The 144,179-nt window shown below is 38.2% G+C and overlaps 1 protein-coding gene across 1 annotated transcript; it reads right to left on the reverse strand.

Moving 5' to 3' along the window:
• Positions 1-10,419: 10,419 nt before the first annotated feature.
• LOC128636499 (3-galactosyl-N-acetylglucosaminide 4-alpha-L-fucosyltransferase FUT3-like) lies at positions 10,420-83,518 on the reverse strand. The gene is made up of 3 exons (XM_053689507.1): positions 83,020-83,518; positions 18,167-18,188; positions 10,420-11,485 (listed from the first exon to the last, which is right to left on the reverse strand). Exons 1-3 carry the CDS (start codon positions 83,516-83,518, stop codon positions 10,420-10,422), a joined length of 1,587 nt encoding a protein of 528 aa, XP_053545482.1.
• Between the last annotated feature and the right edge of the window lie 60,661 nt (positions 83,519-144,179).

Below are 144,179 nucleotides of genomic sequence, written 5' to 3' on the forward strand. Positions count from 1 at the left end.
AAATGAAGGTGTTATAGTCATTTATAAGAAAATTGCGATTTTTTTTTTGCCCATATCGCCCAGCCCTAATATATATATACTTTAAAAAAATAATTATGTGGTTTTACTTTCAAACTAATATATTTTTCATTGCAACATTCTTATAGTCTGAAATTCACCATCACTTTAACGACATAAGTTCAGCATACTGTGTATGGAAAGTACTGTGTTATACTTTAGTGATCTCTGGTACCTCTGTAGTTGGCTTCACTGGATTGCAAGCCTAAGGTTACAAATAATCTATACTTATGCACATGTTTTTTACTTATAGTGCTAAGGGCATTTTATCCTAGGAATTGGGTTTTTTTACTTTGTAGATTCTTAGTCTAGAGCAATTTCCCTTCATAGCTACCCCTGATGATATACGCTATTGTTTATTTCTAATAAACACTTTTTTCAGTTGTAGAAATTAGATGTGATTTATAGCATTGCAGATGTTTATACACTTTTTTTCGGCTGTAGAAATTGTAGATATATTATATATTACAGCTGCTGATAAACATTTTTTTTTAGCTATAGAAGTTAAATATTAGGGTGATTTATAGCATTGCAGCTGCTTATATACACTTATTTCAGCTGAAGAGAATAAATCTATACGTGGATTTTTAAGGCTCCATTTATGAGGTAGCGAATGCCTGAAACAGAAGTTAAGAAGCAGTGGACATAATATGCGATTGGGATGATTGACAGCTCTTACTAGTGGCCGATTGGCTGCCAGTGAGCAGGGGGGCAGCATTGCACAAGCATTTCACTAGAAATGCTTGTGCAATGATAATTGCGGACAGCATATGCTGTTGGCATTTAGCAATGTCGAGCGGACATGATTCACTATAGTGAATCATGTCCGCTTGAAATTTAATAAATCTACCCCATATAATTCCAGATGCTTATGCACTTATTTCAGCAGTAGAAAATAAATATATATGGGGATTTATAGCATTGCAGATGCTTATATACATTTTCAGCTGTAGAGAATGAGAATGTATGGTGATTTATAGCCTTATGGATACTTCTCACTTATGTCAACTGTAGAAAATAAATATGTATGGTGATTTATAGCATAATCAATGCTTATATGCTCCTACAGTATTTCAGCTATAGAATATAAAAATGGATTCACAGAAGCTTATACACACTAATTTCTGAATTAGATATATTGGGTGATTTATTAGTGTTTCCAGTGCTTATTTTCTCTGAATTCCAATGCATCAACTTGCTTATTTCTTATATAGCAAATTATCTTATCTGATGGTTTATCAACCATAGCAATCTTTTTAACATGCTTATGCTTATATCAGGATAAACATGTCTGTGGTTCATTAGCATTTCTAGTGCTTATATACCTCACCTGTACTTATTTTTTCTTGTAAACTATAGAACTCTGGCGGTTTATCAGAATTTCTTATTTACTCTTGCCTCTGATGAAGTAAGAAGTCAACTACAAAACGCGTTAGGCCAAGCCCACCTTCTACACGTCACCCATAGCTGTTTGACAATCCGGCCGGAGCTCTTTTGAACGGCTGTGAGATTTTCTGTGATGCTTCTTTTATATTTATAAGTGCCCAGCTGAGACAATCCAAGTCGGGAAATCTGAACTTTTAGAAGTGAGGAGAACTACTCTGGGACACTACAGTAGATACCTAAGCAGAGCCTTGAGACTCAATGATTTTCCATATGTTGTTATCATACCTCATATTTGTTTGAGTTTTGAACATGTGAGTGTTCATTTGTCTTGTGTTCAAATTAAATTTGTCATTTTAAGTACATACTACGCCTAAAGGAGTAAGCGCCCCTGTACTCCCTTCTTGTTTTTACTCTTATATCGAAATTAACTATATATGGTGGTCTTCTAGCACTACCAGTGCCGAAGCATTCCTTTTTTTAGTTAGTTTATAGTGTTTTAATGTGTTAGCAAGCTTATTTCTATTTGGCAGTGCTTATCCTTAAGGACTACCAGGTATCTCTTCCTCTCATGCAGGAGAATTTAGTCCTGGCCACCATGGATCTGAAGGCATCATGCCTTCTCCTTCCAATTCTGAGATCATTCCAGTATCTATATGTTGGCCTTCCTGGACAAGCTTTTCCACTTCCTAGTTCTTACCTTGGTTTAGCTATGACTCTCAGGATTTTGATAAAGGTTCCAGGAGTCTTAGTTCTTGTAGGCAGACTATAGGGGATTGCGGTGGTGCTGTACTTGGCTGTCATCTTGGTTCAGTCTCCATATTTACCTTAAGTGTCAACTCTTTCAAAGATTTACTTTAGATATTTATCCTGGTATCAAATTATCTCAATCCTATTTCGAAAGTGGTATTTCTGGGTGTTATCTTACCTTCTACCTACATTTGTGTATCTTTCATGTATGAAGGCAGGGAGAAGCTTAAGGCTACCTGACATATATTCAATCCTCTCCTTGGCCTTCAGTAACACAATGCATGGAAGTGGTAGGTCTTATGATTGCAGCTTCAGATGCTATTTCATTTGCCCGCTTTCTCTGAGAACTCTCAAGTTATGTGTTTTCAGACAGTAGATGAGGAACGTTCAGATCTGTATTAGGTAATATCTCTGGACCACAGAGGAGATAGTTTGCAACTGGTGACAGTCACAGAACCCTGTTCTTCAAGGAATGTGTTTTCTATGTCCTCCCTGAGTGATTAATTCCCCTAATTTAAACTTGTCAGGGTGAGGCACTGTGTGGGGTTCTCTGAGGATTCAGGGAATTTGGCGCCAAGAGGAAGAGACTCTCCCCATCAACTCTCTGTTTTTGAGGGCCATCGTCAATGCTCTATTTTGGCCTCAGCTTCGTTCAGCCCATTATTTTAATTTCCAATCAAACAACATCTCATCTGGAACTTCTGTCAGTCATCGGTGAAGAACACAAAGCTCTCTGGCGATGCAGGAGGAGTCACTCATTCTTCAATGGGCAGAGACATACCTTTTGTCAGATATCTGCCAGCCACATTCCAGGGGTGGAAAACTGGATAGCGGAATTTCTGAGCAGTCATACTCTCTACTCAGGGGTTTAGCACCTAATCTAGGAGGTATTCTACTAAGTCATCCCACATATGGGGTGTCCAGTGAAATACCTATGGCTTCCTGTCTCTATGCAAAATTACCGAGATACGGGTCAAGATCGAGAGATGGTGCTGTTTTGAGCCCTGATGGTCCCCTGGCTCTTCCATCTAGTGTATCTTTTTCCTCTGGATCATGCTGCTCTGATCGATCAGGAGAGGTTTTCATTGATTCTTCTGTCTGCTGCTTGGCCACGCAGGTCTTGGTATGTGAAACTAGTGAGAATGTCGTCTGTTCCTCTGTGGCAGTTGTCTTTGAGACCAGACCTTCAAGAACAGGGTACATTCTTTTAGCAGAACCTATATATTCTGAAGATAAGCACAGTTAGATTGTATGGCTAAATATTGTCTCAGAGACAGCCTCTAAGACAGTGATACAGTTTCTTTTTCAGGTATTCAAGCCTATATTTAGACATATTTATCGGGTTTACTTCTATCTGTGTGCATAGTGTGGATTTTCCTGGTATAGAGTGCGAATTCCCTGTATCTTGCAGTTTTTTCAGGATAGTCTGGAGAGAGACCTGCAGGCCAGTTTCCTTAAGGGTCAGTTTTCCAGCCTTTTCAGTTCTGTTTAGCAAAAGTTAGCTTGCTTGCCAGATGTTCAGGAGTTTGTTCAGGCTATTTCTAGCATTGTTCTGTTGATGTTAATTTTGCTTTCTTGGTGATTTTCTTGTTTGCTGCTCCTCTGTTCGCAGAGTATTAGAATTATCTGATCTCCAATGTGACCTGCTGTTTCTGGTGTTCCATTCTTATAAAGCAGTTCGGTGGACAAATCTGGGATTTTTAGCTAAGGTAGTTACTACCCACTACATCTACAAGGACTTTGTGGTTCTGTCTTTTGTTCCACTCTGTCTCCCTCCAAGAGATGTTGTTCCCAGCAAAAAGACACAATTAGACACATGGCTTGCAATGTCGGAACTGATCCCAGGCCATCATACTGCCGTAGCTGCCCTTTCTCTGCACTTTGCAAAGCCTACGTGGCCATCATGAATCCTGTTTAACATTTCCTGCCTCATGCTGACAGGAATAACAATACGGTCCTGTAACAGCACCTACCCATCCAGCTCCGTGAGCTGCGACCTCTATGACTGGTAAGAACTTAAAGACATCCAGGCTGCCCGACTCTTAGGCCAACCTTCTTTTATGTACTTTATAACATCTTGAAGGTCTGTATCTAAATATGTCTTTCTTTATTTGTTCTAGCTTCCCTGAAGAGATGGACTTGGAGGCCAGAACTGAATCTACATAAACTTTCACATCCGATTCCGTTGAAGACTCTTCAGCAGCAGCCAGCGGGAGCCTGGACAGTGTATCTGCTACAGCCAGTTGTTTCCATGCACTGCCTGAACATTGACCCTGAGCAGCCTCATTAGAAGTCTCTGGAATCTTAGGGGTGTTTTGTCATTATCATAGGAGTTGATTAGAGGGACTAGTGGTTTATGGTCAGTCTCCAGACTAAATTTCTCTAAACCCACTAGGTAACGCTGAAAGCGCTCACAGGCCCAAACTGCCACCAGGCACTCTTTCTCAATTTGGGCGTATTTTGACTCAGCAGCCATCAGTGTACGGGAACAGTATGCGATGGGCTGTAGTTTGTTTTCATTCAACTGCAGGAGGGCGGCCCCTAACCCATAACTGCTCGCATCAGCACTAACCACAGTTTTTTTGGAAAGGTCATAGAACCCCAACACTGGGGCAGACCCCAGCAGGGACTTGACCTGCATAAAAGATTCTTCCTGTGAAGGTCCCCAGACCCAGGCAACATCTTTCTTTAGCAACTCTGTGATAGGGTGTAGTATAGTGGATAAATCTGGGAGGAACCTGCCCACATAATTTACAAGGCCCAATATTTGTCTCAGCTCATGTACATCACAAGGACTTTTCATCTATTCAATAGTACACATTTTCTCTGGGTCTGGCTTGATGCCATCCCCATTGATGAAATGCCCAAAGTAACATAACTCAGCTTTCCTAAAATGGCATTTCTCTTTATTTAACTTCAGCCCGGGCTCTCTAATAGTCTGCAGCATGCAGCTCAGTCGCTGATCATGTTCCTCCAATGTAGACCCATACACCAAGATTTCATCCATGACGACTGCCGTGCCCACGTGGTCTCTTAAGAGAGAACTCATTTCTCTTTGAAAGATTTCAGGAGCAGAGGATATCCCGAAGTGGAGTCTGCAGAAACAAAACCGACCTACCGGTGTGATGAAGGTAGTCAGTTTTTTGGCACTTTGGATCTAGCTGTATCTGCCAGAAGCTGCTAGAAGCATCCAATGTAGAGAAGAACTTAACCCCAGCAAATTTCGGAGCTATGTCTTCAAGTGTCAGCAGCACATATCTCTCTCTCTTCACCGCCTCATTCAGACTTTTCAAGTCTACGCAGATGCGTAATTTCCCGTTTTTCTTCGCAACAGGCACAATGGGGGCACACCAGTCAGTTGCTTCAACAATCTCTTCAATAACCCCCATATTCTTCATACGCAGAAGCTCCTTCCCCACTTGAGGCATGAGCGGGAACAGAATTCTACAGGGAGTGGTAATGCTGTATGGGACTGCGTCACCTTTAAGTGATATGCGGACTGGGTTGCAATTCAGTAGGCACAATTCACCAAACATATCTTCTGAGATTTCATTAACTCTGGCTACTAGGCCCAAACCACAGGCTGCTTTTCTGCTCAATAAATTGTTAACACACTGACCTCTAATCACATGCAACCACATGGTGAATTTCCTTTGCTTGTACTCGCAGCTGGCAAGAAATTTTCCAGCACAATCAATGCGGCCACCAGGACTATGAACTTTTGTTGTAACTTTTGACAGCTGCGGCTGTCGAGGCAGTTTTATGAATGCTGCAAAGGACATTACAGTGATGTCTGCTCCTGTGTCAATCTTAAAGGCAACTTTGGCTCCAATTACAGTAAAAGTAACCCTCCAATCATCTTCTGAACCTGGCCGTTCAACAACAGACCCCACAAAGTACACTTCTTGACCCTCCTGGTCGCTATACACCACTTCAAAATGGCCCATCCTGTTACATTTTCTACATGTTTTGTCTTTAGCAGGACATATGACGCTCTGATCATGGGCACGGTTGCACCGTGTGCATCGGACATGCTGCGCCCATCCACTTCTAGGCCTATCTGTTGTCTTAGGTCTACCGCTCACACTGTGACTTTCAATAGCAGCTCTCCTGAACTGCTGCACTTCATCCACAATACTCTCAGACCTCAGATCAGTGCTTTTTCACCAGTTCACTCTGGCGGGCCATCCTAATAGCACCATCTAATGTTAAATCAGACTCTAACTGGAGCTTCAGAGAGACTTAAGAATCTGCAATTCTAATGACTATTCTGTCTCTGATTTGCTCTTCTTTAGCAACACCAAACTCACAGAATTCAGCTAGTTCTTACAGGCTGCGCACAAATGACTCCACAGATTCTCCCACACGCTGAGCACATTTGTGAAAACAAGCCCTCTCATGAATCACATTTCTTTTGGGCACAAAGTGGGCACTGAGTTTATTCATAACTATTTCAAAGTCAAATTTTTCCCCTTCTTGGAAAGAAAAAACATTGAACACTGGCTCCACATCTTTCCCCATAGAGTATAAAAGAGAATTAACTTGTACTTCACCACTCTCCTTGTCTAGCTTGGAAGCAATCCTGAAGCGCTGAAACCACTGACGCCATGTGGGCCAAGCTGCAGGCTGAGAGAAATCAAAATGTTTATGTGGGGTAAACTTTGACATCATCATCAATCAGGAAACAGAAGCGCAGGCTAGAACTTCTGACACCATGTCATGAGATGCAGGACACATGCAGGACACAGCAAAGATGGTACAACCTTATGTTATTGTAGAGCATGGAAATATACATCTGCTAGCATTTATCTCACTAAGTAACTGCTACACAGACAAACGGACCTAAGCCCCGCCTCCAATCCGGTGATGTCACTTCCCACTCTCATCACAGTTTTAATCTGGGATCTGATACATAATTATAAAAACTAAAATCAATCAATTAATTAACCCCTTTTTCTATTTGGATATAGGTACTATGTCACACAGTACTTTGCCCAGCGTACTGTATTGATGAACACAGAGGCACATGCTGCAGTCCACACTGTCAGCTTAGACAGTGGAGACTGCTTCTTGGGACAGAAGGCTTCTACCTTCATATAGTAATGGAGTGCGTTCTCCCTTACTATATGAAGCCAGATTGCCAATCATTACAGAAAGTGGCGCTGATTGGTAGCAAAGGGGAGGAAAGAGGGAGGCGAGTGGATCAGCCCTGTGAGCAGGGGTTAGGGAATGGTGGGGTTCCGTACACTACGGAACAAAATATTAGAAGCAGGGGAGAGGAAGAGATAGGATCCGACAGCTATGGAAAAGGTAGACTGAAGGGGGACCCTACACTGCAGAACAAAACCTGATAATGGAGGAGGGGAGATTGAGAACGTCTACAACACTACAGAAAAAAATACATATAAAATTAAAAAAAAAAAAAATATATATATATATATATATATATATATATATATATATATACAGGTGGCCCTCGGTTTATGACGGTTCAATTTGCGCTGTTTCAGAATAACGCCCTTTTTTTTGCTATTGAAAAGCATTGACTGCTATTGAAAGCATTAGCACATGCATACATTAAAATAGCCAGTAGGTGGAGCTGTCCGCTTGTGTTGCAGCAAACACATGCAAAGAAAAGCAAGACAGACATGATCAATGGATCAGCTTTCAGAGGAACATGATCTAGCAGCCACTTCCCTTAGCTGCAGACTCAATGCAGAGAACTGTTTGCAGAAAAAGGCAAGTAAAAAACGTTTTTGTTCATTAAACTTAGTTTGATGATGATACAGTCTGTTGTGTGATTAAACACAGGCAGGCTAATCAGTGTATAACCAGACCTGAGCAATGGATCCATTTTTAAAGGAGCAAGATCTAGCAGCCACTTCCCTTAGCTGCAGAAAAATGCAAGTAAAAAAACGTTTTTCTACATTAAAGTTAGTTTGTTGATGATACAGTATGTTGTGTGATTAAACACAGGCAGGCTGAAATTAATAAGTGTATAACCAGACCTGAGCAATGGAGCCATTTTTAAAGGAACAAGATCTAGCAGCCACTTCCCTTAGCTGCAGAAAAATGCAAGTAAAAAAATGTTTTTCTACATTAAACTTAGTTTGATGATGATACAGTCTGTTGTGTGATTATTTTGTTTTTGTTCATTAAACTTAGATTGATGATGATACAGTCTGTGTTTGTGTGATAATTTTATTAGGTGTGGTTTAGCAAATGTTTTTGTTTATTAAACTTAGTTTGATGATGATACAATCTACAGTATATTTTTAGGTTTATAATGCTGTTTACCATTTAAAGTCTTAATTTCAAAGCTTTAAAAATAATGTATTAGGTGTTACTTATGTCAATTTTGAGAGGGGCCTGGAACCTAACTCCCTCACTTCCCATTGACTTACATTATAAACTGGGTTTCAATTTACAACGCTTTCGATTTACAACCATTCCTTCTGGAACCTAACCCTGGTGTAAACTGAGGGCTACCTGTATATACAATTTGTTACAGGCAGACTAGCTTCCAGTAACAAAAATGGCAGAGTAGTGTGATGGGGCGGGTTATAGAGCTGTTTGGTGGGGGATCAGGAAGGTAGGTCAATGAGGAGGCTTCCCTACACTACATAATTTAAAAAAAATGTAATATCCCTAAACTGCATATTGGCAGACTGTCTGCCAGAACCTAAGATGGTGATGATCATTGGGGGGGGTGATAGAGGGAAGAGAGCTGTTTGCGTGAGCTCAGATAGGGATCAGGGGGTGGGAGGTGTCAGGTGGGAGGGTTATCTCTACACTATAACTAACATTAACCTTACAAGCTACCTGGTTAACCCCATCATGCCTGCTGTTTCTGAACAAAGGGGAGCCCAAAGAAGCTTTTACAACGATTGTCTTATGAATGCAGTATTTGTGTGTAAATAATTTCATTGAGAGACCCAAAGTTTGCAAAAAAGTTAACAATTTTTTTATATGATTGTGTTTCGCTGCCAAATGGTGGCATCAAATATACCAAAATGGGCATAGATCAATGCCTTGGGTTGTCTACTTTAAAAATGTATATATTTTTCATAGGTAAATAAAAAAACAAAAACAAAGGCTCTGTTTCTGTTTACACGGAGTGATAGCAAAAATGTTAAAAATAAATTCTGGAATTTGCCTGAAATTTCCAGTAGGAAAAGGGTTAATACAACTCATATTGTCTTGCATGTAGCAAAATGGTACTCTATCCCCTGGGCCACCTTCCTATTTGTTTAGCAGGTTTCCATTTCATAATTGCTAGAGAAGTACACTTAGTCCATCATAGATGAAGGGGCTATGTGCTATTTATGTAAAGTAACCTAAGCAGAGATGTGTTTTTACTTTTAAATGCCTTAATTCTCTGTTAACTTCCAACTTTCAATATGTGTAGTTATCTGTATTATTATTATTATATATTATGACCATCATGGAATCCTTCAAAATATTTTCTAATATGCACAGTATGAGTACATTAAAGGGACAGTCAACACCAGAATGTTTGTTGTTTTAAAAGATAGATAATCCCTTAATTACCAATTCCCCAGTTTTGCATAACCAACACAGTTATAATTATACACGTTTTACCTCTGTAATTACCTTGTATCTAAGCCTCTGCAGACTGCCCCCTTATTTCAGTTCTTTTGACAGACTTGCATTTTGTCTCCATGGTAAATTCACGTGCATGAGTTCAATGTTATCTATATGAAACACGTGAACTAATGCCCTCTAGTGGTGAACAACTATCAAAATGCATTTAGATTAGAGGCGGCCTTCAAGGTCTATGAAATTAGCATATGAACCTCCTAGGTTTAGCTTTCAACTAAGAATACCAAGAGAACAAAGCAAAATTTGTGATAAAAGTGAATTGGAAAATTGTTTAAAATTGCATGCCCTATTTGAATCATGAACGTTTTTTTTTTGGATTTGACTGTCCCTTTAAATATACATTTCATAGACAATTTTCATATTTAAGGAATCCTTATTTTTTTATAGATTTTTTTAGTCTATAAACCTGTTGAAGGTGAATTGCTTCAAAACTAAAGAATTCAATGTATAAAAGAAGTCATTTTGAGACAAGATTTTTGTATCTCAAAAATCTTCGATTTTCTTTAATTTCCATAGCTTTATCCATTGAAACACAGGAAATAAGAGGTCAACAGTGAATTAACAACATAGCAAGTCTTTGGGTGTATTGGTACAGTCTAATGTTTCCTAAAATTCAGCATCCTCTAGAAACCATTTGGCAATACTAGGAATAACTTGGTAATCAGGAGCCTGTTTCAAACCACGGCAAGCTATACAATAATGATAAGCCCATCCAGTCTCTCTCCTCACTTTGTAATGAGACCTCCAATTAAAGTATTTTCTATATCTTTCATCATCTTTGTCCAACTCTAATAGGAAATCAGCCAGTTCCTTTGGGCTGGAGAAGTCATTAACATGAATAAATGCATCACCGGGGATAAAACGTTCATAATTCTTACGAGATGTCCCTAGCACAACAGGAACAGCCCATGAATCAAATGCATTTACCCACATTTTCTCTGTGATGTAGTCCCTGTAAATTGAGTTCTCAAAAGACAAGTAAAATTTGTATTGTGAGATGGTTTTATAGAAATCTGCTCCATTTAGTTTTTTGTGTCGATTCCCATAAACATCTATTGAAATGTGTTTTTTCAGCTCCTCATAATACTCAGCACGACGGATACCTGGGCTCCAGTTACTTACAACCCAAGATACCAACTTGGACTTTGGAAGAATTGTGAAATTTTTAGGTTTTTTTAAAGCTTCAATACGACCGTAGGGCCTGTAAATATCAGAATCTTGACGGAAAGTCATTGTCATATTAAACAGGTTGTCTAGATAATTCAAATTTTTAATGATAAACGGAGGTTCCATGTTGAACCACACCCAACGTTGATAGTGTGGTCTTTGTTTTTGAGGCAAAGATTTTCGATTATACATTATATCCACATGATGTATAACCAGGGCATCAGCAGTATCATACAGACCCCGATCTGTTGTCAATTTGCATCCAGGAATATTGTAAAGTCTTTGACATGCATCTAATGGAAAGTGTGTTTTAAAAGGCCAGACCCATACCAAGATAAGCAGTTCTTTCTCATCCTTCTGCATAGGAAAGGAAAGGTTAGTGATCTTCTCTGTCAGTGTTTCTTGGATAGGATTTGTTGGCTTGCAGTTTAAGACCCTTGGGATGATGTCTGTCCTCTTCCAGGTAAAAAAATATATAAATACAAGGAGCATCACTGAAAGAAGGACAACCAGGTAGTGTCTTCTGGACATTTTCAAAGATTCATTAAACCTGCATAGAAATGATGACAAATAAATTAAAAAAAGTATTGAACAAAGTAATGTGCTATGATGTCTTGTAAGCACAGAATAATTTAACAATAACTTATGTTTCAATTAATTTATGCTCATTAATATTACCAATATCACTTTCACTTTACCAGCCTGCAAACAAATATATACTTAATAATAATCTCTAACAGATTTTTTAACTAGAGGGCGCCACATATACAATATATATATATATATATATATATATATATATATATATATATATATATATATATATATATATATATATATATATATATATATATATATATATATATATTACTACAATGTCATGTGAAGTCCCATCAAACAATCTTCTCCTTCTGAGCTATAATTGATCAATTGATCCAGGGGCAGCAAAGCATGACCTCAGCACTGCTGATGGTGATTGGCTATTATTCTTTTTTCAAACTGCAGCTGGACAATAGCTGATGGATAACTATTGTGAGATGAAGACATGTTGAGGTAAAATTATCTTTCTTTTTCACATGTTTTATACAGTTATGCTGCATCACTTTCAAGTGATTTTGCATATGGGAATTATATCCCTTTAATTACACCTGTTAAACTTAGAAAACAGGTCTGATCCTGACTTAACAGTGCAGTCAAGCCCCGAAATACCAGGAAATCACTATCTGAAACGAGAGAAACAGCAAAACCCCAGACACCCCAGATGTACGTTTCAGCCTATTGTGGGCCTTGTCAGTGAGGTGCAGCCATATCCCTCTAGGCACACGGAACAACGGGTCCACATCTGGCTTACTGCATCACCCTTAGGTAACATGTCATAGAACAAGCTATTATGGTTGAGCGATTCTCTCTTTTTATTTATGCTAATCACATACCTCTATTGGAGGGTAATATCTATACTTTAATTGTGTTTGTAACTCGTCTGTTGCCAGTTGAGTATGTATCCTCAAAGGAATGTTTGTGTGTGCAGCCAAAAAGAATCGATTCCGAAAATGGCAGGGTAGTAAAAAAATCCACCGCAGGTGGATTCTTTCACCACCCTGACATTTTTGGAATCCAACTGGATGCAGCGTAGGCAAATGAAGCATTAAGAAAAAAACATGCAACTGCCCACACAAAATATTAACGAAAAAACATGTAACTGCCTGCACGAAACAGCAAAAAAACACGTAACAGCCCGCACAAAGTATAACAAAAAAAAGTAACCGCCCACACAAAGTATTAGCAAACACCTAAACCACCAACCCCCACATCGCAAAATAATAAAGTAATTAACCCCTAATCCTCAAATTAAAAAACGCAAATAACATTATTAAAATATTAACCTCTAAACCGCCAACCCCCCACATTGCAATAAACCTAATTAACCAATTAACCCCTAAACCACCAATCCCCCACATCGCAACAAATCGCTAACTACCTACAACACAAATAACTAATTTACACCTAGATTACGAGTTTTGCATTGTGGCTTTTAATGCTGAAAAAATGGCAATTTCAGCGTAAAAGCAGCACTATTGGGAGTCATGTCGGCATAGATATAACACAAGCATTTTAGCCTGTAATGCAACGTCAATTCTGCACTCCAAAAAATTATGTTTTTGTGTGGGATTTCCATAGCGCCGGTATTACAGGTTGTGCGGGCCAGCTAAAATGCTTGCGTTACAGCCTATACCGGCACGATCCATATCGCGATCTGAGAGCAGTAGTTATGGATTTTGTGTAACAAAACACTAACACCCATAAACTACCTATAAACCCCTAAACCGAGGCCCTCCCGCATCGCAAACACTATTTAAAACTTATTAACCACTAATTTGCTGCCCGCCCACATTGCAGCTATTTAATAAATCTATTGACACCTAATCTGATGCCCACCCACAGCTACAACACTAATAAAAATTATTAACCCCTATTCTGCCGCTCCCCGACATTCCCGCCACTATAATAAAGTTATTAACCCCTATTCCCGCCACTCCCCGACATCGCTGCCACTAAACAAAGTTATTAACTCCTAAACCTCCGGCCTCCCACATCTCCACCACTAAATAAACCTATTAACGCCTAAACCGCCTGCCCCCACATCGCAAAACACTAAATTAAACCATTAACCCCTAAACTTAACACCCCCCTAACTTTAAATTAAAAATACAACATAACTCTATTTAAATAAATAAAAGCTAACCTGTGAAATAAAAATAGACCTAACATTAAACTATAAATTAACCTAACCATACTATTCTTATAAAATAAAATAAACTACCAATTAAAATATCTAAATTACACATTTAAAAAACCTAACACTGCAAAAAAATTAAAAATCTAAATTATAACTAAAAAAAACAAATCCTACGAAAAATTTAAAAAATCTAAGTTTACCAAAAATAATAAACACAAAATCACGAAAAATAAAAACCAATTACACCTAATCTAATAGCCCCCCAAAAATAAAAACACCCCCTAGCCTATAATAAACTACCAATAGCCCTTAAAATGGCCTTATGTAGGGCATTGCCCTAAAGAAATCAACTCTTTTACCTGTAAAAAAATACAAAGTCCTTCCAACAGTAAAACCCACCAGCCAACCATCCCCCCAAAATAAAAAACCTAACTTTAAAAAAAAAAACTAAAAGGGCATTTAGCTCTTTTTCAAGTGCCCATCCCTAATCTAAAAAAAAAAAAACACCCAAAAAAATTAACAAAAAACCTAACACTAACCCTAGAAGATCTACTCACGGTTTCTGAAGTCCGGACATCCAGGCGGTGAGAAGTCTTCATCCAGGCGGCAAGGTATTCATCCATCCCGAGGGCGTCTTCTATCTTCATCTCGGGGGAGCGGAGCCATCCTGGAAGCTGATTCCATCCTGCGTGGAGCGTCCTCTTCATATGGTCGCCACCGTACACTGAAGTTTAATGCATGGTAGCCGTTTTAAAATGGCATCCCTTGCATTCCTATTGGCTGATTTGATTCTTCAAATTCAAATCAGCTAATAGGATGAGAGCTACTGAAATCATATTGGCTGTTCAAATCAGCCAATAGGATTTCAGTAGCTCTCATCCTATTGGCTAATTTGAATTTGAAGAATCAAATCAGCCAATAGGAATGCAAGGGACCCCATTTTGAAACGGCTAACTTGCATTCAACTTCAGTGTACGGCGGCGACCGTATGAAGAGGACGCTCTGTGCAGGATGGGATCAGCTTCCAGGATGGCTCCGCTCTGCGCCGCCAGGATGAAGATAGAAGACGCCCCCGGGATGGATGAAGACCTCTTCGCCTGAATGAAGACCTTGCCACCTGGATGAAGACTTCTCGCTGCCTGGATCTCCGGACTTAGTGTTAGTGTTTGGTTTTTTTGCATTTTTTTGGGTGTTTTTTTATATTAGGGATGGGCATTTGAAAAAGAGCTAAATGTCATTTTATGGGCAATGCCCATACAAATGTCCCTTTAGGGGCAATGGGTAGCTTAGGGGTTTTTTTTAGAGTTAGGTTTTTTATTTTGGGGGATTGGTTGGGTGGTGGGTTTTACTGTTAGGGAGACTTTTTTTTACAGGTAAAAGAGCTGATTTATTTAGGGCAATGGCCTACAAAAGGCCATTTTAAGGGCTATTGGTAGTTTATTGTAGGCTAGGGGGTGTTTTTATTTTGGGGGGGACCTTTTTATTTTTATAGGGCTATTAGATAGGGTGTAATTATTTTTATTTTTTATAATTTTGTTTATTTTTTTGTAATCTTAGTGGTTTTTATTTTTCGTGATTTTAGTGTTTATTATTTTTGGTAAACTTAGATTTTTTTTTAATTTTTCATAGGATTTGTTTTTTTTTAGTTGTAATTTAGATTTTTTATTTTTTCCAATCACCCAATAGAATGAGAGCTCAATCCTATTGGCTGATTGGATCAGCCAATAGGATTTTTTCTACCTTAATTCCGAATGGCTGATAGAATTCTATCAGCCAATCGGAATCTAAGGGACGCCATCTTGGATGACATCACTTAAAGGAACCGTCATTCAGTAAGAATACTTTGTTTGAAGAGGATGCTCCGGTCGGATGTCTTGAAGAAGGACCAGCTCCGCGTCGCATGAATGAAGATAGAAGATGCCATCTGGATGAAGACTTCTGCCCGTCTGGAGGACCACTTCGCCTGGCTTGGATGAAGACTTCTCCCTGCTTCGTTGAGGACTTTGGACCAGTTGGATGAAGACTTCTGCCGCTTCCTTGAGGATTGATGTCCGGTCTTCAGAACAGTAAGTCGATCTTCAGGGGGTTAGTGTTAGGTTTTTTTTAAGGCTGTTTTGTGTGGGTTTTATTTTTTAGATTAGGGTTTGGGCCGCAAAAGAGCTAACTGCCCTTTTAAGGGCAATGCCCACCCAAATGCCCTTTTCAGGGCAATGGGGAGCTTAGTTTTTTTTTAGTTAGTATTTTATTTGGGGGGTTGGTTGTGTGGGTGGTGGGTTTTACTGTTGGGGGGTTGTTTGTATTTGTTTTTACAGGTAAAAGAGCTGATTACTTTGGGGCAATGCCGAAAAAGGCCCTTTTAAGGGCTATTGATAGTTTAGTTTAGGCTAGAGTTTTTTTTATTTTGGGGGGGCTTTTTTATTTTGATTGGGCTATTAGATTAGGTGTAATTAGTTTAAATATCTTGTAATTTGTTTATTATTTTCTGTAATTTAGTGGGGGGGGTTTGTACTTTAGCTAATTTAATTTATTTAATTGTTGTTAATTTAGTTAATTTATTTAATTATAGTGTAGTGTCAGGTGTTATTGTAACTTAGGTTAGGTTTTATTTTACAGGTACTTTTGTATTTATTTTAGCTAGGTAGTTATTAAATAGTTAATAACTATTTAATAACTATTCTACCTAGTTAAAATAAATACAAACTTGCCTGTAAAATAAAAATAAACTCTAAGATAGCTACATTGTAACTAACTATTAGTTATATTGTAGCTAGCTTAGGGTTTATTTTATAGGTAAGTATTTAGTTTTAAATAGGAATAATTTAGTTAATGATAGTAATTTTTACTTAGATTTATTGTAATTATATTTGTTAGGGGGTATTAGGGTTACACTTAGGTTTAGGGGTTAATACATTTAGTATAGTGGTGGCGACGTTGGGGGCAGCAGATTAGGGGTTAATAAATGTAGGTAGGTGGCATCGATGTTAGGGACGGCAGATTAGGGGTTAATAATATTTAACTAATTAGTTTAGCACAAAGTAGCAAGAGCACTACACTGATAAGATAGGAACGCTCAATTTGATACTTTAGTATATACAGAAAATGTGTTCAGGTTATTTTCAATTAATGTATCCTTTTCTATGGATATATTAGGATACCTTATGTGGATTTATTAAATTTCTGTATTTTTAATAGGTATATGCATATATACCTAGTGAGCTTGAGTGCTTGTGCATAAAACGATACTGGTTACAAATATATTCTATATCAGAGGAGATAGAGTCTAAAAGAATGCACCTAAGTAGCACTTCAGTTCCTGGAGACAATATTGATATTAATATGAACCTTAAACAACCATTGTAAGCCAAAGGGTTGAGAGGAAAATTAAAACATAACTTTTATTAAGTCAACATAAGTTAAAAATAAAGTATGTGAATGTGTGTACTTTAAAAACACATAGCAACTTTACTAATAATAAAAGTGGCACTGAGAATCTAGTGGGTGGATTACCTCTGATTTGAAGTGTTCTTGAATTATACAAACACTAATTAATGTGGATCTATCTGATGGATATTTGGCTTATAACCTTTAGTATGGTACACCGTTATAAAGTTCAAGATTTCATCATGCAGATATTATCATATACATTTGAGCAACCATTTGTGAGACATAAATAACAGATTGGTATCTGTTATCTGTGAGTGTATTTATAAGGATTATTCACTCCATCAGTTAAATCACTGGGTCTCTGATAATTGTAAATTCACAATGCAGATTGCACTCAGTATTGGTATATTCTCACTTCTGTTGCAAAAATTCTATTATTTGTGTGTATATACAATATATAATAACAGTATATATTTTTCACTGTTCCATTTTATTCTTCAATGGAATATCAAAAAAATGGCTTGAATAGCCTGGATATATATATTTTTTAATATTAATAATATATACTGTATAGTTTAACAGTTATTGTAACAGGGGTTTTTGGAGACTTGAATATATATATGGCATCTATTGGTGCTTGGTGTACTCTAACACAATTTATCTTATAGGTTTAAAGTTTGTGTTTTAGTCAATAGTGGTATAGATATTTCACTGATTTTTGAACTTAATTAATTTATACTTTGTGGCCAAGGTTATCTAGCTTTCTATATCAAATGTAATATCTAGTCACTTGGCAGACTTTTCGTGTCTTGCCTTTATTATATACAGCATTCAACAAGTGGAAAGCAATGTTTTAAATATTTATATAAGTATATTTTAGATATTGTGTATATGCAATCCACTTGTTGGCGTATCTGTAGCTAGTTGTTAGTGGCTGCGGTGTAGGTTTAGATAGCCAATATAAGCTCTCCCCGCTGTTGCTTAGAGCTAGCAAAAAATGTATTTATCTTTAATTTCATATAAAGTAGCCGTAATGAGCAGTTGATTGTTGTGGCTTTATATCATTTGAGATGCTTATAGTTGTATTATCGAAGTAAGGTTTGACACTGTCAGTATCAGCGCCTGGCTTCAGCATAATAAATATTATTCACAATTTCAATTTATGCCAAAAATGATATTAGGGTGACTTTAATGGAGGGCAATACGGACACGCTCATAACGGAAAGGATAGAATTTACAGAATATGACCCAGATTGAAAAGTATAACGAATGGTCTTACAAAGGAATATATACACATATCCTTGATACAACTCATGAAGGGTATATAATTCAGGGAACAAACAATAAATCTATGCTAAGGAAAATACTTCTCCCACAGAGAAAGGGAAGAAATAAATCTTTACCTAACACTAGACGAGCACATACGATCATATTATAAATCTTCCTTCGTTATACAAGGTCATTAAGAAACCCCATTACAGTACACTCTATGTCACTCTAATGTCATTTAAACTTCTGTCACATACTTAATCCAATTCCATCAGCAATGACGGCAAAAAGTTTTGTAACATCACAAATGCCAATCATGTTCAAATCACGCCTCCTCAAGGTTTCAGAGGGCAAGGATTGGTTGAAATGTAACCAATGGGTTTCTTTCCATGCATTTAAATACCCTAAGACGCCGGCGCGCGTCACCTTTGAAAAAGACGAAACGCTATCGGCGAAAAATGTTAGGGATGGGTATCTGTTAATACCCTGTTGTTGTTTCTCTTTTTTAATGGCATAGCTAACTTTAAATTAATATACTGATATAGTGGCAACTGGGTCTATATTATTAATATTTTGGGCATTATCTCTAAACTACCAGTGGCAACTTTTTAAGGCAATCTATATGTTAATATTATAACAGCCACAACCGATAACCGCCGAAATTAGCCGATTTAGATATAAATCCAAACAACTATGTGCTGATACTATAAGGCTACAGCGGCGAGCCAGTGGCAACGGCTAAGGGCAAATTAAGGGTCTTTATTTTATTGTTACAATTGTTAGTCACTTACTTTGGCAGCTTCAAGATATACCCTAAAAATTATCTGTTGGTAGTATAAACTTATAGAAGCCAGGCGCTGATACTGACAGTGTCAAACCTTACTTCGATAATACAACTATAAGCATCTCAAATGATATAAAGCCACAACAATCAACCGCTCATTACGGCTACTTTAGATGAAATATAAATACATTTTTTGCTAGCTCTAAGCAACAGCGGGGAGACGCTTATATTGGCTATCTAAACCTACACCTCAGCCACTAACAACTAGCTACAGATACGCCAACAAGTGGATTGCATATACACAATATCTAAAATATACTTATATAAATATTTAAAACATTGCTTTCCACTTGTTGAATGCTGTATATAATAAAGGCAAAACACGAAAAGTCTGCAAAGTGACTAGATATTACATTTGATATAGAAAGCTAGATAACCTTGGCCACATAGTATAAATTAATTAAGTTCGAAAATCAGTGAAATATCTATACCACTATTGACTAAAACACAAACTTTAAACCTATAAGATAAATTGTGTTAGAGTACACCAAGCACCAATAGATGCCATATATATATTCAAGTCTCCAAAAACCCCTGTTACAATAACTGTTAAACTATACAGTATATACTATTAATATTAAAAAATATATATATCCAGGCTATTCAAGCCATTTTTTTGATATTCTATTAAAGAATAAAATGGAACAGTGAAAAATATATACTGTTATTATATATTGTATATACACACAAATAATAGAATTTATTGCAACAGAAGTGAGAATATACCAATACTGAGTGCAATCTGCATTGTGAATTTACAATTATCAGAGACCCAGTGATTTAACTGATGGAGTGAATAATCCTTATAAATACACTCACAGATAACAGATACCAATCTGTTATTTATGTCTCACAAATGGTTGCTCAAATGTATATGATAATATCTGCATGATGGTTATAAGCCAAATATCCATCAGATAGATCCACATTAATTAGTGTTTGTATAATTCAAGAACACTTCAAATCAGAGGTAAAACACCCACTAGATTCTCAGTGCCACTTTTATTATTAGTAAAGTTGCTATGGCCTAGATTTGGAGTTTGGCGTTAGCCGTGAAAACCAACGTTAGAGGCTCCTAACGCTGGTTTTAGGCTAACTCTGGTATTTGGAGTCACTCAAAAAAGGGTCTAACGCTCACTTTTCAGTCGCGACTTTTCCATACTGCAGATCCCCTTACGTAAATTGCTTATCCTATCTTTTCAATGGGATTTTTCTAACTCTGGTATTTAGAGTCGTGTCTGAAGTGAGCGTTAGAAATCTAACGACAAAACTCCAGCCGCAGGAAAAAAGTCAGTAGTTAAGAGCTTTCTGGGCTAACGCCGGTTTATAAAGCTCTTAACTACTGTACTCTAAAGTACACTAACACCCATAAACTACCTATGTACCCCTAAACCGAGGTCCCCCCACATCGCCGCCACTCGATTAAAATTTTTTAACCCCTAATCTGCCGACCGCCAACTACGTTATACTTTGTACCCCTAATCTGCTGCCCCTAACACCGCCGACCCCTATATTATATTTATTAACCCCTAACCTGCCCCCCACAACGTCGCCGCCAGCTACCTACACTTATTAACCCCTAATCTGCCGACCGCAAAGCGCCTCCACCTACGTTATCCTTATGTACCCCTAATCTGCTGCCCCTAACACCGCCGACCCCTATATTATATTTATTAACCCCTAATCTGCCCCCCTCAACGTCGCCTCCACCTGCCTACACTTATTAACTCCTAATCTGCTGAGCGGACCGCACCGCTACTATAATAAAGTTATTAACCCCTAATCCGCCTCACTAACCCTATAATAAATAGTATTAACCCCTAATCTGCCCTCCCTAACATCGCCGACACCTAACTTCAATTATTAACCCCTAATCTGCCGACTGGAGCTCACCGCTATTCTAATAAATGTATTAACCCCTAAAGCTAAGTCTAACCCTAACACTAACACCCCCCTAAGTTAAATATAATTTTAATCTAACGAAATTAATTAACTCTTATTAAATAAATTAATCCTATTTAAAGCTAAATACTTACCTGTAAAATAAATCCTAATATAGCTACAATATAAATTATAATTACATTGTAGCTATTTTAGGATTAATATTTATTTTACAGGCAACTTTGTAATTATTTTAACCAGGTACAATAGCTATTAAATAGTTAAGAACTATTTAATAGTTACCTAGTTAAAATAATTACAACATTACCTGTAAAATAAATCCTAACCTAAGTTACAATTAAACCTAACACTATACTATCATTAAATTAATTAAATAAAATAAATACAATTACCTACAATTAAACCTAACACTACACTATCAATAAATTAATTAAATACAATATCTACAAATAACTACAATGAAATAAACTAACTAAAGTACAAAAAATAAAAAAGAACTAAGTTACAAAAAATAAAAAAATATCTACAAACATAAGAAAAATATTACAACAATTTTAAACTAATTACACCTACTCTAAGCCCCCTAATAAAACAACAAAGCCCCCCCAAATAAAAAATGCCCTACCCTATTCTAAATTACTAAAGTTAAAAGCTTTTTTACCTTACCAGCCCTGAACAGGGCCCATTGCGGGGCATGCCCCAAGAAGTTCAGCTCTTTTGCCTGTAAAAAAACATACAATACCCCCCCCCCAACATTACAACCCACCACCCACATACCCCTAATCTAACCCAAACCCCCCTTAAATAAACCTAACACTAAGCCCCTGAAGATCTTCCTACCTTATCTTCACCATACCAGGTTCACCGATCCGTCCTGAAGAGCTCCTCCGATGTCCTGATCCAAGCCCAAGCGGGGGGCTGAATATGTCCATGATCCGGTAGAAGTCTTCATCCAAGCGGGGCAGAAGAGGTCTTCCATCCGATTGAAGTCTTCATCCAAGCAGGGCAGAAGAGGTCTTCCATCCGATTGAAGTCTTCATCCAGGCGGCATCTTCTATCGACATCCATCTGGAGCGGAGCGGCAGCATCCTGAAGACCTCCGACGCGGAACATCCATCCTGGCCGACGACTGAACGACGAATGACGGTTCCTTTAAATGATGTCATCCAAGATGGCGTCCCTCGAATTCCGATTGGCTGATAGGATTCTATAAGCCAATCGGAATTAAGGTAGGAATATTCTGATTGGCTGATGGAATCAGCCAATCAGATTTAGCTCGCATTCTATTGGCTGATCGGAACAGCCAATAGAATGCGAGCTCAATCTGATTGGCTGATTGGATCAGCCAATCGGATTGAACTTGATTCTGATTGGCTGATTCCATCAGCCAATCAGAATATTCCTACCTTAATTCCGATTGGCTGATAGAATCCTATCAGCCAATCGGAATTCGAGGGACACCATCTTGGATGACGTCATTTAAAGGAACCGTCATTCGTCGTTCAGTCGTCGGCCAGGATGGATGTTCCGCATCGGAGGTCTTCAGGATGCTGCCGCTCCGCTCCAGATGGATGTCGATAGAAGATGCCGCCTGGATGAAGACTTCAATCGGATGGAAGATATCTTCTGCCCCGCTTGGATGAAGACTTCAATTGGATGGAAGACCTCTTCTGCCCCGCTTGGATGAAGACTTCTACCGGATCATGGACATCTTCAGCCCCCCTCTTGGGCTTGGATCAGGACATCGGAGGAACTCTTCAGGATGGATCGGTGAACCTGGTATGGTGAAGATAAGGTAGGAAGATCTTCAGGGGCTTAGTGTTAGGTTTATTTAAGGGGGGTTTGGGTTAGATTAGAGGTATGTGGGTGGTGGGTTGTAATGTTGGGGGGGGGGTATTGTATGTTTTTTTTACAGGCAAAAGAGCTGAACTTCTTGGGGCATGCCCCGCAAAGGGCCCTGTTCAGGGCTAGTAAGGCTTTAGTAATTTAGAATAGGGTAGGGCATTTTTTATTTTGGGGGGCTTTGTTGTTTTATTAGGGGGCTTAGAGTAGGTGTAATTAGTTTAAAATTGTTGTAATATTTTTCTTATGTTTGTAGATATTTTTTTATTTTTTGTAACTTAGTTCTTTTTTATTTTTTGTACTTTAGTTAGTTTATTTCATTGTAGTTATTTGTAGATATTGTATTTAATTAATGTATTGATAGTGTAGTGTTAGGTTTAATTGTAGGTAATTGTAGGTATTTTATTTAATTAATTTAATGATAGTATAGTGTTAGGTTTAATTGTAACTTAGGTAAGGATTTATTTTACAGGTAATTTTGTAATTATTTTAACTAGGTAACTATTAAATAGTTCTTAACTATTTAATAGCTATTGTACCTGGTTAAAATAATTACAAAGTTGCCTGTAAAATAAATATTAATCCTAAAATAGCTACAATGTAATTATAATTTATATTGTAGCTATATTAGGGTTTATTTTATAGGTAAGTATTTAGCTTTAAATAGGAATAATTTATTTAATAAGAGTTAATTAATTTCGTTAGATTAAAATTATATTTAATTTAGGGGGGTGTTAGTGTTAGGGTTAGACTTAGCTTTAGGGGTTAATACATTTATTAGAATAGCGGTGAGCTCCGGTCGGCAGATTAGGGGTTAATAATTGAAGTTAGGTGTCGGCGATGTTAGGGAGGGCAGATTAGGGGTTAATACTATTTATTATAGGGTTAGTGAGGCGGATTAGGGGTTAATAACTTTATTATAGTAGTGTCAGGTCCGCTCGGCAGATTAGGGGTTAATAAGTGTAGGCAGGTGGAGGCGACGTTGAGGGGGGCAGATTAGGGGTTAATAAATATAATATAGGGGTCGGCGATGTTAGGGCAGCAGATTAGGGGTACATAAGGATAATGTAAGTAGCGGCGGTTTACGGAGCGGCAGATTAGGGGTTAATAATAATATGCAGGGGTCAGCGATAGCGGGGGCGGCAGAATAGGGGTTAATAAGTGTAAGGTTAGGGGTGTTTAGACTCGGGGTACAAGTTAGAGTGTTAGGTGCAGACGTAAAAAGTATTTCCGCATAGCAAACAATGGGGCTGCGTTAGTAGCTGAACGCGGCATTTTTGCAGGTGTTAGGTTTTTTTTCAGCTCAAACAGCCCCATTGTTTTCTATGGGGGAATCGTGCACGAGCACGTTTTTGAGGCTGGCCGCTTGCGTAAGCAACTCTGGTATCGAGAGTTGAAGCTGCGTTAAAAATGCTCTACGCTCCTTTTTTGGAGCCTAACGCAGCCTTTATGTGGACTCTCAATACCAGAGTTATTTTTATGGTGCGGCCAGAAAAAAGCCGGCGTTAGCTACGCGGGTCCTTACCGACAAAATCTAAATCTAGGCCTTAGTGTTTTTAAAGTACACACATTCACATACTTTATTTTTAACTTATGTTGACTTAATAAAAGTTATGTTTTAATTTTCCTCTCAACCCTTTGGCTTACAATGGTTGTTTAAGGTTCATATTAATATCAATATTGTCTCCAGGAACTGAAGTGCTACTTAGGTGCATTCTTTTAGTCTCTATCTCCTCTGATATAGACTATATTTGTAACCAATATTTAACTAATGTCTGCGAGGCAGGAGTGCGGCGGTTTAGGGGTTAATATATTTATTATATTGGGTGCGGCAAATTAGGGGTTAATAAGTGTAGGTAGGTTGTTGCAACATTGAAGACGGCAGATTAGGGGTTAATAAATATAATGTAGGTGTCGGCGATGTTGGGGGCAGCAGATTAGGGGTTCATAAGTATTATGTAGGTGGTGGTGGTGTCCGGAGAGGCAGATTAGGGGTTAGTAAATATAATGCAGGTGTCGGCAATGTCGGGAGCGGCAGATTAGGAGTTAATAAGTGTAAGTTTAGGGGTGTATAGACTTTGGATTCATGTTAGGGTGTTAGGTGTAAATATACATTTTATTTCCCCATAGGAATTAATGGGGCTGCGTTACTGAGTTTTACGCTGCTTTTTTGCAGGTGTTAGACTTTTTCTAAGCCGGCTCTCCCCGTTGATTCCTATGGGGAAATCATGCACGAGTACATATGACCAGCTCACCGCTGACTTAAGCAGCGCTGGTATTGAAGTGATATATGGAGCTAAATTTTGCTCTACGCTCACTTCTTGCCTTTTAACGCTGTGTTTGTAAAAACCCGTGATACCAGCGCTGCAGGTAAGTGAGCGGTGAAAGAAAAAACGTTAGCACCGCATAGTCCCTAATGCAAAACTCTTGATCTAGCCGACTGTTAGCTTGCCTATGTGCCAAAGTTAGCATGTGTGCCTGTGTGTTTGTGTTACTGTAAGCTTGTTTATGTGCTACAGTTAGCATGTGTGCCTGTGTGTTTGTGTAACTGTAAGCTTTTTTATGTGCTACAGTTAGCATGTGTGCCTGTGACAGGGGAGGGCCCTTTAATGGGACTGTAAGACAACTAAGGGTTAACAAATTAGAAGTCTGGAATTTGCAGGGGAAATGTGTTACTTTGTTGCAATATGAGGGGCGGAGAGTGTGCTTACCTTTATAGGTCCATGCTGCAGTGGTCCCGGCCTCTTTTCCTCCTTCCAGACTTCGAGAGGATTTTCCCCGCCCACCCGTCCCTGTGGAAGTAGTGGTTGGCGGCAGGTGAGTACTGGTGGCAGAGAGCAGGGCCCTTCCCCTGGCCTGGGTTGGTTTAGTTGAATTAGCTCTGTAAGCCCAGGTTGTAATTTAGTCCATCACCCTTTACCAGCGGGTTGTATGACAAGCTGGTGGGGGTCGCCCTTCTGGGCTGATTGTGGTGCCCCAGCTGGCGGTTGGTAATAGCCCTGGAGCGAGCAGTCCGAATGATGAGTGACGGACTTGGGGAATGGGGAGGGGTGACGCCCGCTAGGTGCCGGCCTAGGGGTTCCCCTCCTCAAAGTACGGCCGAAGAGCTCAAATATTACATCCATTCCATGCAAATGAGGGTCAGCAATCCGTGCTATGCTGTAGGTACCGTATGGGGCTTTGACCGGCTGTTGATAGGGGATAGTTAGTTAGGGATATATGCCGCCAAGAGTTATGGAACTTTTACAAAGTTCAGGTTTTAAGTTGCCTATGAAACTATAGAATAGTTTCATAAAGTTTTACGTTTTAATAAACGTGACCGTGACCGGTCTTTTCCCAACTCAGTTGTTGTGTCTTTCTTTAGGGGGGAGGGGGGGGATATGCATGGAAACTAAATGATATATTAAGAAGTATAACCCCTTATGTGTTACTGTAAGCTTTTTTATGTGCTACAGTTAGCATGTGTGCCTGTGTGCTACTGTAAGCGTGTTTATGTGCTACAGTTAGCCGTTAGCATGTGTGCCTGTGTGTGTGTGTTACTGTAAACATGTTTCTGTGCTAAACTTAGCATGTGTGCCTGTGTGTCTGTGTTACTGTAAGCTTGTCTATGTGCTACAGTTAGCATGTGTGCCTGTGTGTTTGTGTTACTATAAGCTTGTCTATGTGATACAGGTAGCATGTGATGTATGTCTGTGTGTTTGTGTTACTGTAAGCTTGTCTATGTGCTACAGTTAGCATGTATGCCTGTTTGTTTGTGTTACTGTAAGCGTGTCTATGTGCTACAGTTAGAATGTGTGCCTGTGTGTTTGTGTTACTGTAAGCTTGTTTATGTGCTACAGTTAGCATGTGTGCCTGTGTGTTACTGTAAGCTTGTTTATGTACTACAGTTAGCATGTGTGCCTGTGTGTTACTGTAAACTTGTTTATGTGCTACAGTTAGCATGTGTGCCTGTGTGTGTGTGTGTGTGTTACTGTAAACATGTTTCTGTGCTAAACTTAGCATGTGTGCCTGTGTGTCTGTGTTACTGTAAGCTTGTTTATGTGCTACAGTTAGCATGTGTGCCTGTGTGTTTGTGTTACTGTAAGCTTGTTTATGTGCTACATTTAGCATGCGTGCCTGTGTGTTTGTGTTACTATAAGTTTGTCTATGTGATACAGGTAGCACATGATGTGTGTCTGTGTATTTGTGTTACTGTAAGCTTGTCTATGTGCTACAGTTCGCATGTATGCCTGTTTGTTTGTGCTACTGTAAGCGTGTCTATGTGCTACAGTTAGAATGTGTGCCTGTGTGTTTGTGTTACTGTAAGTGTGTCTATGTGCTATAGTTAGCATGTGTGCCTGTGTGTTTGTGTTACTGTAAGCTTGTCTATGTGCTATGGTTTGCATGTGTGCCTCTGTGTTTGTGTTACTGTAAGCTTGTTTATGTGCTACAGTTTGCATGTGTGCTTGTGTGTTTGTGTTACCGTAAGTGTGTCTATGAGCTATAGTTAGCATGTGTGCCTGTGTGTTTGTGTTACTGTAAGCGTTTCTATGTGCTACAGTTAGAATGTGTGCCTGTGTGTTTGTATTACTGTATGTGTGTTTATATGCTACAGTTAAAATGTGTGCCTGTGTGTTCGTGTTAGTGTAAACGTGGCTATGTGCTACAGTTAGCATGTGTGCCTGTGTCTTTGTATTACTGTAAGTGTGTTTATGTGCTAGAGTTAGCATGTGTGCCTGTGTTACTGTAAGTGTGTCTATGTGCTACAGTCAGCATGTGTGCCTGTGTGTTTATGTTACTGTAAGCGTGTTCATGTTCGAGAGTTAGCATGTGTGCCTTTGTGTTTGTGTTACTGTAAGCTTGTTTATGTGCTACAGTTAGCATGTGTGCCTGTGTGTTTGTGTTACTGTAAGCTTGTCTATGTGCTACAGTTAGCATGTGTGTCTGTGTGTTTATGTTACTGTAAGCGTGTCTATGTGCTACAGTTAGCATGTGTTCCTGTGTGTTTGTGTTACTGTAAGCTTGTTTATGTGCTACAGTTACCATGTGTGCCTGTGTGTTTGTGTTACTGTAGGTGTGAAGTATTTATGATTAAACAACTAAAAATCTATGCGCTGGTGGTAGATAATACTTCACATAAAAATCAGATACCCCAAGTCATCTGAATAAATAGTTTTAGTAGCAGTTATGATTGTCTTATATGTGTGCGCCTGTGTGCAAACACTGGCTTAATATCTACCAAATGACAATGGTCTTAGTAGTATTTGTATTTCTATGTCTATGTTTATATAAATAAATGTATAGAAAAAAACGTTTTTTAGTTTTTAAAGAATTTTCATAGAATAATATCTTAAAATTATTAAGTTCTAATTCAAAAATAAAAATAAAAAATAATAATAAAAAAAATATACAAAGATTATTGGTTAAAAATAATATTCTTTTATTAGAAGCAATATAAAACAGTCAGTCGAAATTGCTTAATCTTAAAGTGGTTATGTGAGAAAGTTGGTACCAACCAATTGTATTGAGGTGTAGCTAAAATTAGTATATGATATAGGTGTGTAAAATTAGCAAGTCCAGTTTATACCTTGGTAGGTATTTAAAAATACTTTTTGTAAAAGATTTGGCTTTTCGCTCATAAAATGCACCAAAGGTAGAAAATAAGGTATAATTGGTAGAAATACAGTTGTTAGAGATCGTTGTTGAAGACAACTATTGACACCTGGTTCAACAATAGGTGTTTATTTTCAGCCTTTTTGAAATAAGCCTTTTTGTGATATGACCAAAAGATTTAGGCTAGGTGTTTGAGCCGTTTTCTGTATGTCACAGTAATTATATCACAATAGTTATTGAACACTTAGTTTGTCTTTTGCAATATTATTAATCAACAGACTTTGAATAAGGTACCTTATTTGCAGTTCCAAGTCATATAAGAAGGTTCTTGCGTGTCCAAATGAGGTATAGATGAGAAACTTTCTTTGTCCTTTCAAAGTTTCTAGGAGCGCTTGTTGCAGCGTGTATGTCTCCTGTGAAAGTTGCCTCTGTCACTTCCGTGTCCGGTCTTGACACGCCCACCAAATGCGAGATTGACAGATAGGTAAAGAGCAAGGTTTCTCCAGTGCAGTGTAAGCAGTCTGTATCCAAGGTGATCAGTAAGCAGTCTGTATCCAAAGCAACGCGTTTCAGCTCCAAAGAGCCTTTCTCAAGCTTCTGTCAGACCTGCTTAGAATCCTATCTTTTATACCTTTGTTCCTGATTGAGTAAATTGTTTAATTGTTTTATTGAAGCATTGTCAAAGCCAATATCATTTCTTCGTGTGGTTTTCAATATGCTTAAAAGCCGCTATAGAGTATTCATGTATTCTTATTAGAAAAAAATAATAAAATAAATAAACAACTAAATAAATAATTTTAGTAAAAAACTGGAATAGTTCTCTTTTTTCCTTTGTTGAAAAGATATTTTTTATATTTATATTGGTACTATACTGTGTGTGGTTTCAATATGTTTAAAAGCCACTTTAGATTCCAGTTTTCACTATAATTATTTACTTAATCTAAAGTGGCTTTTAAACATATTGAAACCACACACAGTATAGTACCAATATAAATATAAAAAATATCTTTTTAACAAAGGAAAAAAAGAGAACTATTCCAGTTTTTTACTAAAATTATTTATTTAGTTGTTTATTTTATTATTTTTTTCTAATAAGAATACATGAATACTCTATAGCGGCTTTTAAGCATATTGAAAACCACACACAGAAATGATATTGGCTTTGACAATGCTTCAATAAAACAATTAAACAATTTACTCAATCAGGAACAAAGGTATAAAAGATAGGATTCTAAGCAGGTCTGACAGAAGCTTGAGAAAGGCTCTTTGGAGCTGAAACGCGTTGCTTTGGATACAGACTGCTTACTGATCACCTTGGATACAGACTGCTTACACTGCACTGGAGAAACCTTGCTCTTTACCTATCTGTCAATCTCGCATTTGGTGGGCGTGTCAAGACCGGACACGGAAGTGACAGAGGCAACTTTCACAGGAGACATACACGCTGCAACAAGCGCTCCTAGAAACTTTGAAAGGACAAAGAAAGTTTCTCATCTATACCTCATTTGGACACGCAAGAACCTTCTTATATGACTTGGAACTGCAAATAAGGTACCTTATTCAAAGTCTGTTGATTAATAATATCGCAAAAGACAAACTAAGTGTTCAATAACTATTGTGATATAATTACTGTGACATACAGAAAACGGCTCAAACACCTAGCCTAAATCTTTTGGTCATATCACAAAAAGGCTTATTTCAAAAAGGCTGAAAATAAACACCTATTGTTGAACCAGGTGTCAATAGTTGTCTTCAACAACGATCTCTAACAACTGTATTTCTACCAATTATACCTTATTTTCTACCTTTGGTGCATTTTATGAGCGAAAAGCCAAATCTTTTACAAAAAGTTACTGTAGGTGTGTCTATGTGATACAGGTAGCATGTGTGCCTGTGTGTTTGTTTTACTGTAAGCTTGTCTATGTGCTACAGTTAGCATGTGTGCCTTTGTGTTTGTGTTACTGTAAGCGTGTTTATGTGCTACAGTTAGCATTTGTGCATTTGTGTTTCTGTTACTGTAAGCTTGTTTGTGCTACAGTTAGCATGTGTACCTGTGTGTTTGTGTTACTGTAAGCTTGTTTATGTGCTACAGTTAGCATGTGTGCCTGTGTTCATTTCTGTTACTGTAAGTGTGTTTATGTGCTACAGTTAGCATGTGTGCCTGTGTGTTTGTGTTACTGTAAGCATGTTCATGTGCTACAGTTAGCCTGTGTGCCTCTGTGTTTGTGTTACTGTAAGCTTGTTTATGTGCTACAGTTAGCATGTGTGCCTGTGTGTTTGTGCTACTGTAAGCTTGTTTATATGCTATATTTAGCATGTGTGCCTGTGTGTTTGTGTTACTGTAAGCTTCTCTATGTGCTACAGTTAGCATGTGTGCCTGTGTGTTTGTGCAACTGTAAGCTTGTCTATGTGCTACAGTTAGCATGTGTGCCTGTGTGTTTGTGTTACCGTAGGCATGTCTATGTGCTACGGTTTGCATGTGTGCCTGTGTGTTTGTGTTACCGTAAGTGTGTCTATGTGCTACGGTTTGCATGTGTGCCTGTGTGTTTGTGTTACTGTAATGTGCCTGTGTGTTTGTATTACTGTAAGCGTGTCTATGTGCTACGGTTTACATGTGTGCCTGTCTGTTTGTGTTATTGTAAGCGTGTTTATATGCTACAGTTAGAATGTGGTCCTGTGTGTTTGTTACTGCAAGCGTGTCTATGTGCTACAGTTAGCATGTGTGCCTATGTGTTTGTGTTACTGTATGTGTGTCTATGTGCTACAGTCAGCATGTGTGCCTGTGTGTTTGTGTTACTGTAAGCGTGTCTATGTGCTACAGTCAGCATGTGTGCCTGTGTGTTTGTGTTACTGTAAGCTTGTTTATATGCTACAGTTAGAATGTGGTCCTGTGTGTTTGTTACTGCAAGCGTGTCTATGTGCTACAGTTAGCATGTGTGCCTATGTGTTTGTGTTACTGTATGTGTGTCTATGTGCTACAGTCAGCATGTGTGCCTGTGTGTTTGTGTTACTGTAAGCGTGCCTATGTGCTACAGTTAGCATGTGTGCCTGTGTGTTTGTGTTACTGTAAGCTTGTTTATGTGCTACGGTTAGCATGTGTGCCTGTGTGTGTGTTAATGTAAGCATGTTTATGTGCTACAGTTAGCATGTGTGCCTGTGTGTGTGTGTTAATGTAAGCATGTTTATGTGCTACAGTTAGCATGTGTGCCTGTGTGTTTTGTGTTACTGTAAGCGTGTCTATGTGCTAAAGTTAGCATGTGTGCCTGTGTGTTTGTGTTACTGTAAGCTTTTTTATGCGCTACAGTTAGCATGTGTGCCTCTGTGTATGTATTACAGTAAGTGTGTTTATGTGCTACAATTAGCATATGTGCCTGTGTGTTTGTGTTACTGTAAGTGTGTCTATGTGCTACAGTTAGCATTTGTGCCTCTGTGTTTGTGTTACTCTAAGCGTGTCTATGTGCTACAGTTAGCATGTTTTTCTCTGTGTTTGTGTTACTGTAAGCGTGTCTGTGCTACAGTTAGCATGTGTGCCTGTGTGTTTGTGTTACTGTAAGTGTGTTTATGTGCTACAGTTAGCATTTGCGCCTGTGTGTTTGTGTTACTGTAAGCGTGTCTATGTGCTACAGTTAGCATGTGTGCCTGTGTGTTTGTGTTACTGTAAGCTTGTTTATGTGCTACAGTTAGCATGTTTGCCTCTGTGTTTGTGTTACTGTAAGCGTGTCTATGTGCTACAGTTAGCATGTGTGCCTGTGTGTTTGTGTTACTGTAAGCTTGTTTATGTGCTACAGTTAGCATGTGTGCCTGTGTGTTTGTGTTACTGTAAGCTTGTCTATGTGCTACAGTTAGCATGTGTGTCTGTGTGTTTGTGTTACTGTAAGCGTGTCTATGTGCTACAGTTAGCATGTTTTCCTGTGTGTTTGTGTTACTGTAAGCTTGTTTATGTGCTACAGTTACCATGTGTGCCTGTGTGTTTGTGTTACTGTAGGTGTGAAGTATTTATGATTAAACAACTAAAAATCTATGCGCTGGTGGTAGATAATACTTCACATAAAAATCAGATACCCCAAGTCATCTGAATAAATAGTTTTAGTAGCAGTTATGATTGTCTTATATGTGTGCGCCTGTGTGCAAACACTGGCTTAATATCTACCAAATGACAATGGTCTTAGTAGTATTTGTATTTCTATGTCTATGTTTATATAAATAAATGTATAGAAAAAAACGTTTTTTAGTTTTTAAAGAATTTTCATAGAATAATATCTTAAAATTATTAAGTTCTAATTCAAAAATAAAAATAAAAAATAATAATAAAAAAAATATACAAAGATTATTGGTTAAAAATAATATTCTTTTATTAGAAGCAATATAAAACAGTCAGTCGAAATTGCTTAATCTTAAAGTGGTTATGTGAGAAAGTTGGTACCAACCAATTGTATTGAGGTGTAGCTAAAATTAGTATATGATATAGGTGTGTAAAATTAGCAAGTCCAGTTTATACCTTGGTAGGTATTTAAAAATACTTTTTGTAAAAGATTTGGCTTTTCGCTCATAAAATGCACCAAAGGTAGAAAATAAGGTATAATTGGTAGAAATACAGTTGTTAGAGATCGTTGTTGAAGACAACTATTGACACCTGGTTCAACAATAGGTGTTTATTTTCAGCCTTTTTGAAATAAGCCTTTTTGTGATATGACCAAAAGATTTAGGCTAGGTGTTTGAGCCGTTTTCTGTATGTCACAGTAATTATATCACAATAGTTATTGAACACTTAGTTTGTCTTTTGCGATATTATTAATCAACAGACTTTGAATAAGGTACCTTATTTGCAGTTCCAAGTCATATAAGAAGGTTCTTGCGTGTCCAAATGAGGTATAGATGAGAAACTTTCTTTGTCCTTTCAAAGTTTCTAGGAGCGCTTGTTGCAGCGTGTATGTCTCCTGTGAAAGTTGCCTCTGTCACTTCCGTGTCCGGTCTTGACACGCCCACCAAATGCGAGATTGACAGATAGGTAAAGAGCAAGGTTTCTCCAGTGCAGTGTAAGCAGTCTGTATCCAAGGTGATCAGTAAGCAGTCTGTATCCAAAGCAACGCGTTTCAGCTCCAAAGAGCCTTTCTCAAGCTTCTGTCAGACCTGCTTAGAATCCTATCTTTTATACCTTTGTTCCTGATTGAGTAAATTGTTTAATTGTTTTATTGAAGCATTGTCAAAGCCAATATCATTTCTTCGTGTGGTTTTCAATATGCTTAAAAGCCGCTATAGAGTATTCATGTATTCTTATTAGAAAAAAATAATAAAATAAATAAACAACTAAATAAATAATTTTAGTAAAAAACTGGAATAGTTCTCTTTTTTCCTTTGTTGAAAAGATATTTTTTATATTTATATTGGTACTATACTGTGTGTGGTTTCAATATGTTTAAAAGCCACTTTAGATTCCAGTTTTCACTATAATTATTTACTTAATCTAAAGTGGCTTTTAAACATATTGAAACCACACACAGTATAGTACCAATATAAATATAAAAAATATCTTTTTAACAAAGGAAAAAAAGAGAACTATTCCAGTTTTTTACTAAAATGATTTATTTAGTTGTTTATTTTATTATTTTTTTCTAATAAGAATACATGAATACTCTATAGCGGCTTTTAAGCATATTGAAAACCACACACAGAAATGATATTGGCTTTGACAATGCTTCAATAAAACAATTAAACAATTTACTCAATCAGGAACAAAGGTATAAAAGATAGGATTCTAAGCAGGTCTGACAGAAGCTTGAGAAAGGCTCTTTGGAGCTGAAACGCGTTGCTTTGGATACAGACTGCTTACTGATCACCTTGGATACAGACTGCTTACACTGCACTGGAGAAACCTTGCTCTTTACCTATCTGTCAATCTCGCATTTGGTGGGCGTGTCAAGACCGGACACGGAAGTGACAGAGGCAACTTTCACAGGAGACATACACGCTGCAACAAGCGCTCCTAGAAACTTTGAAAGGACAAAGAAAGTTTCTCATCTATACCTCATTTGGACACGCAAGAACCTTCTTATATGACTTGGAACTGCAAATAAGGTACCTTATTCAAAGTCTGTTGATTAATAATATCGCAAAAGACAAACTAAGTGTTCAATAACTATTGTGATATAATTACTGTGACATACAGAAAACGGCTCAAACACCTAGCCTAAATCTTTTGGTCATATCACAAAAAGGCTTATTTCAAAAAGCCTGAAAATAAACACCTATTGTTGAACCAGGTGTCAATAGTTGTCTTCAACAACGATCTCTAACAACTGTATTTCTACCAATTATACCTTATTTTCTACCTTTGGTGCATTTTATGAGCGAAAAGCCAAATCTTTTACAAAAAGTTACTGTAGGTGTGTCTATGTGATACAGGTAGCATGTGTGCCTGTGTGTTTGTGTTACTGTAAGCTTGTTTATGTGCTACGGTTAGCATGTGTGCCTGTGTGTGTGTTAATGTAAGCATGTTTATGTGCTACAGTTAGCATGTGTGCCTGTGTGTGTGTGTTAATGTAAGCATGTTTATGTGCTACAGTTAGCATGTGTGCCTGTGTGTTTTGTGTTACTGTAAGCGTGTCTATGTGCTAAAGTTAGCATGTGTGCCTGTGTGACTGTAAGCTTTTTTATGCGCTACAGTTAGCATGTGTGCCTCTGTGTATGTATTACAGTAAGTGTGTTTATGTGCTACAATTAGCATATGTGCCTGTGTGTTTGTGTTACTGTAAGTGTGTCTATGTGCTACAGTTAGCATTTGTGCCTCTGTGTTTGTGTTACTCTAAGCGTGTCTATGTGCTACAGTTAGCATGTTTTTCTCTGTGTTTGTGTTACTGTAAGCGTGTCTGTGCTACAGTTAGCATGTGTGCCTGTGTGTTTGTGTTACTGTAAGTGTGTTTATGTGCTACAGTTAGCATTTGCGCCTGTGTGTTTGTGTTACTGTAAGCGTGTCTATGTGCTACAGTTAGCATGTGTGCCTGTGTGTTTGTGTTACTGTAAGCTTGTTTATGTGCTACAGTTAGCATGTTTGCCTCTGTGTTTGTGTTACTGTAAGCGTGTCTATGTGCTACAGTTAGCATGTGTGCCTGTGTGTTTGTGTTACTGTAAGCTTGTTTATGTGCTACAGTTAGCATGTGTGCCTGTGTGTTTGTGTTACTGTAAGCTTGTCTATGTGCTACAGTTAGCATGTGTGTCTGTGTGTTTGTGTTACTGTAAGCGTGTCTATGTGCTACAGTTAGCATGTTTTCCTGTGTGTTTGTGTTACTGTAAGCTTGTTTATGTGCTACAGTTACCATGTGTGCCTGTGTGTTTGTGTTACTGTAGGTGTGAAGTATTTATGATTAAACAACTAAAAATCTATGCGCTGGTGGTAGATAATACTTCACATAAAAATCAGATACCCCAAGTCATCTGAATAAATAGTTTTAGTAGCAGTTATGATTGTCTTATATGTGTGCGCCTGTGTGCAAACACTGGCTTAATATCTACCAAATGACAATGGTCTTAGTAGTATTTGTATTTCTATGTCTATGTTTATATAAATAAATGTATAGAAAAAAACGTTTTTTAGTTTTTAAAGAATTTTCATAGAATAATATCTTAAAATTATTAAGTTCTAATTCAAAAATAAAAATAAAAAATAATAATAAAAAAAATATACAAAGATTATTGGTTAAAAATAATATTCTTTTATTAGAAGCAATATAAAACAGTCAGTCGAAATTGCTTAATCTTAAAGTGGTTATGTGAGAAAGTTGGTACCAACCAATTGTATTGAGGTGTAGCTAAAATTAGTATATGATATAGGTGTGTAAAATTAGCAAGTCCAGTTTATACCTTGGTAGGTATTTAAAAATACTTTTTGTAAAAGATTTGGCTTTTCGCTCATAAAATGCACCAAAGGTAGAAAATAAGGTATAATTGGTAGAAATACAGTTGTTAGAGATCGTTGTTGAAGACAACTATTGACACCTGGTTCAACAATAGGTGTTTATTTTCAGCCTTTTTGAAATAAGCCTTTTTGTGATATGACCAAAAGATTTAGGCTAGGTGTTTGAGCCGTTTTCTGTATGTCACAGTAATTATATCACAATAGTTATTGAACACTTAGTTTGTCTTTTGCGATATTATTAATCAACAGACTTTGAATAAGGTACCTTATTTGCAGTTCCAAGTCATATAAGAAGGTTCTTGCGTGTCCAAATGAGGTATAGATGAGAAACTTTCTTTGTCCTTTCAAAGTTTCTAGGAGCGCTTGTTGCAGCGTGTATGTCTCCTGTGAAAGTTGCCTCTGTCACTTCCGTGTCCGGTCTTGACACGCCCACCAAATGCGAGATTGACAGATAGGTAAAGAGCAAGGTTTCTCCAGTGCAGTGTAAGCAGTCTGTATCCAAGGTGATCAGTAAGCAGTCTGTATCCAAAGCAACGCGTTTCAGCTCCAAAGAGCCTTTCTCAAGCTTCTGTCAGACCTGCTTAGAATCCTATCTTTTATACCTTTGTTCCTGATTGAGTAAATTGTTTAATTGTTTTATTGAAGCATTGTCAAAGCCAATATCATTTCTTCGTGTGGTTTTCAATATGCTTAAAAGCCGCTATAGAGTATTCATGTATTCTTATTAGAAAAAAATAATAAAATAAATAAACAACTAAATAAATAATTTTAGTAAAAAACTGGAATAGTTCTCTTTTTTCCTTTGTTGAAAAGATATTTTTTATATTTATATTGGTACTATACTGTGTGTGGTTTCAATATGTTTAAAAGCCACTTTAGATTCCAGTTTTCACTATAATTATTTACTTAATCTAAAGTGGCTTTTAAACATATTGAAACCACACACAGTATAGTACCAATATAAATATAAAAAATATCTTTTTAACAAAGGAAAAAAAGAGAACTATTCCAGTTTTTTACTAAAATTATTTATTTAGTTGTTTATTTTATTATTTTTTTCTAATAAGAATACATGAATACTCTATAGCGGCTTTTAAGCATATTGAAAACCACACACAGAAATGATATTGGCTTTGACAATGCTTCAATAAAACAATTAAACAATTTACTCAATCAGGAACAAAGGTATAAAAGATAGGATTCTAAGCAGGTCTGACAGAAGCTTGAGAAAGGCTCTTTGGAGCTGAAACGCGTTGCTTTGGATACAGACTGCTTACTGATCACCTTGGATACAGACTGCTTACACTGCACTGGAGAAACCTTGCTCTTTACCTATCTGTCAATCTCGCATTTGGTGGGCGTGTCAAGACCGGACACGGAAGTGACAGAGGCAACTTTCACAGGAGACATACACGCTGCAACAAGCGCTCCTAGAAACTTTGAAAGGACAAAGAAAGTTTCTCATCTATACCTCATTTGGACACGCAAGAACCTTCTTATATGACTTGGAACTGCAAATAAGGTACCTTATTCAAAGTCTGTTGATTAATAATATCGCAAAAGACAAACTAAGTGTTCAATAACTATTGTGATATAATTACTGTGACATACAGAAAACGGCTCAAACACCTAGCCTAAATCTTTTGGTCATATCACAAAAAGGCTTATTTCAAAAAGGCTGAAAATAAACACCTATTGTTGAACCAGGTGTCAATAGTTGTCTTCAACAACGATCTCTAACAACTGTATTTCTACCAATTATACCTTATTTTCTACCTTTGGTGCATTTTATGAGCGAAAAGCCAAATCTTTTACAAAAAGTTACTGTAGGTGTGTCTATGTGATACAGGTAGCATGTGTGCCTGTGTGTTTGTTTTACTGTAAGCTTGTCTATGTGCTACAGTTAGCATGTGTGCCTTTGTGTTTGTGTTACTGTAAGCGTGTTTATGTGCTACAGTTAGCATTTGTGCATTTGTGTTTCTGTTACTGTAAGCTTGTTTGTGCTACAGTTAGCATGTGTACCTGTGTGTTTGTGTTACTGTAAGCTTGTTTATGTGCTACAGTTAGCATGTGTGCCTGTGTTCATTTCTGTTACTGTAAGTGTGTTTATGTGCTACAGTTAGCATGTGTGCCTGTGTGTTTGTGTTACTGTAAGCATGTTCATGTGCTACAGTTAGCCTGTGTGCCTCTGTGTTTGTGTTACAGTTAGCATGTGTGCCTGTGTGTTTGTGCTACTGTAAGCTTGTTTATATGCTATATTTAGCATGTGTGCCTGTGTGTTTGTGTTACTGTAAGCTTCTCTATGTGCTACAGTTAGCATGTGTGCCTGTGTGTTTGTGCAACTGTAAGCTTGTCTATGTGCTACAGTTAGCATGTGTGCCTGTGTGTTTGTGTTACCGTAGGCATGTCTATGTGCTACGGTTTGCATGTGTGCCTGTGTGTTTGTGTTACCGTAAGTGTGTCTATGTGCTACGGTTTGCATGTGTGCCTGTGTGTTTGTGTTACTGTAATGTGCCTGTGTGTTTGTATTACTGTAAGCGTGTCTATGTGCTACGGTTTACATGTGTGCCTGTCTGTTTGTGTTATTGTAAGCGTGTTTATATGCTACAGTTAGAATGTGGTCCTGTGTGTTTGTTACTGCAAGCGTGTCTATGTGCTACAGTTAGCATGTGTGCCTATGTGTTTGTGTTACTGTATGTGTGTCTATGTGCTACAGTCAGCATGTGTGCCTGTGTGTTTGTGTTACTGTAAGCGTGCCTATGTGCTACAGTTAGCATGTGTGCCTGTGTGTTTGTGTTACTGTAAGCTTGTTTATGTGCTACGGTTAGCATGTGTGCCTGTGTGTGTGTTAATGTAAGCATGTTTATGTGCTACAGTTAGCATGTGTGCCTGTGTGTGTGTGTTAATGTAAGCATGTTTATGTGCTACAGTTAGCATGTGTGCCTGTGTGTTTGTGTTACTGTAAGCGTGTCTATGTGCTAAAGTTAGCATGTGTGCCTGTGTGTTTGTGTTACTGTAAGCTTTTTTATGCGCTACAGTTAGCATGTGTGCCTCTGTGTATGTATTACAGTAAGTGTGTTTATGTGCTACAATTAGCATATGTGCCTGTGTGTTTGTGTTACTGTAAGTGTGTCTATGTGCTACAGTTAGCATTTGTGCCTCTGTGTTTGTGTTACTCTAAGCGTGTCTATGTGCTACAGTTAGCATGTTTGTCTCTGTGTTTGTGTTACTGTAAGCGTGTCTGTGCTACAGTTAGCATGTGTGCCTGTGTGTTTGTGTTACTGTAAGTGTGTTTATGTGCTACAGTTAGCATTTGCGCCTGTGTGTTTGTGTTACTGTAAGCGTGTCTATGTGCTACAGTTAGCATGTGTGCCTGTGTGTTTGTGTTACTGTAAGCTTGTTTATGTGCTACAGTTAGCATGTTTGCCTCTGTGTTTGTGTTACTGTAAGCGTGTCTATGTGCTACAGTTAGCATGTGTGCCTGTGTGTTTGTGTTACTGTAAGCTTGTTTATGTGCTACAGTTAGCATGTTTGCCTCTGTGTTTGTGTTACTGTAAGCGTGTCTATGTGCTACAGTTAGCATGTGTGCCTGTGTGTTTGTGTTACTGTAAGTGTGTTTATGTGCTACAGTTACCATTTGTGCCTGTGTGTTTGTGTTACTGTAAGCGTGTCTATGTGCTACAGTTAGCATTTGTGCCTGTGTGTTTGTATTACTGTAAGCTTGTCTATGTGCTACAGTTTGCATGTGTGCCTGTGTGTTTGTGTTACTGTAAGCTTGTTTGTGCTACAGTTAGCATGTGTTCCTGTGTGTGTCTAACGACCGCTGCTGCATAACCTGTCCGTCTGCACTGAGGTTTATGTGCTACAGTTAGCATGTGTGCCTGTGTGTTTGTGTTACTGTAAGCTTGTTTATGTGCTACAGTTAGCATGTGTGCCTGTGTGTTTGTGTTCCTGTAAGCGTGTCTATGTGCTACAATTAGCATGTGTGCCTTTGTGTTTGTGTTACTGTAAGTGTGTTTATGTGCTACAGTTAGCATTTGTGCCAGTGTGTTTGTGTTACTGTAAGCGTGTCTATGTGCTACAGTTAGCATGTGTGCCTGTGTGTTTGTGTTACTGTAAGCTTGTCTATGTGCTACAGTTTGCATGTGTGCCTGTGTGTTTGTGTTACTGTAAGCTTGTTTGTGCTACAGTTAGCATGTGTGCCTGTGTGTGTCTAACGACCGCTACTGCATAACCTGTCCGTCTGCTCTGAGGTTTATGTGCTACAGTTAGCATGTGTGCCTGTATGTTTGTGTTACTGTAAGCTTTTTTATGTGCTACAGTTAGCATGTGTGCCTTTGTATTTGTGTTACTGTAAGCGTGTCTATGTGCCAAAGTTAGCATGTGTGCCTGTATGTTTGTATTACTGTAAGCTTGTTTATGTGCTACAGTTAGCATGTGTGCCTGTGTGTTTTTTATTGCTGTAAGCTTGTTTATGTGCTACAGTTAGCATGTGTGCCTGTGTGTTTGTGTTACTGTAAGCTGTAAGCTTGTTTATATGCTACAGTTAGCATGTGTGCCTGTGTGTTTGTGTTACTGTAAGCGTGTTTATATGCTACAGTTAGCATGTGTGTTTGTGTGTTTGGGTTACTGAAAGCTTGTCTTTGTGCTACAGGTAGCATGTGTGCCTGTGTGTTTGTTTTACTGTAAGCGTGTCTATGTGCTACAGTTAGCATGTGCGCCTGTGTGTTTGTTTTACTGTAAGGGTGTCTATATGCTACAGTTAGCATGTGCGCCTGTGTGTTTGTAATACTGTAAGCTTGTCTATGTGCTACAGTTAGCATGTGTGCCTGTGTGTTTGTTTTACTGTAAGCGTGTCTATGTGCTACAGTTAACATGTGTGCCTGTGTGTTTGTGTTACTGTAAGCGTGTCTATGTGCTACAGTTAACATGTGTGCCTGTGTGTTTGTTTTACTGTAAGCGTGTCTATGTGCTACAGTTAGCATGTGTGCCTGTGTGTTTGTGTTACTGTAAGCATGTTTATATGTTACAGTTAGCATGTGTGCCGGTGTGTTTGTTTTACTGTAAGCGTGTCTGCTACAGTTAGCATGTGTGCCTTTGTGTTACTAATAGTGGTGTAGTCCAGCACCGGCTGCAACCCAAAACAGAGGGTAATCCTTGGAGTGACTGCTACACTCAGCAATAATGTTCCATAAAAAAATAAGGATGGACTCCTCTTTGTTAAAAATCCAAGTTTAGTTGATTAAGCAGGATCAGACAAAAAACCACAACGTTTCGGGGTCAACACCCCTTAGTCATGTGATAAAAAACACTCATAACACACCTGTTTGAATAGGCTTAGCCAGGTAATTAACCCCTTATATACTTTCCAATTAAACTAACTCATAAAGATATAGCCTTGCTGACCTCTACTGGCCAAGGGTGAAATGACGTGCAAAATTAAAAACAAAAATGTGAAAGCCCCAAAGGATATTTACATATTGACCTAATCATACACAGTAATATTGCATACAGAAAACATCATCAATTGATATTTTATTAAATGGGTTCATCTTGTAGTTCACTTTGCAACTGTTTAAATTTGAATTACACAAAGCCCCAAAGTCTCACATTCTAGGGATTAACACTGCACATATATACTGTTATAGTTACCCCTACCTAAAGGGGAAAAGCATGGTCATAGAAAGGACAGAGAGTGATAACTCATTGACCCAGAGCATACTTAAATATAACGGAATACCAACATGAATAGACAGCACATCAGTAGAAAACAGCCCATTCAATTTCTCTGTTCATCCCCTTCGGTTCCAAGGTATCTAATTTGAAAATCCAATAGGATTCACGCTGCTTTAATAACAGTACTCTGTTACCACCACGTCTAGTTGTCTTGACGTGATCGATAACCTGGAACAGAAGTTTACTCACATGATGTCTTGCTGTCAAAAAGTGATGTGCTACAGGGGCAGTTATTACTTAACACCTGATGTTACTCTTGTGTTCCCTGATGTGGTCACCTACTCGTCTGGTAGACTCGCCCACGTAGGCCCGCCCACAAGGGCATTTGATCAGATAGATAACGAAGTTGGTATTACATGTGTAATAATCCCTAAACTTAAACTTATGTCCAGTCTGAGGGTGCACAAAATATGGGCTTTTGATAATGGATCCACAATTCACATAGCCCAAATAGGGGAAACATCACAGATTTTTCTTAGTAATGTATCCCTGTTGGGGAGACCTGCCAGGGCCAACATCAGCTTTGATTAGTAAATGTCTTAAGCTTTTATTCCGCTTATAAGCTGGCATCGGATACTGGCGGAACTCCTCAACATTGGGTATACAATTCTGTAGGATACCCCAATGTTTGCGTATAATGCATGTGATATGCTGGCTCTGTCTGCAGTAGCTAGAGACGAAAACTAACTGTGTTGGTTATGCAAAACTGGGAAATGGGTAATTAAGGCATTATATATCTTTTTAAAAAAAACAATATCAAGTAGATTGTCCTTTTGAGTACAGTAAAAAGTCTAATGACACTATTTTGCTATTGTGAAATAAATATTTGATAGATAGATGATAGACAGACATATCGATATGATGGATACAAATTTGTTGATATAGATAGAGACAAACAAATAGATAAAGATCTTTTGTTATTGATATACACCTAGATTACAATTTGTAATTTCAGCGTTAAAACAGCACTGCAGCAATTACAAGTCTTGTCAGTATAGCTATACCGCAAGCCTTTAGCCTGTAAAGCAACGTCAGTCCCGCACCCGTAAAAATTACGTTTTTTCATGGGACTTCCATAGCGCAGCCAATATGAGTTTTGTGGTGAGGCTAAAAAGCTTGCGTTGCAGCCTATACTGACAGGATCCGTTTCGCCATCTGAGAGCAGTAGTCATGAATTTTACGCAACAAAACTGTTAAATGAAACTCATAACTAAACTGTTACAAAGTACACTAACACCCATAAACTACCTTTTAACCCCTAAACTGAGGCCCTCCCACATCGCAAATACTATATTAAAGTTATTAATCCTTAATCTGCCGCTACCGACATCGCCGACCACCAATAAAAAATGTTAACCCCTATTCCGCTGCTCCCCGACATTGTCAACACTATAATAAAGTTATTAACCCCTAAACCGCCGTCCTCCAGCATCACAAACACTATTTAAATATTATTAACCCCTAATCTGTAGTCCGCTAACTTAAGTTATTAAGCCCTAATTCCCGCTGCCACTATAATAAACATATTAACCCCTAAACCGCAAGCCCCCCACAATGAAATATACTAAATAAACCTATTAACCGCTAAACCAAAAGCCCTCACTTCGCAATAAACTAATTTAAACTAGTAACCCCTAAACCTAATGCCCCCTAACTTTATATTAAAATTACAATTTCCCTTGTCTAAATTAAATTAAAATTTACCTGTCAAATTAAAAAAAAAACTAAGTTTAAACTAGCACTTAAACTAATATAACTATTAAACTAAAATTAAACTAACTACCAATTAAATAAAACTAAAATACACATTAAAAAATCCTAACACTACTCTTAAAATTACAAACTATCTAATTACAAAAAATAACAAACTAAATTATCAAAAATAAAAAAGAATTACAGCTAATCTAATAGCCCTTTAAAAAAAAAAAAAACTTCAGCAACTGTGAGTGGATCTGTGGGGGTTAGTGTTAGGATTTTTTAAACTTTTTTGGGTGGGGTTTTTTTTAGTTTAGGGTTTGGGCTTTTCGTAAAAGAGCTAAATGCCCTTTTAAGGGCAATGCAAAAGAGCTAAATGCCCATTTAAGGACAATGCCCATACAAATGCCCCTTTCAGGGCAATGGGGAGATTAGGTTTTTTTTAGAAAGTTTTTTTTATTTTGTGGATTTAGGGGGAGCGGTTGTTTGTAATGTTAGTGGGTCTTTGTATTTTTTTTTATATTATGTAATATTTTTATTTCGTTTTGGTGTGGGTTTTTAATTTTAGATTAAGGGTTGGGCATTTCATAAAAGAGCTAAATTCCCTTTTAAGGGCAGGAAAAAGAGCTAAATGCCCTTTTAAGGGCAATACCCATACAAATGCCCTTTTCATGGCAATGGGTAGATTAGATTTTACTTTATTTTTATTTTGTGGGTTTGGGGTTTGGGGGTTTGTATACTGTTAGGGGGTGTTTGTTTTGTTTTGTAGCAAAAGAGCTGTTAACTTTATGGCAATGCCCTACAAAAGGCCCTTTTAAAGGGACAGTCAAGTCCAAAAAAACCTTTCATGTTTCAATTCAAATAGGGCATGTAATTTTAACCCCTTAATGACCACAGCACTTTTCCATTTCCTGTCCGTTTGGGACCAAGGCTATTTTTACATTTTTGCGGTGTTTGTGTTTAGCTGTAATTTTCCTCTTACTCATTTACTGTACCCACACATATTATATACCGTTTTTCTCGCCATTAAATGGACTTTCTAAAGATACCATTATTTTCATCATATCTTATAATTTACTATAAAAAAAATTATAAAATATGAGGAAAAAATGGAAAAAACCCACTTTTTTTTAACTTTGACCCCCAAAATATGTTACACATCTACAACCACCAAAAAAAAAAACATGCTAAATAGTTTTTAAATTTTGTCTTGAGTTCAGAAATACCCAATGTTTACATGGTCTATGCTTTTTTTGCAAGTTATAGGGCCATAAATACAAGTAGCACTTTGCTATTTCCAAACCACTTTTTTTCAAAATTAGCGCTAGTTACATTGGAACACTGATATCTGTCAGGAATCCCTGAATATCAATTGACATGTATATATATATATATATTTTAGAAGACATCCCAAAGTATTGATCTAGGCTAATTTTGGTATATTTCATGCCACCATTTCACCGCCAAATGCGATCAAATACAAAAAATCGTTCACTTTTTCACAAATTTTTTCACAAACTTTCGGTTTCTCACTGAAATTATTTACAAACAGCTTGTGCAATTATGGCATAAATGGTTGTAAATACTTCTCTGGGATCCCCTTTGTTCAGAAATAGCAGATATATATGGCTTTGGCATTGCTTTTTGGTAATTAGAAGGCCGCTAAATGCCGCTGTGCACCACACGTGTATTATGCCCAGCAGTGCAGGGGTTAATTAGGAAGCTTGTAGGGAGCTTGTATGGTTAATTTTAGCTTTAGTTTAGTGTAGTAGACAACCCAAAGTATTGATCTAGGCCCATTTTGGTATATTTCATGCCACCATTTCACCGCCAAATGCGATCAAATTAAAAAAAAAAAACGTTAAATTTTTCACAATTTTAGGTTTGTCACTGAAATTATTTACAAACAGCTTGTGCAATTATGGCACAAATGGTTGTAAATGCTTCTCTGGGATCCCCTTTGTTCAGAAATAGCAGATATATATGACTTTGGCGTTGCTTTCTGGTAATTAGAAGGCCGCTAAATGCTGCTGCGCATCACACGTGTATTATGGTTAGCAGTGAAGGGGTTAATTAGGTAGTTTGTAGAGAGCTTGCAGGGTTAATTTTAGCTTTAGTGTAGAGATCAGCCTCCCCCCTGACACATCAGACCCCTTGATCCCTCCCAAACAGCTTCCTTCCCTCCCCCACCACACAATTGTCCCCGCCATCTTAAGTACTGGCAGAAAGTCTGCCAGTACTAAAATATGTTTTTTTTAAACCCCTTAATGACCACAGCACTTTTCCATTTTCTGTCCGTTTGGGACCAAGGCTATTTTTACATTTCTGCGGTGTTTGTGTTTAGCTGTAATTTTCCCCTTACTCATTTAATGTACCCACACATATTATATACCGTTTTTCTCGCCATTAAATGGACTTTCAAAATATAACATTATTTTCATCATATCTTATAATTTATTAGAAAAAAATTATAAAATATGAGGAAAAATGGAAAAAAACACACTTTTTCTAACTTTGACCCCCAAAATCTGTTATACATCTACAACCACCAAAAAAAACATATGCTAAATAGTTTCTAAATTTTGTCCTGAGTTTAGAAATACCCAATGTTTACATGTTCTTTGCTTTTTTTGCAAGTTATAGGGCCATAAATACAAGTAGCACTTTGCTATTTCCAAACCACTTTTTTTCAAAATTAGCGATAGTTACATTAGAACACTGATAACTTCCAGGAATCCCTGAATATCCATTGACATGTATATATTTTTTTTTAGAAGACATCCCAAAGTATTGATCTAGGCCCATTTTGGTATATTTCATGCCACCATTTCACCGCAAAATGCGATAAAAAAAAAAATTGTTGACTTTTTAACAATTTTTTTCACAAACTTTAGGTTTCTCACTGAAATTATTTACAAAAAACTTATGCAATTATAGCATACATGGTTGTAAATGCTTCTCTGGGATCCCCTTTGTTCATAAATAGCAGACATATATGGCTTTGGTTTTGCTTTTTACTAATTAGAAAGCTGCTAAATGCGACTGCGCACCACACGTGTATTATGCCCAGCAGTGAAGGGGTTAATTAGGAAGCATGTAGGGAGCTTCTAGGGTTAATTTTAGCTTCAGTGTAGTGTAGTAGACAACCCCAAGTATTGATCTAGGCCCATTTTGGTATATTTCATGCCACCATTTCACTGCCAAATGCAATCAAATTAAAAAAAACGCTAAATTTTTCACAATTTTAGGTTTCTCACTGAAATTATTTACAAACAGCATGTGCAATTATGGCACAAATGGTTGTAAATGCTTCTCTGGGATCCCCTTTGTTCAGAAATAGCAGACATATATGACTTTGGCATTGCTTTTTGGTAATTAGAAGGCCGCTAAGTGCTGCTGCGCATCACACGTGTATTATGGCTAGCAGTGAAGGCGTTAATTAGGTAGTTTGTAGGGAGCTTGCAGGGTTAATTTTAGCTTTAGTGTAGAGATCAGCCTCCCACCTGACACATCAGACCCCCTGATCCCTCCCAAACAGCTCCCTTCCCTCCCCCACCCCACAATTGTCCCCGCCATCTTAAGTACTGGCAGAAAGTCTGCCAGTACTAAAATAAAAGTTTTTTTAAAAAAAATACATTTTTAGCATATTTACATATGCTACTTTGTAGGATACCCCCTTAGCCCCCAGCCTCCCTGATTCACCCCAAAACAGCTCTCTAACCCCCCCTCTGCCTTATTGGGGGCCATCTTGGGTACTGGCAGCTGTCTGCCAGTACCCAGTTTGCAAGAGAAATGTTTTTTTTTTTATTGTTATGTTCTTTTTCTGTAGTGTAGCTTCCCCCCCCCCCCCACAGACCAATCCCCCACCCCCTGACTAATGTATTTTTATATAAATAAAACTACTTTTTAAAACTTTTAATACATAATTTTTCTGTAGTGTAGCGGTTCCCACCCGCTCCCTCCCCGTGCACGCGCCCGCCCTCCCGTGCACGCGCGCACCTCCGATCACCCCCGCCCATGATCCCGCCCCCCTACACATCATCAGGGCCATCGATGGCCGCCACCCGCCTCCCGAACCGGCTCCCACCCACCAACGGATTTAGCCGGTGATGTCCGGTGCAGAGAGGGCCACAGAGTCGCTCTCTCTGCACCGGATTGCTAAAAAAGGTTATTGCAGGATGCCTCAATATCGAGGCATCACTGCAATAACCGGAAAGCAACTGGAAGCGAGCAGGATCGCTTCCAGCTGCTTTCCAGACCAAGGACGTGCGCCACACGTCCTCGGTCATTAACTGTATTTTTTTTTTAGGACGTGTGGGGTACGTCCTTGGTCGTTAAGGGGTTAAAAATTTGTTTTTTTTTTAGCATATTTACATATACTGTGGTGTAGCATCCCCCCTTAGCCCCCAACCTCCCTGATCCCCCCAAAACAGCTCTCTAACCCTCCCCATCTGCCTTATTGGGGGCCATCTTGGGTACTGGCAGCTGTCTGCCAGTACCCAGTTTGCAAAAAAAAAGGGCTTTTTTTGTTAGGTTTTTTTTTCTGTAGTGTAGTTTCCCCACCCCCCACAGACAAACCCCCACCACCATACTGATCTTTTTTTTTTTTTACTTATTATCCCTTTTTTCAACATTTTTTATTACAGCTTTTTCTGTAGTGTAGCGGTTCCCACCCGCTCCCTCCCCGTGCACGCTCCCGCCCTCCCGTGCACGTGCGCGCGTCCGTGCGCGCCCCCCCCCCCCGACCATCCCCGCCCACGATCCCGTCCCACTCCACATGACCAGGGCCATCGATTTCCGCCACCCGCCTCCCTAGTCTGCTCCCACCCACCAACAAGGAAAGCCATCTATCTCCGGTGCAGAGAGGGCCACAGAGTCTGCATCGGATGGCTACCAAAGGTTATTGCAGGATGCCTCCATATCGAGGCATCACTGCAATAACCGGAAAGCAGCTGGAAGCGAGCAGGATCGCTTCCAGCTGCTTTCCACACCGAGGACGTGCAGGGTACGTCCTCAGGCGTTAACTGCCTTTTTTTGAGGACATACCCTGCACGTCTTCGGTCGTTAAGGGGTTAAACAACGTTCCATTTTATTTTTATCACCAATTTTGCTTTGTTCTCTTGGTACACTTAGTTGAAAGCTAAACCTAGGAGGTTCATATTCTAATTTCTTAGACCTTGAAGGCCGCCTCTAATCTAAATGCAGTTTGATCATTTTTCACCACTAGAGGGCATTAGTTCACGTGTTTCATATAACATTAAGCTCATGCACGTGAATTTACCATGGAGACAGCTCTGATTGGCTAAAATGCAAGTCTGTCAAAAGAACTGAAATAAGGGGGCAGTCTGCTGAGGCTTATATACAAGTTAATTACAGAGGTAAAATGTGTATAATTATAACTGTGTTGGTTATGCAAAACTGGGGAATTGGTAATTAAGGGAGTATCTATCTTTTAAAACAACAAAACTACTGGTATTGACTGTCTCTTTAAGGGCCCTTGGTAGTTTATTATAGATTTATGTTTTTTTTTATTTTGGGTGTTTTTTTTTTATTAAAAGCGTATTAGAATAGGAATAATTTTTATTGTTTTTGATATTTTCGTTTGTTATTTTTGTACTGTTAGGTTTTAGTGTAAGGCAGCTTAGGTTTTATTTCTCAGGTAAGTTTGTATTTATTTTAACTAGGTATTAATAATTAATAACTATTTACTAACTAGTTTACCTAGTTAAAATAAATGCAAAATTAGCTGTGAAATAAAAATAAAACCTAAGCTAGCTACAATGTAACTATTAGTTATATTGTAGCTAGCTTAGGTTTTATTTCACAGGTAAGTTTGTATTTAGCTTTAAATAGGTATTATTTAGTTAATAATTGTAACTTTAGTTTAGCTCTATTTTAATTATGTTAAAGTTAAGAGGTGTTAGGCTTAGGTTTAGGGGTTAATATAGTTTAATTTAGGTTGTTTTGCAATGGGGGGTGCTGGCGGTTTAGGAGTTAATAGGTTTATTTAGTGGGAGGCCAGAGGTTTAGGGTTTAATAACTTTATTTAGTGGCAGAGATGTCAGGAGTGGCAGATTAAGGGTTAATAGATTTATTAAGTGGCGGCAATATTGGGAGTGTCAGATTAGAGGTAAATAACTTTATGTAGGTGGTGGCGATCTTGGGGGCAGCAGGTTAGGGGTGTTTAGACGTGAGGTTTATGTTAGGTTTAAATGTTTTGGGTTTTTTTATTCCGTTACTGCAGGTGTTAGTTTTTTTTTCTGACCCGCTCTCCCCATTGATGTCTATGGAGAAAGCATGCATGAGCACGTCAAAACAGCGCTTGGATTGTGTGCGGTAACGCAACCATATCGCACGCACAAGCTGCCTGTTTGAAAACTTGTAATGGCTGCACTATAGTGCATAACTCATAATCTAGGTGAATGATAGTCAAAACCCTCCCTTGCCAGGTAATATATTTATTTATTTAAATTGCAGCACTGAAAAGGGGGGATATTTTAATTATCAGAAGGATTATGGCTGCATAAAATTATAATATATATTATTTTTTAAATATATGGCTATCATAATGATTTATAATGTAACACATAGTGCACGATTATGTAAAAATTATTATCAAAGCTTACTGTCCCTTTAAATTAAAATGCTTATATGTTTGGAGCATACAAAACTGCTTAAAATTACCTTTCCATTTTCTACTTAAAAATCCTTTTGGATCCATATTTTTAGAAATGATAATAATAATATGTTTGTCAGAAAAAGCCTATTACTGTCATTTCCAAAAATATTATACTGATGTTTTAGTAACATAATTAGCTGGGTGAAGCAATTTTATCCTCACTTAAAAATGCATAAAAACACATAAAAAGTATTGTATATACAGGAAAAAGCTGCATGTAGGATACATCAAAGTGTGGGTAATCCTTAAAATAAAGGGTTTGCTTACTCTTATATAGGACAAGAGACACACCCAGATATGTAGTGATTTCATGTGTAATTAAATATAAAAAGAGGCTGTTACTAGTGAAGAATACAAAACTAGGTATGTTATTTATAGACAGACAGACAGATCAATAATAGATAAATAGATAGACTGACAGACAAATAAACATAGACACACAGATAGCATGTATTAATAGATAGATGATAGAAAATAGACACATACACACAAAAATAAAACCTGTGTGTGTGTATCTCTCTCTCTCTCTCTCTCTCTCTCTCTCTCTCTCTCTCTCTCTCTCTCTCTCTCTCTCTCTCTCTCTCTCTCTATATATATATATATATATATATATATATATATATATATATATATATATATATATGTGTGTGTGTGTGTGTGTATGTATATATACAGTATACACAGACAAAAAGATAGCTAGATAGAAAAATAGAAATACAGACAACTATATAGACAGGTAGATGATGGATAATGGACAAATAGATAAATAACTAGCTAGATATAAGACATACAGAAATAAGACACACACACATAGATAAAACCTATTAAAAATATATAAACAGACACAATAGCTAGTTAGATAGGTAGATGATAGATAGATTGATAGATAAATATAGATGGATAGATGAGATAGATAGACCCACAGATAACATCTATTTATATAGATACAGGCAAGTAAATAAAGTTTTACTGATATGGCTATATACAGCTGTGCTCATAAGTTTACAAACCCTGGCAGAATTTATGATTTCTTGGCAATTTTTTAGAGAGTATGAATGATAACACAAAAACTTTTCTTTCACTCATGGTTAGTGTTTGGCTGAAGCCATTTATTATCAATCAACTGTGTTTACTCTTTTTAAATCATAATGACATCATAAACTACCCAAATGACCCTGATCAAAAGTTTACATACCCTGGTGATTTTGGCCTGATAACATGCACACAAGTTGACACAAAGGGGTTTGAATGGCTATTAAAGGTAACCATCCTCACCTGTGATCTGTTTGCTTGTAATTAGTGTGTGTGTATAAAAGGTCAATGAGTTTCTGAACACCTGACAGACCCTTGCATCTTTCATCCAGTGCTGCACTGACAAATCTGGATTCTGAGTCATGGGGAAAGGAAAAGAATTGTCAAAGGATCTGCGGGAAAAGATAGTTGAACTGTATAAAACAGGAAAGGGATATAAAAAGATATCCAAGGAATTAAGAATGCAAATCAGCAGTGTTCAAACTCTAATAAAGAAGTGGAAAATTAGGGGTTCTGTTGAAACCAAACCACGGTCAGGTAGACCAACTAAAATTTCAGTCACAACTGTTCGGGATGCAAAGACAAATCCACAAATAACTTCAGGTGAAATACAGGACATGTGGTGTGGCTGTTTCAAGATGCACAATAAGGAATTATTTTTCTTTCCCCATGACTCAGAATCCAGAAAGGTCAGTGCAGCACTGGATGAAAGATGCAAGGGTCTGTCATGAGTCCTTAAACTCATTGACCTTTTTTACACACTTATTACAAGCAAACAGATGATCACAGGTGAGGATGGTTACCTTTAATAGCCATTCAAACCCCTTTGTGTCAACTTGTGTGCATGTTATCAGGCCAAAATCACCAGGGTATGTAAAATTTTGATCAGGGTCATTTGGGTAGTTTATGTTGTCATTATGATTTAAAAAGAGTAAACACAGTTGATTGATGATACATGGCTTCAGCCAAACACTAACCATGAGTGAAAGAAAAGTTTTTGCGATATCATTCATATTCTCTGAAAAATTGCCAAGATATCATAAATTCTGCCAGGGTATGTAAACTTATGAGAACAACTGTATATAGTAAAACATACACCTGATAAATATCATTATAAAAATAATCTCCCCTTAATTCTCTCAGCTCTCTTCAGACATCCTGAATAAGATAGTCTTTCCTATTGCTGATCCACCTGAAATACCCTCTCCTCAAATCACTCTTCATCAGAAATTATATCCCTCCAGGTCCATCTTTAATAGTAAGCCCCTCATTCTTCTATTTCCTTATTATTATGCTGTGTCTCATATGAGGTATCTCACTTACCTTCTACAACTGAAGATGTTGGAGAGAAAGAAATATGGGTTGCACCAAAATACACCGTCTGCAGCCCATGTGAACGGCCCTGCTATGCTACTAATAAATCCATATCATCTGGTGTCTTCCCTTGTCTGAATCATATATAATTTTAAGGTAATTATGACACATTTACTAAGAGTTCTAGATGGATATAGCTTAAAAGCACAAGGGACCTTTAATAGAGGTGTTTACTGCTTGGGCACCAAGACACATTAAAATATTACTTGCCTTCAGATTACTCATATGATAATCCTTTTATAGTACTTAAACCTGTTATGTTTAAGCATTATTAAAGGGTTAAAAACTTCCACAGATCTTTATTAGGTAATAACTAAAGTTTTGGTTGTAGTTAAATGTGCTTTGGAGAAGGGAAAACATAAACCTTATTTATGTAGAATGAAAAGGTGACGGATTATTAATGCATTGAGCGTTTTTACTTTGGCGTCTGTATTTTTAATATAGTCTTTCTAAAGCATTTGTTTTTTTATTGTTTATAAGTGGAAATTCTTTGCTCTTCATTAATGCAATTATTAAGAGGTGATGACATTTTGTATCATTTGACTATTACACTAGATTTTTATTTGCATAAATGCTTTGTAGATGATCCATTAATAAAGCTCATCTAGGAGTGATTTGTAAAAAAAATATAGTTTTGCTGTTATTTCTCTTGCAAGGTGTATCCAGTCCACGGATTCATCCTTACTTGTGGGATATTCTCATTCCCTACAGGAAGTGGCAAAGAGAGCACACAGCAGAGCTGTCCATATAGCTCCCCCTCTAGCTCCACCCCCCAGTCATTCTCTTTGCCGCTCTAACAGAAGAGCATCTCCACGGGAGTGTAAAGTGAATGTGGTGTTAGATTTGTAGTTTTATATCTTCAATCAAAAGTCTGTTATTTTCAAATAGTACCGGTTTGTACTATTTACTCTCTGACAGAAATGTGATGAAGAATTCTGCTGAGAGGAAGATGATTTTAGCATATTGTAACTAAGATCCATTGCTGTTCCCACACAGGACTGAGGAGTACCAGAAAACTTCAGCTGGGGGGAACAGTTTGCAGGCTTAACTGCATTGAGGTATGTTTCAGTCATCTTTTTTCTAGTCAAGACAAGATAATGCTAGAAGACTGACAGGAATCCCCATGTGGGAAGGGTAAGCCATGTTCTGAGACTCAGTATAGAACTAGAGGCTTATTTAAGAGGGCTCAATAGACTGGTTAACACTGTTGCAGGGCAATCGATTATTTTAATTAACAAAATACTCTTTATTGACACTTTTAACACACTTTGGTGTGTTTATTCTGGGTTTTATTCCACATGGCATTATTTTAGTCACCTAAGGGTTTCTGAAGGCCTCACAACTCCGGAGTGGAGTGGGAGGGGCCTAATTTTGCGCCTCAGTTGCACAGTTAATTTTGACAGAGTTCATGCTGCTTCACATGGAGGGTCCAGAGACTGTTTGAGGACTTCAAGAAGCTTGTTTTCCCCAGAACTAATCCCTAATGGCAGGTAGGGCCACAGCAGGCTGCTGTGGCAAGGTGCTGTAGTTTGTTAACCGGTTGTGGGCTTTAGGCTGCTACGGTTTGGGCATTAAGGGGTTAATCAGGCTGAAACTTGGTGTGCAATCATATCGAAGCATTAGGCACATACTGTGAAATTTTCAAAATATTTGGTGCATTTTTCACTGTTTTGTAAAATTGTGTGCGCTTTTAAAGTCTTAAAGGCACAGTACCGTTTATTTCAAATTGTGATTTTATTTGATTAAAATGTTTTCCAAGCCTGCTTGTGTATAATACTACTCGGTTAAGCATGTCTGACACTAAGGGAAAGCCTTGCTCTATGTGTTCAGAAGCCATGGTGGAACCCCCTTTCAAAATGTGTCCCAAGTGCACTAATGTGTCTATACACTTTAAAGATGATATTGTGTCACTTAAAAATATAGCCCTAGATGATTCTTTGACTGAAGGTAATGAGGATAGTCCGCCTTCCTCTCCCCATGTGTCATCACCAGTTACGCCCGCTCAAGCAATACCTAGTACCTCTAGTGCATTGGCACCTATTACATTGCAACAACTAGCGACAGTCATGGATAATTCCCTTGCGGCCTTTCTATCCAAACTGCCAGTGTTCCCTAAAAAGCGCAATAGCTCTGTATTAAGAACAGATGAGGAGCAGTCAGAAGCTTTGGGAGGTTTATCTGATGTACCCTCACAACACTCTGAAGTAGGGACGAGGGATGTGATGTCTGAGGGAGAAATTTCTGACTCAGGAAAGGTTTCTCAGCTGGCAGAATCAGATTCACTAGCGTTTAAATTTAAACTGGAACACCTCCGCGTACTGCTTAGGGAGGTTTTATCCACTCTGGATGATTGTGACCCTATGGTGGTCCCAGAGAAATTGTGTAAAATGGACAAATATATAGAAGTCCCTGTATACACTGATGCGTTTCTGATCCCTTAAAGGGTTGCGGATATTGTTACCAGGGAGTGGGAAAGACCAGGTGTCCCTTTTGTTCCCCCTCCTATTTTTAAGAAAATGTTCCCCATTACTGACCCCAGGCGGGACTCGTGGCTGACGGTCCCTAAGGTAGAGGGAGCAGTTTCTACGCTGGCTAAGCGCACAACCATTCCAATCGAAGACAGTTGTGCTTTTAAAGATCCTATGGATAAAAAATTAGAAGGTTTACTAAAGAAAATTTTTGTTCAACAAGGGTTCCTTCTACAACCGATCGCCTGCATTATTCCTGTAACTACTGCAGCGGCTTTCTGGTTTGAGGCGCTGGAGGAGTCGCTCCAGAGGGAGACCTCATATGACGATATTATGGATAGAATGAAAGCTTTAAAACTGGCTAATTCTTTTATCACAGATGCCGCTTTGCAATTAGCTAAGTTAGCGGCAAAAAATTCAGGTTTCGCCATTATGGCGTGCAGAGCGCTTTGGCTCAAATCATGGTCGGCCGATGTGTTGTCCAAGTCAAAATGACTAAATATCCCTTTCAAGGGAAAGACCCTTTTTGGGCCTGAGTTGAAAGAGATTATTTCAGATATCACTGGGGGAAAGGGCCATGCTCTCCCGCAGGATAGGCATTTAAGGCTAAAAACAAAGCTAATTTTCGTTCCTTTCGCAACTTCAGGAGCGTTCCTGCTTCAACCTCTGCAACCGCAAAGCAAGAGGGTAACGCTTCACAGCCCAAGGCAACCTGGAAGCCTTTGCAGGGCTGGAACAAGGGTAAACAGGACAAGAAGCCTGCAGCTGCTACTAAGACAGCATGAAGGGGTAGCCCCCGATCCGGGACCGGATCTGGTGGGGGGCAGACTCTCTCTCTTCGCTCAGGCTTGGGCAAGAGATGTTCACGATCCCTGAGCATTAGAGATCGTTACTCAGGGATATCTTCTAGAATTCAAGGACTCCCCTCCAAGGGGAAGGTTCCATATTTCTCGTCTGTCTTCAGACCAGACAAAGAAAGAGGCGTTCTTACGCTGTGTAGAAGACCTAATCAAGATGGGAGTAATATATCCAGTTCCAATTGCAGAACAAGGACTGGGTTTTTACTCAAACCTGTTTGTGGTTCCCAAAAAGGAAGGAACTTTCAGGCCAATCCTGGATCTAAAAATTCTAAACAAGTTCCTCAGAGTTCCATCATTCAAGATGGAGACCATTCGAACAATCTTACCTATGATCCAGGAAGGTCAATATATGACTACCGTGGATCTAAAGGATGCGTACCTACATATTCCTATTCTTTGCTCTTCATTAATGCAATTATTAAGAGGTGATGACATTTTGTATCATTTGACTATTACACTAGATTTTTATTTGCATAAATGCTTTGTAGATGATCCATTAATAAAGCTCATCTAGGAGTGATTTGTAAAAAAAATATAGTTTTGCTGTTATTTCTCTTGCAAGGTGTATCCAGTCCACGGATTCATCCTTACTTGTGGGATATTCTCATTCCCTACAGGAAGTGGCAAAGAGAGCACACAGCAGAGCTGTCCATATAGCTCCCCCTCTAGCTCCACCCCCCAGTCATTCTCCTTGCCGCTCTAACAGAAGAGCATCTCCACGGGAGTGTAAAGTGAATGTGGTGTTAGATTTGTAGTTTTATATCTTCAATCAAAAGTCTGTTATTTTCAAATAGTACCGGTTTGTACTATTTACTCTCTGACAGAAATGTGATGAAGAATTCTGCTGAGAGGAAGATGATTTTAGCATATTGTAACTAAGATCCATTGCTGTTCCCACACAGGACTGAGGAGTACCAGAAAACTTCAGCTGGGGGGAACAGTTTGCAGGCTTAACTGCATTGAGGTATGTTTCAGTCATCTTTTTTCTAGTCAAGACAAGATAATGCTAGAAGACTGACAGGAATCCCCATGTGGGAAGGGTAAGCCATGTTCTGAGACTCAGTATAGAACTAGAGGCTTATTTAAGAGGGCTCAATAGACTGGTTAACACTGTTGCAGGGCAATCGATTATTTTAATTAACAAAATACTCTTTATTGACACTTTTAACACACTTTGGTGTGTTTATTCTGGGTTTTATTCCACATGGCATTATTTTAGTCACCTAAGGGTTTCTGAAGGCCTCACAACTCCGGAGTGGAGTGGGAGGGGCCTAATTTTGCGCCTCAGTTGCACAGTTAATTTTGACAGAGTTCATGCTGCTTCACATGGAGGGTCCAGAGACTGTTTGAGGACTTCAAGAAGCTTGTTTTCCCCAGAACTAATCCCTAATGGCAGGTAGGGCCACAGCAGGCTGCTGTGGCAAGGTGCTGTAGTTTGTTAACCGGTTGTGGGCTTTAGGCTGCTCCGGTTTGGGCATTAAGGGGTTAATCAGGCTGAAACTTGGTGTGCAATCATATCGAAGCATTAGGCACATACTGTGAAATTTTCAAAATATTTGGTGCATTTTTCACTGTTTTGTAAAATTGTGTGCGCTTTTAAAGTCTTAAAGGCACAGTACCGTTTATTTCAAATTGTGATTTTATTTGATTAAAGTGTTTTCCAAGCCTGCTTGTGTATAATACTACTCGGTTAAGCATGTCTGACACTAAGGGAAAGCCTTGCTCTATGTGTTCAGAAGCCATGGTGGAACCCCCTTTCAAAATGTGTCCCAAGTGCACTAATGTGTCTATACACTTTAAAGATGATATTGTGTCACTTAAAAATATAGCCCTAGATGATTCTTTGACTGAAGGTAATGAGGATAGTCCGCCTTCCTCTCCCCATGTGTCATCACCAGTTACGCCCGCTCAAGCAATACCTAGTACCTCTAGTGCATTGGCACCTATTACATTGCAACAACTAGCGACAGTCATGGATAATTCCCTTGCGGCCTTTCTATCCAAACTGCCAGTGTTCCCTAAAAAGCGCAATAGCTCTGTATTAAGAACAGATGAGGAGCAGTCAGAAGCTTTGGGAGGTTTATCTGATGTACCCTCACAACACTCTGAAGTAGGGACGAGGGATGTGATGTCTGAGGGAGAAATTTCTGACTCAGGAAAGGTTTCTCAGCTGGCAGAATCAGATTCACTAGCGTTTAAATTTAAACTGGAACACCTCCGCGTACTGCTTAGGGAGGTTTTATCCACTCTGGATGATTGTGACCCTATGGTGGTCCCAGAGAAATTGTGTAAAATGGACAAATATATAGAAGTCCCTGTATACACTGATGCGTTTCTGATCCCTTAAAGGGTTGCGGATATTGTTACCAGGGAGTGGGAAAGACCAGGTGTCCCTTTTGTTCCCCCTCCTATTTTTAAGAAAATGTTCCCCATTACTGACCCCAGGCGGGACTCGTGGCTGACGGTCCCTAAGGTAGAGGGAGCAGTTTCTACGCTGGCTAAGCGCACAACCATTCCAATCGAAGACAGTTGTGCTTTTAAAGATCCTATGGATAAAAAATTAGAAGGTTTACTAAAGAAAATTTTTGTTCAACAAGGGTTCCTTCTACAACCGATCGCCTGCATTATTCCTGTAACTACTGCAGCGGCTTTCTGGTTTGAGGCGCTGGAGGAGTCGCTCCAGAGGGAGACCTCATATGACGATATTATGGATAGAATGAAAGCTTTAAAACTGGCTAATTCTTTTATCACAGATGCCGCTTTGCAATTAGCTAAGTTAGCGGCAAAAAATTCAGGTTTCGCCATTATGGCGTGCAGAGCGCTTTGGCTCAAATCATGGTCGGCCGATGTGTTGTCCAAGTCAAAATGACTAAATATCCCTTTCAAGGGAAAGACCCTTTTTGGGCCTGAGTTGAAAGAGATTATTTCAGATATCACTGGGGGAAAGGGCCATGCTCTCCCGCAGGATAGGCCTTTTAAGGCTAAAAACAAAGCTAATTTTCGTTCCTTTCGCAACTTCAGGAGCGTTCCTGCTTCAACCTCTGCAACCGCAAAGCAAGAGGGTAACGCTTCACAGCCCAAGGCAACCTGGAAGCCTTTGCAGGGCTGGAACAAGGGTAAACAGGACAAGAAGCCTGCAGCTGCTACTAAGACAGCATGAAGGGGTAGCCCCCGATCCGGGACCGGATCTGGTGGGGGGCAGACTCTCTCTCTTCGCTCAGGCTTGGGCAAGAGATGTTCACGATCCCTGAGCATTAGAGATCGTTACTCAGGGATATCTTCTAGAATTCAAGGACTCCCCTCCAAGGGGAAGGTTCCATATTTCTCGTCTGTCTTCAGACCAGACAAAGAAAGAGGCGTTCTTACGCTGTGTAGAAGACCTAATCAAGATGGGAGTAATATATCCAGTTCCAATTGCAGAACAAGGACTGGGTTTTTACTCAAACCTGTTTGTGGTTCCCAAAAAGGAAGGAACTTTCAGGCCAATCCTGGATCTAAAAATTCTAAACAAGTTCCTCAGAGTTCCATCATTCAAGATGGAGACCATTCGAACAATCTTACCTATGATCCAGGAAGGTCAATATATGACTACCGTGGATCTAAAGGATGCGTACCTACATATTCCTATCCACAAAGATCATCATCAGTTCCTAAGGTTCACTTTTCTGGACAAGCATTACCAGTTCATGGCCCTTCCCTTCGGGTTGGCCACTGCTCCCAGAATTTTCACAAAAGTGCTAGGGTCCCTTCTGGCGGTACTAAGACCGCAGGGCATTGCAGTAGCACCTGGCATTGCAGTAGCACCTTATCTGGACAACATCTTAATACAGGCATCGTCTTTTCCCAGAGCCAAGGCTCACACGGAGGTCTCACGGGTGGAAGGTGAACATTGAAAAAAGTTCTCTGTCCCCGCTCACAAGGGTCCCCTTCCTGGGGACACTAATAGACTCGGTAGAAATGAAAATATTTCTGACGGAGGTCAGAAAGTTAAAGATTTTAACCACTTGCCGAGTTCTTCATTCCATTCCTCGGCCATCTGTAGCTCAGTGCATGGAGGTAATCGGATTAATGGTAGCGGCAATGGACGTGGTCCCTTTTGCTCGAATACATCTCAGACCACTGCAACTGTGCATGCTCAAGCAGTGGAATGGAGACTATGCAGATTTGTCTCCTCAAATACAACTGGACCAGAAAACCAGGGATTCTCTTCTCTGGTGGTTGTCTCAGGATCACCTGTCTCAGGGAATATGCTTCCGCAGACCAGAGTGGATCATTGTAACCACCGATGCCAGTCTGTTAGGCTAGGGTGCGGTCTGGGACTCCCTGAAAGCTCAGGGCCTATGGTCTCGGGAAGAGTCTCTTCTCCCGATAAACATTTTGGAACTAAGAGCGATATTCAACTCGCTTCAGGCATGGCCTCAACTAGCAGCGGCCAAATTCATCAGATTTCAGTCGGACAAAATCAAGACTGTGGCGTACTTCAATCATCAGGGGGGAACAAAGAGTTCCCTAGCGATGAAGGAAGTCACCAAAATAATCAGGTGGGCGGAGGATCACTCCTGCCATCTATCTGCAATTCACATCCCAGTAGTAGACAACTGGGAGGCGGATTTTGTAAGTCATCAGACTTTTCACCCGGGGGAGTGGTAACTCCACCCGGAGGTTTTTGCTCAGCTGACTTAGCTATGGGGCATTCCAGAATTGGATCTGATGGCGTCCCATCAGAACACCAAACTTCCTCTCAACGGATCCAGGTCCAGGGACCCCAAGGCGGCATTGATAGATGCTCTAGTAGCGCCTTGGTCCTTCAATCTGGCTTATGTCTTTCCACCGTTTCCCCTTCTCCCTCGTCTGGTAGCCAGAATCAAACAGGAGAAGTCTTCGGTAATTCTGATAGCGCCTGCGTGGCCACGCAGGACTTGGTATGCAGACCTAGTGGACATGTCATCTGTCCCACCATGGACACTGCCAACGAGGCAGGATCTTCTAATACAGGGTCCATTCAAGCATCCAAATCTAGTTTCTCTGCAGCTGACTGCTTGGAGATTGAACGCTTAATTCTATCTAAGCGTGGGTTCTCTGAATCAGTTATAGATACTCTGATCCAGGCTAGAAAGCCTGTCACCAGGAAAATTTACCATAAGATATGGCGGAAATATCTTTGTTAGTGTGAATCCAAGGGTTACTCGTGGAGTAAGATTAGGATTCCAAGGATATTGTCTTTTCTCCAAGAAGGATTGGAGAAAGGTTTGTCAGCTAGTTCCTTAAAGGGACAGATATCTGCTCTGTCTATCCTTTTACACAAACGTCTGGCAGAGGTACCAGACATTCAAGCGTTTGCTCAGGCTTTAGTCAGAATAAAGCCTGTATATAAACCTGTGGCTCCGCCATGGAGTCTAAATTTAGTTCTTTCAGTTCTTCAAGGGGTTCCGTTTGAACCTTTACATTCCATATATATTAAGTTATTATCTTGGAAAGTTTTGTTTTTGGTAGCTATATCTTCTGCTCGAAGAGTTTCAGAATTGTCTGCTTTGCAGTGTGATTCACCCTATCTGGTGTTCCATGCAGATAAGGTGGTTTTGCGTACCAAACCTGGTTTTCTTCCTAAAGTTGTTTCTAATAAGAATATTAACCAGGAAATCATTGTTCCTTCTCTGTGTCCTAATCCAGCTTCAAAGAAGGAACGGCTATTACACAATCTTGATGTGGTTCGTGCTTTGAAATTCTATTTACAAGCGACTAAAGATTTCAGACAAACATCATCCTTGTTTGTTGTCTATTCTGGTAAGAGGAGAGGTCAGAAAGCGACTGCTACCTCTCTTTTCTTCTGGCTGAAAAGCATCATCTGATTGGCTTATGAGACTGCTGGGCAGCAGCCTCCTGAACAAATTACAGCTAATTCCACCAGAGCTGTAGCTTCCACATGGGCTTTCAAGAATGAGGCTTCTGTTGAACAGATTTGTAAGGCAGCGACTTGGTCTTCACTGCATACTTTTGCCAAATTTTACAAATTCGATACTTTTGCTTCTTCGGAGGCTATTTTTGGGAGAAAGGTTTTGCAAGCAGTGGTGCCTTCCGTTTAGGTTACCTGTCTTGTTCCCTCCCTTCATCCGTGTCCTAAAGCTTTGGTATTGGTATTCCACAAGTAAGGATGAATTCGTGGACTGGATACACCTTGCAAGAGAAAACAGAATTTTTGCTTACCTGATAAATTACTTTCTCTTACGGTGTATCCAGTCCAGGGTCCGCCCTGGCAATTAAGTCAGGTTAAAATTTCTTGTTTAAACTACAGTCACCACTGCACCCTATGGTTTCTCCTTTTTCTCCTAACCGTCGGTCGAATGACTGGGGGGCGGAGCTAGAGGGGGAGCTATATGGACAGCTCTGCTGTGTGCTCTCTTTGCCACTTCCTGTAGGGAATGAGAATATCCCACAAGTAAGGATGAATCCGTGGACTGGATACACCGCAAAAGAAAGTAATTTATCAGGTAAGCATAAATTCTGGGTTTTTTAATAACATTGTGCTGATTTTCAGACTCCTAACCAAGCCCCAAAGTATCAGATGTATACTGATGTCTACAGATTCCTGCTGGCTCCTGTTTGTGTTATCTGTCTTTTCATTTGCAGGGAAGGGGTGGGAGTGTCTGCTCATCCTGTTTTCCCAGCCCCTTTCACTGGGTGTCCCAGCCTAACCTCATCAACAGTGTTAAACTGCGAGCTTCTAAGTAAGTTTTAAAAATGTTTTAGACTGGATTTTTAGATCAGTATCTGTGCAGATTCTTCTTTATATTAGTGTCTATTACATGCAGTTATATATAAATTGGTGAATACTTTCCCTTTAAGTGATATTGCACAGTGATGTCTGTTTAATGACTCTAGGCCATATATATATACATCTAAAATGGCATAATAGAATCATTCAAAATAGTTTTGGAATATTCGCAAACATTTAAAAAGCCAGTTTTCCCCTTTATTAACAACCTTATTGTAGAAGTTAAACACATAGTTGGCGTTGTCTCCCCAGCTCTCCCGCTTCCAGATGATCCTTATGGAAACCTCCTGCACTTGTTTAATACAGAGGCCTTTCAGGAAACCTGTTTAGCCGTTAGGAGTAGAACCCAGAGGAGACGAATGAGCGCCAAAGCAAGGTTGCGGCACCTAAACGGATAACAAGACTACAAAGAGTCCATGAATTCAAGTCAGGTGATGCAAGCAGACACCTGTAGGAACACTGAGCAATGCGTTTCAATTCTTTGTCAAGCTCAGTCAGCACATCTACAATCTTGGCTTCTTATACCCTACTCCTTAAAGGGGTAGCCATTGTTTAATATAAAAGGCTTTTATCCTTGTTTAAAGTGTAAGGCCTGTCAACATGCAAGGAAACGGAAGACATTTGTCTCACATAAAACAGGAAAAGAATATAAGATAAATAGCCCTTTTAGATGTACAGATTTTAATATAGTATATTTAATTGAATGTTCGTGTGGGGTCCAGTATATTGGGAAATCAGAACTCCCCGCTAGAGATAGGATAAGAGAACATATAAATTCAGTGGAGAATATGGATAAAATAAGAAATAAAGACTTACCAGTGCCTAAACATTTTAAGAACTGTACAAAGTGGAATTTGACACATTTTAAATATACTATTATAGATAAAATCAAACCCAATTGGAGCGGTAGTGATGTTAGAAAAGAATTACTGAAATTAGAGGCTAAGTAGATATTTGATCTTAAGACTCTACACCCAAATGGGTTAAATTTGGATTTTGATTTAGGGGTATTTATGGATTAATAACAATATTTCTGAAAACATAAATATCTATGTTCATATTCATAATCCTTTCTTTTTTTTTTTTTTTTGCATTTTTTCACACACACAATGGATTTGGGCATAAGGGTGTTTGTTGAAGTAAGAGGAATATTTCTTTGATAAGAATTTTTTAATAATAATTGTTAACAAAAAACAGTTTTTATAGGTTTTTTATGTAGTTTCTTGTAATGTGCTCTTTTTGCAAGATGTGTGCCATTTTGTTTTTAAGATTTGATATAGGGTTAAAATTATCCAATTATTGAATTATTTAATTGAATTATTTATTTTATAAAGATGAAAAAGTGTTTCAATGAAAGTAATTTTTATAAGGTTTCTTGTAATGTGCTTAATTTGTAATTTTTTATTTTTTTTATTAATTTTTTCTTTATTCTAATTTATGCTTAATTTGCTAATTTATTTCAACTGCTATTTGTGCATATTAATTGAAACCTGTACAATATTGCATGAACAAATCAGTATCAAATGAAATATAAATTAAACAAAGGCTACCCCTTTAAGGAGTAGGGTATAAGAAGCCAAGATTGTAGATGTGCTGACTGAGCTTGACAAATAATTGAAACGCGTTGCTCAGTGTTCCTACAGGTGTCTGCTTGCATCACCTGACTTTTGAATTCAAGGACTCTTTGTAGTCTTGTTATCCGTTTAGGTGCCGCAACCTTGCTTTGGCGCTCATTCGTCTCCTCTGGGTTCTACTCCTAACGGCTAAACAGGTTTCCTGGAAGGCGTTTGTATTAAACAAGTGCAGGAGATTTCCATAAGGATCATCTGGAAGCGGGAGAGCCGGGGAGACAACGCCGACATCTGCTTACTTATTTGTAAGTCCGGGTATATCTTGTTTTAAGAGTATTGATATACATCTAAGCAGACGATTTTGTCTTTTCATCTAGACGACTTGCGGCTTTCATTAGCTATTTACTCACTGTCTATATGTGAGTTGGAGGGATTCTGGAGGTTAAAACTACCCATTTACCATCAGGGAAGGCTTTGGAGGGTCTTCAAACGTTACCATCTACGCCAATAAAGTGTATCTGATTTTTAAAGTGTATCCATTTTTTAAAGTGTATTCATTTTTTCAAAGTGTATTTGTTGATTTGTTTTGTATTTGTTATGAAATTTGGCCAAATTAGTAAAGCAATTGAATTTTTATTGTATCCATTTTGAGTAATTTTATGCAGTCCTTATATAGAAAATTGTATTAAAGTTACATTCTTTGAATTATGACACCATTAGTCTTTGTATCTATTAATGCCCAAATTTTGAGCGTATTGTATGTGTGAAAAACAATGTATATTCCCTAACTAATAACTTTTTGAATTTTTGTCTATTTTGAGACAATATAAAAACTTTTTATATACTGCCCCCTTTTTTCTACTTACAAACTTCAGCATTTGTTTGCGCAGAATTTTTTAAACATTTTTATCTGTATTTTGTAGCTTGGAGGTTTTTGGGAGTACTTCCTTTTCAAAAATTTTTGAGTGTTTATAAATCATTTTGCGCTAGTCTAAAAAACTGTTTTTTTTTTTTGTTATAATGCTGTTTAGCAAATGTTTTTGTTCATTTAACTTAGTTTAATGATATATTTTGTGCTGTGTGATTATTTTATTAGGTTTATAATGCTGTTTAGCATTTAAAGTCTTCATTTCAAAGCTTTAAAAATAATGTATTAGGTGTTACTTATGCCAATTTTGAGAGGAGCCTGGAACCTAACTCCCTCACTTCCCATTGACTTACATTATAAACTGGGTTTCAATTTATAACGATTTCTATTTACAACCATTCCAACAGGTGAGGGCTACCTGTATTATATTCGAAGATTTTGAAATGTGGATATTCAATCTCATTATAAACATTCAAAAATGTAACTAACCACCAATCCCCCCATCGCAACTAGATTCCTAAACACCAGTCCGCACACTATAACTAGCCCCATAATCACTGGTCACCACAACTGTCCCCTAACAACCGGTCCCCCCCACCACAACTAGCCCTCTTACCACCAGACTTCCCACCACAACTAGCCCCCTTACCACCAGACCTACCACCACAACTAGCCACCTAACCACCAGACCTTCCACCACAACTAGTCCCCTAACCGCCAGACCTCCCACTATAACTAGCCTCCTAACCACCAGACCATCCACCACAACTAGTCCCCTAAACACTTGTCCCTACACCACAACTAGCCCCCTAACCACCAGATGTCCCACACTACAACTAGTCCCCTAACCACCAGACCTTCCATCACAACTAGCCTTGTAAAAACCGGTCCGCACACTACAACTAGCTCCCTAACCACCAGACCTCCCACAACAACTAGTTCCCTAAACAACGGTACCCCCACTGCAACTGGCTCCCTAACCACTAGACCTACCACCACAACTAGCCCCTTAACCACCAGACATCCCACACCACAACTAGCCCCCTAACCACCAGACCTTACATCACAACTAGCCCCCTAACCACCAGACCTCCCACCACAACGGTCCCCACACCATAACTAGCCCCCTAACCACCAGACCTTCCATTGCAACTAGACCACTAAACACCAGACGTCCCACACTACAACTAGTCCCCTAACCACCAGACCTTCAATCGCAACTAGCCCCCTAAACACCAGCCCCCCCACTGCAACTGGCCCCCTAACTACCAGACCTCCCACCACAAATAGCCCCCTAAACACCGGTCCCCACACAACAACTAGCCCTCTAACAACGACTAGCCCCATAACCACCCGACCTCCCACCACAACTAGTCCCCTAAACACCGGTACCCCCATCACAACTAGCCCCATAACCACCAGACCTCCCACCACAACTATTTCCCTAAACACCAGTCCTCCCACTGCAACTGGACCCTAACCACCAGATCTTCCACCACAACTAGCCCCCTAACCACCAGTCATCCCACACCATAACTAGCACCCTAAACACCGGACACCACACCACAACTAACCACCAGACCTCCCACAGCACAACTAGCCCCCTAACCACCAGACCTTCCACCACAACTTTTCCCCTAAACACCAGCCACCACAACACAACTAGCCCCTTAAGCACCATATCTTACACCACAACTAGCCCCCTAACCACCAGACCTTCCATCGCAACTATCCCCCTAACCACCAGACCTTCCACCACAACTAGTCCCCTAAACACCAGCCACCACCACAACTAGCCCCTTAACCACCAGACCTCACACCACAACTAGCCCCCTAACCACCAGACGTCTCACTGCAACTAGCCCCCTAAACACTGGTCCCTCCCTACAACTAGCCCCTTAACCACCAGACGTCCCACCTCAACTAGCCCCCTAAACACCACCCCCACCCCCTACAACTGGCCCCCTAACCACTGGTCACCACAAGTATCCCCCTAACAACCGGTCCCTCCAACACAACTAGAACCTTAACCACCAGGCGTCCCACACCACAACTAGCCCCCTAACCACCAGACCTCCCATTACAACTAGCCCCCTTACCACCAGACCTCCCACCACACTAGTCCCTTAAACACTGGTCCTCAAACCATAATTAGCCCCCTCACCAACAGACCTTCCAACACAACTAGTCCCCTAAACACCTGTCCCCCCACCACAACTAGACCCCTAACCACCAGACATCCCACACCACAACTAACCCCCTAACCACCAGACCTCCCATCACAACTAGCCCCCTAACCACCAGACCTCCCACCACATTAGTCCCCTAAACACTGGTCCCCACACCATAACTAGCCCCATAACCTCCAGACTTTCCACCACAACTAGTCCCCTAAACACCGGTTTACACACCATAACTAGCCTGCTAACTACCAGACCTTCCATCACAACTAGACCCCTAAACACCAGATGTCCCACACTACAACTGGACCCTGACCACCAAATCTTCCACCACAACTAGCCCCCTAACCCCCAGACGTCCCACACCACAATTAGCCCCTTAAACACCGGTCACCACACCACAACTAGCCCCCTAACCCCCAGACGTCCCACACCACAATTAGCCCCCTAAACACCAGTCACCACACCACAACTAGCCCCCTAACCACCAGACCACCACACCACAACTAGCCCCCTAACCACCAGACCTTCCATCGCAACTATCCCCCTAACCACCAGACCTTCCTCCACAACTAGCCCCCTAACCACCAGACCTTCCACCACAACTAGTCCCCTAAACACCGGTCGCCACAACACAACTAGCCCCTTAACCACCAGACCTCACACCACAACTAGCCCCCTAACTACCAGACCTTCCATTGCAACTTTCCCCCAAACTACCAGACCTTCCACCACAACTAGCCCCCTAACCACCAGATCTTCCACCACAACTAGTCCCCTAAACACCAGACCTTCCATCGCAACTATCCCCCTAACCACCAGACCTTCCACCACAACTAGTCCCCTAAACACCAGCCACCACACCACAACTAGCCCCTTAACCACCAGACCTCACACCACAACTAGCCCCCTAACCACCAGACGTCCCACTGCAACTAGCCCCCTAAACACCGGTCCCTCCCTACAACTAGCCCCTTAACCACCAGATGTCCCACCTCAACTAGCCCCCTACACAACACCCCCCCCCTACAACTGGCCCCCTAACCACTGGTCACCACAAGTATCCCCCTAACAACCGGGCCCTCCAACACAACTAGCAACAACCTTAACCACCAGACGTCCCACACCACAACTAGCCCCCTAACCACCAGACCTCCCATTACAACTAGCCCCCTTACCACCAGACCTCCCACCACACTAGTCCCTTAAACACTGGTCCTCAAACCATAATTAGCCCCCTCACCACCAGACCTTCCATCACAACTAGTCCCCTAAACACCTGTCCCCCCACCACAACTAGACCCCTAACCACCAGACATCCCACACCACAACTAACCCCCTAACCATCAGACCTCCCATCACAACTAGCCCCCTAACCACCAGACCTCCGACCACATTAGTCCCCTAAACACTGGTCCCCACACCATAACTAGCCCCCTAACCTCCAGACTTTCCACCACAACTAGTCCCCTAAACACCAGTTTACACACCATAACTAGCCTGCTAACTACCAGACCTTCCATCGCAACTAGACCCCTAAACACCAGATGCCCCACACTACAACTAGTCCTTTAACCACCAGACCTTCCATCGCAACTAACACCCTAAACACCAGTCCCCCCACTGCAACTGGCCCCCTAACTACCAGACTTCCCACCACAACTAGCCCCCTAAACACCGGTCCCTGCACCACAACTAGCCCTCTAACCACAACTACCCCCCTAACCACCAGACCTCCCACCACAAGTTGTCCCCTAAACACTGGTACCCCTACCACAACTAGCCCATAACCATCAGACATCCACCACAACTATTTCCTTAAACACCAGTCCCCCCACTGCAACTGGACCCTTCCATCACAACTAGCCCCCTAACCCCCAGACGTCCCACACCACAATTAGCCCCCTAAACACTGGTCACCACACTACAACTAGCCCCCTAACCACCAGACCTCCCACACCACAACTAGCCCCCTAACCCCCAGACCTTCCACCACAACTAGCCCCCTAACCACCAGACCTTCCATCGCAACTATCCCCCTAACCACCAGACCTTCCTCCACAACTAGCCCCCTAACCACCAGACCTTCCACCACAACTAGTCCCCTAAACACCGGTCACCACAACACAACTAGCCCCTTAACCACCAGACCTCACACCACAACTAGCCCGCTAACTACCAGACCTTCCATCGCAACTTCCCCCAAACTACCAGACCTTCCACCACAACTAGCCCCCTAACCACCAGATCTTCCACCACAACTAGTCCCCTAAGCACCGGTCACCACACCACAACTAGCCCCTTAACCACCAGACCTCACACCACAACTAACCCCCTAACCACCAGACGTCACACTGCAACTAGCCCCTTAAACACTGGTCCCCCCTACAACTAGCCCCTTAACCACCAGATGTCCCACTGCAACTAGCCCCCTAAACACCGTCCCCCCCCTTACAACCGGCCCCCTAACTACTGGTCAACACAAGTATCCCCCTAACAACCGGTCCCTCCACCACAACTAGCCTCCTAACCACCACACTTCCCACTACAACTAGCCCCCTAAACACCGGTCACCACACCACAACTAGCCCCCTAAACACCAGTCACCACACCACAACTATCCCCCTAAACACCGGTCACCACACCACAACTAGTCCCCTAAACACCGGTCACCACACCACAACTAGTCCCCTAAACACCAGTCGCCACACCACAACTAGCCCCCTAACCACCAGACCTCCCACTGCAACTCGTCCCCTAAACACCGATCACAACACCACAACTATCCCCCTAACCACCAGACCTCCCACTGCAACTAGAAGCCCCACCACAACTAACCCTTTAGTAAGTTGGGGTCAGGCACTTAGGTTTAGTAAAGTGGGGAGATTCCAGTCGGGGGAGTGGTGTAGCGGGGTTTAAGTACAGGGGGTTTCGGATGCTTGTTAGGGTGCTATGTTTGTATTTGTTTTGTTTTTTTGACAGAATAACGAATGAACAATAGTGTAATGAATTTCGTTGATACACCTTTTCCTTCTTCTTTCAATTCATGTAAGTGGCAGTTGGTATTCATATGAATCCAACAGATAATAAAAAATGTGTTTATTTTTGCATTTGTTTGTGAACTTCTGCACATCTCTTGCTTTACACTTCATGCCAATACTTTACAAAGACTCTTTGTAATCTGCCAGCTTCTGTTTAAATATATTAGGAGTAAATTAGAAAGTTGCTTAAAATTGCCTGCTTTATCTGAATCATGGAAGTTTATTTTTTGACTAGACTATCCCTTTAAGAGTAGTGGTTAATGATACAGGTATAGGGATTAGATATAGTATGAGGGTTAATGTTAACAGCATGTGTTGTTACAGTCTGTACAGTATTGCAGCAGAAAAGAGCTATTGTCAAATTGGTCCCATAGAGAATGTTCCTTTTAGTTGACTGTGATACCTTTTATTAAACCAACCAAATCTGTATTCTATAAGCTTTAAAGACCTTGCAAGTCTCTTCTTCAGATCTATATCGGAAGAGTCCTGTGAAATCTTAAAAACTTATGGAATACAAAACCCTGATTTTGTAGTTTTTTTAAAGGTAGCTCAAATGAAATGGAACATAAAGTATGGAAAACGCTATGGCCTAGATTTGGAGTTTTGCGGCCAAAGGGGTGCGTTAGCTACGCGTGCTTTTTTCTGGCCGCACCTTTTAAATACCGCTGGTATTTAGAGTTCACAGAAGGGCTGCGTTAGGCTCCAAAAAGGGAGCATATAGCATATTTACCGCCACTGCAACTCTAAATAACAGCGGTGCTTACGGACGCGGCCAGCTTCAAAAACGTGCTCGTGCACGATTCCCCCATAGAAAACAATGGGGCTGTTTGAGCTGAAAAAAAACCTAACACCTGCAAAAAAGCCGCGTTCAGCTCCTAACGCGGCCCATTGTTTCCTATGGGGAAACACTTCCTACATCTGCACCTAACACCCTAACATGTACCCCGAGTCTAAACACCCCTAACCTTACACTTATTAACCCCTAATCTGCCGCCCCCGCTATCGCTGACCCCTGCATATTTTTTTAACCCCTAATCTGCCGCTCCGTACACCGCCGCAACCTACATTATACCTATGTACCCCTAATCTGCTGCCCCTAACACCGCCGACCCCTATATTATATTTATTAACCCCTAATATGCCGCCCACAACGTCGCCGCCAGCTACCTACAATAATTAACCCCTAATCTGCCGACCGGACCTCACCGCTACTATAATAAATGTATTAACCCCTAATCTGCCTCACTAACCCTATAATAAATAGTATGAACTCCCTAACATCACCGACACCTAACTTCAAGTATTAACCCCTAATCTGCCGACCGGACCTCACCGCTACTCTAATAACTGTATTAACCCCTAAAGCTAAATCTAACCTTAACACTAACACCCCCCTAAGTTAAATATAATTTTTATCTAACAAAATAAATTATTTCTTATTAAATAAATTATTCCTATTTAAAGCTAAATACTTACCTGTAAAATAAACCCTAATATAGCTACAATATAAATTATAATTATATTGTAGCTATTTTAGGATTCATATTTATTTTACAGGCAACTTTGTATTTATTTTTACCAGGTACAATAGCTATTAAATACCTGGTTAAAATATATACAAAGTTGCCTGTAAAATAAATATTAATCCTAAAATAGCTACAATATAATTATAATTTATATTGTAGCTATATTAGGGTTTATTTTACAGGTAACTATTTAGCTTTAAATAGGAATAATTTATTTAATAAGAGTTAATTTATTTTGTTAGATTTAAATTATATTTAATTTAGGGGGGTGTTAGGGTTAGGGTTAGACTTAGCTTTAGGGGTTAATACATTTATTATAGTAGCGGTGAGGTCCGGTCGGCAGATTAGGGGTTAATAATTGAAGTTAGGTGTCGGCGATGTTAGGGAGGGCAGATTAGGAGTTAATACTATTTATTATAGGGTTATTGAGGCGGGAGTGAGGCGGATTAGGGGTTAATAACTTTATTATAGTAGCGGTGAGGTGCGGTTGGCAGATTAGGGGTTAATTATTGTAGGTAGCTGGCGGCGACGTTGTGGGGGGCAGATTAGGGGTTAATAAATATAATATAGGGGTCGGCGGTGTTAGGGGCAGCAGATTAGGGGTACATAAGGATAACGTAGGTGGCGGCGCTGTGCGGTCGGCAGATTAGGGGTTAATAATTGTAGGTAGGTGGTGGCGACGTTGGGGGCGGCAGATTAGGGGTTAATAAATATAATATAGGGGTCGGCGGTGTTAGGGGCAGCAGATTAGGGGTACATAAGGATAACGTAGGTGGCGGCGCTGTGCGGTCGGCAGATTAGGGGTTAATAATTGTAGGTAGGTGGTGGCGACGTTGGGGGTGGCAGATTAGGGGTTAATAAATATAATATAGGGGTCAGCGGTGTTAGGGGCAGCAGATTAGGGGTACATAAGTATAACGTAGGTGGCGGCGGTGTGCGGTCGGCAGATTAGGGGTTAAAAAAAATTATTATAGTGGCGGCGATGTGGGGGGACCTCGATTTAGGAATACATAGGTAGTTTATGGGTGTTAGAGTACTTTAGAGCACAGTAGTTAAGAGCTTTATGAACCGGCGTTAGCCCAGAAAGCTCTTAACTCCTGGCTTTTCTCTGCGGCTGGAGTCTGGAGATTTCTAACGCTCACTTCAGCCAAGACTCTAAATACCGGCGTTAGAAAGATCCCATTGAAAAGATAGGATACGCAAATGGCGTAGGGGGATCTGCGGTATGGAAAAGTCGCGGCTGCAAAGTGAGCGTTAGACCCTTTCCTGACTGACTCCAAATACCAGCGGTAGCCCAAAACCAGAGTTAGGAGCCTCTAACGCTGGTTTTGACGGCTAATGCCAAACTCCAAATCTAGGCGTATGGCTACACAAGTTCAAAAAGAATGTAGTGACTTAATGTTTCCACTAGATGGAGACAATACACCAGCATACACCCATAAAGAGCTTTGACAACAACCACCTATTTCTAGTTAATTGTGCTCAATTTTCAATCAGGTAGATTACAAGTTGTGCGTTCGTCTTTTAACGATGAAAAAATGGTCACTTCAACGTTAAAACAGCACCGCAGCCATTACAAGTCTTTTCGGTATAGCTATACTGCAAGCCTTTTAGCCTGTGTTCTAGCTACAAAGCTTGAGTTACACCCTTTAACTACAAGATCTATTTTGCCATCTGAGAGCAGTAGTTATGAGTTTTACGCAACAAAACTATTAAATAAAACTCATAACTAAAGTGTTACAAAGTACACTAACACCCATAAACTACATATTTAAAGTTATTAACCCCTAATCTGCCGCTCCCGACATCGCCGTCATGAATAAAATGTATTAACCCCTATCCTGCCACTCCCCAACATCGTTACCACTATAGGAAAGTTATTAACCCCTAAACCGCCGCCCTCCCGCATCACAAACAATATTTAAATATAATTAACTATAAACCTATTAACTCCTAAACCTAAAGCCCCCCCACATTGCAATAAACTAGTTTAAACTAGTGACCCCTAAACCTAACGCCCCCCTAACTTTATATTAAAATTACAATTTTAAATTAAAACTTACCTGTCAAATTAATGTGTAACATTATATTATAACCTATATTAGTGTCACCTGTGTAACATTATATTATAACCTATATTAGTGTCACCTGTGTAACATTATATTATAACCTATATTAGTGTTAACTGTGTAACATTATATTATATCCTATATTAGTGTTACCTGTGTAATATTAATTTATAACCCATATTAGTGTTACCTGTGTAACATTATATTATAACCTATATTAGTGTTACCTGTGTAACATTATATTATAACCTATATTAGTGTTACCTGTGTAACATTATATTATAACCTATATTAGTGTTACCTGTGTAACATTATGTCATAACCTATATTAGTGTTAACTGTGTAACATTATATTATAACCTATATTAGTGTTACCTGTGTAACATTATATTATAACCCATATTAGTGTTACCTGTGTAACATTATATTATAACCTATATTAGTTTTACCTGTGTAACATTATATTATAATCTATGTTATTGCTACCTGTGTAACATTATATTAAAACATATTAGTGATACCGGTATAACATTATATTATAACTTATATTACTGTCACCTGTGTAACATTATATTATAACCTATATTAGTTTTACCTGTGTAACATTATATTATAATCTATGTTATTGTTACCTGTGTAACATTATATTAAAACATATTAGTGTTACCTGTGTAACATTATATTATAACTTATATTAGTTTTACCTGTGTAACATTATATTATAATCTATATTAGTGTTACCTGTGTAACATTATATAATAACCTATATTAGTGTTACCGGTGTAACATTATATTATAACCTATATTATTGTTACCTGTGTAAGATTATATTATAACCTATATTAGTGTTAACTGTGTAACTTTATATTATAACCTATATTAGTGTTACCTGTGCAACATTATATTATATAATATTATAACATATTAGTGTTATCTGTGTAACATTATATTATAATCTATATTAGTGTTACCTGTGTAACATTATATAATAACCTATATTAGTGTTACCGGTGTAACATTATATTATAACCTATATTATTGTTACCTGTGTAAGATTATATTATAACCTATATTAGTGTTAACTGTGTAACATTATATTATAACCTATATTAGTGTTACCTGTGCAACATTATATTATATAATATTATAACATATTAGTGTTACCTGTGTAACATTATATTATAATCTATATTAGTGTTACCTGTGTAACATTACATTATACCATATTAGTGCTACCGGTGTAACATATTATAATCTATATTAGTGCTACCTGTGTATCATTATATTATAACCTTTATTAGTGTTACCGGTGTAACATTATATTATAACCTATATTAGTGTTACCTGTGTAACATTATATTATACCATATTAGTGCTACCGGTGTAACATTATATTATAACCTTTATTACTGTTACCTGTGTAACATTGTTATAACATATAAGTGTTACCTGTGAAACATTATATTATAACCTATATTAGTGTTACCTGTGTAACATTATATTATAACATATTAGTGTTACCGGTGTAACATTATATTATAAATTATATTAGTGTTACCTGTGTAACATTATACTATTACCTATATTAGTGTTACCTGTGTAACATTATATTATAAATTATATTAGTGTTACCTGTGTAACATTATACTATTACCTATATTAGTGTTACCTGTGTAACATTATATTATTACCTATATTAGTGTTACCTGTGTAACATTATATAATACTATATTAGTGTCACCGGTGTAACATTATATTATAACCTTTATTACTGTTACCTGTGAAACATTATATTATAACCTATATTAGTGTTACCGGTATAACATTATATTATACTGTATTAGTGTTACCTGTGTAACATTATACTATTACCTATATTAGTGTTACCTGTGTAACATTATATAATACTATATTAGTGTCACCGGTGTAACATTATATTATACTGTATTAGTGTTACCTGTGTAACATTATACTATTACCTATATTAGTGTTACCTGTGTAACATTATATAATACGATATTAGTGTCACCGGTGTAACATTATATTATAATATATTAGTGTTGCACTTGTATATTGTAACCTATATTAGTGTTACCTGTGTAACATTATATTATAACCTATATTAGTGTCACCTGTGTAACATTATATTATAACCTATATTAGTGTTACCTGTGTAACATTATATTATAACCTATATTAGTGTTACCGGTGTAACATATTATAACCTATATTAGTGTTACCTGCATAACATTATATTATAACCTATATTTATGTTACCTGTGTAACATTATATTATAACCTTTATTAGTGTTACCTGTGTAACATTATATTATAACCTATATTAGTGTTACCTGTGTAACATAATATTATAATCTATATTAGTGTTACCGGTGTAACATTATATTATAACATATATTAGTGTTAACTGTGTAACATTATATTATAATCTATATTAGTGTTACCTGCATAACATTATACTATAACACATTAGTGTTACCGGTGTAACATATTATAACCTTTATTAGTGTTACCTGTGTAACATTATATTACAAAATATATTAGTGTTATGGGTGTAACATTACATTATAACATATTAGTGTTATGGGTATAACATTATATAATACTATATTAGTGTCACTGGTGTAACATTATATTATAATATATTAGTGTCACTAATGTAACATTATATTATAACCTATATTAGTGTTACCTGTGTAACATTATATTATAACCTAAATAAAAAGAGAGAAGTGCTCAACCTGGGAACGAACAATAGCATAATAGCTTGCTCAATGGCTAGTTACCACCCAAGAAGCAGCCTCTTTTTGCTCAACATGTGCCTTTCACAGAGAAGAACTTTCCTGAAGCATATCAGTCTGATCCTGACTTCACAGTACAGTCCAGCCCAGAAATACCTCGTCATTGAGGTGCAGCCATATCCCTCTAGGCACACTGAGCAACGGGTCCACGTCTGGATTCCCGCATCACACTTAGGGAGACTTCCCTAAGTGTCATAATTTGCATAAATAAAAAGAGAGAAGGGCTCAACCTGGGAACGAACAATAGCATAATAGCTTGTTCTATGGCTAGTTAACACCCTAGAAGCAGCCTCTTCTTCTAGGGTGCTTCTAGGGTGGTAACTAGCCATAGAAAAAGCTATTATGCTATTGTTTGTTCCCAGGTTGAGCGCTTCTCTCTTTTTATTTATATCATAACCTATATTAGTGTTACCTGTGTAACATTATACAGGTGGCCCTCGTTTTACAACGGTTCAATTTACACCGTTTCAGAATAACAACCTTTTTCCAGTCATGTGACTGCTATTGAAAAGCATTGAGAAGCAGTGCATTTATTAAAATAGCCAGTAGGTGGAGCTGTCTGCTTGTGTTGCATCAAAGCCAAGCAAGCTGAAATTAATCAATTTAACCAGACCTGAGCTATCGAGCAGATTTCAAAGGAACAAAATCTACCTGTCTATAAATCAGTCCAGATTGGAATGCATAGAAAGAACTGTTTGCAGAAAAATGCAAGTGAAGTCTGTGTTGTGTGATTATTTTATAGGTTTATAATGCTGTTAGCAAATGTTTTTGTTCATTTAACTTAGTTTAATTATATATTCTGTGTTGTGTGATTATTTTATTAGGTTTATAATGCTGTTTAGCATTTAAAGTCTTCATTTCAAAGCTTTAAAAATAATGTATTAGGTGTTACTTATGACAATCTCCCTCACTTCCCATTGACTTACATTATAAACTGGGTTTCAATTTACAACGGTTTCGATTTACAACCATTCCTTCTGGAACCTAACCCCGGCGTAAACTGAGGGCTACCTGTATTATAACCTATATTAGTGTTACCTGTGTAACATTATATTATAACCTATATTGGTGTTACCTGTGTAACATTATATTATAACATATTAGTGCTACCGGTGTAACATTATATTATAACCTATATTAGTGTTACCTGTGTAACATTATACTATAAACTATATTAGGGTTACCTGTGTAACATTATATTATAACCTATATTTGTGTTACTTGTGTAACATTATATTATTACATATTAGTGTTACCGGTGTAATATTATATCATAACCTATATTAGTGTTACCTGTGTAACATTATATTATAACCTATATTAGTGTTACCTGTGTAACATTATATTATTACATATTAGTGTTACCGGTGTGACATTATATCATAACCTATATTAGTGTTACCTGTGTAACATTATTTTATAACATATTAGTGCTACCGGTATAACATTATATTATAACCTATATTAGTGTTACCTGTGTAACATTATATTATAACATATTAGTGCTACCGGTGTAACATTATATTATAACCTATATTAGTGTTACCTGTGTAACATTATATTATAACCTATATTGGTGTTACCTGTGTAACATTATATTATAACCTATATTAGTGATACCTGTGAAACATTATATTATGACATATTAGTGTTACCTGTGTAACATTATACTATAATCTATATTAGTGTTACCTGTGTAACATTTATATTATAACATATTAGTGGTACCTGTGTAACATTATATTATAACATATTAGTATTACCTGTGTAACATTATATTATAACCTTTATTGGTGTTACCTGTGTAACATTATATTATAACATATTAGTGGTACCTGTGTAACATTATACTATAACACATTAGTGTTACCTGTGTAACAATATATTATAACCTATATTAGTGTTACCTGTGTAACATTATATTATAACATATTAGTTTTACCTGTGTAACATTATATTATAATCTATATTAGTGTTACCTGTGTAACATTATATTAAAACATATTAGTGTTACCAGTGTAACATTATATCTTAACCTATATTAGTGTTACATGTGTAACATTATATTATCTGAAAGGTATACCAAAGCTATAAACTGAAAAGTCCAAAAAGGAAGGATGCCAGTAAACAAAGTAAAAATTGTAAACTTTATTTGAGTAATTTAAAAGTAATGGGACAACATATTCCCCCCTAGCTTACAAACAAAGACTAACATGTTTCGGCGTGAGCCGTATTCACAGTCCTTAAAAATTTCAATCAATTTACTCATTTAAAAAGCCCACACTGGGCTCCTATTGGTCAAAGAAAATTGCAAACAATTAACCATTAGTAGTGCTGGGGGAAAAAAAGGAGTATATTCAATGTTTAATATGATCATATACAAAATTTAAAGTATATGTATATATAAACCAATTCATAGCCACAATTTGTTAGTTGAAATTATATCATTATTAAACCACCATACATGTTATTCTGACTGATTTTATGTATTTACAAAAAATCTTCTGAATGTAGGTTTATTTTACTCCCCTGTGCAAAATCGAATTCTATTATAATCTCTTAGGTTATTTAATAGGAGGTTCATTCTAATAGCTGCTATTTATATAGTTTAAATTTTGTCTTTTAACAAAAGAGGGGGTCTTGTTCACATATCCAAGTATTGTGTTGATTCATTATTTTTGAACAAATAGGAAACATTTATTATTTCAGTATGGATAAATGAAGTTGCTGAAGTTTTTAATCTGGGAAAGGGACCTATTACAGGAGGGGTATATTTAAATGAAAACACATTTTTGTCTAACTCCAAATGGATTCTATCAGATATACTTTACCATCTTCTCAAAGTTATACGGTCAGGAACTCTTATTAGTCCTAGGGGCACTACTCAATGCTGTGTTACTTGTGATTATTAATTTGTAAGTCCGTAATTATTATGACTGTGAAAACAGTCAATCCCAATAGTTGATAAATTCCTATTCGGAGTTCAGACCAAGGGGTATCTTGGTCCGAAGCCTGAATATCCAATACATTTCCTGACGGGACAAAATCTGGAATTTGTCCCCTCCTCTTTTATGAGGTTTTATCTTTTCTATGATTTTCCATCTCAGAGAATCACAGTTTTTGTCATGTTTATTTACGAAATGGTCGACCAGGGGTGTGCTGATTTTTCCTACGTTTATGGTAGACAAATGCTCGCGAATGCGGGATCTTACCTCCCTGGTGGTCAACCCTACGTATTGTAGATTACATTGAGAGCAGCATACCAGATATATGCAGTATGTTGCTCTACAGTTTAAGCATTCTGTTATGTTAAAGACTTCTCCAGTAACTGTGGAACTGAAGGTGGTACCCACTTGGACATGCTCACATGCCTTACAGCTCGAATACCCACATCTAAATGTTCCTGTGTGTCTTAACTATGAGGAGGGCTCTGGGTTTGGTAATTTCTTTCTCAATTGAGATGGTGATACAACGTTTCCTATCGTTTTACTCCGTCTGTACGAAAACCTACAGCCACTCGTAACTGCTTCTTTTAGGGAATCCTCTGCTACTAGTAGCCTAAAGTGTTTGCGTATTATTCCACAGATTTGTTGGTACTGGTTGAAATAGTCAGTTACAAAAGTTAGCTTGTTTGCCTGCTTGCTCTTGTTCTTTTTAACATCCTTTAATAGGTTGTTTCTATCCAAGCTAGTCACCTCACGTCTGTCTCTTTTAATCACACTTTTGCCATATCCTCTCTCCAACAGCCTGTTTTGCAAATCATCCGCATGATTTTCAAAACTCTCAGATCGTGTACAATTTCTTTTTAAACGGACAAACTGTCCTTTGGCTATTGAGTAGGGGACATGGCGAGGGTGGCAACTTCTAGCGTGTAGTAGGCTATTACCAGATATTGGTTTTCTATATACTTCAGAGGTAATTACACCTGTAGGCCACCCCTTTAATTCAAGGACAAATAGTGTATTTTGGATTCATTGTATTCATAGGTGAAATCCAAGTTCAAATCGTTAAAACACAAGGATTCAATGAATGACACAGCTTGTTCTTCACTTCCCCTCCAAATTATTAACAAGTCGTCTATGAAACGACAGTACAGACCGATGTGAGATTTGAGGGTATCGCCACCTGCATAGATGTGGGACCGTTCCCACCAACCCATGTATACAGGGAGTGCAGAATTATTAGGCAAGTTGTATTTTTGAGGATTAATTTTATTATTGAACAACAACCATGTTCTCAATGAACCCAAAAAACTCATTAATATCAAAGCTGAATAGTTTTGGAAGTAGTTTTTAGTTTGTTTTTAGTTATAGCTATTTTAGGGGGATATCTGTGTGTGCTGGTGACTATTACTGTGCATAATTATTATGCAACTTAACAAAAAACAAATATATACCCATTTCAATTATTTATTTTTACCAGTGAAACCAATATAACATCTCAACATTCACAAATATACATTTCTGACATTCAAAAACAAAACAAAAACAAATCAGTGACCAATATAGCCACCTTTCTTTGCAAGGACACTCAAAAGCCTGCCATCCATGGATTCTGTCAGTGTTTTGATCTGTTCACCATCAATATTGCGTGCAGCAGCAACCACAGCCTCCCAGACACTGTTCAGAGAGGTGTACTGTTTTCCCTCCTTGTAAATCTCACATTTGATGATGGACCACAGGTTCTCAATGGGGTTCAGATCAGGTGAACAAGGAGGCCATGTCATTAGATTTTCTTCTTTTATACCCTTTCTTGCCAGCCACGCTGTGGAGTACTTGGACGCGTGTGATGGAGCATTGTCCTGCATGAAAATCATGTTTTTCTTGAAGGATGCAGACTTCTTCCTGTACCACTGCTTGAAGAAGGTGTCTTCCAGAAACTGGCAGTAGGACTGGGAGTTGAGCTTGACTCCATCCTCAACCCGAAAAGGCCCCACAAGCTCATCTTTGATGATACCAGCCCAAACCAGTACTCCACCTCCACCTTGCTGGCGTCTGAGTCGGACTGGAGCTCTCTGCCCTTTACTAATCCAGCCACGGGCCCATCCATCTGGCCCATCAAGACTCACTCTCATTTCATCAGTCCATAAAACCTTAGAAAAATCAGTCTTGAGATATTTCTTGGCCCAGTCTTGACGTTTCAGCTTGTGTGTCTTGTTCAGTGGTGGTCGTCTTTCAGCCTTTCTTACCTTAGCCATGTCTCTGAGTATTGCATACCTTGTGCTTTTGGGCACTCCAGTGATGTTGCAGCTCTGAAATATGGCCAAACTGGTGGCAAGTGGCATCTTGGCAGCTGCACGCTTGACTTTTCTCAGTTCATGGGCAGTTATTTTGCACCTTGGTTTTTCCACACGCTTCTTGCGACCCTGTTGACTATTTTGAATGAAACGCTTGATTGTTCGATGATCACGCTTCAGAAGCTTTGCAATTTTAAGAGTGCTGCATCCCTCTGCAAGATATCTCACTATTTTTTACTTTTCTGAGCCTGTCAAGTCCTTCTTTTGACCCATTTTGCCAAAGGAAAGGAAGTTGCCTAATAATTATGCACACCTGATATAGGGTGTTGATGTCATTAGACCACACCCCTTCTCATTACAGAGATGCACATCACCTAATATGCTTAATTGGTAGTAGGCTTTCAAGCCTATACAGCTTGGAGTAAGACAACATGCATAAAGAGGATGATGTGGTCAAAATACTCATTTGCCTAATAATTCTGCACTCCCTGTAGGTTGGCATAGGTGGGCACAAACTTGGCGCCCATAGCAGTCCCACATCTCTGCAGGTAGAAATCCCCCTCAAATTGAAAAAAATTGTGCGTCAAAAGAAACTTCGTGACTTCCATTATAAATGCAATCAATGGCTCACTGTATGCTGTTTCCCTCACTAGGAAATAGTGAATAGCTTCAAGTCCTTTTTCGTGTGGTATTGAAGAGTAGAGGGCTACAACATCAACAGTGAGCCATCCTGAGTCTCTACTCCACTCAAATTGTTCCACCACATTAATGACATGTTTCGAATCTCTGATATAACTAGGCAACTGTTTTACCAGAGGCTGCAAGATGTCATCCAACCATTCGGATAAATGTTCCAGCATTGAGTCCATTCCGCTAATGATCGGTCTACCTTGGACATTAGCTGTCGACTTATGCACCTTTGGGAGGTGATGAAAAATAGGAGTCACAGGGTTTTCCACATATAAGTATTTCAAGGAATCATTGTCAATCAGACCCTGTTCCAAGGCCCCATCCAAAAAGTGCATAAGTCGACGCTGGAAGTTTTTGGTTGGATTATGGTTCAATTTTTCATAGCTGGTGGGGTTACTCAGTTGTCTCAATGCTTCAGCAATATAGGAAGATCTATTCATTAGCACAACTGAGCCCCCCTTATCGGCCTGCTTTATCACTTAATTATCATTTTTGCTCAAATCTTTTAATGCTTTTTGCTGCATTTTAGACAAGTTGTGCTTGGACTGTTGTTGATTCATAGAGAGTTTTCTCAGATCATCCTCTACCCTATTGTAGAATGTTTCTATTATTTTTCCCCTGCTATGCACTGGGTAAAAGGTAGACGGATTCTTGTATTTTTTATTAGATGTTTGTACACTTTCTTGTACAATATGACCTTCTCTTTCAAGATCTCTCAGGGTCATCAAGTCACATGTCTCTGAAAAATCTAAGACAACATTGTCCTCTGCACTTTCCCGTTCTTGTATACATGCTACATTTGAGTCAGATTGTTTATTAGAAAAATGCTTACGTAGGGTTATATTTCGTACAAATTTATTCACGTCCAACATAGTACGGAATAAATTAAAATTTGTGGAGGGCACAAAACCCAAACCTAAGCTGAGGACGTGTTCCTCATCTCTGGTAAGTGTGTGATCTGATAGATTCACGATGGTTTGTACTTGGACGGTACCCGTGTTTGTCTCATTGGGTATCTCCCCTGTTGGGTTTGTTGTGGAGTGATCATAGACCCACCTCCTTCTCTGTGGTGCTGGTCCACCCGAAAAACCTGCTCTAATTGAGCACGTTCTTCATCTACTCCACCAATAGCTCCTACACTGGAAGAATCTTGAATATATCTATTAGCTTGTGTAGGTTGATATCTACCAGAGACTTGTGCATATGTTGTTCTAGACTGTTGTGTTGCATGTGCTCTATTAGGGCCCTGCCATGTATTCATTCTTGCACGTGTATTATATCCTCTAGTAGTGCCTCTGTTAAATTCTGTGTTCCTCAATGTTTGTTCCTGTATGGGAGTTTCTTCTGATGCTGAATATGATCCCTCATCCCCTGATTCTGCTTCACTATCTGAGAAGGTTACATGTCTGTTCCCTCTACTCCTCTGTCTGGATCCTCTATTCCTTCTAGGTCCTCTATTTCTATTTTGATTTCTTCTTTGTTGAAATCTTTGACCCCTGTTCCAGATGTATATCTTGCCAATATCATAATCTGATTTGTCTCTAAGGAACTTAGTGTGCTTAACAGTAATCAATTCATTTTTGGCTTCAGATATTACTATCTTTAACAGAGAATCAAATTTTGGATAGTCTGACAAATTACTAAATTTATTTAAAAGTAATTGAACCTCCTCTATTTCTGATCTGATTTTTACCAACATATTTGTCTTAATATTAATCAACAACTTCATTAATCTCATGGAACATTCAGTTAAAACCACATTCCATTTATCTACAAATTCCTTGTCATCAACCTCAAAGGTTGGGAACTTATTGATACGCAAACCTCTAGGTATCATATTAAGGGCAGTATATTTCTCTAGTGTCCAGATGTCCCATTTACGTTTCTTTTCTTTAATCAATAAATGTTCCATGTCCTCAAATAGCATTGGTAAGTCATAGTGGCTACGATCCAAAGAAAATATATGATCAATGTCCATATTATCATTGTCCCTTTCACTCACTTTTTTCAGAGAGTAATATGGAACCAAAGCATGTTCCTCATATATATTTTCATGCTGCATGATTGTGTCTGTAGTGAATAAGCACTATGCCAGCTGTGCTTAATTTATCAGAAAAAATCAAAAGGTTTTCACTCAGGCACTCAGCTAGTTGCACGTCTATAATTGTAGTAAAAGTCCAGCTGTCAATCCAATAGTTAAAAGTGAGAGAAATTGTATTTGTTTATATATATAATGATGTAATGATGTATATGTGCATATAGTTTAATGACTATTTTAATGCATTTCTCTGCCTGCTGTTTTAACACTCTTGGTATGGAAAGAGGAAAAAGACAATAAATCCCCTTTAGTCCGATTTATAAGCTTTCCTGCTTAAATATATTAAAGTCATTCAAGTTTCATTGCGGTAGTACTTTAATATCTTAGTGTTCCCTTCAGAACCCCTAGTGTGACAACCGTGCTGTGATAAAGAATACTTGACAAGTTATCTCAACATTTCCGTTGCTTTTTAAACTGTATCTCCTAGTTCTCCCAGACCTCGGTCTGTCCACTGTTTGCGGCTGAGCTGCAGGGTGATATTAACAAATATATATCAAAGCTTCTTACCCGCTATGATTTCCAGGCTGCTCCCAGACTCCGGTCTGTCTACACTACGCGGCTGAGCTGCTGGATGGTTGTGACAGGTTATTTACGCACCTATTTTCAGTTTGCAGATTTTTACTTTACGCGAGCATTTGTCTACCATAAACGTAGGAAAAATCAGCACACCCCTGGTCGACCACTTCGTAAATAAACATGACAAAAACTGTGATTCCCTGAGATGGAAAATCATAGAAAAGATAAAACCTCATAAAAGAGGAGGGGACAAATTCCAGATTTTGTGCCGTCAGGAAATGTATTGGATATTCAGGCTTCGGACCAAGATACCCCTTGGTCTGAACTCCGAATATGACTTTATCAACTATTGGGATTGACTGTTTTCACAGTCATAATAATTACGGACTTACAAATTAATAATCACAAGTAACACAGCATTGAGTAGTGCCCCTAGGACTAATAAGAGTTCCTGACCGTATAACTTTGAGAAGATGGTATAGTATATCTGATAGAATCCATTTGGAGTTAGACAAAAATGTGTTTTCATTTAAATATACCCCTCCTGTAATAGGTCCCTTTCCCAGATTAAAAACTTCAGCAACTTCATTTATCCATACTGAAATAATAAATGTTTCCTATTTGTTCAAAAATAATGAATCAACACAATACTTGGATATGTGAACAAGACCCCCTCTTTTGTTAAAAGACAAAATTTAAACTATATAAATAGCAGCTATTAGAATGAACCTCCTATTAAATAACCTAAGAGATTATAATAGAATTCGATTTTGCACAGGGGAGTAAAATAAACCTACAATCAGAAGATTTTTTGTAAATACATAAAATCAGTCAGAATAACATGTATGGTGGTTTAATAATGATATAATTTCAACTAACAAATTGTGGCTATGAATTGGTTTATATATACATATACTTTAAATTTTGTATATGATCATATTAAACATTGAATATACTCCTTTTTTTCCCCCAGCACTACTAATGGTTAATTGTTTGCAATTTTCTTTGACCAATAGGAGTCCAGTGATGGCTTTTTAAATGAGTAAATTGATTGAAATTTTTAAGGACTGTGAATACGGCTCACGCCGAAACATGTTAGTCTTTGTTTGTTAGCTAGGGGGGATATGTTGTCCCATTACTTTTAAATTACTCAAATAAAGTTTACAATTTTTACTTTGTTTACTGGCATCCTTCCTTTTTGGACTTTTCAGTTTATAAATTTGCCAGAAAAGCAGTAAACAGCCTGCAAAGCCGTCTATTACCAGCAGCATCCACTTTATATACTCGATGGAACGTGCATAAACATTTTTGCCAGTTTGCTGTTTTTTCACCTTTTTCATCCTCTTATTACAAACTGGGAATCCCAGCCGAATTGAGCTCCAAGAGAGAACCCCTAGTGGACCGTTGCAAATGAGGAGGTGTGACTAAGAGTGACGTCACAAGCACCCGGAAGCTTGCTCAGCCGCGCAGAGTGGACGGACTGGAGTCTGTCAGCAACGAAAAGTAAAAATCTGCAAACGGAAAATAGGTGCGTAAATAGCCTGTCACAACCATCCAGCAGCTCAGCCGCGTAGTGTGGACAGACCGGAGTCTGGGAGCAGCCTGGAAATCATAGCGGGGAAGAAGCTTTGATATATATTTGTTAATATCACCCTGCAGCTCAGCCGCAAACAGTGGACAGACCGAGGTCTGGGAGCACTAGGAGATACAGTTTAAAAAGCAACGGAAATGTTGAGATAACTTGTCAAGTATTCTTTATCACAGCACGGTTGTCACACTAGTGGTTCTGAAGGGAACACTAAGATATTAAAGTACTACCGCAATGAAACTTGAATGACTTTAATATATTTAAGCAGGAAAGCTTATAAATCGGACTGAAGGGGATTTATTGTCTTTTTCCTCTTTCCATACCAAGAGTGTTAAAACAGCAGGGAACACTAAGATATTAAAGGGACACTCAGGTTAAATTAAATTTTCATGACTCAGATACAGCATGTAATTTTAAACAACTTTCCAATTTACTTCCATTAAAAAAAAATGTGCACAATCTTTTATATTTACAATTTTTGAGTCACCAGATCCTACTGAGCATGTGCAAGAATTCACAGACTATACGTATATGCATTTGTAATGGGCTGATTGCTATCACATGGTACAAGGGGAGTGGAAATATACATAACTTTGAAATTTGTTATAAAAAAATCTACTACTCATTTGAAGTTCAGACTAAGTGCTATTGCATTGTCTTGTTATCTTGCATTTGTTGATTATGCAAATCTAATGTGTTGACTGGTCCTTTAAAGTACTACCGCAATGAAACTTGAATGACTTTTTTTTTTTTTTTTTTTTTTTTTTTTTTAAATTTTAAATTTTTATTGAAATTTTGATAGAAGGCATACATACAATGCTAAATAGGGTAGCATATTAACAGTAATTGAATACAGGCAGCATGTGACATAACCTTATAATGGACAGTATGTATTCCTAGATAAGAGAGGAAAAGAAAAGAATATGTTATGCAGTTAGTATGCCAAGTACTCTAATCACCTCCATAATGATCAGAGAGGCCACTCTTGGACCTTTACGCTAAATATAACAAACTAGTGGAGGTTGATTACAACCAAGGAGATCACTTGTGGATCTCGAGCTAGTAACACACCGTGCTTTCTAATTTTACTATTATAACTGGCAACTGTTACACACAAAGATATGGACACCTTTAAGAGCAATTAGTTGGATTATCAAATATAGAACATAAGACGCAACTGTGCATATAATTACTAATCAGAGTGGGAGCACTGCTAGACCGGATGGGGCTATGAATAAAAAAAAAACAACACATAGTACATAATGGCTTTGTAACCACTCTAACCCTCAGCACAATCTACTATCCTGGTGTGTGTGATAAATATCATCTCAGTCATATAATACATGCTTAGAATACTATATACGCATTTGTAACAAACAATCATTACGTATAGTAAATAAGTAAAACAGCTGCAGTTCCTGAGATATCTTACCTATCTTAGACAGTACAATTATGGCTTCAATACTGTCACATAGCATATGCTAATTTATAACTATATGAGGATACAGACATTCAACTTGATATAAGGAGAGGGGATTATTATTTAACTTGTTAGCAACTATAAATCCATATTTACCCGCCCTATGTAGTTAATACAGTCTCAGTTGTAGGAGGTGTAATGAACAACGTCCACACAGTAAATAAAAATGAATAATGTATTTTCATCAAATTGTCCAGTAAGAGGAAAATTACAAAGTTCTCTCGCATCAAGCCATGCTGTCAGCAGACACGTAGCACAACGGCTCTAACCCATGCCTGTCCTCCACAACTGTGCCACAAGCTTGGGGTATAATTTATCGTCGGGTGCCTTGAAAATCATGTGCCACATTGCCGTTGTTAGAGTGGCAGTACTGTAGACAATCTTCTTGAGTCTTTGGCATCGAGTGACATAAAGAGCAAGCTCTGAATAGTGGGGTAGAAATCCCAGCAGTGAGAAGGTGAAAGGTATGCCTTTTGGCCTTTTAGGACGGAGATTCACAGGGGTAATCTCTGCAGCTCGATGCGTATTAACATCATCTTGGCAAGCGTTGTGAGGGTAAAGTAAATCCGGACGGCTCCAGACTAATGTATTCATAAATTTTTGGTGCATCGAGGTTTTCATCTGCTCCTCATTCTGTAATGTCTCAGGCTCAATACCCCGACACGCTTCCACCATTGGTGAGGCTGTGGTATAAGGCTGAGGGTCATTTATTGCGCTCGTCGCCCCGTCTGAACTGTCTACCTCTGCTACTGTTGCTCTCTGGTGCAAAAGATCCAGATCAGTTCTCAGGTGTCTAGTTGTAAGTGTGTTGACTTCGTCTGCAGTAGGAGTCTCACATATACAGCGCTGTATAGTAGCGATCATCTCCTCCTCTAGTCGGGACAAAGCTGCACATATAAGTTCCTTAATTATTCGGGATTGTGTATCCATGATGAGCATTAGTTGTAATGAATGGTCTCTTCTCAAAGTGTTGCTCTTTTAGCAGAACAAGAAGTTAGATCGTGCTCCAGCACAACCGGCTGGCATATATCTGGTATTATCAGATCAATGGAGGGGTGAGTGAGGTTCCAAGCCGTCTCTAGGCCTCTGCTGCGTACCTCACCAATTCTGGGCTGCTAGGCTGAAGTAAACAATAAATAGTACTTAAGTCTTTTCCACGAGGATTAGATATCCTCACCTAACTGAAATTTAACTTAGTGGGAGAAATTTAGGAGTGATAAACAGCAGATTTAACATCTCCTCTGTAGAGCCCTAATTAAAAGCAGCCATCTCAGTCGGTAGTTGGACACGCCCCCGAAACTTGAATGACTTTAATATATTTAAGCAGGAAAGCTTATAAATCGGACTGAAGGGGATTTATTGTCTTTTTCCTCTTTCCATACCAAGGCCTAGATTTGGAGTTCGGCGGTAGCCGTCAAAACCAGCGTTAGAGGCTCCTAACGCTGGTTTTGGCCGCCCGCTGGTATTTGGAGTCAGTGATTAAAGGGTCTAAGGCTCACTTTTCAGCCGCGACTTTTCCATACCGCAGATCCCCCTACGCCATTTGCGTAGCCTATATTTTCAATGGGATCTTTCTAACGCTGGTATTTAGAGTCGTTTCTGAAGTGAGCGTTAGAGCTCTAACGACAAGATTCCAGCCGCCTGAAAATAGCAGGAGTTAAGAGCTTTCTGGCTAACGCCGGTTTATAAAGCTCTTAACTACTGTACCCTAAAGTACACTAACACCCATAAACTACCTATGTACCCCTAAACCGAGGTCCCCCCACACCGCCGCCACTCGATTAAAATTTTTAACCGCTAATCTGCCGACCGCCACCTACGTTATACTTATGTACCCCTAATCTGCTGCCCCTAACCCCGCCGACCCCTGTATTACATTTATTAACCCCTAACTTGCCCCCCACAATGTCGCCGCCAGCTACTTAAAATAATTAACCCCTAATCTTCCGACCGCAAATCGCCGCCACCTACGTTATCCCTATGTACCCCTAATCTGCTGCCCTAACATCGCCGACCCCTATATTATATTTATTAACCCCTAATCTGCCCCCCTCAACATCACCGACACCTGCCTACACTTATTAACCCCTAATCTGCCGAGCGGACCTGAGCGCTACTATAATAAATGTATTAACCCCTAATCCGCCTCACTAACCCTATCATAAATAGTATTAACCCCTAATCTGCCCTCCCTAACATCGCCGACACCTAACTTCAATTATTAACCCCTAATCTGCCGACCGGAGCTCACCGCTATTCTAATAAATGTATTAACCCCTAAAGCTAAGTCTAACCCTAACACTAACACCCCCCTAAGTTAAATATAATTTTTATCTAACGAAATAAATTAACTCTTATTAAATAAATTATTCCTATTTAAAGCTAAATACTTACCTGTAAAATAAATCATAATATAGCTACAATATAAATTATAATTATATTATAGCTATTTTAGGATTAATATTTATTTTACAGGCAACTTTGTTATTATTTTAACCAGGTAAAATAGCTATTAAATAGTTAAGAACTATTTAATAGTTACCTAGTTAAAATAATAACAAATTTACCTGTAAAATAAATCCTAACCTAAGTTATAATTAAACCTAACACTACCCTATCAATAAAATAATTAAATAAACTACCTACAATTACCTACAATTAACCTAACACTACACTATCAATAAATTAATTAAACACAATTCCTACAAATAAATACAATTAAATAAACTAGCTAAAGTACAAAAAATAAAAAAGAACTAAGTTACAGAAAATAAAAAAATATTTACAAACATAAGAAAAATATTACAACAATTTTAAACTAATTACACCTACTCTAAGCCCCCTAATAAAATAACAAAGCCCCCCAAAATAAAAAATTCCCTACCCTATTCTAAATTAAAAAAGTTACAAGCTCTTTTACCTTACCAGCCCTGAACAGGGCCCTTTGCGGGGCATGCCCCAAGAATTTCAGCTCTTTTGCCTGTAAAAAAAACATACAATACCCCCCCCCCAACATTACAACCCACCACCCACATACCCCTAATCTAACCCAAACCCCCCTTAAATAAACCTAACACTAAGCCCCTGAAGATCTTCCTACCTTGTCTTCACCATCCAGGTATCACCGATCCGTCCTGGCTCCAAGATCTTCATCCAACCCAAGCGGGGGTTGGCGATCCATAATCCGGTCCAGAAGAGGCTCCAAAGTCTTCCTCCTATCCGGCAAGAAGAGGACATCCGGACCGGCAAACATCTTCTCCAAGCGGCATCTTCGATCTTCTTCCATCCGGAGCGAAGCGGCAGGATCCTGAAGACCTCCAGCGCGGAACATCCATCCGGACCGACGACTGAACGACGAATGACTGTTCCTTTAAGGGACGTCATCCAAGATGGCGTCCCTCGAATTCCGATTGGCTGATAGGATTCTATCAGCCAATCGGAATTAAGGTAGGAATTTTCTGATTGGCTGATGGAATCAGCCAATCAGAATCAAGTTCAATCCGATTGGCCGATCCAATCAGCCAATCAGATTGAGCTCGCATTCTATTGGCTGATCGGAACAGCCAATAGAATGCAAGCTCAATCTTATTGGCTGATTGGATCAGCCAATCGGATTGAACTTGATTCTGATTGGCTGATTCCATCAGCCAATCAGAACATTCCTACCTTAATTCCGATTGGCTGATAGAATCCTATCAGCCAATCGGAATTCGAGGGACGCCATCTTGGATGACGTCCCTTAAAGGAACAGTCATTCGTCGTTCAATCGTCGGTCCGGATGGATGTTCCGCGCTGGAGGTCTTCAGGATCCTGCCGCTTCGCTCCGGATGGAAGAAGATCGAAGATGCCGCTTGGAGAAGATGTTTGCCGGTCCGGATGTCCTCTTCTTGCCGGATAGGAGGAAGACTTTGGACCCTCTTCAGCCACCGGATGATGGATCGCCAACCCCCGCTTGGGTTGGATGAAGATCTTGGAGCCAGGATGGATCGGTGATACCTGGATGGTGAAGACAAGGTAGGAAGATCTTCAGGGGCTTAGTGTTAGGTTTATTTAAGGGGGGTTTGGGTTAGATTAGGGGTATGTGGGTGGTGGGTTGTAATGTTGGGGGGGGGTATTGTATGTTTTTTTTTACAGGCAAAAGAGCTGAAATTCTTGGGGCATGCCCCACAAAGGGCCCTGTTCAGGGCTGGTAAGGTAAAAGAGCTTGTAACTTTTTTAATTTAGAATAGGGTAGGGAATTTTTTATTTTGGGGGGCTTTGTTATTTTATTAGGGGGCTTAGAGTAGGTGTAATTAGTTTAAAATTGTTGTAATATTTTTCTTATGTTTGTAAATATTTTTTTATTTTCTGTAACTTAGTTCTTTTTTATTTTTTGTACTTTAGCTAGTTTATTTAATTGTATTTATTTGTAGGAATTGTGTTTAATTAATTTATTGATAGTGTAGTGTTAGGTTAATTGTAGGTAATTGTAGGTAGTTTATTTAATTATTTTATTGATAGGGTAGTGTTAGGTTTAATTATAACTTAGGTTAGGATTTATTTTACAGGTAAATTTGTTATTATTTTAACTAGGTAACTATTAAATAGTTCTTAACTATTTAATAGCTATTGTACCTGGTTAAAATAATTACAAAGTTGCCTGTAAAATAAATATTAATCCTAAAATAGCTATAATATAATTATAATTTATATTGTAGCTATATTAGGATTTATTTTACAGGTAAGTATTTAGCTTTAAATAGGAATAAGTTATTTAATAAGAGTTAATTTATTTCGTTAGATAAATATTATATTTAACTTAGGGGGGTGTTAGTGTTAGGGTTAGACTTAGCTTTAGGGGTTAATCCATTTATTAGAATAGCGGTGAGCTCCGATCGGAAGATTAGGGGTTAATAATTGAAGTTAGGTGTCGGCGATGTTAGGGAGGGCAGATTAGGGGTTAATACTATTTATGATAGGGTTAGTGAGGCGGATTAGGGGTTAATAACTTTATTATAGTAGCGCTCAGGTCCGCTCGGCAGATTAGGGGTTAATAAGTGTAGGCAGGTGGAGGCGACGTTGTGGGGGGCAGGTTAGGGGTTAATAAATATAATATAGGGGTCGGCGGTGTTAGGGGTAGCAGATTAGGGGTACATAGGGATAACGTAGGTGGCGGCGGTTTACGGAGCGGCAGATTAGGGGTTTAAAAAAATATGCAGGGGTCAGCGATAGCGGGGGCGGCAGATTAGGGGTTAATAAGTGTAAGGCTAGGGGTGTTTAGACTCGGGGTACATGTTAGAGTGTTAGGTGCAGACGTAGGAAGTGTTTCCCCATAGCAAACAATGGGGCTGCGTTAGGAGCTGAACGCTGCTTTTTTGCAGGTGTTAGGTTTTTTTTCAGCTCAAACAGCCCCATTGTTTCCTATGGGGGAATCGTGCACGAGCACGTTTTTGAGGCCGGCCGCGTCCGTAAGCAACTCTGGTATCGAGAGTTGCTTTTGCGGTAAAAATGCTCTACGCTCCTTTTTTGGAGCCTAACGCAGCATTTGTTTGAACTCTCGATACCAGAGTTAATTTTATGGTGCGGCCAGAAAAAAGCCCGCGGAGCGTTAACAGCCCTTTTACCGCCGAACTCCAAATCTAGGCCCAAGAGTGTTAAAACAGCAGGCAGAGAAATGCATTAAAATAGTCATTAAACTATATGCACATATACATCATTACATCATTATATATATAAACAAATACAATTTCTCTCACTTTTAACTATTGGATTGACAGCTGGACTTTTACTACAATTATAGACCTGCAACTAGCTGAGTGCCTGAGTGAAAACCTTTTGCTTTTTTCTGATAAATTAAGCACAGCTGGCATAGTGCTTATTCACTACAGACACAATCATGCAGCATGAAAATGTATATGAGGAACATGCTTTGGTTCCATATTACTCTCTGAAAAAAGTGAGTGAAAGGGACAATGATAATATGGACATTGATCATATATTTTCTTTGGATCGTAGCCACTATGACTTACCAATGCTATTTGAGGACATGGAACATTTATTGATTAAAGAAAAGAAACTTAAATGGGACATCTGGACACTAGAGAAATATACTGCCCTTAATATGATACCTAGAGGTTTGCGTATCAATAAGTTCCCATCCTTTGAGGTTGATGACAAGGAATTTGTAGATAAATGAAATGTGGTTTTAACTGAATGTTCCATGAGATTAATGAAGTTGTTGATTAATATTAAGACAAATATGTTGGTAAAAATCAGATCAGAAATAGAGGAGGTTCAATTACTTTTGAATAAATTTAGTAATTTGTCAGACTATCCAAAATTTGATTCCCTGTTACATATAGTAATATCTGAAGCCAAAAATGAATTGATTACTGTTAAGCACACTAAGTTCCTTAGAGACAAATCAGATTATGATATTGGCAAGATATACATCTGGAACAGGGGTCAAAGATTTCAACAAAGAAGAAATCAAAATAGAAATAGAGGACCTAGAAGGAATAGAGGATCCAGACAGAGGAGTAGAGGGAACAGACATGTAACCTTCTCAGATAGTGAAGCAGAATCAGGGGATGAGGGATCATATTCAGCATCAGAAGAAACTCCCATACAGGAACAAACATTGAGGAACACAGAATTTAACAGAGGCACTACTAGAGGATATAATACACGTGCAAGAATGAATACATGGCAGGGCCCTAATAGAGCACATGCAACACAACAGTCTAGAACAACATATGCACAAGTCTCTGGTAGATATCAACCTACACAAGCTAATAGATATATTCAAGATTCTTCCAGTGTAGGAGCTATTGGTGGAGTAGATGAAGAACATGCTCAATTAGAGCAGGTTTTTCGGGTGGACCAGCACCACAGAGAAGGAGGTGGGTCTATGATCACTCCACAACAAACCCAAGAGGGGAGATACCCAATGAGACAAACACGGGTACCGTCCAAGTACAAACCATCGTGAATCTATCAGATCACACACTTACCAGAGATGAGGAACACGTCCTCAGCTTAGGTTTGGGTTTTGTGCCCTCCACAAATTTTAATTTATTCCGTACTATGTTGGACGTGAATAAATTTGTACGAAATATAACCCTACGTAAGCATTTTTCTAATAAACAATCTGACTCAAATGTAGCATGTATACAAGAACAGGAAAGTGCAGAGGACAATGTTGTCTTAGATTTTTCAGAGACATGTGACTTGATGACCCTGAGAGATCTTGAAATAGAAGGTCATATTGTACAAGAAAGTGTACAAACATCTAATAAAAAATACAAGAATCCATCTACATTTTACCCAGTGCATAGCAGGGGAAAAAAAATAGAAACATTCTACAATAGGGTAGAGGATGATCTGAGAAAACTCTCTATGAATCAACAACAGTCCAAGCACAACTTGTCTAAAATGCAGCAAAAAGCATTAAAAGATTTGAGCAAAAATGATAATTAAGTGATAAAGCAGGCCGATAAGGGGGGCTCAGTTGTGCTAATGAATAGATCTTCCTATATTGCTGAAGCATTGAGACAACTGAGTAACCCCACCAGCTATGAAAAATTGAACCATAATCCAACCAAAAACTTCCAGCGTCGACTTATGCACCTTTTGGACGGGACCTTGGAACAGGGTCTGATTGACAATGATTCCTTGAAATACTTATATGTGGAAAACCCTGTGACTCCTATTTTTCATCACCTCCCAAAGGTGCATAAGTCAACAGCTAATGTCCAAGGTAGACCGATCATTAGCGGAATGGGCTCAATGCTGGAACATTTATCCGAATGGTTGGGTGACATCTTGCAGCCTCTGGTAAAACAGTTGCCTAGTTATATCAGAGATTCGAAACATGTCATTAATGTGGTGGAACAATTTGAGTGGAGTAGAGACTCAGGATGGCTCACTGTTGATGTTGTAGCCCTCTACTCTTCAATACCACACAAAAAAGGACTTGAAGCTATTCACTATTTCCTAGTGAGGGAAACAGCATACAGTGAGCCATTGATTGCATTTATAATGGAAGTCACGAAGTTTCTTTTGACGCACAATTTTTTTCAATTTGAGGGGGATTTCTACCTGCAGAAATGTGGGACCGCTATGGGCGCCAAGTTTGCGCCCACCTATGCCAACCTATACATGGGTTGGTGGGAGCGGTCCCACATCTATGCAGGTGGCGATACCCTCAAATCTCACATCGGTCTGTACTGTCGTTTCATAGACGACTTGTTAATAATTTGGAGGGGAAGTGAAGAACAAGCTGTGTCATTCATTGAATCCTTGCGTTTTAACGATTTGAACTTGGATTTCACCTATGAATACAATGAATCCAAAATACACTATTTGGACCTTGAATTAAAGGGGTGGCCTACAGGTGTAATTACCTCTGAAGTATATAGAAAACCAATATCTGGTAATAGCCTACTACACGCTAGAAGTTGCCACCCTCGCCATGTCCCCTACTCAATAGCCAAAGGACAGTTTGTCCGTTTAAAAAGAAATTGTACACGATCTGAGAGTTTTGAAAATCATGCGGATGATTTGCAAAACAGGCTGTTGGAGAGAGGATATGGCAAAAGTGTGATTAAAAGAGCCAGACGTGAGGTGACTAGCTTGGATAGAAACAACCTCTTAAAGGATGTTAAAAAGAACAAGAGCAAGCAGGCAAACAAGCTAACTTTTGTAACTGATTATTCCAACCAGTACCAACAAATCTGTGGAATAATACGCAAACACTTTAGGCTACTAGTAGCAGAGGATTCCCTAATAGAAGCAGTTACGAGTGGCTGTAGGTTTTCGTACAGACAGAGTAAAACGATAGGAAACGTTGTATCACCATCTCAATTGAGAAAGAAAGGACCAAACCCAGAGCCCTCCTCATGGTTAAGACACACAGGAACATTTAGATGTGGGTATTCGAGCTGTAAGGCATGTGAGCATGTCCAAGTGGGTACCACCTTCAGTTCCACAGTTACTGGAGAAGTCTTTAACATAACAGAATGCTTAAACTGTAGAGCAACATACTGCATATATCTGGTATGCTGCTCTCAATGTAATCTGCAATACGTAGGGTTGACCACCAGGGAGGTAAGATCCTGCATTCGCGAGCATTTGTCTACCATAAACGTAGGAAAAATCAGCACACCCCTGGTCGACCACTTCGTAAATAAACATGACAAAAACTGTGATTCCTTGAGATGGAAAATCATAGAAAAGATAAAACCTCATAAAACAGGAGGGGACAAATTCCAGATTTTGTCCCGTCAGGAAATGTATTGGATATTCAGGCTTCGGACCAAGATACCCCTTGGTCTGAACTCTGAATATGACTTTATCAACTATTGGGATTGACTGTTTTCACAGTCATAATAATTACGGACTTACAAATTAATAATCACAAGTAACACAGCATTGAGTAGTGCCCCTAGGACTAATAAGAGTTCCTGACCGTATAACTTTGAGAAGATGGTATAGTATATCTGATAGAATCCATTTGGAGTTAGACAAAAATGTGTTTTCATTTAAATATACCCCTCCTGTAATAGGTCCCTTTCCCAGATTAAAAACTTCAGCAACTTCATTTATCCATACTGAAATAATAAATGTTTCCTATTTGTTCAAAAATAATGAATCAACACAATACTTGGATATGTGAACAAGACCCCCTCTTTTTTTAAAAGACAAAATTTAAACTATATAAATAGCAGCTATTAGAATGAACCTCCTATTAAATAACCTAAGAGATTATAATAGAATTCGATTTTGCACAGGGGAGTAAAATAAACCTACATTCAGAAGATTTTTTGTAAATACATAAAATCAGTCAGAATAACATGTATGGTGGTTTAATAATGATATAATTTCAACTAACAAATTGTGGCTATGAATTGGTTTATATATACATATACTTTAAATTTTGTATATGATCATATTAAACATTAAATATACTCCTTTTTTCCCCCAGCACTACTAATGGTTAATTGTTTGCAATTTTCTTTGACCAATAGGAGCCCAGTGTGGGCTTTTTAAATGAGTAAATTGATTGAAATTTTTAAGGACTGTGAATACGGCTCACGCCGAAACATGTTAGTCTTTGTTTGTAAGCTAGGGGGGAATATGTTGTCCCATTACTTTTAAATTACTAAAATAAAGTTTACAATTTTTACTTTGTTTACTGGCATCCTTCCTTTTTGGACTTTTCAGTTTATAAATTTGCCAGAAAAGCAGTAAACAGCCTGCAAAGCCGTCTATTACCAGCAGCATCCACTTTATATACTCGATGGAACGTGCATAAACATTTTTGCCAGTTTGCTGTTTTTTCACCTTTTTCATCCTCTTATTACAAACTGGGAATCCCAGCCGAATTGAGCTCCAAGAGAGAACCCCTAGTGGACCGTAGCAAATGAGGAGGTGTGACTACGAGTGACGTCACAAGCACCCGGAAGCTTGCTCAGCCGCGCAGAGTGGACGGACTGGAGTCTGTCAGCAACGTAAAGTAAAAATCTGCAAATGGAAAATAGGTGCGTAAATAACCTGTCACAACCATCCAGCAGCTCAGCCGCGTAGTGTGGACAGACCGGAGTCTAGGAGCAGCCTGGAAATCATAGCGGGTAAGAAGCTTTGATATATATTTGTTAATATCACCCTGCAGCTCAGCCGCAAACAGTGGACAGACCGAGGTCTGGGAGCACTAGGAGATACAGTTTAAAAAGCAACGGAAATGTTGAGATAACTTGTCAAGTATTCTTTATCACAGCATGGTTGTCACACTAGGGGTTCTGAAGGGAACACTAAGATATTAAAGGGACACTCAGGTTAAATTAAATTTTCATGACTCAGATACAGCATGTAATTTTAAACAACTTTCCAATTTACTTCCATTAAAAAAAATGTGCACAATCTTTTATATTTACAATTTTTGAGTCACCAGATCCTACTGAGCATGTGCAAGAATTCACAGACTATACGTATATGCATTTGTAATTGGCTGATTGCTATCACATGGTACAAGGGGAGTGGAAATATACATAACTTTGAAATTTGTTATAAAAAAATCTACTACTCATTTGAAGTTCAGACTAAGTGCTATTGCATTGTCTTGTTATCTTGCATTTGTTGATTATGCAAATCTAATGTGTTGACTGGTCCTTTAAAGTACTACCGCAATGAAACTTGAATGACTTTAATATATTTAAGCAGGAAAGCTTATAAATCGGACTGAAGGGGATTTATTGTCTTTTTCCTCTTTCCATACCAAGAGTGTTAAAACAGCAGGCAGAGAAATGCATTAAAATAGTCATTAAACTATATGCACATATACATCATTACATCATTATATATATAAACAAATACAATTTCTCTCACTTTTAACTATTGGATTGACAGCTGGACTTTTACTACAATTATAGACGTGCAACTAGCTGAGTGCCTGAGTGAAAACCTTTTGCTTTTTTCAAGTATACCAAAGCGCCAACTTAGCGAAGGCTGGGTCTGAACTAATAACAATAGTGTCAATAAGTTACAAGGATCATTAATTTATTAGGTAAACAAACACGTTTAAAAACAAGTTAAAAACATGGATCCATGTATAAACAGCCAAATTTATACAACAATTGTAATTAAACAGATTGTGATTAAAACAAATATTGATAAAACAGATATTAAAAAAACCATGTACCAATTAAAAACATATACATCCAAGGGCCCAAATCGGGTAAAACAATTTAAGGTAGACAAACAATTGCACAATGAGTATCCTAAAGATGTCAATTTATCACAAATTACAAAAATCGCAAAAAATCATAAAAGGTTTGTATAACTTGCAGTGGAACCTTTAACTATGTATTTAAGACATAGGTGAAAACATGTGGAACGTGATTATCAAGTGTAGAGGCAATTACTTAGATTTAAAATAAGAACAAATTGCCACAACTTCATTAGTATGTAACAGGCACGGTGACCTAGTGACGAGACAAAAGGGTCTAAGAAGCAAACCTAGTTCACACCGAAAGAGTGGTTTTGTTAGATTTAGCCACCTTATTGTAGCTTAAATAGATTTAGTTTCTAGCTCATTCTAGTATGTGCAACTAATATCTCAGGGTCTCATAAATACCTTGGTTTCTGAATATGGAGGCCTGAATCAATTCAGTTTCTGTCTCATTTGAGTATGTTTTGACATATATTTCAGGATCTTAAATATGTCTTAGTCTCAAAATATGTAGACAAATATAGGCGGATGACAGTTCAAAAATATTGCAAATAGAAGCATATTGCAATGAAATAACCCAAAAAATTAAAAATAACAAAGAATAACAATAACAAAGAATAAACTGGCACACAGAAGAAAAAGCCTGTAGGAATACAAGACCTTTTCGGGTAAAAGGTCAAAGGCTTCTTCCCCTGTCAAACGTGTAATGCGTGCAAATGTGAAGTAAAAACTGATGAATTCCACTCCAATAACACCAAAGAGAACTATAAAATTGGAGATCTGATTTGTTGTCAAGATAAGGGAGTGGTCTATTTACTTCAATGCCCTTGTGGCCTCCAATATATAGGGCAGACGTCCAGGACATTGAGAGATAGGATACAGGAGCATATCCTACAAATTGAAAAACTTAATATGGACACCCCCTTGTATAGGCATTTCTCTACTAAACACCAAGGGAATATTAATACCCTTAAATACATGGGGATCCAAAAAGTGACCAAGAACTGGAGAGGAGGCAACCACGAAAAGAAGCTATTAACGGCAGAATCCAAATAGATTTTCTATTTAGACTGTCTATACCCCAGAGGGCTAAACAATAAAGAGGATTTATCCCACCTTATAAATTTCAACTAAGCTAATTACAATGAGATATGAATTATAAGTTCAAAAGTACCTAAGGACACTAGGGGGATATGTTTAACCCCTTAACGACCGAGGATGTGCAGGGTACATCCTCTTAACAAAGTCACTTAACGACCAATGACATACCCTGCACGTCCTCAGTTTGGAAAGCAGCTGGAAGCGATCCTGATCACTTCCAGCTGCTTTCCGGTTATTGCAGGATGCCTCGACATTTTTTATCCCTCAGGTGCAGAGAGACACTCTGTGGCCCTCTCTGCACCGGACATTGATGGCCACATTCGTTGGTGGGTGTGAGCTGAAGTGGGAGGTAGGTGGGCGGTCATCGATGGCTTCTTAGTCGCGATCGGTGGCGGGATCGCCGGGTGGCACGCGCGCGTGCACGGGGGGGGGGGGGGGGGGCGGCGGGCGCGTGCACGGGGAGGGAGTGGGTGGGAACTGCTTACACTACAGAAACTTTATTTATATAATGGGGAGAAAGGAGGGATAAAATCCCTGATGAAATTCATCTAAGAGATCTGGGAGGGGGTGGGGGATTGGTGTTGGGGGGGGGGAGCTACACTGCAGAAAAAACTAAAATAGATTAAAAAAAAAACCATTTTTATATGCAAACTGGGTACTGGCAGACAGCTGCCAGTACCCAAGATGGCCCCCAATAAAGCAGAGGGGGGAGGGTTAGAGAGCTGTTTTGGGGGGGATCAGGGAGGTTGGGGGCTAAGGAGGGGATCCTACACAGCAGCATATGTAAATATGCTAAAAAAAAAAAAAGATACTTTTTATTTTAGTACTGGCAGACTTTTTGCCAGTACTTAAGATGGCGGGGACAATTGTGGGGTGGGGGAGGGAAGAGAGCTCTTTGGGAGGGATCAGGGGGTCTGATGTGTCAGGTGGGAAGCTGATCTCTACACTAAAGCTAAAATTAACCCTGCAAGCTCCCTACAAGCTACCTAATTAACCCCTTCACTGCTGGACATAATTAACGTGTTGTGCGCAGTGGCATTTAGCGGCCTTCTAATTACCAAAAAGCAACACCAAAGCCATATATGTCTTCTATTTCTGAACAAAGGGGATCCCAGAGAAGCATTTACAACCATTTGAGCCATAATTGCACAAGCTGTTTGTAAATAATTTCAGTGAGAAACCTAAAGTTTGTGAAAAAGTTGACTATTTTTTTTAATTTAATGGCATTTGGCGGTGAAATGGTGGCATGAAATATACCAAAATGGGCCTAGATCAATACTTGGGGTTGTCTACTACACTACACTAAAGCTAAAATTAACCCTACAAGCTCCCTAATTAACCCCTGCACTGCTGAGCACAATACACGTGTGGTGCGCAGCGGCATTTAGCGGCCTTCTAATTACCAAAAAGCAACGCCAAAGCGATATATGTCTGCTATTTCTGAACAAAGGGGATCCCAGAAAAGCATTTACACCCATTTGTGCCCTAATTGCACAAATGATTTCATTGAGAAACCTAAAATTTTGAATAATTTAACTTTTTTTATTTGATCGCATTTGGCGGTGAAATGGTGGCATGAAATATACCAAAATGGGCCTAGATCATTACTTTGGGTTGTCTACTACACTACACTAAAGCTAAAATTACCCCAAAAAGCTCCCTACATGCTCCCTAATTAACCCCTTCACTGCTGGGCATAATACACGTGTGGTGCGCAGTGGCATTTAGCGGCCTTCTAATTACCAAAAAGCAACATCAAAGCCATATATGTCTGCTATTTCTGAACAAAGAAAATCCCAGAGAAAAATTTACAACCATTTATGCCATAATTGCACAAGCTGTTTGTAAATAATTTCAGTGAGAAACCTAAAGTTTGTGAAAATATTTGTGAAAAAGTGAACAATTTTTTTTATTTGATCGCATTTGGTGTTGAAATGGTGGAATGAAATATACTAAAATGGGCCTAGAGCAATACTTTGGGATGTCTTCTAAAAATATATATATATATATATATATGTCAAGGGATATTCAGGGATTCTTGATATCAGTGTTCCAATGTAACTAGCGCTAATTTTGAAAAAAAGTGGTTTGGAAATAGCAAAGTGCTACTTATATTTATGGCCCTATAACTTGCAAAAAAAGCAAAGAACATGTAAACATTGGGTATTTCTAAACTCTGGACAAAATCTAGAAACTATTTAGAATGGGTGTTTTTTGGCGATTGTAGATGTGTAACAGATTTTGGGGGTCAAAGTTAGAAAAAGTGTGTTTTTTTCCATATTTTCCTCATATTTTATATTTTTTTTTATAGTAAATGATAAGATATGATGAAAATAATGGTATCTTTAGAAATTCCATTTAATGGCGAGAAAAACCGTATATAATATGTGTGGGTACAGTAAACGAGTAAGAGGAAAATTACAGCTAAACACAAACACTGCAAAAATGTAAAAATAGCCTTGGTCCCAAACGGACAGAAAATGGAAAAGTGCTGTGGTCATTAAGGGGTTAACCTTACTCATCCCTAATGGAAAGTGAGCTCTTAGGCAAAGATAAAGAAATCCTGATAAAGCTTGCCTAGTATATAACCTAGTTGGCTTTTGAAACATATGTCTTTTGAAACATTTTAGGAAGTACCATAACCAATGATCTTCTAACAACTAATCCCCCTCTTTCTGCATAAATAGTTCCTAAAATAACTCTCTCTGGACATATTTCTAATAATAAATTTTTAATGACTTTGCACCCAATTTTTTGGGTTCTTTCATTGCAATATGCTTCTATTTGCAATATTTTTGAACTGTCATCCGCCTATATTTATTTGTCTACATATTTTGAGACTAAGACATATTTAAGACCCCTTTCTGCATAAATAGTTCCTAAAATACCTCTCTCTGCACATATTTCTAATAATGAATTTTTAATGAACTTGCACCCAATTTTTTGGGGTTATTTCATTGCAATATGCTTCTATTTGCAATATTTTTGAACTGTCATCCGCCTATATTTGTCTACATATTTTGAGACTAAGACATATTTAAGATCCTGAAATATATGTCAAAACATACTCAAATGAGACAGAAACTGAATTGATTCAGGCCTCCATATTCAGAAAAATGTAGAGTGTGATTAGGGATACTACACTTCTGCTCTCCTAGCTAATCCCAATATGGAGTGTGCTAACCTCATAAAGTACACCCTTAGTTCAAAAAGGAAGTGTGGAGGAGGGATAGCGCTAACGAATAGCTGAGAGCCAAAATATCTAAAAAAAACTCTAATGAGATAGTACATTACTAGTATAAATAAACAATAAAAATCGAATTAAAATTAGCGTATCTACGTAGCCAAAAAAAGAAGGATTGGATATATATGTACAAATAAATCAATATTTATTATAACAATATAAGATAAATTCTAACATAAATTCTAACAGATAACTCCTATAAAAGATGCCGGCATCAGGTAAAAAATGAGTGTATCTAAAAGACTGGAATGAGAGTGACTATCTGAGGTTCTCAAATAAACAAAATTATTAGCAGAATTATTAGCAGCATGTATAACTAACCAGAATTATTGGCAGCCTATATGACAAAAACAGATAAAATAACTACAAAGTCTATTAAAAAGTGCTTGATATCAGTATTCCCAAAATGGAGCTGATCCGTGGGTGATAATGTTTACCAGTGTGATCCGTGGGTGGTAATGTTTACCAGTGTGATCTCCTTAGGGGGTAATGTTACCAGTGTGTCAATTCAAAGACCGGGTAAAAACGGAGTGATGTGAGAAGTAACTTTATCTTCTTTCTGTATGGCTTTCCTCCGTTTTTTCAGTATCTGTCCGTCCTCCGCAGCAGGTATCCAGCGTGTGGAAATGGTCCCAGAGGGATCAAGTTCCGGGTTAAAGTTCAGTTCAGATTTCCAAATAGTAAAGCGCCGTTGTGCAATATTTCAGCCTATGAATGATAGACCTTTGAAAAGCACTCTGGGTTCGTTTTCTGTGGGTCCTGGGGCAGGGATTACACATGCAGAGACGGCTCACCTGTGATCAGTGACCGCTCAATGTACCTGTCCTATCCACCAACGATACCTCAGCTAGTAAAGAGATATAAAATGTATCAAGGTTTAGTAAGCAAGTTCTACGCGTTTCAGCCTCCAGGGGCCTTTATCAAGATGCTTACTAAATGTTTAGGCCATTTTAAATAGCCCTCTCTCCTTTCTCATTGGATAATACCCAGCCAATAGTGAATAAGCTATTGGAGATATGTGAATCATAGTGTTACAAACACTTTAGTCAAAAATGTTACACTGTTTTGTTAATTCATATGTTTACACTTGATTTTAAGTATCTATTATTTGATTCATTTGATACAATAAATCCAATCTTGGCAACCTCTTATTGAATATGGAAAAAATATATAAAAAATATAAAAAAGTTATTAAAATATATACGTAAAAAATATATAAAAATATATGTGTGTATATAAACAAAAAAATGTTTGAGAGGATTCTGTCTCTACTAAGTTTCTAAATGGTTTTGGTAGTTATATGTGTGTGTTAATGTGATGGTGTTAGAGATAGCGAACATTTGTACAAAGTAATAACAATTTCATGAAGTTTGTGCAAAATTAGGAATTAGTTTAAAATGAAAATAATATTATATACATATGTATTATAAAATATAAAATCATACATGTGTATAAAAAGATTATTTAAAATTCTTTTTTTGAAAAATTTGAAAAATTGGATTTTCATATTAGCCTACTAAGATCCATTTCGGAGTTCAGGCCATGGGGGTGGAGGGTTTTAAAATTAAATATAAATTCAGCTTCCTTTTTTAGTAATACATTGTTGATATTCCCTCCCCTACTCCCAAGATTAATTTGTGTTACACCCCAATATTTAAAATCTTTTAGACTCCCTTCATGTTTTTCTTTAAAATGGTTATATAATTTTGTTTCTGAGGAGCCGTGCTCTATTTTTAAAATATGTTCCCGGATGCGATCTCTTAAAATCCTACTCGTCTGTCCAAAATAGAACAGATTACATGAACATTTAATGCAATAGATTATATTCTTATCAGAACATCTTATTAATTGCTTTATTTTAAAACTGAAGTTTGTGTTATGTGATTTTAAATCTTTTATCTTATGACTGTGTTTGCATGACTTACAGGTGTTACACGGAAAAAAACCAATTAGTTTATCTCCTTTCATATCTTTATATGTAGAATGTTGTTTTTTTTCCTTATATTCACTGGGAGATAATAAACTCTTTAAGTTTCTAGCTTTTTTAAAAATTATATCAGGTTGATTTTTTACTTGATTCCCTAGTATATGGTCCTGTTTAATTAAATGCCAATGTTTTCTCAAAATCTTTTTGACTTCATAGTGTTCTGAGCTAAACCCAGTGATGAAAGGTACAAACAGTTCATTGGATTTTTGTGCAACGGATTTCTTTTTTGGTAGTAATAAGGTGTTTCTATCAATTTTAGCAACCTCTTGTTGTATTTTGCCTATTCTATTGCTGTCATAACCTTTCTCTATAAATCTGGTAGTTAATATCTGGGATTGTGTCTGATAGCTTTCTAGAGATGAACAATTTTTCTTTACTCTCATATACTGGCTTTTTGGGATATTGTGTTTCCATTGATTTAAATGGCAACTGGATGAATGTATATAATTATTAGCGTCAATCGCTTTGAAGTAGGTTTCAGTGTGTATTTGATTATCATTGATTTCTATTGCAATATCTAAAAAATTGAGTTTCCTACAACTGTATTCATGAGAGAAGGATATTCCTAAGTTGTTACTGTTAAGATCTGTTAAAAATATGTTTAATAGTTCAACGTCCCCACGCCACACAATAAAAATGTCATCTATGAATCTGCAATAGAGCACAAGGTTCGCCTCCCAATGGCCATTGTAGATATAATTATCTTCAAAATGGCCCATAAACAAATTAGCATAACTGGGGGCGAACCTTGTGCCCATTGCAGTTCCCTTAGTCTGGAGAAATACCTCCTTATTGAATAAAAAAACTGTTATTTTGTAGGATAAAACCAATACAATCCAAAATAAATTTATTTTGAGTCTCAGATAGATCTATATCTCTGTCTAAAAATGATTTAATAGCCTCTTTTCCCATATGGTGTGATATATTAGTATACAAAGAATTGACATCACATGTTGCCATAATGTAATTTTCTTTCCATTCTAGGTTTTGGATTTTAAACATTTTTTGTTTATATACACACATATATTTTTATATATTTTTTACGTATATATTTTAATAACTTTTTTATATTTTTTATATATTTTTTCCATATTCAATAAGAGGTTGCCAAGATTGGATTTATTGTATCAAATGAATCAAATAATAGATACTTAAAATCAAGTGTAAACATATGAATTAACAAAACAGTGTAACATTTTTGACTAAAGTGTTTGTAACACTATGATTCACATATCTCCAATAGCTTATTCACTATTGGCTGGGTATTATCCAATGAGAAAGGAGAGAGGGCTATTTAAAATGGCCTAAACATTTAGTAAGCATCTTGATAAAGGCCCCTGGAGGCTGAAACGCGTAGAACTTGCTTACTAAACCTTGATACATTTTATATCTCTTTACTAGCTGAGGTATCGTTGGTGGATAGGACAGGTACATTGAGCGGTCACTGATCACAGGTGAGCCGTCTCTGCATGTGTAATCCCTGCCCCAGGACCCACAGAAAACGAACCCAGAGTGCTTTTCAAAGGTCTATCATTCATAGGCTGAAATATTGCACAGCGGCGCTTTACTATTTGGAAATCTGAACTGAACTTTAACCCGGAACTTGATCCCTCTGGGACCATTTCCACACGCTGGATACCTGCTGCGGAGGACGGACAGATACTGAAAAAATGGAGGAAAGCCATACAGAAAGAAGATAAAGTTACTTCTCACATCACTCCGTTTTTACCCGGTCTTTGAATTGACACACTGGTAACATTACCCCCTAAGGAGATCACACTGGTAAACTTTACCACCCACGGATCACACTGGTAAACATTATCACCCACGGATCAGCTCCATTTTGGGAATACTGATATCAAGCACTTTTTAATAGACTTTGTAGTTATTTTATCTGTTTTTGTCATATAGGCTGCCAATAATTCTGGTTAGTTATACATGCTGCTAATAATTCTGCTAATAATTTTGTTTATTTGAGAACCTCAGATAGTCACTCTCATTCCAGTCTTTTAGATACACTCATTTTTTACCTGATGCCGGCATCTTTTATAGGAGTTATCTGTTAGAATTTATGTTAGAATTTATCTTATATTGTTATAATAAATATTGATTTATTTGTACATATATATCCAATCCTTCTTTTTTTGGCTACGTAGATACGCTAATTTTAATTCGATTTTTATTGTTTATTTATACTAGTAATGTACTATCTCATTAGAGTTTTTTTAGATATTTTGGCTCTCAGCTATTCGTTAGCGCTATCCCTCCTCCACACTTTCTCCATATTCAGAAACCAAGGTATATATGAGACCCTGAGATATTAGTTACACATACTCTAATGAGCTAGAAACTAAATCTATTTAAGCTACAATGAGGTGGCTAAATCTAACAAAACCACTCTTTCGTTGTGAACTAGGTTTGCCTCTTAGACCCTTTTGTCTCGTCACTAGGTCACCGTGCCTGTTACATACTAATAAAGTTGTGGCAGTTTGTTCTTATTTTGAATCTAAGTAATTGCCTCTACACTTGATAATCACGTTCCACATGTTTTCACCTATGTGTTAAATACATAGTTAAAGGTTCCACTGCGAGTTATACAATCCTTTTATTATTTTTTTGCGATTTTGTAATTTGTGATAAATTGACATCTTTAGGATACTCATTGTGCAATTGTTTGTCTACCTTAAATTGTTTACCCGATTTGGGCCCTTGGATGTATACGTTTTTAGTCGGTACATGGTTTTATTAATATCTGTTTTATCAATATTTGTTTTAATCACAATCTGTTTAATTACAATTGTTGTGTGAATTTGGCTGTTTATACATGGATCTATGTTTTTAACTTGTTTTTAAACGTGTTTGTTTACCTAATAAATCAATGATCCTTGTAACTTATTGACACTATTGTTATTAGTTCAGACCCAGCCTTCGCTAAGTTGGCGCTTTGGTATACCTTTCAGATAATATAATGTTACACATGTAACACTAATATAGGTTATGATATAATGTTACACCAGTAACACTAATATGTTAGAATATAATGTTACACAGGTAACACTAATATGTTATAATATAATGTTACACAGGTAACACCAATAAAGGTTATAATAAAATGTTACACAGGTAGCACTAATATAGGTTATAATATAATGTTACACAGGTAACACTAATATAGGTTATTATATAATGTTACACAGGTAACACTAATATAGGTTATGATATAATGTTACACCGGTAACACTAATATGTAATAATATAATGTTACACAGGTAACACTAATATAGGTTATAATATAATGTTACACAGGTAACACTAATATATGTTGTTATAATAAAATGTTACACAGGTAACACAAATATAGGTTATAATATAATGTTACACAGGAAACACTAATATATGTTGTTATAATAAAATGTTACACAGGTAACACAAATATAGGTTATAATATAATGTTACACTAGTGACACTAATATATTATAATATAATGTTACACCGGTGAGAATAATATAGTATAATATAATGTTACACTCGTAACACTAATATGTTGTAATATAAATTTACACAGGTAACACTAATATAGGTTATAATATAATGTTACACAGGTAACACTAATGTGTTATAGTATAATGTTACACAGGTAACACTAATATAGGTTATTATATAATGTTACACAGGTAACAGTATTATAGATTATAATATAATGTTACACAGGTAACACTAATATATATTATAATATAATGTTACACCGGTAACACTAATATAGGTTATAATATAATGTTACACAGGTAACACTAATATAGGTTATGATATAATGTTATACCGGTAACACTAATATAGGTTATAATATAATGTTACACAGGTAACACTAATATATATTATAATGTTACACCGGTAACACTAATATAGGTTATAATAAATATAGGTTATAATATAATGTTACACAGGTAACACTAATATAGGTTATGATATAATGTTACACCGGTAACACTAATATAGGTTATAATATAATGTTACACAGGTAACACTAATATAGGTTATAATATAATGTTACACCGGTAACATTAATATAGGTTATAATATAATGTTACACCGGTAACACTAATATAGGTTATAATATAATGTTACACAGGTAACACTAATATAGGTTATAATATAATGTTACACCATTAACACTAATATAGGTTATAATATAATGTTACATAGGTAACACTAATATATGTTATAATATAATGTTACACAGGTAATTCTCATATAGGTTATAATATAATGTTACACAGGTAACACTAATATAGGTTATAGTATAATGTTACAAAGGTAACACAAATATAGGTTATAATATAATGTTACACAAGTAACACTAATATTGGTCATACTATAATGTTACACAGGTGACACTAATATAAGTTATAATATAATGTTACAAAGGTAACACTAATATAGATTATGATATAATGTTACACCGGTAGCACTAATATGGTATAATATAATTTTACACAGGTAACACTAATAAAGATTATGATATAATGTTACACCAGTAGCACTAATATGGTATGATATAATGTTACACAGGTAACATTAATATAGGTTATAATATAATGTTACACAGGTAGCACTAATATAGGTTATAATATAATGTTACACAGGTAACACTAATATAGGTTATAATATAATGTTACACAGGTAACACTAATATAGGTTATAATATAATGTAACACATGTAACACCAATATAGTTTATAATATAATGTTACACAGGTAACACTAATATAGGTTATGAAATAATGTTACACAGGTAACACTGATATAGATTATGATATAATGTTACACCGGTAACACTAATATGTTGTAATATAATGTTACACAGGTAACACTAACAAAGGTTATAATATAATGTTACACAGGTAACACTAATATAGGTTATAATATAATGTTACACAGGTAACACTAATATAGGTTATGAAATAATGTTACACAGGCAACACTAATATAGGTTATAATATAATGTTACACATGTGACACTAATATATGTTATAATATAATGTTACACAGGTAACACTAATACAGTATAATATAATGTTACACCGGTGACACTAATATAGTATTATATAATGTTACACAGGTAACACTAATATGTTATAATATAATGTTTCACAGCTAACACTAATATAGATTATAATATAATGTTACACAGGTAACACTAATATGTTATAATATAATTTGTTACACAGGTAAGACTAATATAGGTTATAATATAATGTTGCACAGGTAACAGTAATAAAGGTTATAATATAATGTTACACCGGTAGCACTAATATGGTATAATATAATGTTACACAGGTAACACTAATATAGGTTATAATATAATGTTACACAGGTAACACTAATATAGGTTATAATATAATGTTACACTGGTAACACTAATATGTTATAATATAATGTTACACAGGTAACACTAATAAAGGTTATAATATAATGTTACACAGGTAACACTAATATAGGTTATAATATAATGTAACACCGATAACACTAATGTGTTATAGTATAATGTTACGCAGGTAACACTAATATATATTATAATATAATGTTACACCGGTAACAATAATATATGTTATAATATAATGTTACACCGGTAACACTAATATAGTTTATAATATAATGTTACACCGGTAACACTAATATAGGTTATAATATAATGTTACACCGGTAACACTAATATAGGTTATAATATAATGTTACACAGGTAATACTAATATAGGTTATAATATAATGTTACACCGATAACACTAATGTAGGTAATAATATAATGTTACACAGGTAACACTAATATAGGTTATAATATAATGTTATACCGATAACACTAATGTAGATTATAATATAATGTTACACAGGTAACACTAATATAGGTTATAATATAATGTTACACCGATAACACTAATATAGGTTATAATATAATGTTACACAGGTAAAACTAATATAGATTATAATATAATGTTACACAGGTAATATAATATAGGTTATAATATAGTGTTACACAGGTAATAATAATATAGGTTATAATATAATATTACACCAATAACACTAATGTGTTATAGTATAATGTTATGCAGGTAACACTAATATTGGTTATAATATAATGTTACACAGGTAACACTAATATAGGTTATAATATAATGTTACACAGGTAACACTAATATAGGTTATAATATAATGTTACACAGGTAACACTAATATAGGTTATAATATAATGATACACAGGTAATAATAATATAGGTTATAATATAATGTTACACAGGTAATACTAATATAGGTTATAATATAGTGTTACACAGGTAATAATAATATAGGTTATAATATAATGTTACACCGATAACACTAATGTGTTATAGTATAATGTTACGCAGGTAACACTAATATAGGTTATAATATAATGTTACACAGGTAACACTAATATAGGTTATAATATAATGTTACACCATTAACACTAATATAGGTTATAATATAATGTTACACAGGTAACACTAATATAGGTTATAATATAATGTTACACAGGTAACACTAATATAGGTTATAATATAATGTTACACAGGTAACACTAATATAGGTTATAATAAATATAGGTTATAATATAATGTTACACAGGTAACACTAATATAGGTTATGATATAATGTTACACCGGTAACACTAATATAGGTTATAATATAATGTTACACAGGTAACACTAATATAGGTTATAATATAATGTTACACCGGTAACATTAATATAGGTTATAATATAATGTTACACCGGTAACACTAATATAGGTTATAATATAATGTTACACAGGTAACACTAATATAGGTTATAATATAATGTTACACCATTAACACTAATATAGGTTATAATATAATGTTACATAGGTAACACTAATATATGTTATAATATAATGTTACACAGGTAATTCTCATATAGGTTATAATATAATGTTACACAGGTAACACTAATATAGGTTATAGTATAATGTTACAAAGGTAACACAAATATAGGTTATAATATAATGTTACACAAGTAACACTAATATTGGTCATACTATAATGTTACACAGGTGACACTAATATAAGTTATAATATAATGTTACAAAGGTAACACTAATATAGATTATGATATAATGTTACACCGGTAGCACTAATATGGTATAATATAATTTTACACAGGTAACACTAATAAAGATTATGATATAATGTTACACCAGTAGCACTAATATGGTATGATATAATGTTACACAGGTAACATTAATATAGGTTATAATATAATGTTACACAGGTAGCACTAATATAGGTTATAATATAATGTTACACAGGTAACACTAATATAGGTTATAATATAATGTTACACAGGTAACACTAATATAGGTTATAATATAATGTAACACATGTAACACCAATATAGTTTATAATATAATGTTACACAGGTAACACTAATATAGGTTATGAAATAATGTTACACAGGTAACACTGATATAGATTATGATATAATGTTACACCGGTAACACTAATATGTTGTAATATAATGTTACACAGGTAACACTAACAAAGGTCATAATATAATGTTACACAGGTAACACTAATATAGGTTATAATATAATGTTACACAGGTGACACTAATATAGGTTATGAAATAATGTTACACAGGCAACACTAATATAGGTTATAATATAATGTTACACATGTGACACTAATATATGTTATAATATAATGTTACACAGGTAACACTAATACAGTATAATATAATGTTACACCGGTGACACTAATATAGTATTATATAATGTTACACAGGTAACACTAATATGTTATAATATAATGTTTCACAGCTAACACTAATATAGATTATAATATAATGTTACACAGGTAACACTAATATGTTATAATATAATTTGTTACACAGGTAAGACTAATATAGGTTATAATATAATGTTGCACAGGTAACAGTAATAAAGGTTATAATATAATGTTACACCGGTAGCACTAATATGGTATAATATAATGTTACACAGGTAACACTAATATAGGTTATAATATAATGTTACACAGGTAACACTAATATAGGTTATAATATAATGTTACACTGGTAACACTAATATGTTATAATATAATGTTACACAGGTAACACTAATAAAGGTTATAATATAATGTTACACAGGTAACACTAATATAGGTTATAATATAATGTAACATCGATAACACTAATGTGTTATAGTATAATGTTACGCAGGTAACACTAATATATATTATAATATAATGTTACACCGGTAACAATAATATATGTTATAATATAATGTTACACCGGTAACACTAATATAGTTTATAATATAATGTTACACCGGTAACACTAATATAGGTTATAATATAATGTTACACCGGTAACACTAATATAGGTTATAATATAATGTTACACAGGTAATACTAATATAGGTTATAATATAATGTTACACCGATAACACTAATGTAGGTTATAATATAATGTTACACAGGTAACACTAATATAGGTTATAATATAATGTTACACCGATAACACTAATGTAGATTATAATATAATGTTACACAGGTAACACTAATATAGGTTATAATATAATGTTACACCGATAACACTAATATAGGTTATAATATAATGTTACACAGGTAAAACTAATATAGATTATAATATAATGTTACACAGGTAATAATAATATAGGTTATAATATAATATTACACCGATAACACTAATGTGTTATAGTATAATGTTATGCAGGTAACACTAATATTGGTTATAATATAATGTTACACAGGTAACACTAATATAGGTTATAATATAATGTTACACAGGTAACACTAATATAGGTTATAATATAATGTTACACAGGTAACACTAATATAGGTTATAATATAATGATACACAGGTAATAATAATATAGGTTATAATATAATGTTACACAGGTAATACTAATATAGGTTATAATATAGTGTTACACAGGTAATAATAATATAGGTTATAATATAATGTTACACCGATAACACTAATGTGTTATAGTATAATGTTACGCAGGTAACACTAATATAGGTTATAATATAATGTTACACAGGTAACACTAATATAGGTTATAATATAATGTTACACCATTAACACTAATATAGGTTATAATATAATGTTACACAGGTAACACTAATATAGGTTATAATATAATGTTACACAGGTAACACTAATATAGGTTATAATATAATGTTACACAGGTAACACTAATATAGGTTATAATATAATGTTACACCATTAACACTAATATAGGTTATAATATAATGTTACACAGGTAACACTAATATAGGTTATAATATAATGTTACACAGGTAACACTAATATAGGTTATAATATAATGTTACACCATTAACACTAATATAGGTTATAATATAATGTTACACAGGTAACACTAATATAGGTTATAATATAATGTTACACAGGTAACACTAATATAGGTTATAATATAATGTTACACAGGTAACACTAATATAGGTTATAATATAATGTTACACCATTAACACTAATATAGGTTATAATATAATGTTACACAGGTAACACTAATATAGGTTATAATATAATGTTACACAGGTAACACTAATATAGGTTATAATATAATGTTACACAGGTAACACTAATATAGGTTATAATATAATGTTACACAGGTAACACTAATATAGGTTATAATATAATGTTACACAGGTAACACTAATATAGGTTATAATATAATGTTACACAGGTGACACTAATATAGGTTATAAAATAATGTTACACCGGTAACACTAATATAGGTTATAATATAATGTTACACAGGTAACACTAATATAGGTTATAATATAATGTTACACAGGTGACACTAATATAGGTTATAATAAAATGTTTTGTAATGTGTAATATAATTTATTTAATTGGTAGTTAGTTTAATTGTTAGTTTAAACTTAGGTTTTTTTTAATTTGACAGGTAAGTTTTAATTTAAAATTGTAATTTTAATATAAAGTTAGGGGGGCGTTAGGTTTAGGGGTCACTAGTTTAAATTAGTTTATTGCAATGTGGGGGGCTTTTGGTTTAGGGGTTAATAGGTTTATAGTTGCGGGGGTGGGGTAAATAATGTTTAAATAGTGTTTGTGATGCGGGAGGGCGGCGGTTTAGGGGTTAATAACTTTACTATAGTGGTGACGATGTCGGGGAGCGGTAGGATAGGGGTTAATAAATTTTATTTGTGACGGCGATGTCGGGAGTGGCAGATTAGGGCTTAATAACTTTAAATATGTAGTTTATGGGTGTTAGTGTACTTTGTAACACTTTAGTTATGAGTTTTATTTAATAGTTTTGTTGCGTAAAACTCATAACTACTGCTCTCAGATGGCGAAATAGATCTTGTAGTTAAAGGGTGTAACGCAAGCTTTGTAGCTAGAACACAGGCTAAAAGGCTTGCAGTATAGCTATACCGAAAAGACTTGTAATGGCTACGGTGCTGTTTTAACGTTGAAATGACCATTTTTTCAGCGTTAAAAGACGAACGCACAACTTGTAATCTACCTGATTGAAAATTGAGCACTATTAACTAGAAATAGGTGGTTGTTGTCAAAGCTCTTGATGGGTGTATGCTGGTGTATTGTCTCCATCTAGTGGAAACATTAAGTCACTACATTCTTTTTGAACTTGTGTAGCCATAGCGTTTTCCATACTTTATGTTCCATTTCATTTGAGCTACCTTTAAAAAAACTACAAAATCAGGATTTTGTATTCCATAAGTTTTTAAGATTTCACAGGACTCTTCCGATATAGATCTGAAGAAGAGACTTGCAAGGTCTTTAAAGCTTATAGAATACAGATTTGGTCGGTTTAATAAAAGGTATCACAGTCAACTAAAAGGAACATTCTCTGTGGGACCAATTTGACAATAGCTCTTTTCTGCTGCAATTCTGTACAGACTGTAACAACACATGCTGTTAGCATTAACCCTCATACTATATCTAATCCCTATACCTGTATCATTAACCACTACTCTTAAAGGGATAGTCTAGTCAAAAAAAATAAACTTTCATGATTCAGATAAAGCAGGCAATTTTAAGCAACTTTCTAATTTATTCCTAATATATTTATAGTTGAAGGTTTATTTTGTGTGAATTGTTGGAGAAATAAAAAAATTGATTGTATTGTTTATACACTAACTACTACAGTTAAAAGTCCAGTAAATACAGTAGATTTGCATAACCAACAAATGCAGGATAACAAGACAATGCAATAGCACTTATTCTGAACTTCAAATGAGTAGTCTATTTTAATTTTCTGACAAGTTACGTCTATTTCCACTCCTCTTGTATCATGTGACAGCCATTAGCCAATCACAAATGCATACACGTACCATGTGACAGCCATCAGCCAATCACAAATGCATATATGTACATTCGGGGAATTCTTGCACATGCTCAGTAAGAGCTGGTGAAGCAAAAAGTGTAAATTTAAAAGGACTGTGCACATTTTGTTAATGGAAGTAAATTGGAAAGTTGTTTAAAATCACTGCTCTGAATCATGAAAGTTAATTTTGACTTGAGTGTCCCTTTGTGCTTTGGTGTTTTATATTCTTTTGTCTTCTGAGTTACTCGACCTACTCCAGTGGTGGAGAATACAGAATCTAGCAGATTACAAAGAGTCTTTGTAAAGTATTGGCATGAGGTGGAAAGCAAGAGATGTGCATAAGTTCACAAACAAATGCAAAAATAAACAATTTTTTTATTATCTGTTGGATTCATATGAATACCAACTGCCACTTACATGAATTGAAAGAAGGAAAAGGTGTATTAACGAAATGTATTACAATATTTGTTCATTCGTTATTCTGTCAAAAAGCAAAACAAATACAAACAGCACCCTAACAAGCATCCGAAACCCCCTGCACTTAACCCCCGCTGCACCACTCCCCCTGACTGAAATCTCCCCACTTTACTAAACCTAAGTGCCTGACCCCAACTTACTAAAGGGTTAGTTGTGGTGGGGCTCCTATGGTTAGGGGTCTAGTTGTGGTGTGGTGACCGGTGTTTAGGGGGCTAATTGTGGTGTGGGACTTCTGGGGGTTAGGGGGCTAGTTGTGGTGGAAGATCTGGTGGTTAGGGTCCAGTTTCAGTGGGGGGGGGGGGGGACTGGTGTTTAGGGAAATAGTTGTGGTGGGAGGTCTGGTGGTTAGGGGGCTAGTTGTGGTTAGAGGGCTATTTGTGGTGTGGGGACCAGTGTTTAGGGGGCTAGTTGTGGTGGGAGGTCTGGTAGTTAGGGGGACTGGTGTTTAGGGGGCTAGTTGCAATGGAAGGTCTGGTGGTTAAGGGAATAGTTGTAGTGTGGGACATCTGGTGTTTAGGGGACTAGTTGTGGTGGAAAGTCTGGTGGTTAGGGGGCTAGTTGTGATTGGAGGTCTGGTGGTTAGGGGGCTAGTTGTGGTGTGGGATGTCTGGTGGTTAGGGGTCTAGTTGTGGTGGGGGGACAGGTGTTTAGGGGGCTAGTTGTGATGGATAGTCTGGTTGTTAGGGGGCTAATTATGGTGTGAGGACCAGTGTTTAGGGGACTAGTTGTGGTGGGAGGTCTGGTGGTTAGGGAGCAAGTTGCGATGGGAGGTCTGGTGGATAGGGGGCTAGTTGTGGTGTGGGACGTCTGGTGGTTAGGGGTCTAGTTGTGGTGGAGGGACCGGTTGCTAGTGGGATACTTGTGGTGACCAGTGGTTAGAGGGCCAGTTATAGGGGGGGGGCAGTGTTTAGGGGGCTAGTTGCAGTGGGACGTCTGGTGGTTAAGGGGCTAGTTGTAGGGAGGGACCGGTTTTTAGGGGGCTAGTTGCAGTGGGACGTCTGGTGGTTAGGGGGCTAGTTGTGGTGTGAGGTCTGGTGGTTAAGAGGCTAGTTGTGTTGTGGTGACTGGTGTTTAGGGGACAAGTTGTGGTGGAAGGTCTGGTGGTTAGGGGGCTAGTTGGGGTGAGGGAAGTCTGGTGGTTAGGAGGTCAGTTGTGGTATGGTGTCCAGTGTTTAGGGGGCTAGTTGTGGTGTGGGACGACTGGGGGTTAGGGGGCTAGTTGTGGTGGAAGCTCTGGTGGTTAGGGTGGTCCAGTTGCAGTGGGGGGACTGGTGTTTAGGGAAATAGTTGTGTTGGGAGATCTGGTGGTTAGGGGGCTAGTTGTGGTGGGGGTACCAGTGTTTAGGGGGCTTGTTGTGGTGGGAGGTCTGGTGGTTAGGGGGCTAGTTGTGGTTAGAGGGCTAGTTGTGGTGTGGGGACCCGTGTTTAGGGGGCTAGTTGTGGTTGGAGGTCTGGTAGTTAGGGGGCCAGTTGCAGAGGGGGGGGGCTGGTGTTTAGGGGGCTAGTTGCGATTGAAGGTCTGGTGGTTAGGGGACTAGTTATAGTGTGGGACGTCTGGTGTTTAGGGGTCTAGTTGCAATGGAAGGTCTGGTGGTTAGGGGGCTAGTTATGGTGTGGGGACCAGTGTTTAGGGGACTAGTATGGTGGGAGGTCTGGTGGTTAGGGGGCTAGTTGTGGTGTGGGACGTCTGGTGATTAGGGGGCTAGTTGTGGTGGTAGGTCTGGTGGTTAGGGGGCCAGTTACAGTGGGGGTACCGGTGTTTAGGGAACTAGTTGTTGTGGGAGGTCTGGTGGTTAGGGAGCTAGTTGTGGTGTGGGGACCGTTGTTTATGAGGCTAGTTGTGATGGGAGATCTGGTAGTTAGGGGGCCAGTTGCAGTGGGGGGACTGGTGTTTAGGGGGCTAGTTGCGATGGAAGGTCTGGTGGTTAGGGGACTAGTTGTAGTGTGGGAAATCTGGTGTTTAGGCGTCTAGTTGCGATGGATGGTCTGGTGGTTAGGGGGCTAGTTATGGTGTGGGGACCGGTGTTTAGGGGACTAGTTGTGGTGGGAGGTCTGGTGGTTAGGGTCTAGTTGGGATGGGAGGTCTGGTGGTTAGGGGGCTAGTTGTGGTGTGGGACTTCTGGTGGTTAGGGGTCTAGTTGTGGTGGGGGGACAGGTGTTTAGGGGGCTAGTTGTGATGGAAGGTCTGGTGGTTAGGGGACTAGTTGTATTGTGGGATGTCTGGTGGTTAGGGGGCTAGTTGTGGTTTAGGGACCAGTGTTTAGGGGACTAGTTGTGGTGGAAGATCTGGTGGTTAGGGGACTAGTTGTGGTGAAAGGCCTGGTGGTTAGGTGGCTAGTTGTGGTGGGAGGTCTGGTGGTAAGGGGGCTAGTTATGGTGGGAGGTCTGGTGGTAAGAGGGCTAGTTGTGGTGGGGGGACCGGTTGTTAGGGGACAGTTGCGGTGACCAATGATTATGGGGCTAGTTGTAGTGTGCGGACTGGTGTTTAGGGATCTAGTTGCGATGGGGGGATTGGTGGTTAGAGGGCTGGTTGTGGTGGTGTGGGGCTGGTGTTTAAGGGACTAGTTGTGGTTGGAGGTCTGGTGGTTACTTTCATTTTTGAATGTTCATAATTAGATTGAATATCCACATTTCAAAATTTTCGAATATAATACAGGTAGCCCTCAGTTTACGCCGGGGTTAGGTTCCAGAAGGAATTGTTGTAAATTTAAACCGTTGTAAATTGAAACCCAGTTTATAATGTAAGTCAATGGGAAGTGAGGGAGTTAGGTTCCAGGCTTCTCTCAAAATTGGCATAAGTAACACCTAATACATTATTTTTAAAGCTTTGAAATGAAGAACTTAAATGCTAAACAGCATTATAAACCTAATAAAATAATCACACAACACAGAATATATAATTAAACTAAGTTAAATGAACAAAAACATTTGCTAAACAGCATTATAAACCTAATAAAATAATCACACAACACAGAATATATAATTAAACTAAGTTAAATGAACAAAAACATTTGCTAAACAGCATTATAAACCTAATAAAATAATCACACAACACAGACTTTACTTGCATTTTTCTGCAAACAGTTCTTTCTATGCATTCCAATCTGGACTGTTTTATAGACAGAAAGATCTTGTTCCTTTGCAAGCTGCTCGATAGCTCAGGTCTGGTTAAACTGATTAATTTCAGCTTGCTTGTCTTGCATATCTTTGCTGCAACACAAGCAGACAGCTCCACCTACTGGCTATTTTAACCAATGCACTGCTTCTCAATGCTGTTCAATAGCAGTCACACGACTGAAAAAAAAAGGTTGTGCAAATTGAACAGTTGTAAACCGAGGGCCACCTGTATTTGATTTAACAAATACTATTTAGAAAGTCAATAGTTCATGTGGTAGGGAATTTAGTAAATTGATACATAATAGATACAAATATATCAATTTGAATGTTTTTACTTAGAATATTGCATAATTCGAAAATTACATTTAAAGAAAGCAGAAATACTATTATATTAAATGAATGTTAAAATGTTGTACAAACGTTTGAAATGAACAAATATGTTAAAATTAATTTCTTTCTTGAATGTCGCAAAACATTCTCCCATGCTTTATAGTTACATAAAAGTACAAAAAGAAAATACTGTAACGTGTAATGATTTTTATTGCTGTACTGTTGCTTGCATGCAACTATGTGTTTAACTTCTACAATAGGGTTGTTAATAAAGTGGAAAACTGGCTTTTTACATGTTTGCGAATATTCCAAAACTATTTTGAATGATTCTATTATGCAATTTTTGATGTATATATATATGGCCTAGATTCATTAAACAGACATCACTGTGCAATATCACTTAAAGGGAAAGTATTAACCAATTTATATATAACTGCATGTAATAGACACTAATATAAAGAAGAATATGCACAGATATTGATCTAAAAATCCAGTATAAAACATTTTTAAAACTTACTTAGAAGCTCTCAGTTTAGCACTGTTGATGAGGTTAGGCTGGGACACCCAGTGAAAGGGGCTGGGAAAACAGGATGAGCAGACACTCCCACCCCTTCCCTGCAAATGAAAAGACAGATAACACAAACAGGAGCCAGCAGGAATCTGTAAACATCAGTATACATCTGATACTTTGGGGCTTGGTTAGGAGTCTGAAAATCAGCACAATGTTATTAAAAAAATAACAGCAAAACTATATTTTTTTACAAATCACTCCTAGATGAGCTATATTAATGTATTACCTACAAAGCATTTATGCAAATAAAAATCTAGTGTAATCGTCAAATGATACAAAATGTCATCACCTCTTAATAATTGCATTAATGAAGATCAAAGAATTTCCACTTATAAACAATCAAAAACAAATGCTTTAGAAAGACTATATTAAAAATACAGACGCCAAAGTAAAAACGCTCAATGCATTAATAATCCGTCACCTTTTCATTCTACATAAATAAGGTTTATGTTTTCCCTTCTCCAAAGCACATTTAACTACAACCAAAACTTTAGTTATTACCTAATAAAGATCGGTGGAAGTTTTTAACCCTTTAATAATGCTTAAACATAACAGGTTTAAGTACTATAAAGGGATTATCATGTGAGTAATCTGAAGGCAAGTAATATTTTAATGTATCTTGGTGCCCAAGCAGTAAACACCTCTATTAAAGGTCCCTTGTGCTTTTAAACTATATCCATCTAGAACTCTTAGTAAATGTGTCATAATTACCTTAAACATATATGATTCAGACAAGGGATTTATTAGTAACATAGCAGGGCTGGTCACATGGGCTGCAGACGGTGTATTTTGGTGCAACCCATGTCTCTTTCTCTCCAACATCTTCAGTTGTAGAAGGTAAGTGAGAGACCTCATATGAGACACAGCATAATAATAATAATAAGGAAATAGAAGAATGAGGGGCTTACTATTAAAGATGGACCTGGAGGGATATCATTTTTGATGAAGAGTGATTTGAGGAGAGGGTATTTCAGGTGGATCAGCAATAGGAAAGACCATCTTATTCAGGATGTCTGGAGAGAGCTGAGAGAATTATGGGGAGATTATTTTTATAATGATATTTATCAGGTGTATGTTTTACTATATACAGTTGTGCTCATAAGTTTACAAACCCTGGCAGAATTTATGATTTCTTGGCCATTTTTCAGAGAATATGAATGATAACACAAAAACTTTTCTTTCACTTATGGCTAGTGTTTGGCTGAAGCCATTTATTATCAATCAACTGCATTTACTCTTTTTAAATCATAATGACAACAGAAACTAACCAAATGACCCTGATCAAAATTTTACATACCCTGGTGATTTTGGCCTGATAACATGAACACAAGTTGACACAAAGGGGTTTGAATGGCTATTAAAGGTAACCATCCTCACCTGTGATCTGTTTGCTTGTAATAAGTGTGTAAAAAAGGTCAATGAGTTTCAGGACTCATGACAGACCCTTGCATCTTTCATCCAGTGCTGCACTGATGTTTCTGGATTCTGAGTCATGGGGAAAGAAAAATAATTCCTTATTGTGCATCTTGAAACAGCCACACCACATGTCCTGTATTTCACCTGAAGTTATTTGTAGATTTGTCTTTGCATCCCAAACAATTTTCCTGGCAGTTGTGACTGAAATTTTAGTTGGTCTACCTGACCATGGTTTGGTTTCAACAGAACCCCTCAAGTTCCACTTCTTTATTAGAGTTTGAACACTGCTGATTTGCATTCTCAATTCCTTGGATATCTTTTTATATTCCTTTCCTGTTTTATACAGTTCAACTATCTTTTCCCGCAGATCCTTTGACAATTCTTTTGCTTTCCCCATGATTCAGATTCCAGAATCGTCAGTGCAGCACTGGATGAAAGATGCAAGGGTCTGTCAGGTGTCCAGAAACTCTTTGACCTTTTATACACACACACTAATTACAAGCAAACAGATCACAGGTGAGAATGGTTACCTTTAATAGCCATTCAAACCCCTTTGTGTCAACTTGTGTGCATGTTATCAAAATCACCAGGGTATGTAAACTTTTGATCAGGGTCATTTGGGTAGTTTCTGTTGTCATTATGATTTATAAAGAGTAAACACAGTTGATTGATAATAAATGGCTTCAGCCAAACACTAACCATGAGTAAAAGAAAAGTTTTTGTTTTATCATTCATATTTTCTGAAAAATGGCCAAGAAATCATAAATTCTGCCAGGGTATGTAAACTTATGAGCACAGCTGTATATAGCCATATCAGTAAAACTTTATTTACTTGCCTGTATCTATATAAATAGATTTTATCTGTGGGTCTATCTATCTCATCTATCTATCTATATTTATCTATCAATCAATCTATCTATCTGTCATCGACCTATCTAACTAGCTGTTGTGTCTGTTTATATATTTTTAAAAGGTTTTATCTATGTGTGTCTTATTTCTGTATGTCTTATATCTAGCTAGTTATTTATCTATTATCCATCATCTACCTGTCTATATAGTTGTCTGTATTTCTATTTATCTATCTAGCTATCTTTTTCTCTGTGTATACTGTATATATACATACACACACACACACACATATATATATATATATATATATATATATATACATACACACACACACACACACATGTTTTATTTTTGTGTGTATCAGGCCCATTTATCAAGCTCCGTATGGAGCTTGAAGGGCCGTGTTTCTGGCGAGTCTTCAGACTCGCCAGAAACACAAGTTATGAAGCAGCGGTCTAAAGACCGCTGCTTCATAACCCTGTCCGCCTGCTCTGAGCAGGCGGACAGGAACCGCCGGAAATCAACCCGATCGAATACGATCGGGTTGATTGACAGCTCCCTGCTGGCGGCCGATTGGCCGCGAGTCAGCAGGGGGCGGCGTTGCACCAGCAGCTCTTGTGAGCTGCTGGTGCAATGTTAAATGTGGAGAGCGTATTGCTCTCCGCATTTAGCGAGGTCTTGCGGACCTGATCCGCAGTGTCGGATCAGGTCCGCAAGCCCTTTGATAAATGGGCCCTTATGTGTCAATTTTTCTATCATCTATCTATCTATTAATACATGTTATCTGTGTGTCTATGTTTATTTGTCTGTCAGTCTATCTATTTATCTATTATTGATCTGTCTGTCTATCTGTCTATAAACAACATACCTAGTTTTGTATTCTTCACTAGTAACAGCCTCTTTTTATATTTAATTACACATGAAATCACTACATATCTGGGTGTGTCTCTTGTCCTATATAAGAGTAAGCAAACCTTTTATTTTAAGGATTACCCACACTTTGATGTATCCTACATGCAGCTTTTTCCTGTATATACAATACTTTTTATGTGTTTTTATGCATTTTTAAGTGAGGATAAAATTGCTTCACCCAGCTAATTATGTTACTAAAACATCAGTATAATATTTTTGGAAATGACAGTAATAGGCTTTTTCTGACAAACATATTATTATTATCATTTCTAAAAATATGGATCCAAAAGGATTTTTAAGTAGAAAATGGAAAGGTAATTTTAAGCAGTTTTGTATGCTCCAAACATATAAGCATTTTAATTTAAAGGGACAGTAAACTTTGATAATAATTTTTACATAATTGTGCACTATGTGCAACATTATAAATCATTATGATAGCCATATATTTAAAAAATGATATATATTATAATTTTATGCAGCCATACTCCTTCTGATAATTAAAATATCCCCCCTTTTCAGTGCTGCAATTTAAAAAATAAATTAAAAAAAATTACCTGGCAAGGGAGGGTTTTGACTATCATTCACCTAGATTATGAGTTATGCACGCTATAAGGAAATTAACTAACGCTACAAAATTTGCGTTTTTTAACCCACTATGGTGCAGCCATTACAAGTTTTCAAACAGCTGGCTTGTGCGTGCGATATGGTTGCGTTACCACACACAATCCAAGCACTGTTTTGACGTGCTGTGCACGCTTTCCCCATAGACATCAATGGGGAAAGCGGGCCAGAAATAAAACCTAACACCTGTGGTCACGGAATAAAAAGTTCCGTAACGCAGCCCATTGATGTCTATAGGGGAAAAAAAAGTTACATTTAAACCTAACATAAACCTCACATCTAAACACCCCTAACCTGCTGCCCCCAACATCGCCACCACCTACATAAAGTTATTAACCCCTAATCTGCCACTCCCGATATTGCCGCCACTTAATAAAGCTATTAACCCTTAATCTGCCACTCCTGACATCACCGCCACTAAATAAAGTTATTAAACCCTAAACCTCTGGCCTCCCACTAAATAAACCTATTAATCCCTAAACCGCCAGCACCCCACATTGCAAAACAACCTAAATTAAACTATATTAACCCCTAAACCTAAGCCTAACATCCCCTAACTTTAACATAATTAAAATAGAGCTAAATTAAAGTTACAATTATTAACTAAATAATACCTATTTAAAGCTAAATACAAACTTACCTGTGAAATAAAACCTAAGCTAGCTACAATATAACTAATAGTTACATTGTACATAGCTTAGGTTTTATTTTTATTTCACAGCTAATTTTGCAATTATTTTAACTAGGTAAACTAGTTAGTAAATAGTTAATATATTAATTATATTAATTATTAATACCTAGTTAAAATAAATACAAACTTACCTGAGAAATAAAACCTAAGCTGCCTTACACTAAAACCTAACATTCAAAAAATAACAAACGAAAATATCAAAAACAATAAAAATTATTCCTATTCTAATACCCTTTTAATAAAAAACCACAACCAAAATAAAAAAAACCCATAAATCTATAATAAATTACCAAGGGCCCTTAAAGAGACAGTCAATACCAGTAGTTTTTTTGCTTTAAAAGATAGATACTCCCTTAATTACCAATTCCCCAGTTTTGTATAACCAACACAGTTATAATTATACACGTTTTACCTCTGTAATTACCTTGTATCTAAGCCTCAGCAGACTGCCCCCTTATTTCAGTTCTTTTGACAGACTTGTATTTTAGCCAATCAGAGCTGTCTCCATGGTAAATTCACGTGCATGAGCTCAATGTTATATGAAACATGTGGACTAATGCCCTCTAGTGGTGAAAAACTATCAAAATGCATTTAGATTAGAGGCGGCCTTCAAGGTCTAAGAAATAAGCATATGGACCTCCTAGGTTTAGCTTTCAACTAAGAATACCAAGAGAACAAAGCAAAATTGGTGGTAAAAGTAAAATGGAACGTTGTTTAAAATGACATGCCCTATTTGAAACATGAAAGTTTTTTTTGGACTTGACTGTCCCTTTAAAAGGGCCTTTTGTAGGGCATTGCCCTAAAGTTAACAGCTCTTTTGCTACAAAACAAAACAAACACCCCCTAACAGTATACAACCCCCCAAACCCACAAAATTAAAATAAAGTAAAATCTAATCTACCCATTGCCATGAAAAGGGCATTTGTATAGGTATTGCCCTTAAAAGGGCATTTAGCTCTTTTTCCTGCCCTTAAAAGGGCATTTAGCTCTTTTATGAAATGCCCAACCCCTAATCTAAAAATAAAAACCCACCCCAAAACGAAATAAAAACATTACATAATCTAAAAAAAAGAATTATCAAAAATAATAAAAATTATTCCTATTCTAATACCCATTTAAAAAAAAACAAAAACAAAATAAAAAACCTTATCTAGAATAAACTACCAATAGCCCTTAAAAGGACCTTTTGTAGGGCATTGCCCTAAGTTAAACAGCTCTTTTACCTGAAAAAAAAATACAAAGACCCACTAACATTACAAACAACCGCTCCCCCTAAATCCACAAAATAAAAAAAACTTTCTAAAAAAACCTAATCTCCCCATTGCCCTGAAAGGGGCATTTGTATGGGCATTGTCCTTAAAAGGGCATTTAGCTCTTTTGCATTGCCCTTAAAAGGGCATTTAGCTCTTTTACGAAAAGCCCAAACACTAAGCTAAAAAAAAAAACCCACCCAAAAAAGTTTAAAAAATGTTAACACTAACCCCCGAAGATCCACTCACAGTTGCTGAAGTCCCGCTTGAAGGATCTTCATCCCGGCGGCTCCATCTTCATCCAGACAGCATCTTCAATCTTCATCCCGGTGGCGCGGAGCGGGTCCATCCTGAAGACATCCGGCACGGAGCATCCTCTTCATACGGTCGCCGCCGTATACTGAATATTCAATGCAAGGGACGCGATTCAAAATGGCATCCCTTGCATTCCTATTGGCTGATTTGATTTTGCAAATTCAAATCAGTCAATAGGAAGAGAGCTACTGAAATCCTATTGGCTGTTCAAAACAGCCAATAGGATGAGAGCTTCTAAAATTCTATTGGATGTTGAAATCATTGAATGAAGATGGAGTCTCTGGGATGAAGATCATTCAAGCGGGACTTCAGCAACTGTAAGTGGATCTTCGGGCGTTAGTGTTAGGATTTTGTAAACTTTTTTGGGTGGGTTTTATTTTAGTTTACGGTTTGGGCTTTCAAAAAGAGCTAAATGCCCTTTTAAGGGCAATGCAGATACAAATGCCCTTTTCAGGGCAATGGGTAGATTAGATTTTTGTTAGAGTTAGGTTTTTTTATTTTAGGGGTTGATTGGGTGGTGGGTTTTACTGTTGGGGGGGTCATTGCTTTTTGTTTTTTACAGGTAAAAGAGCTGTTTAACTTAGGGCAATGCCCTACAAAAGGCCCTTTTAAGGGCTATTGGTAGTTTATTGTAGGCTAGGGTTTTTTTTTTTGGTTTTTTTTGTTTTTAAAGGGCTATTCGATTAGATGTAATTCTTTTTTATTATTGATAATTTAGTTTGTTATTTTTTGTAATTAGATAGTTTGTAATTTTAAGAGTAGTGTTAGGATTTTTTTTATGTGTATTTTAGTTTTATTTAATTGGTAGTTAGTTTAATTTTAGCTTAATAGTTATATTAGTTTAAGTGCTAGTTTAAACTTTTTTTTTAATTTGACAGGTAAGTTTTAATTTAATTTAGGCAAGGGAAATTGTAATTTTAATATAATGTTAGGGGGTGTTAGGTTTAGGGGTTACTAGTTTAAATTAGTTTATTGCGAAGTGAGGGCTTTTGGTTTAGGGGTTAATAGGTTTATTTAGTATATTTCATAGTGGGGAGCTTGCGGTTTAGGGGTCAATATGTTTATTATTAGTGGCAGCGGGAATTAGGGCTTAATAACTTAAAATAGCGGACTACAGATTAGGGGTTAATAATATTTAAATAGTGTTTGTGATGCTGGAGGACAGCGGTTTAGGGGTTAATAACTTTATTACAGTGTTTACAATGTTGGGGAGCGGCGGAATAGGGGTTAAAAAATGTATTAGTGGTCGGCGATGTCGGTAGCGGCAGATTAAGGATTAATAACTTTAATATAGTATTTGCGATGTGGGAGGGCCTCGGTTTAGGGGTTAAAAGGTAGTTTATGGGTGTTAGTGTACTTTGTAACAGTTTAGTTATGCGTTTTATTTAACAGTTTTGTTGCGTAAAACTCATGACTACTGCTCTCAGATGGCGAAACGGATCCTGTCAGTATAGGCTGCAACACAATCTTTTTAGCCTCACCACAAAACTCATATTGGCTGCGCTATGAAAGTCCCATGAAAAAACGTAATTTTTACGTGTGCGGGACTGACGTTACGTTACAGGCTAAAAGGCTTACGGTATAGCTATGCCGACAAGACTTGTAATTGCTGCGGTGCTGTTTTAACGCTGAAGTCACAATTTGTAATTTAGATGTATATCAATAACAAAAGAGCTTTATCTATTTGTTTATCTCTATCTATATCAACAAATTTGTATCCATCATATCGATATGTCTGTCTGTCATCTATCTATCAAATATTTCTTTCACAAGAGCAAAATAGTGTCATTAGACTTTTTACTGTCAAACAGTAAACCCCGAGGGGAACCAATATAGGGGTGCGCTAAATATTGGATAAAGTCTGTGCACAAACCATACAATATGCGTGTAGACGGAAAAAGTGTAAAGCAAATTTGAAGCGGCGGCTCCTCTGGTCCTCGGAGTGGAGATTCTGAAATTTAGAAATAAAAAAGAGGGCGCCACATAGCGTAATACTGATGGATCAGGCTCAAAGAAGATAAGATCAAAAAGGCTTACCGGAAAGTAATGCACCGTACTGTGACCGGTGCTTTCAAGCGGACTAACACTCTCAGTGGTTAGCACACTGGTGAGTTGCTGATATGCTGCGTCTGGTCCAACGCAGGTAATTCTCTGCGTGGCTTGGTTACAGGTGAGCGTGCGTCTGTGGAGAGTTGTATTGTAGGCTGCGATAAAAATCAGGATCAAACACCTTTTTAGGATCAAACACCTTTTGGAGTTGATCAATAAAAGAGAAAGACAACTTCCGTGGAATAGATTGTTATCTTTAATCCATAAAATAACTGCTACGCGTTTCTCGACCGTTAACTGGTCGTTTCCTCAGGCATTAAACAATGGATATAATCAGAGGTAATTAAAAACCTTAAATACAGGTAAGTTTAAAAACGGAAGTTGTGATAGTTTCTAAAAGAGACCAATAGAAACTTAGTTAGCACTATAGATCTTGTTATCGCTAATTGTGATATACACCTGTGAACTTAACCATTGTTAACATATATTTAAAAATATCTCGGAACCAATGTGTGTCAAACTTTGTTAAAATATCACAATATGTTCCTAGAGAATTGATCGCATATATGTATGGGTTGGTGTCAAGATAAGTGGATCTGAAATTTTATCAGATATCTCAACACACACCTGGCAGATTGATCGCATATGTGTTGGAGTTAATATCAAGATGAGTAGATTCAAAAGACTATATGTTTATTTTAAAAAACGGGCGAGTGGTAGTGTATAAAAGAATGTGACTAGTAATGTGCATGAAATATATGATATATGAAACAAAGTGTTTTGAGTTTGAAATAAAGCTGAAAAAGCTAAAAACTAAAATAAAAACTAAAATGGCTGGGACCCCACGGCTGTGAAAAATAATATACTATACTGGCATTTTTTGACCATCGTATATCCGGTTCAATTGATTGCAACTTCTGTATATTTGAATACAAAATCATTATTTAAATTACTAAAAAAGAATTTTGTAATATTTCTATTTCGAAAAGTGAATGTATGGTAGTACGTGTATCATTAAAAATCGTGTTTTTTGGAAGTTGTATGTTAATTCTAGATTCTAGTCTTGAGTTGACGAGTCTCTCAGATTAACAGAAACAAAATTTATAAAAAACTTTGCTTTATTGTGGTAATGATCAGTAAGATCAGTTTTTTATTTTTAAAAAAGATAAATTGGTATATTAATTTCTCAATTAACTGTAAAAATATCTATTGGGGGCTGGTCTCCAGTATTATAATTGAATTTATACTTGGATCGGTATTGTAAGTTAATGCTATTTGAGACATGTAAAACATGTGGAAAATGCGATCAATTCGCTAGGAACATATTGTGATATTTTAACAAAGTTTGACACACATTGGTTCCGAGATATTTTTAAATATATGTTAACAATGGTTAAGTTCACAGGTGTATATCACAATTAGCGATAACAAGATCTATAGTGCTAACTAAGTTTTTATTGGTTTCTTTTAGAAACTATGACAACTTCCGTTTTTAAACTTACCTGTATTTAAGGTTTTTAATTACCTCTGATTATATTCATTGTTTTATGCCTGAGGAAACGACCAGTTAATGGTCGAGAAACGCGTAGCAGTTATTTTATAGATTAAAGATAACAACTCCAAAAGGTGTTTGATCCTAAAAAAGGTGTTTGATCCTGATTTTTATCGCAGCCTACAATACAACTCTCCACAGACGCACGCTCACCTGTAACCAAGCCACGCAGAGATTTACCTGCCTTGGACCAGACGCAGCATATCAGCAACTCACCAGTGTGCTAACCACTGAGAGTGTTAGTCCGCTTGAAAGCACCGGTCACAGTACGGTGCATTACTTTCCGGTAAGCCTTTTTGATCTTATCTTCTTTGAGCCTGATCCATCAGTATTACGCTATGTGGCGCCCTCTTTTTTATTTCTAAATTTCTAGACTTTTTACTGTACTCAAAAGGACAATCTACTTGATATTGTTTTTGTTTAAAAAGATATATAATTCCTTAATTACCCATTTCCCAGTTTTGCATAACCAATACAGTTATAATAATATACTTTTACCTCTATAATAACGTGTAGACCATAAACACGCTTATAGTAATACAAACACACAGGCACACATGCTAACTGTAGCACATAAACACGCTTACAGTAACACAAACACACAGGCACACATGCTAACTGTAGCACATAAACAAGCTTACAGTAACACAAACACACAGGCACACATGCTAACTGTAGCACATAAACATGCTTACAGTAACACAAACACACAGGCGCACATGCTAACTGTAGCATATAAACAAGCTTACAGTAACACAAACACACAGGCACACATGCTAACTGTAGCACATAAACAAGCTTACAGTAACACAAACACACAGGCACACATGCTAACTGTAGCACATAAACAAGCTTACAGTAACACAAACACACAGGCACACATGCTAACTTTGGCACATAGGCAAGCTAACAGTGTTATCATGTTCTCTGTGTAGTCAGGATTAGAACATTCAGTTGTGTGCTGTTACCTTGTATCAGATGTTTCTTGCACATATCACTGAGACTCTGCAGCAGGTACTTCAGTCAAACTTTTATGGCTTTGACACACTGCAAGCCGAGTGGCACGCAGCGTGTACATGCGGCTGTGCATGCTCAGTGTGTATTGCCTTTTCATCTCTGAACACTCTGCTGCATCAGGTCGCGTTGCTGAGCGCTCAGAGATGAAATATTGGAACTTCAGAAGTGATGTGACGCTGTGCGAAGCAGCTGCTTCGCCTTGTGCTGTCCTACTTGCAGTGTGGCACAGTCTTTATTCAGCCACAACCACATGGCTTCTTTAATAACAGGTTCATCAGTAAAACTAAACATGGCTTCTGATGATGTCACAGAGAACCAGACACACCAGAGGGTGTGGTAAGCTGAACTTAAAGCTACAGCACTTCTAACATATAATTATGAGACAAGGTTAAAGCAAAGATACAGTAAAAGCTACAGTAATATTAACATCCCCTTTTTTCTCTAAAAAATAAATAAAAAATAAATAAAGAACAGACAGTGGATAATATTGTAACATACAACAAGTAATAGACATACATGTTTTTCACTAAACCATACACTTGAATTTAGAACATTTTATCTCTATAGTCTATGTGCACAAGGCCTAGGTCTTTAGCCACAGTTTTGTCACAGTTATGTTTTCTAGATAAGTCTGCCTTCGGATTAGCTCATTCCTTGCTGAATAATCTCTAACTGAATCCTCACATTGCCATCTGGAAGGTTCAGGAGAATTTGTTCAGGAGAAATTGTCTGTGGAGGAGTACCCAAAGGTTGTTGATCACCTGCAATATTTTGTTGTTGGACAGAATCATTCTGAGGTTGATCTGTTTCAGTTGTGTTCATTGCATTTTCATCCTCAGAAGAGTCAGGTCGGCACCACACTCCATGCCAGATATCCTCACCATCTGAATCCTTGGATATTTGTGTAGCTGGTTGAAATCTATGTCTCATTTTTTCTACATGGTGGCAAACTGTACCACCATTTTTTAGTTGAACTTTAAACATTCTGATGCCCATGCCTTGTATAATGACAGCTGGAATCCATTTATTCTTGCCACGGTAGATTCTAACCCATACTCTGTCATGAAGAACAAATTCTGATACACTAGAAGTGTTCAACTCTTGTTTGGGATGATCTGGTCTAACTTTATCCAGTGGAGTTCTCAGGTGTCATCCAAACATTAACATTGCAGGTGATAGTCCAGTGGTAGCATGGGAAGTTTTTCGATAGTTAAACAAAAAGTTAGAAAGGGAGTTTGGATAACATTTTGATTTGTGAGAGACAGCTAAGTGATGTTTTAAAGTTTGTACAAAATTTTCAGCCTGTCCATTAGAGGCTGGAAAATATGGAGCTGTCTTACAGTATTTGATGTTATTTGAAGCTAGAAAATTTTCAAATTCCTGTGATATGAACTGTGGACCATTGTCTAGCTGGATACTGTTTATTTAGGTGCATACTTGTATGAAAAACATCTACTTCTTTTCCCTTATCACAAACTGCCTGTGCTGGGGCCTGGAGCATTTGTGCATCTTTAGTAGCAAGTTCCATGACTGTAGCTATCTCTATAGCACGCTTTAGTGTTAAAGCATCCTCTGCTAATAGTCTCTTTTGTACTGTACAGTCCATGGCCCCCATTTATCATTGTGCGGACGGACATGATCCGCTATAGCGAACAATGTCCGCTGCACATCGATAAATGCCGACAGCATATGCTGTCGGCATTTATCATAACTCCAGTATTTCTAGTGAACTGCTAGTGCAATACCGCCCCCTGCAGATTCGCGGCCAATCGGCCACTAGCAGGGGGTGTCAATCAACCTGATTGTATTCGATCGGGTTGATTTTTGTCCGCCGCCTCAGAGCAGGCGGACAGGTTATGAAGCAGCGGTCTTTAGACCGCTGCTTCATAATTTGTGTTTCTGGTGAGCATGAAGGCTCGCCAGAAACACGGGTCATCAAGCTCCGTTTGGAGCTTGATAAATGGACCCGCATGAGTCCAATAACAAACATATCACGTAAATCAGTGTTTAAATAATCCCCAAATCTGCAGCTACTTGCTAGTAAACTGATCACATACATTTTAATGTCCTCATGCTGCAATTGCTTGCGTGTGTAAAACTTAAAGCACCCTGCTATCTCTAGAGGCTTAGGTAGGTAGTAGTCAGATAACAGGCAGATCAGGTCAGACAGAGGTTTAGCAATAGGTTGATCTGGTGAGAGAATGTCCCTTAATGTAATGTAAGCTGCTGAGCCTATATTTGTCAGAAACACAGCCACTTGCTTATCAGCTCCTATGTTATTTGCTGCATAGTATAGCTCAAACTGTTTAACCAATGTGTTCCATCTGGCTGTGTCTGGTGCAAACACAGCTAAGGTGCCAATAAGAGCCATTATAGGGTCAGACCACAGATCCTCGTTGCCAGCTGTTATGCTCTCTGTGTAATCAGGATTAGAACATTTAGTTGTGTGCTGTTACCTTGTAAAAGATGTGTCTTGCACATATCACTGAGACGCTGCAGCAGGTACTTCAGTCAAACTTTAATTCAGCCATAACCACATGGCTTCTTTATTAACAGGTGCATCAGTAAAACTAAACATGGCTTCTGATGATGTCACAGAGAACCAGACACACCAGAGGGTGTGGTAAGATGAACTTAAAGCTACAGCACTTCTAACATATAATTATGAGACAAGTTTAAAGCGAAGATACAGTAAAAGCTACAGTAATATTAACATCCCCTTTTTTCTCCAAAAAATAAATAAAAAATAAATAAATAAAGAACAGACAGTGGATAATATTGTAACATACAACAAGTAATAGACGTACATGTTTTTCACTAAACCATACACTTGAATTTAGAACAGTTTATCTCTATAGTCTATGCTGAATAATCTCTAACTGAATCCTCACATTGCCATCTGGAAGGTGGCCTTCTCTGTCTAGAGGGACGTAGAGTATTTGGTTCAGGAGAAATTGTCTGTGGAGGAGTACCCAATGATTGTTGATCACCTGCAATATTTTGTTGTTGGATAGAATCATTCTGAGGTTGATCTGTTTCAGTTGTGTTCACTGTATTTTCATCCTCAGAAGACTCAGGTGGGCACCACACTCCATGCCAGATATCCTCACCATCTGAATCATTGGATATTTGTGTAGCTGGTTGAGATCTATGTCTCATTTGTTCTACATGCGCGGCAAACTGTACCACCAGCTTGTAGTTGAACTTTAAACATTCTGTTTGCCCATGCCTTGTATTATGACATCTGGAATCCATTTATTCTGGCCATGGTAGTTTCTAACCCATACTCTGTCATAAAGAACAAATTCTGAAACACTAGTAGTGTTCAACTCTTGTTTCGGATGATCTGGTCTAACTTTATCCAGTGGAGTTCTCAGGTGTCTTCCAAACATTAAAATTGCAGGTGATAGTCCAGTGGTAGCATGGGAAGTGTTTTGATAGTTAAACAAAAAGTTAGAAAGGGAGTTTGGATAACATTTTGATTTGTGAGAGACAGCTAAGTGATGTTTTAAAGTTGTACAAAACTTTCAGCCTGTCCATTAGAGGCTGAACAATATGGAACTGTCTTACAGTGTTTGATGTTATTTGAAGCTAGAAAAGTTTTAAATTCCTGTGATATGAATTGTGGACCATTGTCTAGCTGGATACTGTTTATTTAGTTGCATACTTGTATGAAAAACATCTACTTCATTTTCCTTATCACAAACTGCCTGTGCTTGGGCCTAGTAGCAAGTTCCATGACTGTAGCTATCTCTATAGCACACTTTAGTGTTAAAACATCCTCTGCTAATAGTCTCTTTTGTACTGTACAGTCCATGGCGCCCCATTTATCATTGTGCAAACGGACATGATCCACTATAGCGAACCACCGCACATTGAACTGCTGGTGCAATAACACCCCCTGCAGATTTGCCGCCAATCGGCCGCTAGCAGGGGGTGTAAATCAACCCGATCGTATTTGATCCGGTTGATTTCTGTCCGCCGCCTCAGAGCAGGCGGACAGGTTATGGAGCAGCGGTCTTTAGACCGCTGCTTCATAACTTGTGTTTCTGGGGAACCTGAAGGCTCGCCAGAAACACGGGTCATCTTTCGGAGCTTGATAAATGACCCGCATGAGTCCAATAACAAACATATCATGTAAATCAGTGTTTAAATAATCCCCAAATCTGCAGCTACTTGCTAGTTGTTTTAAACTGATCACATATGTTTTAATGTCCTCATGCTGCAATTGCTTGTGTGTGTAAAACTTAAAGCGTTCTGCTATCTCTAGAAGCTTAGGTAGGTAGTAGTCAGACAATGGGCAGATCAGGTCAGACAGAGGTTTAGCAATAGGTTGATCTGGTGAGAGAATATCCATTAATGTAATGTAAGCTGCTGAGCCTATCTTGTCACAAACACAGCCACTTGCTTATCAGCTCCTATGTTATTTGCTGTACAATATAGCTCAAATTGTTCAACCGATGTGTTCCGTCTGGCTGTGTCTGGTGCAAACACAGCTAAGGTGCCAATAAGAGCCATTATAGGGTCAGACCACAGTTCTTCATCGCCAGCTGTTATGTTCTCTGTGTAGTCAGGATTAGAACATTCAGTTGTGTGCTGTTACCTTGTAAAAGATGTGTATTGCACATATCACTGAGACACTGCAGCAGGTACTTCAGTCAAACTTTTATTCAGCCACAACCACATGGCTTCTTTGACCTCTTGAGTCGTTAATAACCGGCTTACCCTTAACTGACCACTTCACCCACACCTAACTTATTACACCTTTGCAATAAGACACAAGACAACATCCTTGGTATAAAAACTGGCCGCAGCTCATTTATTAAAACATATAAATAAAAACCTTTTAAATATTTAAATAACCATTTTTTAATAAGTGCGAATAACATATTGCAACAACAACAACATCTGTAAACATAAGATCAAGCGGTGCTAGTTCAAATATGTATTTACCCATATGGCCGTCAAATCCCTGGACACAACCTTATTAAGGACCGTTACCCTCTTTAAAGCCTGACTCTAAGAGACCCCCTTGTCCCTTGAGACATTTATTCCAAGCATTCCACCCCGTGGGAATACCAATGTAGTTAACGCCTTCCATTTCCAACTGGCCATAACCCGCTGTCTTGCAGTGAACTAGCACCCCCGTCAATGACTGTTCTGATCCATATCAGACCAGTCCCGCCAAAACCCCAACATTACTGAAAGCCTCCTTGAAATCAAGGAGGAAGAGCTGCAGGCTGAACTCATTAAGATGCATGCCATCAGGAAGATAAAACTCCTCGCGCCCAACATCCTCCAAATCATAATGATGAATAACCGATCCCCCAAGCCTTCGAACAAAATACCCAATCAATGTATTTACCTTACGCCTACTCTTATCCAGCTTGACAGGATCCCAAGCCGCCCTCCACACCAGGCGTGGAACCATATCAGACCACATAACCTTCAGGGACGGATACAAATCCAACAGCCTCCCCAGATCCCGCTTAATCATCTGCACCAAATCCCTCTAAGGCATGAAACCCAAATCATTCCCCCCAACATGGACCACCAAAACATCAGGGTGCGGATACCATTTCCAGGAATCAACAATCATTGCCAGCAACCGGTCCCAATGGAGACCACGCACCCCGAACCACCGCACATCCCAATCAGATCTGGAAAGACCTAACTGCAGACCATCGACCCTCTGCGAAGCTGCCCTCCTGGCCCAATAAATGAATGAGTGGCCAAAAATCCACATTCTTTTAAAACCTACAATACAAAGAACAAGATAAACATAACACTTCAAACCCTCAGGTTGGGATGAACATACAATTGATAACAGCGGGACCCCCACCTACCAATATTCTTAACCACACTCTCATTGAGACCTAAAGCCGACGCCGTCGTAGCCTCCCCAATCCTAAAGGAATGGGACCCAAAATCGTTAGGGGACAAACCCAAGCACCCTAACGCTTTGGAAAAAACAGCCCGAAATGGAAAGTGAGACAAAGCACTGCCATCTAAATGCAACAACAATGAACCCCCCGAGCAAAGGATGACAGCGCAAATAGTCCCCCAAAGAAACCCAAGGACAAAGTTCCAACCCACTAGGAAACAAAACAAATAACCTTCTTTGTCCACCTGATCAGTTTTACTATGTCTCAGGAAAAGTTCTACTCTAGACTCAGACCAAACAACGTCAAAGACACCCAAACCACCAAAAGACCACCTGCTCCTACTCTCCAATTCCGAGATACTAAATGCCCCGAAAAAGGACAACACAAACGCCAAACGGAAAAGACAAACCTAAAAAGCAGAAGAACAAACATCCAGCAAAGCCCTGCAAATATGCAACAGCAGCGCAAAAGTAATAGGCCTCCTATGATCCAAAATTCCACCACCTCTTTTCATACCCTTCAAAACCTGGCAAACGCAAAAGGTTTTTGTAATATCCGCCAGGCCCAACAACTTAAAGCGGAAAGCCATAGCCGCTAACTTCCTGTCCATCCCAGAAGGGAAACACCACAACACCTCCAAGACCACATTCATTCCAACAAACAGTCAAGAACCTCAGGAGAGCCTTCCCTAATACCACGCTCTGACAACATGATCACCCACTCATGCCAGACTCTATCATAAGATGCCCAAGTACCTGGAGCCAAAGAATTCATCACCACTCGAGCCAGTCCTCCGTTCCAAGCTTCCATAGATGGGTGGGGAATTGGCACCCAAACTGATCTGTCCCTGGAACCAACTCCCGAAACCTGCGCCACTGGAAACGAGAGAGAGAATCGGCTATAGCATTATCCACACCAGGAATATGTTTTGCCCATACCAAAACATTCATCCTCAAACACTTCAACACAAATAACCGCAACAGTCGCAACACCAGCCGTGAGGAAGAGGACAAGGTATTCAGAGCAGAAACAACCCCCATGTTGTCTGTAAAGAACACCACAGACCTATTAACCAGAGATTTCTCCCACACAAAGAGAGACACCACAATCGGAAACAATTCAAGAAAAACAAGGTTACGAATCCAGTTTACCATCAAACCACGAACCCAGCCAAGCAGCGGAACACCAATGCCCCCGAAAATAAGCTCCAAAATCATGACCCCCAGCAGCATCAGTCACTAAACCCAATTCATCATTAGAAATTTGAACCTCCTGGATCAAGCTAGACCCGTTAAAATCCGAAAGAAAAAGCTTCCACACTACCAAATCATCTTTTAAGTCATGAGACAAACGCACAAAATTATGTGGCTGCCTAACCCCAGCTGTGGCCAACGATAACTATCGGCAGAAAACTCTACCAATCGGTATAATTCGACAGGCAAAATTCAACTTGTTCAGTAAAGACTGGAGGTCCCGCAACATCACCTGTTTTAAAAGCAAAAAGCAGCCAATCAGCAAAATCAAGTCCTGCACTTCTCCCGCGCTATGGGAACACCAAAATCAGCCGCCACAAGATAACACACGTCCCTTATGTGCCTACATGTCTGAGACCCAGCTGAGCCTACAAACAGAAAGTCGTCAAGAAAATGCACAATCGCATCACATCCCGACCGTACCCAAACTACCCATTCCAGAAAAGAGCTTAAACACTCTAATAAGGAACAGGAGATGAAGCAGCCCATAGGCAGGCAAAGATCTACAAAATAAGAACCGTCAACACAGCAACCAAGCAAATGCTGAGAGGAAGGATGAAGCTGCAATAACCGAAACGCTGCTTCAATATCAATTTTTGCTAGCAAAGCAGACCTACCCACCGCCCTAACCAGACTAACATCTTCATCAAAAGAGGAGTACTTAACCAAAGCCAATTCATCAGGAATCCCATCATTAACTGACCCCCTTTTGGCAAGGATAAATGATGGATCAAGCGAAACTTCCCCTGCTCCCGCTTCGGAACAACACCCAAAGGCGAAATTTGCAAATTGGGCAACGGAGGCTCAGAAAAGGGACCAGCCATGCAGCCCAAAGCAACCTCCTTCCAAAGTTTCTCATTTACCACCTCAGGTCACTGACGAGCCGACTTCAAATTGCCACGAAAAACACACTGACCACCTTGAGAAGGGATAACAAAGCCAAAGCTGAAGCTGTGTAGCAACAAAGCCACCTTTTCCCTACAACCCCGTACCCGAGCGTACTTGATGAGCCATGGCTCCATTGCGCCAACCCTCACTGGGTTTACCCCCTTTGTTGGCCGACTCCAAACTCCCGCCGGACTTTCTTTTTTCGGAAACACTTGAAAAAGGGGTGGGAACCCCCACTTCCCGAGCACTCATGCCGGAATTTACACGTTGCACCCCACTTACAAAACTTCTCATTAAAGGCAAAACAATAGCCCTTTTATCCACTAGCAGTTGCCCCCCCAGAAGTTTTACAGCTGGCTCCAGCTCGAAAGGGCTGAGCAGCCCTAAGGGGAGTCATGATCTTCAGCCACAAACCTATATCCCAATCATCCCACCGCATAGCGGGCTTAACCGATAAACGTTGCGGAAATTGTTCATCGTAAGCCCACCAGGCCATTCCCGAATCCCCATAAGTTCTCTGAGCAGCCGCAATTTCGTCCAGGTAGCAAAATAATGCCGCACCCTGCTCGGGAAACTTCCCTGACATGAAACTAGCATAAATCATAAAAGCCTGGAACCAATTCGTAAACATCTTTGGCAACTTCCAATAACGTTTCTTACGCTCCTCCTCCTCTTTCCTAACCGAATCTTTCTTCGAATCCTCAGGGATTTCAAAAGACTGGTCCAGAGGCAGGAGGGAAAAAAGCTCAATAAATTCCAGCTTAACAATCTTGTCCCGAAGATCAGCCGATAAATGCATACCTAATGGCCCAATCGAGCAAAGGCAGGATCTGGACATTGCTGTGTCCGCCACCTTAAGCTCAGCCCCAACAATCCCTTTCTCAATGACCCCCCCATCGAGACCGCTGAACCAGGTACTTGGCTACAAGCAGACCCACCCCCCGAGGGGTCACTACCCACGGAATTAACTGTAGCCACATTCCCCAATGCAGGGGTAGAGGGAAAACCCTCTGGAGGTAACCAAACTCTTGCCACCACCGAACGCACTGGTACTCCCTTCCCCTCCAGCTGCGACAACAATTCCCACAATCCAGCCAACAAAGACCCAGACACAGTCTCACCACCAGACACTCCCCCACATTCCACAACAGGCTTCCCACCCCCAGCAGACTTGACTTCCATCTCACCTGAACTGGCCTCTGTTGATGGCCGAACTCCGCCGCCGCCGCCGCTATCTCCCAGTAGTCTCGACTGGAGCCCGCTCCTGTGCTGCTCCGTAGCTGTGCCTTCTGCCACCGATGTCCTGGGGCGGCCACCGTATCCCATTCTGCAAAGGAGGAACACGTGAAACTACATTCAAGGGCAAATAACCACCCCTACTCCATCTCCCCCTAGATTGGCCAACCCTGCCAACTGTAGCAATCCCTCTACCTCTTTTTGGGGCCGTCACCCCAAGGCCCCCTGACCCCAACACATCAGATCTTGCCTTCTATGTGATCTCCCTCTACCCGCACAAAAAGGACCCCCAGGCCCACGTGGCCGTCTGTCAAGTGACCAGGCACCCCTAGAAGATGCCGTAGATGTCAACCCCGCCCCATGCACATACCCCTCTTCACCTCCACTTTCAAAACCCACCTGACCTGAGGAACCAGGACCCCCAGTCCAAGGGACTCTGTCATCCGGCTCCAGGCTAATGGATTCTGTCCAAGAACTGTGCAGGCCGAAGGAGTCATCCTCCCGGGCCGTCGACACCCTCCGTAGCATCAAGAGAAAGGCCAGCAGGATCCAGAGGCCGTTCGCCCCGCTGCTCAATGTCTGCAAAAGAAACAGATGCATGTGACAAATGACCCCCCCTCTCCCAACCTTAGGACCCTGAACCCCCCTGCCAGAAGCAACAGGGATGGCCCCACCCCCATGTAAATAAAAACTTGCATACCCCAGACCAGAGGAGCGAACAATGGACCTAGAACTATGGGCCTCAGGAGAGGGAGGAACATAATCTTCCAAGAGGAGGGGGACAAACATAAAGCCAAGCCACCCCCAGGTTAGGGGACTCCTCCTGTACATCCCTGAACATCTCCTCCAACTCTCCCTCAGAATATATTTCTTCATCATCCCCCCAGAACCCTGCAGCTTTGCCCTTTTCCTTGAAAGATCCCTCAACATAAACCTGTCCCTCATCTGGGGCAGTAGATCTGCCTGTATTACCAGGATTCACGCCAGAGGCCCTATCTGCAGACTGGCCTCTAACCCCACTGGATCCCCCAACATTCCCCTGACCCTCATGCATGGCCGAAAATTGAATATGACCATCCTGAAGTCCAGATCCCGCCCCATACCCCTGGCCCTCATGTGTGGCCAAAGAAACCAAATGCCCCCCAAATGCCCCTTCTAATACAGAATTCAGTCCCACATCTGTGGCCTCAAAATTGACAGGCCCCACCTGAGACCCCCCACAGGCCTTATCTCCAGCGGCCATCCCGCCCACTGCACATATCCCAGCCACACCAACATGTCCGGACGAGCCGTCACCCTGCTCCTGTGGATGCCGCACAACATCTCTTGCCACTGTAGGCCCTACCTGGCCGTGAGTGCCAGACCCATTTGGCAACTTACCAGAAGAAACCAGGAGGGAAGCGCACAACTCCGGATCGCTGACGCACTCGGAACTGCCAGGCCCCGCCTCCTCTAGAACCGGACGACTCACCACTGCCGTGGACCCAGCTGAAGACGAACTCCGACGACCTGGAACATAGACTACTTTCTTCACTGCAGACGACCGACCAGCAGGCTCCTGACTAAC

This window comes from Bombina bombina, chromosome 7 (genome assembly GCF_027579735.1).
Source record: "Bombina bombina isolate aBomBom1 chromosome 7, aBomBom1.pri, whole genome shotgun sequence".
NCBI lineage: Eukaryota > Metazoa > Chordata > Amphibia > Anura > Bombinatoridae > Bombina > Bombina bombina.

Excerpts from the sequence above, each read along its gene's own strand:
- LOC128636499 (XM_053689507.1), bottom strand. The coding sequence starts at position 83,518 with ATGAATAGATCTTCCTATATTGCTGAAGCATTGAGACAACTGAGTAAC. Across the intron at positions 18,189-83,019 it reads AGTGAGGGAAACAGCATACA|AATACAACTATAAGCATCTC; the intron begins GTGAGCCATTGA and ends CCTTACTTCGAT. Across the intron at positions 11,486-18,166 it reads TACAACTATAAGCATCTCAA|CCTTCTTTCAGTGATGCTCC; the intron begins ATGATATAAAGC and ends CTACCTGGTTGT.